The sequence below is a fragment of the Rhinolophus ferrumequinum genome, chromosome 21 (genome assembly GCF_004115265.2).
Source record: "Rhinolophus ferrumequinum isolate MPI-CBG mRhiFer1 chromosome 21, mRhiFer1_v1.p, whole genome shotgun sequence".
NCBI classification, from domain to species: domain Eukaryota; kingdom Metazoa; phylum Chordata; class Mammalia; order Chiroptera; family Rhinolophidae; genus Rhinolophus; species Rhinolophus ferrumequinum.
Window position 1 is genome coordinate 51,343,324 of NC_046304.1, and position 142,204 is coordinate 51,485,527.

At 51.2% G+C, this 142,204-nt stretch overlaps 1 protein-coding gene across 2 annotated transcripts; it reads left to right on the plus strand.

Moving 5' to 3' along the window:
- The first annotated feature begins 33,237 nt into the window (after positions 1 to 33,237).
- MGAT5B (alpha-1,6-mannosylglycoprotein 6-beta-N-acetylglucosaminyltransferase B) lies at positions 33,238 to 100,196 on the plus strand. Of its 2 annotated transcripts, XM_033091780.1 has the most exons (18): positions 33,238 to 33,947; positions 37,597 to 37,709; positions 44,788 to 44,935; positions 59,970 to 60,085; positions 60,641 to 60,714; positions 61,628 to 61,798; positions 62,588 to 62,752; positions 63,996 to 64,165; positions 76,666 to 76,797; positions 78,142 to 78,275; positions 82,765 to 82,895; positions 83,390 to 83,395; positions 90,585 to 90,740; positions 91,791 to 91,937; positions 92,115 to 92,231; positions 96,574 to 96,648; positions 97,916 to 98,172; positions 98,683 to 100,196. In XM_033091780.1, exons 1-18 carry the CDS (start codon positions 33,880 to 33,882, stop codon positions 98,879 to 98,881), a joined length of 2,379 nt encoding a protein of 792 aa, XP_032947671.1. In that variant the 5' UTR covers positions 33,238 to 33,879; the 3' UTR covers positions 98,882 to 100,196. The 2 variants fall into 2 exon arrangements, with proteins under 2 accessions (XP_032947671.1, XP_032947672.1); XM_033091781.1 differs by lacking the exon at positions 83,390 to 83,395 and having other exon boundaries at positions 33,551 to 33,947; positions 82,765 to 82,880; positions 90,579 to 90,740.
- The last annotated feature ends 42,008 nt before the right edge of the window (positions 100,197 to 142,204 follow it).

Genomic DNA, 142,204 nt, shown 5'->3' on the forward strand with positions numbered 1-142,204 from the left:
ATCTTCCTAAGACTGGAAAGTCAAAAAGGGAACAAGGAAAGTGACTGACTTAAGGATTATGAACCTGGAACTGTGACCCGTGAAGGTCACAGAGGTTAAGCAAAACCAAGGATCAACAGAGCTGCAGAGGTAGCTGAGAGTGACACTAATGCCTTCACGTTTGACCACATTTCTCAGTTAAGCTGAGAGTATGAACAAAAGGGGGGAATTGTTAAAGAACCACAGGCCCAAAATGGTGTCACTAATGCTAAAAGCCCATGATCCCAAACTGAGATTTCATACTTGATCTAATTGCAGTTTCAACCTTTCCCAGAAACATAATCTTAATCAACCAGTCAGGAATTTTCTGGTCAGCACCAATGAGGTAATCTGTCATGAGCCCTCTCCATCACCATCCTCATCTGCAAGAGGCAATCTCTGATAAAAACCCCCGCCATTCCCTTTCCCCCACCAAAAAAAAGATGTCCTGGTCTAAAAAATTATCCTGTCTTTTGTCAATAGCTCCCTTGCCCCACCCTTCTTCCTATAAAAACCTTCCATTTTTGTATAACCCTTCAGAGCTCCTTTTTTAGTTGCTAGATGGGTTGCTCCCCGATTCATGAATTGCTTAATAAAGCCAAATAGATCTCCAAATTTACTCTGTTGAATTTTTTTTTAACAGTCCCAGTTCTGTGAACTGAGAAAGATAATTTAAAGAAAAAACTGAGTGCAGTTTTAGAGACATCAAATCCAAAAAGGCTCATTTGAGTGTTTCTTTTTGGCTTCATTTCAATTCATAGGTCCTCTTTTTTTCTTTTTCTTCCTTAAAATGTTGTCAGATAGTCCTGATTCTTCAATCTTCTTTGTTTATATTCTAAGCCTGTTTGACTTTTTTTTTAAATTGGTTTAGTTCTCTCCATTTTACATTTGTAAATGGGATCTTTTGGGATAATTGTTACATGAACTGAAGCAGTCTGATGACTCATCCTGTAGACACTGAGGGAACATACTGAGGAAAAAGCAGATGGCATTTTCTCTACTTCTTTTGTGTGGTTATAACCATTGAAACAAATGAGGAGCAAATGTTTTCAGTTGGCATGTTGGGTAAGTCGGCTGTCGAATGAATGATGTCGTCAGAGGGGGCCAGGCAGGGCGGTAGGGCTGGCTCTCGTCCTGCAGGTAGCTGGACCCATAGCTGCACCTGTGGGCTCCGTCCTGAGGGAAATGATTTGTTTGGCGTCCAGCCCTTGCTTGAGACTGAAGGTCGTCAAGTTGGCAGCAGCAGGCCCTTTGAGGAACCGTTTTGGCCCATCCCATTATTCTGCAGAATAAAGTGCACTGTGTTTGTAATAGTCCATTTTCTCTCCTGAGAGAGAACTGCCTTTGTATTCCTTTCTGGATCTGTGTAGTCATTGAAACTAGTGTGGATGAAAAAGCGGCCCTATAGTAAATCTGCCAAGTTCAGTGACCGAAGGTAACCTTTTGGATCACTGCAGGGTGAGCCCATGTAAATTCCTAACGGGGAAGGTCATGGTGGGGAGTCACACCCCAGGTGTATAACTTTAGTAAAAGGCTTATCTTTGCCTTAAGCAAACCCTGTTCACTGTTTCTGGTTAACGCACATTTGAAATGCCTCTTTTTCAGACCCCTTGGAAGCTTAACTACCCTCAAGGGAGCATATAATCCTCTGAACTACCCTGTAGTCCGATCTCCGCCTTGCTTTCTCCCACCTCCATGTAACCTTCCTTATGTTCCCTCCTTAATTCCAAATGTATAGAAGAAACTGTAAAACTATCATTTTCGGAAGCATTTTTCTCAGTGTGTTGAGGTCTTCCAGGTGTGTCATTTTCTTTGGCTGTAATAAACTCTGATGAAAATTGGCTACAGGCGTGGACGTTCTGACATCGACACTAGTGAAAGGTGAATCGCCCAATGCAGGACACGATTGTGTGTGTCTCTTCATGTCAAATGCTTACTGAGCTTCATGAGCCCCAGCACATTCACAGTGCCGTGCCCCTCAAGGCCCAACTTTCCAAGGCTAAGTTTCTTTGTTTACAGAGTTCACTGATACATATTGAGTGCTTAACTACACCAGGCACTGTTCCAAGCACTTTACAAGTATTATAATCCAGGTACCATTATCGTACCCGTTGTATACATGCAAAAAGCAAGTAGAAATGGCAATGGGAAAAGGGACAGAGTTCAGTTAAAGACCATGATGGCAGAGCTAGTAAGTGATGAAGCTGAAGTAAAATCTAGACATCTGTTTCAGAACCTAGACAATTAACAACTGTGCTCCAGCTGTGTTACCAGTGTCTGGGACAGCAGGATGCCAGGATTGCCAGAGCCAAGACGATATGGAGCCAACTTGTTATCCAATTTCTAGGGGGAGTGTGGTGGGCAGAATAAAGACCCCACCCCCTATATGTCCATGTCCTAACCAGGGGAACCCTAAAATGTATTACATGGGAAAGGGGAATTAAGGTTGCAGATGGAATTAAGGTTGCTAATCAGCAACCTTGAGATGGGGAGAGTATCCTGGATTATTTTGGTGGGCCCAGTGTAATCACAAGGGTCCTTATAAGTGAAAAAAAGAGTCGGCTTCAGGGTCAGGGTCAGAGGGATGCAATGGGACATTCAACCTGCTGTCGCTGGCTGTGAAGATAGAGGAAGGGGCCATAAGACAGGGAATGTGGGAACCTCTAGAAGTTGGAAAAGGAAAGGCAAGGAAACAAATTGTCTCCTAGAGCCCCCAGGAGGAACAGAGCCCTGCCGACATCTTGATTTTAGCCTAGTGAGATCCATGTTGGACTTCTAACCTCGAGAACAGTAAGATAATAGATTTGTGTTGTTTTAAGCCACCAAGTTTGTGGTCATTTGCTACAGCAGCCCTAGAAAACAAATACAGGGAGAGATACATTTTTTAAAATCCTGCTGCTTTCATGATGCCTGACAGCCAATAGAAGATGAGGAATGTTGAAATTGTAATGAAATGTCAGTTCAGAAAATGGTGGTGGATCCTAATTTCCTACCATATGAAGCCCAAACTTTTTAGCTTGGCATCCAGCCACTTTGAAAACCTGGTCCCACCTTGCTCCACTCTGCAAAAACCACCTCTGCTCCACTAAACATACCCCTTTCTTTCTCTAGTTAAGCTTCTTTTGGTTCTGCCTCATGAATACCTCCTACCTCCTCCAGCATCTTTGTCCATAGTGATTTCTTTTTGGAATGACGTATCTTTCCCCTTCTTTCCATCCAAATCCCATTCATCCTTCAGGGCCTGGCTCAAGTGCCACCTCCTTGTGAAGCCCCCTGATGTCCCTGACCACAATAGGTCTTTGCTTTAATGAAGCTCCTGGGCGGTATCATGTCATGTTTTGTGTAGTGTCCTCTTTCCAGGTGCGTTTTTCTTGTTCTCACAACTCGATTAACTCCTGGGGGGAAAGACCATAGTTTTATACACCTCTGTGTTGACCAGTGTGATGCTCGTTTTACCCTCAACACTTCCACACTAAATGTGTGGACTTTACCCCACACCAGCCAAGTCTCTGACACCCGCTGGGTGCCCAACCGTTCGATTCAATCCTGACTCTAAGCCCTGGAGTTAGATGCCACAGGTCTCAGGACTCGGTCCCACATGCCCATACTCACTTCAGATGCCTGTGACAACGCACAGCCACCCATACTTCTGACCGAAGTAGCTCTAAAGTTGGGGATAAGGGTGGTTTCCACACCTGCCTCCTCAGGCTCAATAATTTGCTGGAATAACGCACAGAGCTGAGAAAAAACAGTTTATTTACTATTACTGGTTTATTACGAAGGCTACAACTCCTTGGAAGAGCCAAATGGCAGAGATGCCTGGGGCAAAGTAGGGGATGGTGGTGCTTGGCATTTCCATGCCCTCTCCTGGCACACCACCCTCCTAGCCACCCCCATGTGTTCACCAGCCCAGAAGCTCTCCAAATCTCAATGTTCAAGAGTTTTTGTAGAACTCTGTCTCCAGCTCCCTGGCTTGCAGGAGTCCAGGGGATGTGGCTGAAAGTTCCAACTCTTTAATCTCTTGGTCTTTCTGCTGATCAGCCCTATTCTGAGGCCATCTAGGGGCCCCATCCTAATTACCTTCATTAGCATAAACTTGGGTGTACTCAAAGGGGCTCATGTGAATAACAAATGACACTCCTATTACTCAGAAAATTCCAGGGGTTTTAGAAGCTCTGTGCTTGGAACCAGGGACAAAAACCAAATATTATTATATTACAACTAGTATAGGTCTGAGCTTCAAGATAAGTAGTTAGCGACTGATTAGCTAGTGCTCTATTATGATTTTGAAAATACGGAAACATAATAGGTTCAGACTGACAGCTCTGAAATCATAAGGTGCAGACATGGAAGGAACCTCAGAGAACATTTAAAACTTAGGACGCAGTTATGAACACACAGGTGTTTATAGTTCTGAATGAGAGCCCAGAACCACACCTGTGTCCTAACCCTCGGTGCAACCTTATTTCCACCCCAACCTTGCCCAAAGCTTCCGTTGGGGAGCAAAACCCCAGTTTGTTTTCTGATCTGACCAGATGCATCATGATTTCTTGTTTGCCTTCTTGCTGTTCCAGCCACTCTGGTAGCGTTAAGTTTTGTTGTTTGCTCTTTTACCAAATAATCTGGAAAAGGGTTTTCTCAGAGTCAGAGAACTGAAGCGGTATCTTTAAAGGAGATAAAAAGTCCAAATGCTGGCGTAAGTGTCCGGTGAGAAATCACTTACCCTGGCACAGGGAAGGAAGAATTGCCTTGAATTGTCACTTACGAAGTTCTCGCCAGTGAAACTGCCTCCTCCTTTGTGCTGTGGCCTCTGAATTGGCTGGGCCATTCGTCGGTGGGTAATAACTGACTCTCAACGGATTGTTGCTGCTATTCATCTTTTTTTTTTTTAAAGGAAGAAAATCACACACATAATAACCTGTTTGAAAAAGCCCCTTGGTGGTACATAATTCTTTGTTTTCTGGCTGCAGAACCATGTATGCAGGAGGTAGCTGTCGATGCATTTTTCTTAGTGCTACAGAACTGATCGGGAGCAGTGAAATAACCTGAGATGTGTTTCTGTGTTTCGGTGCAGGTCTACAGGCTTAGAATTTGCTATATTTGTACCTCTATAAACACCATACCCACGGCAAATGTATGAAAGAGTGTTGGATGTGGTCACACTGCATTGATCAGTGAGACTTACAGGTTTGAATTTAGAGGTAAGTTAGAACAAATAATGCAACTTCCAATGTGAAATACATTCCATATTAATGAAATTGGATCTCAAAAGGAGAAGGAGAATTAAACCACTCAAGTGAAATGAACCAATTCCTAGAAAGACGCTGAAACTGACTCAGGAAGAAATAGGAAATCTGAAAAGACCTATCCAAATAAATGTAATTAGTAATTAAAAATCTTCCCACAAAGAAGATTCCAGGCCCAGGTGGCTTCACTCGTGAATTTTATCAAGTATTTAAAGAAGAAATAATCGTTATCCTTCACAATTTCTTTCAGAAAATCACGGAGGAAGGAAACGCTTTCCAACTCACCCCACAAGGCCAGTATGATCCTGATACAAAGCCAATGACGTCATAGAAAAGAAACTGTAGTCAAATAGCCCTCATGAACATAGAGGCCAAAACGTTAGGAAACTTAACCCAGATAAGACAAACATTTACAAAGGACGGTTCACCATGACCTAGTGGGGTTTATCCCAGGAGTGCGAGATTAGTTTAACATCCAAATATCAATTAATAAATTATGTCATTTTCCTGTACCAGTAATCCTCCAACACCAACTGGGTGTCCTCAAGTCAGTTCAATTCCAACTCTTAATTACCCAGAGTTAGCACAGACCGCATAAGTGGAAGCTCAGTCCCACAAGACAGCCCCCACTTCCGATTCCACCCGCAAGTCTTGGCTGTCCCCAAGACTCCCACACTTCTGCCTGGCTGACCACAAATTCAGGGGTTCCCACAACTCAGCTTTGATAATTCTCTAGAACAACTCACAGAATTAGAAAAATGCTCTTGCGGTTTTATTATAAAGGAACAACTCAGAAACAGTTAGATGGAAGAGATGCATAGGGCGAGGTGAGGTAGGGGGCACAGAGCGTCCCTGCCCTCTCTGGGAACGCCCCCCTCCCTGCACAGCAGTGTGTTCACCAACCAGAAAGCTCCCTGAACCCTGTTCAAGAATTTTTATCAAGATTTTGTTACTTAGACACGATTGATTAAATCATTGACATTGATGATTAGCTCAATTTCCAGCTCCTCTCCTCCTGGAGGTGGGGGATGTGAGGCTGAAGTTTCAGTTGTCTAAGCACGTGGTTGGTTCCTTTGGCAACCAGCCCCCATCTTGAAGCCACCAAGAGTCACCTCATCAGCATAAATTCAGGTATGGTCCAAAGGGGCTTGTTATGAATGAACGACACTCCTAGTACTCAGGAAATTCCAAGGGTTTTAAGAGTTCTGTGCCAGGAACTGGGGACAAAGACCAACTATATATTTCTTCTTATACCACAGTAATACACCATCTTAATAGAATAAAGGACAAAAACTACGTGATCACTCAACATTGTAGAAAATTTTTGTTAAAATCCAACACCATTCATGATTAAAAACAAACAAAAGATAAATACCGTTCATTAAAGTAGAAATAGAGAACTTCTACAACCTAATAGTGCATTTGTGAAAAAACCCACAGCTAACATCATGCTTAATGGTGGAAGACTGAATGCTTTTTCCCTAAGATCAGAAACAAGGCCAGATGTACGCTTTTGGCTCTTCTGCAATCAAACAAACAAAAGCATATGGATTGTCAAAGAAATAAAACTGTCAATTGCAGATGACAATTTTGTGTGTGAATAATCCCAAGAAAACACACACACACACACACACACCCGCACACAAATGTACTAGAACTAATGAGTTTAGTAAGGTTGCAGGATACATGATCAATATACATAAATCAGTTTTTTTATTTACTACTACTGAGCAATCTGAAAATGAAATCAATACAATTCTGTTCACAATAGCATCAAAAAGTATAAAATTAGTAATAAATTTTACCAAAAATGCAATTTTTGTATGCTGTAAACGGTAAAGCATTGCTGAGAGAAATGAAAGACCTACGTAAACAGAATTCCGTGTCCATGAAAGGGAGGACTCAGACTGTCAAAATGGCAATTCTACCACATTGACCTATAAAATCAGTGCAATCCCTATCAAAACTCCAGCTGGATATTTTTTGTAGAAATCAACAAGATGACATGAAAATTTATAGGCCAATACAAAGGACCTAGAATTGGCAAAATAATTTTGAAGAAGAACATGTTTGGAGCGTGTCGTGCAGGGTGTCAGGCGGGGTCTGGAGTGGGACCAGAGACCCCGCAGGCCGCCCCGCGTGACAAATGGTCCAGCGAGCAGAGTCCCCTGCATGACACATGGCGTAGTCGGCAGGATATGGTGTCGGCCGAAACTCTCCGGAATATACTGGAGTAGTTTACACGTATAAAAGCTCAGTTTCGTAGGCAGGGTGTGGTGCAGGCCAAAACCTACCAAAGCATGGTGGAGCGGTTTGTGCATGTGAAAGCCAGCTTCGGGAGGCCCGTGAGGAGTGACACTGGGAACGGGAGGCGCGGTCTGCCTGGGAGACTCAAGCCTCCAGCTGGCACACCACCTTCTTGGCCATGGAAGACGTTGCCTTAATTTTGGTGATCTGCTGCGGCCTTAGGCTCCGAGGGTTGTGGACATCTTACAAGGAGGCCTCCACCCACTCAGACACCTGGCACGGCAAGCAAGATTCCGACCAGGTAGGAATGGAGTCTAACTCTGGGCAGGAGGACGTGTGGCCCCCACAGAGTGTGTGGTGTCCGGTGGCCACTGTTCTCAGGAGTTGGACCCCCAAGGAGGGGTGGGTGGACATGGACGGCTCTCCGGCCAGCGTGGAGAGTGCCCTGCAGGCTCTGGCTGAGCAGTTGCAGGAGGAGAGAGGAGGAGAGAGGAGGAGACTGAAGGAGAGTGGAGGAGAGTCGGTCAGTTGGCAGCAAAGCGGACAGCAGGTTGCACGTCGTGTAAACCCAGCCTCCAGTGAGACTATAGTGGTATGACTTCCCTACCTGTGGGTGTTCCTTTTTGGCCTAGCCATATCCTGCGTTCTTGTATGGGGAGTGGGACCAGAGACTCCGCAGGCTGCCCCGCGTGACAACTGGTCCAGCGAGCAGAGTCCCCTGCATGACAGAGCGACTTTCATTTTCTAATTTCAAACTTACTATGAAGAAACGATCATCAAGACAGCATAGTGTTGACATAAAGATAGATCAATGGAAAATATTTGAGAGTCCAGAAATTCTTATTTTAATGGCCAATTGATTTTCGACACAGGTACCAAGACAATTCAATGGGGAAAGAATAGTCTTTTCAAGAAATGTTGCTGGGACAATTAGATACCCACATGCAAAAGAAATAAACTTAGACTCTTCACATCACACATAAAAATTAATGCAAAATGGATCATAGACCTAAAGGTAAGAGTTAAAACCATAAACTTCTAGGTGAAAACATTGGAAAAAATTGTTATGACCTCAGTTGGGTAGATTCTGAGATATGACACCAAAAGCATGATCCAACAAATTGATAAATTGGACTTCATCAAAATTTAAAACTTTTGTGCATTAAGGGAGAACATTCAGAAAATGGAAAGACAGGCCACAAACTGGGAGAAAACATACACAAATTATACATCTGATAAAAACCAACTTCCATCCAGAGCATATAGAGAACTCTTACAATTCATTAGCGATAATAAAATCCAATTTCAAAATAGGCAAAAGATTTGATTTCACCAAAGAAAGTAACATGAATGGCTAAGAGGCACATGAAAAATGCTGAATATCATTAGTCATTAGGTAAATGTAAGTTAAAACCACAATGAGACACCACTACATACCTACTAGAATAGAATTACTACAATGACAAGTGTTGGTGAAGAGTTGAAGAAACTGGAACCTTCATACATCACTGGTGGGACTATAAAATGGTGCATCCACTCTGGAAAAACAGTTTGGGAATGTCTCAAACTGTTAAACATGAACTTACCATACTACCCAGAAATTCTCCTAGGAATTTACCCACACAAAGATACTACTCCACCGTCCATAGCAGAATTATTTATAGTAGCCAAAAGCTGGAAACTGACACGTCATCAGCAGGGGAGTGGATAAACAAAAAGTGGTGTGTCCATATGATGGTTTACTACTCAGCAATCAAAAGGAATACTTGCTACAGCATGGATAAACCTCAAAATGTACAGGAAACCCAACACAAAAGACTATATATTGTATGATCCCATTTATATGAAATGCCCAGAAAAGGCAAATTTGTAGAGACACAAAGCACAGTAGTGATTGCCTGGGGGTAAGACCAGGGATTAACTCAAAAGAGTTCAAGAGAACTTTTGGGGGGTGATAAAAATGTTCTAAAAATGGATTGTGGTGATGGGTAACAACTCTGTAAGTTTGCTAAGAAGTCTCTGAATCGCACAATTGCAGCAAGTGAATGGAATATCAACTTCTTAAAACGGAGGAGCTGTTAGAAACGTGAGATGCTTTCACGACTGCCTCTGATGGATTGTTCCACACTAGTACTTTTCTTTCCTTTTTTTAGAATATTTACAGAAATGGAATTCAGGGCGCCAAGAGATCTATTCCGCACAGTGGGGAGTAAACAAACACTGTATCTATTGATGGAATTCACGCTGGGCCATTAAGTATTTGTCTATGAATGCAGACGTGACTTGTTTTCAGTACCTCAGGCCTCTCCAGCCTCTGTCTATAGCTTCAGATTTGGTTTCCTTTCTTGGGTGGCTTTAAAAAATCCAGGCCCGTAAACACGCGTTAATTCCTGATCCCAACCAAAAATAACCTGGGGGAGTTTGGGCCATCGGCTCTGACTCGTTCTGTCAATATTAGTAATGAGGGAGAGTGGGGCTTTCATTCACAGGACGTCGGATAAGAGGACGTGGGTTCTGACGAGATAAGATGTCAGGGACCTACCTACTCACACTGGCTAAACACATCCGCCTTAGCCCCACTGCAAGGAGCAAATCTTACTCCTGTTATCACGCGAAGACACAAATACTCATCCAAGTTAAGAGCAAGTCGGCAAAATTGCAGTGAGGACTCAGGCCAGCTCCGACAAGTTCAAGTTTCGGCGGCATCCTTTCGCTGGAATTCCGTGTGGGTCAGGCCTGAGGCTCGTTCCGTTACCTGGGCTTCTGAGTGGAAATCCTTCTCCTGCCGCCTTACCTGTTGAAGAAGAGTTCCCAATTGTAGAACCTGACTTTGCAGAGCCCTGTCAAGTACAGTTTTACTGGCTGCCTCTCCACAGAGCCCTTGCCTAGGTGCTCACTAAACTGTTGGATTAACTAGAGTTTTCGAGGTTGAATTCAGAGCATGCGGCGTCTTTTTTCTTTGATCTAGTCGGAGAGAATTTAGTTCCTGAGCTCATCGGAGAAGCTTGTGGAAGCATTGCTGTGTCAGGACGTGGTGAATATATCCCCATGGTGAGGTTTTATTGAAGGTCCAATAGAGTGTGGGATTCATCTTAATTACCAAATGAGATGAGTGGGTTGGGAAGATTCTGGAAGCATTTGGGAAGGAGTCAGTGGTTTCAGTTTCCCCAGTGCTTCTGAGTCTGAAGCAGAGGGCTGAGGGGCAGAGCAGTTCAGGTCAGCCTGCGGGTCCAGGCGTTTGCGGACTCGGTCTCGTCTGTCTCCAAAATCGTGCTCTTCTGTGCAGATGTTTTACCTCTTGTCTCTCTGTGTTACTGGAAACTGCAAGGTGTCCACAGTAAAGACAGTTGAAACCCAGTCGAGCCTGCAAGTATTATCACTTATGCTTGAAACCGGGAAAAATGACAGAGCCTACCGAAGAAAGGCCTCAGTGAGTTTCATCAGTGTCGCCCGAGGTGAGGAGGTGACAAATGACCTCGGGGGCTGCAGAGTGAATTTCATTTCATGCAAAGAAAAAAGAGATTAAACATATTTCAAGGCAATAAAGTAGCTTCGAGTGCCTGCGTGGGCCAATAAACCAGCAGTCCCAGGTATTGGAGGGTCAGCAGTCACAGGTGTTGGGGGCCAGCAGTCACAGGTGCTGGGGGGCCAGCAGTCACAGGTGTTGGGGGGTCAGCAGTCACAGGTGTTGGGGGGCCAGCAGTCACAGGTGTTGGGGGGTCAGCAGTCACAGGTGCTGGGGACCAGCAGTCACAGGTGTTGGGGGGCCAGCAGTCACAGGTGTTGGGGGGTCAGCAGTCCCAGGTATTGGAGGGTCAGCAGTCACAGGTGTTGGGGGCCAGCAGTCACAGGTGTTGGGGGGCCAGCAGTCACAGGTGTTGGGGGCCAGCAGTCACAGGTGCTGGGCGCAAATGATAGGACGGAGTAGGGACTATGCAACACGGGGGACTTAAATGCCAGGGTCACTTGTATCACAGAGAGAGTCAGTGTTTTCTAGGTAAGGGAGTGAGTGCCTCCTGGAGTTGCTGGCAGCCGTGGGGCTGTGCTGTCCCAGTGGCGACTGTTCTCTTCTGCTGAGTGACCTGAAGGCACATCTCTTCCATTCTGCCGAGAGCAGCATGACCACCACTTTCCCTCTTCTGTGGCCCAGAGCCTTGCACTCGAACATGTTTCTTCCTAGAGTTCTGGAGCAGCTTTCTCCGCCCCTGTTCCTCTGACATCTGTGTTGTGGGGGACTGTCCTCTTCACGCAGGATGTTTAGCAGCTTCCCTGTTCTGTATCCCCGAGATGCCAGAGCACCCCCTCCTCCAGGTGTGACAACCAAAAAATATCTCCAGATATTGCTAAATGTCCCCTAAGGGGAAAATTGTGTCACACACTCACACACACACACACACACACACTGGGAGCCACTGTTCTAGGAGGTGGCAAGAGTGAGCTGTCTGGTGACATCCGAGACATTTTGGCATTGAAAGGGGCTGATGTATTCAGAATCGGTCAAATTGATCTATTTTTGAGTAAAATCGTCTCTATATAATTTAGCACTTAACGGTTTGGTGGGCGTGGTAGACAGAATAATGGCCACCCAAAGATGTCTTCGTCCTAATCCCCAGAACCTGTGACTACGTCACCTCACACAACAAAAGGGATTCTGCAGCTGTGCTGAAGTTAAGGATCTTCAGATGCGGAGCTGAGCCTGGTTGATCTGCGTGGGCCCAGGGCAATCACAGGGTCCTTATTAGAGGGAGGAGGTTCGGAGACAGGAAGAAGATGTGATGTGAGAAGCAGAGGTGAAGCGGGGAGAGAGACAGAGACAGAGAGAGACAGAGTGACAGAGAGAGGTGTTGAAAACGCTGTGCTGCCGGCCTTGAAAGTGCGGGAAGGGACCACGAGCCAAGAAATGCCTCTAGCAGGTGGTAAAGGCAAGAAACGGACTCTGTCCTCAGAGCTTCCAGAAGGAGCGCAGCCCAGATGACACCTGGATTTGAGCCCAGCGAGACCCATTTCACACGTGCGACCTCCAGAGCTGTAAGATCATAGATTCATGTTGTTTGAAGCCACTAAGTTTGTGGAAACTTGTTACCGCAGCCGTGGAAACGAACACAGTGGGTAGTCATTTCTCCTCAGCTTGGCTGAGGCTTCTGAGCGTGGGGAGCAGCGTCCTGGCTTTCTGCACCCCAATTGCACAGAGCTGTTTGTTGGTGAGGGTCGTTATGTCCTGCCAGGTGGGGTTTCCCATAACCTCCAAGATGAGGGTAAGCCCTCTTCTTTCCCGGAGGGGCCCGCCTAAAGCTGAGGGCCCGGATTTTGAGGTAACCTCTAACCCTTCAGCTGACATGACCAGGAGTCGAGCTGCAAAGTGACGCCAGCCTTGCCTGGGCCCTGGAGGTCAGTCTTGAATCCTCATTTGCTTCATGGTGCCGCGGTCATGCATACCCACCAGCCAGTGTCTCCCCTGGAGCCGCTCGGAATTTTCTTCTTGAGAGTTGGCTGGGGGAGGGGGCGGGGGGGTCTGTCAAATGCAACTCGGGTGGTGTAAATCTGCGGGTCATTTTCCCATTTACCATGGCACTCGGGTTGTGCAAAAACTTACTGATTTCATGAATTCATAGAGTTTCACTTTAAAAATTAAAAAAAAAAAGATTTTTAATGGACTGAACCTGTTAGAGCAGTTTGAGGTTCATAGCAGACTTGAATGGAAAGTACAGAGATTCCGCACACAGCCCCTGCCCCCACCCACCCAGCCTCCCCCATTATCCTCACCCTGCACCACACGGGACACTTGTCCCCTTCGATGAGCTTGCATCCACACATCAGGTGAGGCCATAGTTTACATGGGGGTTCACTCTTGGTGTTGTACGGATGGGTTTGGACAAACACATATTAATGTGTCTTCACCACTATAGTTTCATACGGAGAAGTTTCACTGACTTTTCACTTGTAATGCAGATGGTAGACTGTGGGAAGTACTTGGCATGTCAGGATCGGCTCATTCGTAGATAATTCAGTATAATTGCCACGTAGTTTTACCTGGCACCTGTTAACTTTGGCCAGTTCCCCATTAAATGTACACTTTTGACATAAGGAGGAGCAGGAGAGCAAGTGCAACCAGGTCAGTGTAAAATCATCCCAACTGTCTGAAAAATGTGTTAAAGTCATGCTCACGTATTGGGGTAAATCCAGCAAATACTAAGCACCTACTGGATAATTGGGAACAAAAACCACGGAGCCCTGCCCTCCCTCCCGGAACCTCCAACTTAGCCCAGCGTCATTTGGGGAGCTTGGCAAACGTTGGATACAGACACGGTCTGCTCACCTAGAATGAGCCAGGATTTGGCCAGATAATACAACAGAACTTCCCCCCGAGAGGACAGAGTTGGCTTGCACATCTCAGCAGGTTCTACTGGTGGCAGGACGCCAGACCACAGAGAGCTGTTCTCCCCCGAAGTTCCTTCTCTCCTCCTGGGATTGTTGCTTGCTTTTATGGGCGGATGAGGGAGAATGACAAAAGACAAACCCGGGTTCTGGTCCCTGCTGGGGGTCTTTCAGCTGGGTCATGGACTTTCTTGAGCTGATCTCCCCATCTGAAAATGAGGGTTTGGATATGATGGCTTCTAGGATTTCTGTTAGCAAGGAAAGACTGCTGGACCAGGCCCACCATTGTTTGCTTCCACGTCCCTGCTCAACCAAACACCCCCACCCTTAGCTAGTAGCTTCAGATGCGTTCCAAATGCCTGGGCAAAAGTTCCAGCCACGTCTCTCTAGTCATCTAATCCTGCATCACTTGCAAGATTAACAAGTTCCGGGTGGAACGGATCTCTTTCCAGCCAGGGGGGTGTGTAGGAATTACTATGCTGGTTTTGGAGTCTTGCAGGAAAGAAGCCTCAGAATGCAGAAATGGGGCTCCAGGCCCGGCCCCCCTGCCCCCACCGCGCATGCCCCCCGGCCCTGCAGAGGGTGTCCTGCTCTTGCAGTTGGTTTGTGTGCATCTGGAGGTGGTTGACTCCTTTTTGTGTGGGAGGCCCAGCCAGGATGCAAGAGGAGTAGACCTGGCATAGTCAATTCAAATGTAGTTTATCCAAGACAAGAAAAAGCTAAAGGAGGTCATCACCACCAAACCAGTATTGCAAGAAATGTTAAAGGGACTTCTTTAAGGAGAAGAAGCAGGGGTGGGGTGGGGAGAACAACAAAAATGCAATTTAAACTTCAACTGAGCCCCTCCACTGAAGCTTCTGACATAACGACGTACACTTGTGCACTTCTCTGCGTTGGCGTGAGGCATCCGTCACTGGCCTGTGTCCTGTGGCCTAAATTCTGATGTTCCTTTAAATCCCCAAGTTCAGAGATTGTCCTCTATCTTTCTTGAAAGGCACTGAGAGCTCAATTTGTGGAAAATTGAAAATCTTTCCAGATATCAGTCTTTTGAAAGTGGCTTTGCCTAAAAACACAACGACGTTCGAGCCCCCGTAGGCGTGATTCGTTTAGCTCTTACTGCCCTTGACCTAAGAAGAAAACACAAATAGGAAGGCTGAGAAGTAACCATTGAAACCACTATTTATTTTTAACCAAGGGTCTATTTTCCCCCCTGCGCTAGAGTTCCTAGAAAGCACAGTAGACTAGGAATATATATATTTGCCTCAGAACCGTTTAATACTAGCACAGTTTGCCAAGAAGAGACTAAATAGTTAAACATTGGGACCGAAGGAGGGGACCGAATCCATTGTCACTGGACCATCTTTCCTGCTGAGCAGTTACAGCTCTAGGAGGAATTCAGTGAGGGTTTCCTGAGCCCTCTGCCCGCTCTGTGACCCCCGGTGCTTTTCCACATGAACACAGTGTGGGAGCCCTCAGGCTGGCTCACGGGGTCATTTGTCCCTCTCTGCCCTGGACACCTGCTGTAGCATCCCTCAGTACTTCCCATCAGAAAGATGCATCTGCCATTCAACTTGAGCTGTCCTTACTGGGACTTAGATGAATGTCCCTGTTCTTTTTTTCAGGACGAGCCAGTTCCCCCTTCTGCAGTGGGTTGAACAGCGTCCCCAGAAAGATCTATCCATGTCTCAACCCCTGGTACCTGTGAAGGCGACCTTACTTGGAAATAGGGTCTTTGTAGATGTGATTAAGGGTGAGGATGTCAAGATGAGATCATCCCGGATTTAGAGTGGGCCCTGAATCTGATGGCTGGTGGCCTTAGAAGAGAAAGAAGTGGGAGACTGGAGACACAGAGATACACAGGGGGAAAAAGAATGTGAAGACAGAAGCAGAGGTTGGAGGGACACAGCTACAAGCCAAGGAACACCAAGGATGGCCCGTGACTCCCAGAAACTAGGAGAGAGAAACTAGATGTGGGACATGGGACAGATTCTCCCTCAGAGGCTCCAAAGGACACAACACTGCCAACACCTTGATTTCAGATTCCTGGGCTCCTGAACTGTGGCAGGTACATTTCTGTTGTTTGAAGTCACACAGTTTGTGGTGTTTTGTTACAGTGGCCCTAGGAAATTAAATCACCTTTCCCCCAAGTCCTTAAACTTTTCACAAGGGTGTGAGATGGCTGTCTCTCGTTTTTGACTCTCAATTCAACAGTTCCATATTTTTTAATAATTTATGTTCTAGGACTTCCGTTTTGAGTGAATCTTCTGGGCACCTTTGCCCAGGGCCACGAGAGACTTCAATTCTCCTCCCAGACTTCACTTCTCCCCACTGGCGTTGCTCCGGTGACCACCATGGGGCGGCCAAGTGGGTGCTTTTTCTCTCCTCGTCCTGCCTTCTGTCGCCTTTGCTGGGCTGGGCTGAGGCCCCGAGACGTAGGTCAGAAGCTGAGAAGATTCCCAGAGGGCTCGCGTTTTCTCCTACCTTGTCCTCAGTTCTCTGTTGATTTCCTGAGAAGTGGCTTTCCCTTTTACTAACTTTTCAGCTTGTCATAAGTGCGTGGCCCCATCCTGTGACAGAGGCTGGGGGCTCGCTCACCTGCTGCTGCTAGAGGGAGACGGAGACAGTGCAGATTGTCCCAGAGGGCGGGGCGCTGGGTCCTGGCTAAGGCCACTGAGTCTGAACCATGACATTCAGCCCCCTCTCCCAGGACAGAGCCTGTTGACAATGCACACCAAGGTTGAAATGCTGTCCATCTTTTCCTGATAGTGGGTTTTGTCACTGGATCCCGAGGTGGTTCGGGAAGGGCTGGAGTCACGATGAGAAAGGTGGTGGGGTCACCCCTGGCTGTGACCCCATAGCTCAGGGTTCAGCAGGTGAACTGTAGGAGGCTCTGTTCCTATTCTGGTGCTGGGGACAGCTGACCTCCCACTCAGCATCTCTTGACAGTGACATTCAACACCGCCCTCCCCCACCCTGGTGATCTTCAGCATGTCACCGTCTATGAGCAAACAATGTTACGTCTGACCTGCACAGTACCTTTGAAATGGTCTAGTTCCAACTCTCCTTTTCTACGGCTGAAAACACCGTGCCTGCAGCTCAGTCACCTGCAAGGGCCACCCACTGGGTCCTGAAGGAGGCAAGCACGGAGGAGGAGAGTGGGAGCCACAGGCTGCACCCCACTTTGGGTTGGAGCCTGGATATTAGGAAGAGGTGAAAGACAGAGGAGGTGATGTTGGGAACTGGCCAGAAGGCTCAGGAAACATGGAACTCCCACCTCCATGTCTTAAGGGCTTCCGAGGACATTTATATTTTAAATGAGGTGGTTTGACAACTCTTCCACCACCATTTTTACCCAGTAGTGTTCAGGGAATGCGACAAGGAGAAGTGAGTTTTCCTGGGAGAAGAAGTGGGAAGGATCTGGGGCAGGGTGCTGCCCAGACTCCAGGGGCCTGTGGGGTTTTGGGGGGCAGGGGCTCCAGGGGCTTCTGGTCTGAGTCAATTTCAGGGTCAAATACTATGCCCTTGGTACTCCTTGAATATATTGTATTTTTATCATGAGCATGTAGTATTTTTACAATAAATAAGCCTCAATGAAAAAATTTTTTTAAAAATCAATCAAATTGCTGCACAATACTGTGAAGGTACTGAATGCCTCTGACTGGTACCCTTCAAAACTGTTAACGCTACGTGAGTTTTATCTCAGCCAAAAAAATTTTTTTACACATGAGGGAATATTATTATAGACAAAAGAAGATTAAAGAGTAATCAAGTGAAATTCATAAACCTAAAATAGATACCAGTTTGAAAATAAGTGGTTATGAAAGACATTCTTGGGAAAATTAAAACGTTTGGCTCTGGACTAGGGATTAGATTATTAGAGAGATCATTAGATGATATTATGGAATTATTGTTAATTTTATAATGTATGATTATGGTTTTTTGACGATGCATAAAATTTACCTCGTATTTTCAAGATTTATGCTGATCTATTTAGGGGTGAACTGTCATGAAGTTTACAATAGACTACAAAGTTGTACAGGGAAAATATATGAGAAAAATTAGTATACCCCCAAAATAACCTTAAAAAGGTCAAATTGCTGGCTCGGTGCAATTTGAGCCTAAGGCCCTTGCTATTTTGTGCTCTCCCTCCCCTGAACACACACACACACACACACACACACACACACACACACGCACATGCCCGCTGGTTCCCGCTGGTTCCTTAGTTGGCCAGCATCGCTGTGGCCTGTCCTAAACCTGAGCCCATTTGCTCAGATTCCATTTTGTTTTTCCCCGACCTCTGCCGGCTGCCACTGCTGGTGTCTTCACCTGATTTCCCGTCCTGTTTCCCTCAGCATCACCTCTACACTCCTTGCATCCACCTCAGTTGGTCCGTGGACACCTGCCCCTGCTCAGGGTGGACCTCGCCTCTCGTCTTGTTTCTGAGCTTGGCCCTGTCTTGCATTTCCTTCATCAGCTCCTCTCTCTCCATTACTGGCTGGGCCGAGGAGGGTCCTTTCTTCCTCTTTACCTGATGGTCCATCAGTTCACCGATTCTCGGCCTCTCATAGGGCTGAGCATAGGAGGTACATTGGTTTCCTAGGGCTACAAGAACAAGGTACCACAAACTGCGTGGCCTAAAACAACACAAGCTTATTCTCTCACAATTCTGGAAGGCAGACATCCAAAATCAAGGTGCTAGCAGAGCCACACTCCCTCTGAAGACTCTAGGGAAGAACCTTTTCTTGTCCCTTCCAGCTTCTGGTGGCCCCTAGGAGTTCCTTGGCTTGTGGCAGCATCACGCTAACTCTGCCTCCATCTTCACGTGGCTGCCTTCTCCTCCCTCCCAAATCTCCCTCTGTCTTCCTTTTATAAGGACACTTGTCATTGGATTTAAGCCCAGCCGAATAATCCAGGATGAGCTTATCTTGAGACCCTTAATGACAATTGCAAAGAATCTTTCTCCAAATCTTTATTTGGACTGTACGTTGGGTGCAGTCACAGCTGTTTCTGAGCTGTCTTTCCATCTCAGAGACTTACTAAAAGGCAGCCTGTCCTGTGCCTAAGACTCTCTCTCTCTCTACACCCCCACAGGCTCCCCACCAGCACCCCTGGGATCTTTTGCTTACCCAAGTTCACTACTCCTTGAATTCCATTCACCCCATTTTCCTTAGCTCCCTGGCAGCCCAGAAAAGCAGCCCACGTTCCCGGGCTCATCCTCTGGGCTTCCCGCTGGATTCTGTGCCATCTGAGACTGAGCCACCTCCCGAGGGACTCCCATAAGCATGGCTGCTGGACCATCCTTTCTGGGTTGGGGCCTTCACCCCCGTCTGCCTTGTAACAGCTCCCCACTGGGAGCACGTGTACCAGGGGTGAACAGACCTGGTGGGTATCAGCGGCCCCTCACTAGCGTCTTACGACGTTGAGTAAGGTGTCCTCTCTGGGCCTTGGTGGCTTCGCTGCACTGTGATCAGAGACTGGGGTGCTGAACGGGATGGAGTATCCGCAGGTACGTGTGACGCTTCCGTGGGTGGCGTGTCCTCCCGGTGAGGTGACCAGGACTTTCCTTCTCCCTCCACTCTGCTTTGAGGGTGAGACGATGGGCTGGGCCCCAGCACCCCTTGCTCAGAGCAGCCTCACCCTTTCAGTGTGGTTGTGGGTTTCTTCCCGTGAAGTCTCAGTGCTGGGTAACAGGCTCTGTCCACACCCACTGTTGTTTCCTGGCAGGGGTGAACGTGCGTGTCTGCCAGGGATGAAATTCGATGCGGGTTAATTAAAATGGGGAGAAGTATTAATTAATACTGAATTATTTACCAGTTTTCAGGAGAGCAAACAATCATTTCGGCATCTTGTTATGAATGTGCCAGAGCCTCGCCCCTTTTTTTTTGGGCGGGGGTCCTGCTCCAAACCTGGGCGTTTGGGGTGGCTTCCATCAGGAAGCCTCGGGGACTCATCTGTGTCACCATAGGTGTGGACTTAATGCTTAAAGCCAGAAGAGAAATGCCACTGGGGGGCGCGGTGGGGGGCTGTCAGCAGGATACTCTTCAGCAAGTCCCTCCCACGGAGAATGGAGCCTGGGAGCCTCATGTTTCCTTCTTTTTCCCAAAGAAGAGGCCCCATCTTGTCCAGGGCAGCTTCCCTCAGAGACAGCCAGAAAGCAGCCAGCAAGACAGAAGCCACAGATATCCTATCACCTCATCTTGGAAGTGACATCCCATCACTTCTGTGCTTTCTATTTGCTAGAAGCAGGTCTCTAGGTCCAACCTGCAGTCCAGTGAAGGAGATCCCACAAGGACACGAGGTGAGGTGAAGACCCTGGGGGCATCTTGGATGGGATGTCCACAGGAATGTTTATGTGTTGGGGATGTGCTATGGGTCTTGCAGGAGCTATTACCACTGCAGATTTAGAGATCTAAATCTGCATTTAGACCTCTAAATACAGAGCCTCCTCCTTCTAGAGAATTCTCCTGGCTGTCTGGGAGGAGCATTCTCCTCTGGCTCTCTGGAATGGATAGCCCTGCTCAGCTGTCCTTCAACTTATTTGACTTGATCAAATTGTACACTTTGCAAACAACTTGCTTCTGCCTATGATAGCCCGCCCAGCTCAAACCCATAAATTACAGATGTGTGTAACAGCTGGTGGCAGCATAAATATGAAAATGCCAGCTATAGAATGGCAGCATGGAAAGGTGTTTTGCCAACAGTTGTAGTTTGCAGATGGGCTGTGCCGGAAAGGTGGGCAGGGCACGATGTCATCCTCCAGGGCCCCTGGGCCAGACTGTGTTAGTGTATCCACACGCTTGAGCTCACCCTGGAGAGAGCAAGGTCCTTAGAGGGTTCCCTCTGTTTCCACTGCTGGTGAAAATGACTTGGCAAGCCTCAGCTCTGGCTAGAGGGGGCAACCCCACGGAGCAGGCCAGGCCAGTTCCTTAGCCACTGGGCAGAGCACTGAGGAAGGGTGAGCAGGAATCAGTCCACTCTCTTCCCTTTCCTGAACTGGTACATATTTTAAAGCAACATAAAATCCCAGGAATTTACAGGGGGCATGTGGGCATTTTGACACATTCCATTTAACTCAAGAATGACCACTTTTGGTCAGAACCATCAACTAGGCACTACTTCTGCTTCTTTATCCCTTCCTACCCCCATAATCTATTGCCCTTTGGGGGACCCCCCTCAAACTGGAGTAAGTCTCTGGTTCTTCTGGAAGTGTGATGTGGTAGAAAGTCCATGGCTTTGGAACAGCACAGACCCTTTAGTAGCCTGGTCTCATGACTTCCCAGCTGTGAAAACTCAGTTTTCCTATCTGTGAAATGGGGATGATAACACAGCCAAACAGAGACTTTCCAAGCTTCCCCTTTGGAAGCTTCTGCTTTGCCCGGTGGCGGCTGCCATCCAGTGTAGTTACAGGATGTAACTCCAATTCTATTGGAGGCTGGGACTCAGAGCCCTTGGATGAGGAGAAGCACCCTTCTTAGGAGGAGGTACTTGTTGTTCAGCAGGGATCAGGGGTGGTGGACGGATGGTAACTGATGGGGTCATAGCCCTGACATTTAGTGACTTCTCATGATTGAGAGAAAGGCACAGGGTTGATTCTGAGCCAGGGCAAGGCTAAGTGTCTCTGGGCCGTGATTGGATTACATTCTTCTGATGGCCAACTGCAGATTCTGTTCTTGCAGAGACCGTGAGGGCCTCTTGGAGGCTCAGTCAGGAAGGCCAGACAACCATCCCTGACCAAAGATGGGTCCCCCTCAGTCTGGGGGGTGGCCCTCATCACTGATCCCTGTGGCTCTGGCAAGTACTCCCAGAGAATGGTCTCTCTGTCCAGTTGGTTGCTTAGCCACCTCCACCCCCGCCCAGCACCCCAGGGCCTCCATGGGCTCAGGGGCCCAGCTGCTCCCACCCCCACAGCCGCATTAGCTCTGCACCTTCCTAAAAGATGTACCCTTAGTTGCTAAACTGATGTTTGTCTTGTCTGCCCTGAATTATGCCTATTTTCCTCCATCGCAAGCCCCTGAGCCAGGGCAGAGAAGGGGAACAGAAAAAGGAAAACGATTTGCTCTCATTGTGTCTACAGAGCGCACATTTTTCTTTGTGTGATTGGAACGTCTGGGAGCCGAGCTTTGAAAGCTTGTCTTAGATGGTCTAATTGCCCGATGTCAATCCTGGCTTGGCGTCTTGCGTTTGGCTTTTCATGGATTTCAGTTGGGAGGGGCACCGAGGGAGCACTTGCCTAATTGATGGATATTTTTAGCAAACCAAAGTTTGCTGTTCTGGGTCGATTCTATCCTCTCTCATCACGACCTCCCATCTCGTCGCTTCCCATTGTTCCTGGGGGCTGGTACGAGGCCACCCCTGTGCTGCCAAATCAGCAACGGGCCAGCACCCTCCTGACGGTGTCTTTGGGGGACCCAAATCAGGGGCACCACCCAGCCCTGCACACAGGGAAGCAATGTCCATTTAGCGACATCCTATTTGTGCCAGAGACAGGGTGCCAGGGGCTGCACATAAGGCAGCAGTTCTCAAAATAGGGTCCCACGAGGATCCATGAGTCTTTCTTTATACATTTCAATCAACACTGACCAAATGCAGAAACAGACACAGAAACTAGCTGGCTTCAGCCAGATATTAAAGAGATGCCCACAAAAGTAAAACAATGCTTTCCTTCTCACTAAAACTGTCTTGTTTCGGAAACTAGAGTTTTCTTTTTCATTAAAAAATGTTACTTATGTGGACATGTAGTGGTTGATTATTGCTACATTTAAAGTGAGTTAATAAGTAAAACTTCAAATTTCTCAGTTTGGATTTCTAACATGGTAAATACTGACTGATTAATACCATGCATGTAAACAAAAGCTCTTTGGGATCGTCAGTAATTTTTGAGAAGGTAAAGGAATTCTGGGACAAAAAGTTTGAGAAGCACTGATGTAAGTAGCATCATTTAATTCTCCAGCCACCTTTATGGGAAGCAGTGTTATCCCCATTTCACCGATGAAGTGCCCCCGACAAGTTATTTGCTCATGGTTTCATAGTAAGTGGCTGAACTGGGATTTGAAAAACAAACAAACTTCATTAAAAACAATAGTGAATACATATTAACTGTGAAAAAAATGGAAAATGAAAAAAATTCAAGCCACCCATAAGTTTATCATTGAATATTTTGGAATATTTCCTTTGTCATCATCCGTAATTTACACCATTTGTATCATTATTACCTGTGCAGTTTTATATTCCGAAGTAGGATTTGAACCCAGAGCTGGGTCGGCGACAGGCTGCTATCTCCTGGGGGCGGTGGGGCAGCTCCCTGTTGGGAAAGGGCTTCTGCATGTGTCTCCTCCTGTTTTGAGAGTGTGTTACACTCTGAATTGTGTCCCCCCAGTTCATATGGGTGAAGAAGCTCTAACGCCCAGGGCCTCAGAACGTGACTGCATTTGGAGAGGGAGCCTTTAGAGCGGTGGTTAAGTTAAAACGAGGCCGTTGGGGTGGGTGGGCCCTAATCCATCCCTACCAGAAGACGGGTTCAACTCCCTCCCCGTACTGACCCCTAACCTGGGCTTTGCCCTCTGGCCCCACCTCTTAAGGACACTGGGAACAGGTGTAGCCAGGCAGCTCCAGCGAGTGACTGGTGTGCGTTGTCAGCAGTGCTGTGGCCTGCAAGCCCCGTTCCTTCCTCCTCAATGATGATGGTGCCTTCTGGTCAGCACCCTTGAGCCAATGCCTGCTTCTTCCCGCTCCTGGTCTACACTTCCCTCGCCTCTCATTCTCCTCGTTCTCCGCGACCCACTCCAATCAACTTCAGTCTTCACTGAACGCCCCGGACAAGTGTTTCCTGGGTGGCCTCACTTCTCACACTGTGGGCACCTTCTGCTTCTTTACTCCACATTTTCCAGGTCCCCCTGACTGACCACACCTCCTCTTCCTGGGGCATCCAGGGGCTTCAGGACTTGGACCCAGGTCTGTCCTGAGCCAAATGTGACGACCTTGGCTGGAGTCTGCCTACTCCGGCTGCCTCCTCCCCTCTCACAGAGCAGCAGTGCAAACCCAAACTTCCCTCCCAGCGTGAGAACAATCCCACCTTAATTATACGGCAGGAGACCACTGCTCCCGCAGTCCTGCCTTTAATTGTTCTAATTATAGCTGAGGCTCCCAGCAGTATTCCGCTCTTAATCTGCTTAAGGCAGACACAACTCCCTGCCCTCACCCCTGGCTTCTAGCTTTAATTTCTTTGCTGCTGGAGGGTCAGTTTTCTGAGTGGCACCTGTCTTGGGCTGAATTGTGGCCCCTCCCCAGGTTCACATGTTGAAGCCCTAAGCCCCAGCACCTCAGGATGTGATTATATTTAGAGCTAGGTCTTTAACGAAGTGATTAGATTAAAATGAGGTATCAGGGTGGGCGCTAATCCAATATGACCCATGTCCTTATAAGAAGAGATGATTAGGACACAGGCAGACACAGAAGGAAGGTCTTACAAGCCAGGGAGAGAGGCCTCAGGAGAAACCAGACCCTGCCCACACCTTGATCTCAGACTCCCAGCTTCCAGAACCGTTAGAAGACAGATTTCTGTTATTTAAGCCACCCAGTCTAGTATGTGGTTATGGCAGCACCCTTGGCTGCCTTTGGCCATTGCTTCCCTCTGAGGAAGCTCGCCTGGGAGGGATCAGTCTCTAGGGCCCGCCTGAGGTCAGTGGTCAGTCGGTCAAGTGGAGCTGGGCCTTCTCCTCTGGCCTGGCCTCAAAGTGTGGAAATATCAGGTGACATCCTGGGGGAGGGGTTCAGCTATGCAGCTCGGCTGGTCTGAGCTTGCCGGTGAGGTGTGCACGAGAGAGCATGTTCGGCGTGTCTGATCCTTTATGTGTCTCTCTTTAGTGTGTGTACAAATGGGCAAGACCAATCAGGCTTAGCGCTGCAGCTGAATCCCCCTCTCTACCCCACCCCACAGAGCATGTAGCATGCCCTTGCTTTCCTTCTTTAACAAAAATCAACTTTATCGAAGTATAGCTTTCAGAATAGAACGCACATGTTTTAAGTGTATCAGCTAATGTATTCACGTTGTGACCAATGCCATAATCTAGACATAGAGTATTTTTTCCAGCCTAGTTGAGATATAATTGACAAATACAGTTGTAATACTCTAAAAGTGTACATCGTGGTGATTTGACATACGTACACGTTGTGAAAGGTTCCCACCATCATAATTAATACACCCATCACCTCACATATTTACCTTTATCTGTGAGAACACTTAACTTGTACTTTCAGCACATTTCAACTATAAAATAGAGTGTTATCAACTACAGTCGCCATGGATAACCTTATTCATCGTATAACTAGACGTTGGTACCCTTTTACCAACGTCTCTCTGTTTTCCCCACCCCCCAGCCCCTGGCAGCCACCTCCCTACTCTCTGTTTCTATGAATTTCACTTTTTTCTTTTTTTAAAGATTCTATACCTAAGTGATACCATGTGGTATTTGTCTCTATCTGGCTTATTTCACTTGGCATAATGTCTTCCAGTTTCATCCATGTTGTTGCACATGGCAGGATTTCCTTCTTTTTTAAAGGTGAATGATATTCCACTGTATAAATATATACACAATATTTTCTTTATGCATTCATCCATTTGCGGGCACTTAGATTGTTGTGACACTTAGCTATTGTGATTAATGTTGCAATGCAGATGGGCGCACAGGTATCTTTTGGAGACAGTGATTTTGTTTCTTTTGGTTATATACCCAGAAAGGCTCTCATCGGGAGCCAAGATTTGGACCCAGGGCAATTAGACCCTGAGTCTGTGTTTCACGCGTGACACGATACTGGGGAGTTTTAGGGTTCGCTCAGTGTGAGCAATGACACCTCCCTCAACATGTACAAGGGGTATTTCTACATATTTCAATCATCTCATACTAAAAAAGCCAATCAAGACCTTTCAGAAGAGAATGGTTCCGAGCCATCAAGGGTCCGACAGCCCCGAAGCTGATAGAAGCTTGGATGCCTCAGGATGAGGAGTTTGGGGTCAGCTCCTATGTGTCTTGAGGTCCCCACCTGTGTCAACTCCACTCTTTCTTAAGTCCAGAGCAGCCTTGAAAGACAAAATCAGAAAATTCCACCTTTGAGTTTGTTGAGCTCCCCCTGGATTCAAGGCTGAGGCCACACTGTGCGGCTGATCACAGCCCAGGAGCAGGGCCAGGATTCTCTGAGACTTCTCAGTGTGTTCCTGGAAAGGGACACATAACACCTCCTCCTCCCATGAAATGGAGAATCAAAAGGGGGTGCAATTCCAGAGCCCCCCAGGAAGTGGGAGGGAAACAGGCAGAGGGGATGGGGCCAGGTGAAGAGGTGGGGGCCAGGCCTCATGAGTGAGGTGTGCAGGGACGGTGGGAGCTCTGGGGTCCCGTAAGAGAGAGTTTGTGCAGAGGTGACTCATCCCCGGAGGTGTCTCTTTTCCCTCAGTATCACCTCACTGAGCTGCCTCATTTGCTGAGATTCCCAGACAAAATCCAATTCGTTATCATTCTAAAAACTGATTTTTTTTAAAAAAGAGCGCTCAGTTCAAAGAACTGCTGAGATCTGGGATGACTGATGGCTTTATTAGCATGCTTCAATTTTATATTTATCAAATTAAACCAGCCACCAAGGAGCACTTAATTAAAATTCTTTCTCATCAGTTGGAGGACAGAAGATGGAGAGAGAAGGGGCTTATGACCATATTTTAGGAGGAAAGTTTTAAGTTCCCAAATGACATGCTGGCGGCTTTCTCAGGGGCTTGGAGGGTCACAGTCCGGGAATAAGTGCTGGCTTCAGGCTGAGAATCCTGCAGCTGGGCCCACATCCTGTGCTCCTTACACGTTTTCTCTCCTTTAAGCAGTTGCCAGACAGGGAAGCAACACTTATCCAGTGCCTGGTCCACAGGACACACTTAGCGCTGTGTCTGCAAATATGTAAGAGAACAGAGCAACCAGGGAGGCTGAGCTGGGAGACAGAATGTGGGTTCAGGTCCCGGCTCTCCTCTTTACTAATTGTGTACTCGTGGGTAAGTCTCTTCCTTTTAAAAAACTGAGATAAAATTCATCCCTTTAGAATGTACAATTCAGTGGCTTTTAGTATATTCATAGGATTGTACAAGCATCACCATTATCCAGTTCGAGACATTTACATCAACCCAGAAAGGATCCCATACCCATTAGCAGCCACGCCCATTCCACTGGCCCCCAGCCCCTGGCAACCACCAACCCACTTCCTGTCTGTATGCAATTGCCTATTCTGGACGTTTCTTATAAATGGGATCATATACTACATAGTCTTTTGTGACGGCTTCTTTCACTTAGCATAAAAATTTTAAGGTTCATCCACGTTGTGGCATGTAGCAGTATTCCATTTCTTTAAAAAAATTGTTTTTAATTGTGGTAAAATACACATAACATCAACTTTCCCATTTTAACCATTTTTCAGCAAACAGTTCAGTTGTGTTAAGTACATTTACATTGTTGTGCAACCATCACCACCATCCAACTTCAGAATGCTTCATCTTGCAAAATGGAAACTCTCTACCCAACAAACAGCTCCCGTTCTCCCTTCTCCCCAGACCCTGGCAACCACTGATCTATAATAATTTCTGTCCCTATGGATTTGAGTCCTCTCGGTACTTCATATAAGTAGAATCATATAGTATTTGTCTTTTGTGTCTGGCTTATGTCACTTAGCAATTCTTCAAGTTTCATCCATGTTGTAGCACGTGTCAGAAGTTTTTTCCTTTTGAAAGCTGAATGATAATCCAGTGTATGGACATACCACCTTTGTTTACCCATTTATCTGTCGATGGGCATTTACTTTGCTGCCACCTTTTGGTTGTTGCGAATAATGCTGCTATGAACGCGTGTGTACACATGTCTCTTGAGACCCTGCCTTTGGAGCCTGGATCTGCCACAAGCCCCTGTGAATGATACTTCACCTCTCTGAACCTCGGTTTCCTCATCTGTGAAGGGGACATATGGGCCCATTCACGAGGAGCATCACGCTACCCAGCGTCTGGCAGTGGTAGCTCTAAAACATGGTACGTCAGTTTTCTGTTGCTGCTGTAACAAATAACCACACACTTAGTGGCTTAAAACAACACAGATTTATCATTTCATAGTTCTGGAAGTCAGAAGTCCAAAATGTGTCTCCTGGAGCTACAATTAGGGTGTCGGCGGGGCTGTGTTCCTTCTGGAGGCTCTGGGGGAGAATCTATTTCCTTGCCTTTCTAGCTTCAAGAAGCTGCCTGCATTCCTTGGCTCATGGCTCCTTTCCCCATCTTCAAAGCCAGTAATGGCTGGCTGAGTCTTTTTCACGCTGCATCAGTCTGCCGCTCACTCTTCTTCCGCCTCCCTCCTCTATAGTTAAGGACCTTGCGATTATATTAGGCCCACACAGATTATCCAGGACGAGCTCCCTTTTTTAAGGTCAGCTGGTTAACAATTTATTTCCATCTGCAGCCTTAATCTCATTTGCCACGTGATATAACATATTCCCAGATTCTGAGGATCAGGATGTGGTCATCTTTGGGAGTCCATGATTCTGCCACCCCCACATGGCTGCTCGCATATTCCCGTAGTGTGACCTGTGATGCAAACAGGGAAACTGTCCAAAAAGAAAAAGGGTCATTTTTTTTTTTAAAGTTGCCCTGCTAAAGCAAATTGAAATAAAATAGTTAAGTAAACATGGTAACATATTTAGAGTCCCTGGATCATTTCCTGGCATGTAGTAGGTGCTCAATAAATGGAATATCACGATCACATTAAAGGAAGAGCTCACCTGTCTCCAGTGCTGGGATGGGGTCTGCTTGGGAGGGCCCCCTGTCTGTTGTGTTCCTGGCTTCCCTAGGTTTCCTCCCCCATAAACACACACATGCACACGCATACGTACATGCACGCCCAAACAGACACAGACAGAGCAGCTAACTTCCCTACAGAACATGGGAAGTACAATAGCTGTGCTCCCAGCTCCCACAAGCTGTGCAACAGAATGGCCTTCTGGCATAAATAAAAATAAACCCCAGACGCTGCTTTTCAATCGGAGGATTAGCCTAAATGTTGTGAAACAGAAAGCATGAAATATGCATTGGAGAAACAGCTCTCCCCACTTCCCGGCCTCCCTGCACAGCTCGCGGCGGCTGGCGTCCGTGTGGGGCTGCTTGTTCCCACCCGGCAGGGCTGTTGGTGATTTGTGCACAGTGTCAGTAAATGCTGTTATGACATTATTAATGCTTCGCACTCCGCAAAGGACAATGGCCTCTCGCCTCTTAATGTGCTGTCTGCGGCTGCAGTCGGAGCCCATTAAACGGGGATTTCAAACACCATAAACTGCTTGTTTCTTTCTTTCCTCCTCCCTGCCCAGGCCCTGTCTGTGAGCTCCAGAAGTAACCTTGAGAAGGTAAGGGCTGCAGCCAAGCCTCCCATGCCCAGGGAGGCTGGGGGCTCCCAGGAGCCCCCGGAATGCACCTAGTATTGACGTTCCCCACAGGGGCAGGGAGGCATCTTTACAGTGGAAGCATGGGGGGCCGGCTGCAGGAAAGCTGGACTTGCTGGGTCTCAAAGGGGACCCAGATGGCAGACCTGCCAATGGATTTTATTGGTCTTGTACAATGTTTTAAAAAATTGAGTCTACATTTTGAAATTACATGACTTCACATGAGAAGCGTAGATTTCTGACTCTCTTGAAATAACTGGGCTCATATTCACACAAAGCAGCGGAGGCATGTCCCCTCTCTAACCGCTCTGGCCTCTTTCCATTAGGTCCCTGTAGTAGGTTGAACAGTGTCCCCTCTCCAAATTCATGTCTACCTGAAACCTCAGGATGTGACCTTGTTTGGAAATGGGGTCTTTGCAGATGTCATTAGTTAAGATGAAGTCATTCTCGATTAGGGTGGGCCTAATCCAGTGACTGGTGTCCTTATAAGAAAAGGAGAGGACACAGAGAGACACAGGGGAGAAGGCCATGTGTCACAAGCCAAGCCAGCAATGCCAAGGATCACCGGCCCCCACCAGAAGCCAGGAGAGAGGCATGGGATGGATTCTCCCTCAGAAACTCGAGAAGGAATCAACTTTGCCGACACCTTGACTTCAGACTTCTGGCCTCCAGACCTGGGGGAGAATCAGTTTTTGTTGTCTGAAGCCCCTCAGCCTGTTGCAATTTCTTACCACAGCTCCAGAACACCCCGTCGCCGCTTCCCTTCTTTGCCTGGCCCACCACTGAGGAATTTTGAGTGTGATACCCTGAAGAGCTGCACATGACTCACTTCCTCCAAAACCCTTCCTCGGAATCCTGCTCCCCTTTTCTGCACTGAGGACTTGGCCTGCCCAGCCAGGGCCTCCTCCTGGCTCCAGGCATCGGCTGACCGCCCCAGCCAGGCCAGCAGCTCCATCCAGAGGGCAGTGGAGAGAGCCAGTAAGTGCATAGTCAGAGCGCTCAGGCTGATGCAGTCTGCACCCCAGCCCCCTACATTGGGCTAGCCTGTGGTTCTGCTATGGCCCCCAAAGAGAAAAAAAATGGAAAGGGGAGGGTTTGGGGATCCAGTATGACCTGACAGCATCACTTCTTGGATGTGCCCTGCAACAGGAGTGCGCCCCGACTCCTGCTCCCCCATTCTCCTCTCACTTGTTTAGGGCGACTCTGCTTTCTTATCAGAAGGCAGTGGGGATTCATCTGGAAGAATGGGTTTCCACCCTGGCCGGTGTTCTTGCCATAGCCTGTGGCAGTAAAACAAATGTGCCCAGGCCTCACCTTAGGTACCAAATCAAGAAATAAAGACGCTGTTTTGTTACGTTCTGCAGGCGATTCGGCCATGAGTCTGGGCTGAGAACCACTAGGCTGTAGGGGAGGGTCTTGGTTTACCTTCATCGGAAGTAGATTCTGAGTCAAGGATGCACGTGCCAGTAGTTTATTTCGGAGGTGACCCCAGGTACATGAACCGGGGAGGGGAATGAGGCAGGGAGGAAAGGAAGCCAACATGGGGTGCCTTACAGAGCCGGTCCCCACCGTGGGCAGCTGGAGCTCAGTCTTGCTGGAGGACTCTGGGAGCCAGTGTGGAACATGCGAGAGCATCCCACCTGAAGGAGAGGGAGATGGGATCTATCCACTCGGGCCGCTTCCAAGTGCATTCATTCCCTGGCACTTCTGTCTTACCCCTGTGTGTTCAAGCATATTCCCACAACCAGAAAAATAAGCCTCAGGGACTGTCACATGTGTTCTCTGTCATCTGCCTTTTGGCACGTGGAGGTGAAGATCCAGGGAACAGGGCAGGCACCAACAGCATCTGCTACAGGTAGACAAAAACAAGACAAATCACCAGCACCGTGCCGAGGGCTCGTAGGTGCAGGCAACAGGCAACTTACCTGCATTAACAGGTTCAGTCCCCACCACAGCCCCTCGAGGCAGGCTATAAATAGCCTGACTTACAGCTGAGGAAACTGAGGCATGGAGACGTTCTACCCAAGGTTGCATGACGCAGGGAGTCACAATTTTTCTCCTGATAGCTATAGCACAATGGAAAGCAAGCAAGGGCGTTTACACTGCACTTACAGCAGACGAGAGGCTGACTCTGAAAAGAAGAGGCAGCTGGGTGACCGAGCTCGGAAAGTAGCTTTCACTGTCCTCCTACGCCTGCCTGCCTGGCCTGAGCTTACTGTCACATAGCAGCAGTCATTCTCCCCCTGCCCACCTCAAAGCCCACATCCAAGATTGCAAGGCCCAGAGGGAGTGGGGAGTATTCTCTCCCCCCTTCTGAATTCTGGCTTCGGGCTGCCGGAAGGCCACCTCCCCAGATGAGCCGCACTGGACATGGCCATGCCTTTGGGGGAGACCCATCTTCCATACCACCCCCCCCCTTTGACCTAAAATGCCAACCAGGTGAAAATGCAACCTCCTGAGCTTACATGAGAGACATACACAATTGGAAGGGTCGTTTCATCCCTTCCTGTAAATGCGGCTTTCGCTTTGACATCCCAGAATTAAATTACCGCTGGAGTGTATGACACATGTAGGCACCCAGGCACGAGGAATGATTGGCAGAGACCCCTGCCCTCCCGATATCTCCTTGGTCAGCCTGCCGTGATGCTCACATTTCCGGCCACCGTTCCTCACTCTTTCCCACGAAGGTACGGTCAGCATGTCCTTGTTCAATGCAAATTTGTTACCTAGCTCCAGTAACATATTAATCCGCCAACACCAATTCATCATCAGTTTTCACATTAGCAAAGAGTAAGGCAATGAGATAATGGAACCTGGGACAGGTGAATTTTGATGAAGAAGGAGCAGGAAAAGCAAGAGCATGAGTCATTGCTGGTGAGAAATGGCTCAGAAGGGGGGTTGGGAGGTGGGCTAGGAGGGCAGCAAAAGGGCTGGGGGCGGAGGGCTGGTTGGATGGGACCAGGGCCAATTGGAGCGGAATAAAGGTTTTTCTGCTCTCCTAAGCCAGGCTGCGGAATCAGCCTGGGATGGAGAGACCTTCAGGCTCATCCATGTCATTTTACACATGGCCCAAGTCCTTGGGATTTTCCCAGCGTGGGGCTCCATGTCTACACCTGGCCAATGGTCAGGTCTGGCAAGTGTCGTTGCCTGGGGCTTCCTCAAATCCAGGCCTGGCCGCCATCTCTCTGGGCTCACCCATCTCTGCAATCGCAAAGCAAACCCGTCTCCGAAGTCAAGAAGTACAGGGAGGGGGTGGGAGGAGGGCATGTAAATGCTTTATAGAGTTGGAAGGAGCCTTAGCGAACTTCTGTCACCCTCATTTCATAGTGGAGAAACCGAGGCCAGGGAGTCCTCGTGACTTGCACCCGTCACCCGCTGGTTATTGGAGGATCTGAGGCTGGAACTCAGGCCCACACAGTGTCCTCCTCTTCTGGGCTCAGCGGAAGAAACTGAGCACCACAGGTTGAGTTTGAATTCAGATCAGCAAGCAGAGGGGAGCCACAGCAGTTTCTGATCAAAGAGGGGAAAAGGATGGGTGAGGATTGCAAAGCGAAATCAGAGCGGGTGTGAGGGGCGGGTGCAGAAGCCCAGCACGTCGACAGAGGCAGCAGCTGGAGGGAGGGCCCTGGCACTGGTCGGGAAGAAGGGGTGTCTCTTCCTAGCGCTGACCTCTGTGCTCGGCAGGACCCCAAGCAGCCCTCGGCCCTCGAGGCTGGTGGCGTCCGGGATATTTCCGAAAGCGGGGACCGGGGAAGTTGCACCGCTGGGGGGAGGCGTAGGGACTCCCGCCCTCCGGTCCCCAGCGCCCCACCCCGGGCCGGGAGGGTGCACTGCTGGGCCTCGGCCACGAGATGGCGCCGGTGCGCCGAGGAAGCGCGACAGCCTCTCCCGGGCCGCCCCAGCCGCGGCTCCGCCGCCTCCTCCGAGGAAACAATGCGGCGCCTCCCCGCGTAGCGCGGCGCGGGCAGGACGCCGGACACCCGAGCGCGGGCAGCCAAGCGAGCGGCGGGGCGGGCGCGGGGCGCCCTCGCCGAGAGCCATGGGCGCTGCGCGGCGCCGGGCCGAGGAGGTGCGCGGCCCAGAGGCTCAGGGGGCTGGGGCGCGGGCCCGGGGCCGCCGCTAGCCGGCACCGAGGGCGCGGGCCCGGGGATGAGGGCGCCCGCGGCGGGGATCCCGTCTGCGTGCCGCGGCGCCGTCCCGCCCAACGAGCGAGCCCGAGCAGACAGACGCGCGGCCGGCGGTCTGGGGGCGCGCCGCCTCCCGGCCCCCAAAATGTGAAGCGGTGAATGCGGAGACGCAGAGACGGCCCGGCCGGGCGCCCTCGCCGCCCTCCGGCAGCCGCGCTGCTCCCCTTCCCCTGCCCCCCGAGGCCGCGTCGACCCCGCGGGCCTCCGCCAGAGTAGCGAAGCCGCCGAGCCTCCGTGCCTCCCGCCTCGCTCCCACCGGGTTTCCACCCGCAGCGGGCTCGTGGCCCGGACGCGGCGGGAGAAGCGCCCGGGACAGTGCGTCCGGCCTCGTCCGTGGCTCCTCGCCCAGACAAGTTTGAACAATGATCACAGTCAACCCCGATGGGAAGATAATGGTCAGAAGATGCCTGGTCACCCTGAGACCCTTTCGGTAAAGTTCTCTCTGGGTTGGCGCGGGGAGGTCTTTTTCCCCGAGGGGGCGCGGGGTGGAGGTGCGCGAGGTCTGTTCTGGCGAGGGTGCATGCCCGGTGGCAGAGAGGGCAGTTTGTGCTTCCACCCGTGGTGAAGCCGGTGGGCTGGGGAAGGAATGGCTGGGGTTCGGGTTCATGTGGGGAAGGGTGTGTAATTCTGGGACGTGTCCAGAGTTGGTCTAGGTTGGAGAGGACTCCCGGTGCAAGGTGGGAATGCGGGCAGGAAGCGCCCAGGGGTGATCCTGGGCTCGGGAAGTCTCCTAGCCAGGACGCCCCTTCCCTGCCCCTCGGGGTCCTTCCCCAACTCGCCGACTGCCCCACCCCGGCGGCAAAGTTAGCGCGCAGTATCGGGCTGCACCCCCACCCCGCCGGCCCGTCGAACCCGGGTCGGCCCGCCCACCCCCTCTGCCTGTGCCACCGCCCCCTGCGCCTTCGTCGTGCGCTGCCCTTCTCGTGGCGGTGTGCGGGCCTTTCTCCAACGAGAGGGTCCCCGAGATTGGGGCAAGGAACCCCACTGCTGGGGATTCGACACCCGTTCGCGGGCGGTGGAGAGGCGGGGCCAGGGGCGGCGCTGCGGGCAGAAGGGCTAAGGGAGCCCGGACCGCGGCGGGAGCGTGGAAGCAGGATGGAGGCCAGGAGCGGTCCCTCTACCCCCCCAACCTCTGGTGGCCAAGGCCAGGAAGGGCCTCGCGCGGGGCAGGACAGGCTCTGCTGATCCCAACCCATGGGGCCGGAGAGCCCGCCGGTCCCCGGGCAGCTCCCTCCTCTCCTAAGAGCCGGTGGAACCCGGCCTACGGTCGGGATTGGGCAGAGGGCGCTAAGCGATGGGTGTCCAGCGGGTTCAGAGTGCTACCTCGCCCGGGGAGTGGGGGCGGAAGGACGCTGGGGGGGCCAGGGTGGGGGCCGCACTCCGGACGTGGGCCTCACTCCGTTGCGGCCACAGGTGAAGGTCTAGGGCGCAGGTAGGAGCCCGCGAGAGCAGAGACTGGGCAGGCGGAGGCGCTCGAAGCCTGGGCAGTGGGGGGGGCCGAATTTGAGCCCCGCCCCTCCATGCCTCGGGCTAGAGCCCCCGGCCCTCCCAGGGCTCCCGCTGTTCTCCCTTCAGTCTCTTGACTAGGAGACCGTGGCTCACGTTGCGACCGACCCCACAACACGTCCAGCCCCCTCCATCCGTCAGGCCAGTTGTGCGGGGCTGAGGAGACAGCCTTCAGGCACGACAGGGGTTATACTGGACCACCGCTGTCTGGAGGACGCGGGAGGACCATCGGGCTGGGGGGTCTCCTAGGGTAGGGCCTCGGGCTGGTGATTGGGAGGGTGTCAAGAGCCCCCGACTCAAGGTTCCCATGGGAAGCGGGCGTCTCTGGAAAGGGCCTCTCTCCTCCAGGAAATCCTCTAATCTCTAGCTGACTGGTACTGGTGAAAGGGTCCTTGCCCCGTCTCACCCACCCTGTGTCCAACCCGTTGACCAGGCCGCGGGAAGGCCAGCCGTGCTCAAGCTTTAGCCGGATGTTTCTTGGTGTAATTAGAAGAAGCTGGAGGACGCAAGCACCATGGACAGCGTCTGCTCCCAAGCGCTGCTTCCCTCTGGGGTTCTGTCCTGGTTCCTTCAGGCAAGAGCAGGATTCAGGGGTAGGATTGCACAGATTCCCCTCCTTCCAAGTTGTGTAACTTTGCCTCAGGGACTCCCTAGGCTTCCCAGAGACCCACAGCTGCCAGGGGAGTCTTTGTGTCCCCTTCAGACGGGGGTGTGGAGGGGACAGACCTCCAACCACATCACCTGTACTTGCAATCCTCAAGGGCAGGCTAGAATGATCCCAGGATTGAGGTCTGACAGAGACAGATGCAGAAGGGATATGCTGGGGGCTTCAGGTTCTGGGCTAGATCTTAGATGCCTTCTCTAAGTTCAACTCCATAGCTGGGGAAGTGGGTGGAGGAAGTGAGGGATGAGAAACTTGAGGGGTCTCTGCCGGTCCTCAGGCTGGGAAGACAAACAGCTGATTTCCTTAGGACCTTCTTGGGAGTGCGACCACCTCCTTTTTACACTGTCCCTCTGGCTGCTGTCCTGAGACAAGACTGTTTTAATCTTGGGGATCCCAGGCCCTGAGACCCACCCCTGGGGTTGCTAGAATTTGGTGAGGTGTCTTTGGGAGGTGAGGGAGCAGTGTCTCTTGTGCCATCTTGTCTGTTCTTTCCTTTTTTTTTTTTTTCCTCCTGTCCTTTCTGTCACCTCCTGAAGGAAGTGCCCAGTGCCCTCTCTGCTTTTGGTTTCTACCCCTCTCTGATTTAATCTCTAACAGCTTCCTTTAAACATCGGCTGGGCATTTGGTTGTGCTTTTCTTTTCTTCTGCAATTATGTGTTTATTTTAGTGGACCAAATTTTAATTAAATATGGCTCTGGCAGTTTCAAATAATGAAGATTAAAATGCATAAAGCAAGTCTCGCCTAGAGATACAAACAAATGTGGGTTTTGAGGGTGGGCTGGAGGCGGGAGGGCTGGAGGTCTCTGGCATGACTTGTGGGCCTCCCGCCCCCATGCTGAGCCTGACCCCATGCAAGATGGGGATTTTCACCTTGACCTTGGCGGGCAGGGCTCCCCTTTCAGCTCTGTTAGCTCATCCAGTTCTCTAATTGATTCCAGGTCCCAGAACAGCTGTCCCCTCTGGCCACTCCAAGGCTGTTCTGGGGAGCTCAGTTCTCCTGTTTGGGGTCCAGGATCTGGCACAGAGGCAGCAGGAACCTGGGGCTGGACTTGAGGGTGGGTTTCCTACTGTCTCCCTGGGTCTGTGTGTTGAAACAATGAAGACCAGTTACGCACAGGTGTCAGCTCACTCTGACCAGTCCATGGTGCAGGCTGACAACCTAAAATGTGCTTGCCTGGTGAAATGTGGGTTAGGAAGAGTCTAGGCACAGAAGGCGGCCACATGGCCCTGCCCTTCTAGCTATTACCATCTGGTAGTGATGGGGGGCACATGCCACCACCCCCCCGAACATGGTGAGGAGCTGTTCAAGCAAGCTCATGATTGATGGCTGTGGCAAGGCCTGTGTACACAAGTGCTGAGTGGGGCCCGGTGATTGATGGGATCCAGGTGGGTTTCGTCTGGACCAGTTGCTTGCCCTCTGGCTGGCATCGGGACCAGCTGTTTCCATCTATACCAACGGTTCTCAAACTTGAGCATGTATCTGGATTGCCTGGAGAGCTTGGGAAAAGACACTGCTTGCCCCACCCCACAGTGTCTGATGCAGTAAAGCCCGGGTTGGGGCTCAAGAATTGACATCTCCGGTATTTCCAAGGCGATCTGCTGCTGCTGGTCTGGGAACACATTGGAGGACCTCAGCTAACGAGCCAGGTTCTCTCTGAGGCTAGAACATGCCTAACCTCTCACCTAAGGGGGCATTGTTGTTGTCCCTCATGGTCTGGTGTGTGACTCGTGGCCGGTTCCTTGTAGTGGAAGTGTCTATCCTGCGGTGATGGGAGACTACCTGGCCCAGGAGCCCGGCCCCTGGATGTTTCCTTCTTCCCTCCACCCATCCCTTCCTCGCTCATTCATATGTACGAGTTCCTACTGGATAGGGGTGCATGCCGCTGACCTGCCCTGTTGCTCTCCACAGGCTTTTTGTCCTGGGCATCGGCTTCTTCTCACTCTGCTTCCTGATGACGTCTCTGGGAGGCCAGTTCTCAGCCCGGCGCCCGGGGGACTCCCCCTTCACCATCCGCACAGAAGGTACCGTGATGGGAAAAGGGGAGGCAGATTTGGGTGCAGGTGTTTGTGGGAGAGGAGAGGGAGGCCTTGGTGCCTAGCATCACAGGGGGCTTTCTGGGGCCCTGTCCCGGGCATTCTGTCCACCTCCTGAGTGGACGTGTGAGTGAGAGGGGCTGGGGCTTGGGTCACGTGACCTTGCATGCTGCTTTGGCTTTAATCCTGACTGTGGTCATCAGGGTTCCTCTTGCCTTGACTCTCAGGCTAGGGAAGGGTCTTTGGGTCCTGGTCTCCCAGGCAGCAGAAGAGGCTGCCTGTGTTGCCTCTTTAGTGGGGTGAGGGGTGGTTCTGAACACAACACCTGTCTCTTTGAGACACACATATTCTGTGCCTTTGGTCCAGGCTGTGGCCACAGCGGGGGCAGAGGGCAGACCTGTCTGTGGGCTCCCGTGCCTTGGCTCTGAGCTCTCGGAACGCAGTTGGGGTCTTCGTTGGTTCTTGCCCACATGAGACTTTTGAGGCAGTGGAACGGAGGTTCCAAGCCCACGTGGGCTTTGGGGACGAGATGGACCTTGTTTGTTCCCTGACTCCTCACCTACCAGCTGTGTGCTGTTGGCCAGGTCATTAAGTCAGCTACAGAAGGGAAGTAATGCCTGTCTTCAGGAGGGTGACCTGGGCACCCTCCTCCTGAAGGTGGGTCCTGCTCCCCTCGTCCTGCTCAGGGAGGGGTGCAGAGTCCCACTTTGTGGGTCACGGAGGCTCTTCTGGTCAACAGTAGGTAAGAGGAACATAGGGAAGTTGGGCAACTGAGGCAAATGGGGTTTCTGGAACTGTCCAGGGGCTGGCTCTGTGGGATCCCCCTGCCTCTCTGGGAAGTCTCTCTTTGAAATCCACACTTTTGAACGCCAACGGCTCAGCTGACTGGCTTCCCTGTTCCAGATGACGAATATACCCTCTAGTAGAATGGTTGTCATCTGGGGGTGGGGCTCTGAGGGACACTTATGGCGTCTGTGTCTCATCATTAGACTCAGTCCTTTGGTTTCACGTACACTTCTTTAAACTCGCAAAGGCTCCCGGCAGGAATTTCACATTTATTAGTCATTCAAGCCTGAGTGGACGTTAATTTATTCCATCTCTGCCTCGTGGAGATTCTGCAGTCTCTCTGAGCCTTCGTGTTTGCCTCTGATAAATGAGGACGATCATATCTCCTTCCCCAGGATTGTCATGAGTTGGTGTTCAGAGAACATACATGAAGGGTCTCGAACAGCATCTGGCAAATAGTACAAGCACCATAAATATTTACTGGGTACATTGAGTGTGTGATGGGGACACTGCAGAAAAGACTGTTTAGAGAAAAGGATCGAGGAGGTGCCAGGGTGTCTCCCTGGGAGACACCTGAGGATTGTGGTTGAAAGAGCGGGTGGGTAGTTGTGAAGGTACACTGGAGGGCAAGCTTGGGGCGCGATCCTGGAGGGCGTGGGGGTATGGGTGGTGGGGGGATGAGAGATGCTCAAGCTCCCTGAGTGCCGCCCCTGGAGAGGGTGCGTGTCTGTGTGGGTGGGCTCCTATAAGGCCTGAGGAAGCTGGCTCTCCAGGAAGGTCAGGGATCCAAGAGATGCCAGTCAAGGGCTGGGGGCAGAGGGGTGCGTGACTGGATGTGTGGGTTCTCCTGCTCGTCTCCTTGAGGGCTTGGGGCCCCATCTTGGCAGGGCTGGGCCCAGTAGCCCAGAGTACAAGGGACTTGAGGGTGCCCTGCTGTGCAGCTTTATCTGGTAGATGGGGCAGGCCCAGCTGCAACCCCTAAGATCTTGTATCTTAGGGGTGAGCAGGACCATAGAGGGGAGAGGATTTAGCCAAGGTCATGCATTAGGCTGAAGGCATTTGTGTGTGTGTGTGTGTGTGTGTGTGTGTGAACTTTGCACGGGAGGATATAATATGAACAAACTGAACACATCTATGCAACCAGCCACCCAGATTGAGAAACAGAACATGGTCACCCCCAGAAGTGCCCTCTTGCCTCCCCCCACTCACCCCTTCCCCAGGGATGTCAGGACCCCGACTCTAATAGCACAGAGACATTTTCCCTGGTTTGGGACTTTATGAGAACAAACTCTCACAGTGGGTGTTCTGTGTGTGGCTCTTTCTCGCTCAGTATCACATCTGGGAGACTCATCCATCTCGGGGTTGGCATTTGTTTTTGCTGCTGGGCCACGTCCCATTGTGTGCGGACACCGCGGTGTATCAGTTCCACTGTTGATGGACGTTCGGTTGTTCCCAGTTTGTGGCTTTTGTGGCTAGCGCGGCTGTGAACATTCTTGTACATGCCTGGTGGGGACATGCAGGCTTTGCTGTTGGGCATCCCTAGGAGTGGTGTTGCCGGGTCTGCTGTTGGAAGACTTAGAAGATGGAAGTCTGGGAGGGGGAGGAGATGGGCAAAGAGGGGGCCTCTGAGAACCCCGGAGAGCTGACCCTGCTTCACTTCGTATCCCACTCCTTGGCCCCTGGTTTCTTTCATGCTTTTGGATTAAGTTGATTTGCTTGGAGAGACCCAAAGCAGGTGCTTGGAGGAGCCCCAAGTTTACCTTGTGGCTTTAACATCCTAATCCTGCAAGAGATGCCCCCTTAAATGACGCTCCACAGTGTGCCTGGGGCAACCCTGCCACCAGCCTATCAGGTGCCAGTGTTTCTGCCTAGGAACCACCTGAGGGAAGGATGGGGGTTAGAAGCGGTCTTGGGAAGGACACTGGAGGTCATGGGTTCGGCTGGGTTGTTGGATAGCGTTTATTCCTGGGGTCTGCGCAGCCTGAGGGCAGAATCAGGAGACAGAAACCCACATTTAGGGGAAAACAATCTTGCATTGGCCAACAAAACCATCTGAGCACAGATGGGAAAACACTCTCTCCCCGCCTGATAAGCCGGAGGGAAGTGGGGTCCCACGTGGCCCTGGCTGGGGAGGGGCAGGGAGGAGGAGCTTTTCTCCAAAAGGGGAGAAGGAGAAGTCACGACAGCCTGTATGGACTGTGGCCTCCGTGGAGAGGCTCCAGGTTCCCCTGGGGCCAGTTTCTATTTTGTGATAAAGTTGTCTAGTTGGGGGATAAAATTGTGACAGACATCTCATCCTATATTCTGCACACTCGTCTGAAGATTCAGGGGAGAAGGAGGCTGAAGGGAGAAGCAAACTCGGAGGAGATCTAACCTAATTCTCTCTTGCTGCGGTTGGTCCTGGCTTGGGCCCAGGGGCAAGATTTTTTTGGCGTGCTCCCTCACCAGGCAGCTCTCCTCCCTCCCCAGCTGTCCCTCCTCCCTGCCTCCTGCCTCCGCTGCCCTTCTCTTGTCCTAAGAAGGAACCAGCTTCCTTCTAATGATGGGGGATGTGAAGTTGGGTCTGAGGCCTCCTTCCTGATGTTACCGCTCTGTCTTGTCTTGACGAAGTAGAAGTCGAGGCTGTCCCCAGAGGGACAGGTCTGTAGACTAGAGGTCGTCGGTTCAGCTGCGTATCTGCCCTGAGTTTCCCCTGTGGCCTGGCCAGACCTCCTGCATCCCCTCCCCCCGCCAGGATTTGAACTTGGGGAATACCGGAGAAATATTTCCTTGCTCCGAGGTTGTCTCTGGCCCTGGACCTCGGGGCTATAGGGCTCTGGGATGCATCCTCTCAGAGGCTGGAGCGCGTGTCCTTGTCCCCTCCGCTGCCCAAAGCTCCCATGGCCTCAGCTGCTTTCTAATGTGGCCGTGTGTGGACAGACAAATGCACTCGTATTTCCAGCTGCACAAACACCAAGTCACAGCCCCCGTATCAAGTGCAGGGAGGTCTCTCTTCTCTACCGAGGTGGGGGCCTCCTTCAATTTCCAGGAACCAGTGGTAAAGGGTGGGGTTGGGGACAAGAGAGGGAGGGCAAGCGAGGACGGGAGACACAGGGAGAAGCGGAGAAGCTGTACAGGGAGAGGAGGGGGCCTCTGGGTAATCAGACACCCCTGACTGTAAATGTGAAGAGCCATTTGTCTCTCGCATCCCAGCTTTCCTTATTTATATGGAAATATGGAGGGAACATGTGTGAGTTCTGAGATGTGTCACTGGGCCTCACATTAAGTACATTTCAATCCAGCCAGTGCCGAGAGCCGTGAGGTGACTCAGGGCAAGCTGTGTCAGGAGCTAGCTCTGCTGACAGTTCTGGGGCTGGTGGTGACATCCAGGGAGCGTGTCACATGGGGAGGGCCCCCGGACTGGCTGTGCAAGGCCTGCTTCCCTCCCAGGGACCCATCCCCTGCCTTGTCCTGGGCAGAAAATATGCTTGGTGCCCAGGAGTTCTCTGGGAAGCGGTGGGGGAGGGGGTTGTCTCCTGAGGTCTCAGGAGCTTCCGGAGCCCTGGGCCATCTGAAGGCGATGAGCGCGGCCCCTGGGCCCCAGCTGCTGGGGACGTACGTGTCTTGTGGTCTTAGTCCAGCCTGATGGAGGTGGCCTCGCAGACCCTCCCGAGGGGGCGTTCTGTCTCCTTAGCTACATCCATTAGCCCTCTGGTCTTCTGGGGTCCCTCTTTCTGTTGAGGTTTTTAAGAATTGGCTTAATCCCTCCTGTGAACCCCCAAATGTGTTCAAGGACTCTCCAGAGCTTATGTTTCCCTGGTCACCTCTTGCTCTGATCTCCTGCTTTGGCTGAATTATCCTACTCGGCATCCCCCCTGCCACCTGTGCCCCCACATTGACCTAGTTTGGAGGGCACCCCGTTCTCCCTAAGGCCCCTGCACAGCACAGAGGTGGGGTGATGGGCTGGGGGTGAGCAGATGACAATTCCCTGCCAATCGCTGCAGCAGGGGCTTCCCCATCCTGCTTAGCCCTCTGGCCACCCCACCACCTGTCTCTGTGCCATGTTCTGTGTCCTGACCTCCCAGGCTGAGCAGGGAACTCCTGTCTTCCCTGACCATGCAGAGCCATTCAGCTCTCTCTCTGTCTCCCTGCTCTGAGCATCTAGACTCTGCTCTGGCCCACCCAGGGGTTTAGCAAAAACAAAACAGCTCTCCCCCTAAGGGGATCCTAACAGGTTTTTCTAGGCACAATTCTTTCCTTTTCCATCCCCCAATTAATCGCTAGAGGCAATTACGGGAAGACGCTAGCCTATAGAACCTTAGGACTCCATAAGTTCTGCAGGAGGGGAAACTGAGGCCCAGAGAAGCAAAGTGACGTGCCTGCCCATCCAGTCGGCAACTCTGTGCGTGTGCGTCCCTCCCTCCCCATTCTCTTCTTCAGAGCCAGGACCCTGGCTCTTCAAGGAACCCGTGGCTCCTCCTTGCTCTGGATTTGGTGCCCAGCTGACACTGCCATGGCCTGTGAATGAGCCAGCCCCCTGGCTCCTGGTGGCCTCCCTTCTGACCACAGGTGGGCTCAGCTGGCAGGGGAACCCAGCCCGGAAGTAACTCAGTGTGAGATGTGGCGTAGCCACTGGATTGGGCCTGGAGCCAGGGGCTGTGGGGGACAAGCAAAGCGAAACGTCACAAGCAGCCCCGAGACATGGAGCCTCTCTTGGCTCCTCCTCCTCAGCTCAGTCCCAAGCTTCGAGCTGAAGAGACTTGTCCCCTCCTGCACCCCCTCTCTTCTCCGCTTCTCTGCCTCTTGCTCCCAGTGGCTGTCTATGCTCTCTCCTGCCCCCACCCGGCACTGTGACCTTGGCGGCAGATGGGCCCGCTGTTGTTCCTTGAGTTGGGGATGCTGAGATGGACGTGTTACAATGACTCTCCCTTGGCCATGCGGGTCAGGGGTGGACAGAGGCAGGGAAGAGCCCAGTGTCCGCCTCCCAGCCCCCCTGAGCCTGCTGGACCCCTCCCCGTTCTTCCCTGAGAGGCAGGCCCTGCGGTGCTGCCCCGCCCGCCCTCAGGATCCCCATGCACGAGGGCTATACCCTGCAGCTCGTTGCTTAGGCGGCTTCCTGGAGCCACTGGAGCCGGCTCTGCCACCCCTCAGAGGCAGAAAGTACCAGAACGTGGCCGTCCTGGGAGCGACCCTCACGCAGTGACTGGTGGGAGATGGTGTGCACACGGCCCAGCTCCCTCAGCCCCGGGGGGAGAACTCTGAGGCGGGTTCTACACTTGCTGGTTTCCCCAGCTTGGTGACACATCCTCTCTGGGCTGCCTTCCCTCCCTATATCACCTCCCCAGTCCTCAGCTGGGCTTTCCTTCCCCACCCAAATGAGCGACTTGATCTCAGACCCTTGTTTCAGGATCTGCTTCTGGGGAACCCAACCTAGGGTGTCCGCTGCCCCTCCCCAGCAGCCTGGGACACCCCCAGAAGCATTGGGGTCTCCACTGACTTGGCTCATTTGTTATGAGTGATCCAGAGCCTGGCTCTTGGGGTCTGCCAGGAGCCGAGTTGGGGACTGCAGTGGCTGGAACTGAGCACCTATGGGAGGGACTGTTTAAAACCTTCCCAAAATGCCATTGAAAAGGAAGGTAAGGACTTACGTTTTCACACTGGCACGTGCAGCACTAATGATGGGAGTGATTAGAAAGGAAATCACTGGTTAATGGGATCTTGGCTAAAACACCTCGTTTGCATTTAATTTTATTCTTCACAAGGTCTCCCCTGCCCCTCAGCCCTGGGGTTGATCTTTATGAACCCAAAGACCAGCTCAAGAGTCAAGGCAAATCCACGATGATTTTCTGCAGTGGAATGTGGGGGAGAGGAGAAGGGATGCTGTCGGGGCCCCAAGGCTGGCAGGAGAGCAACAGGGCCCTGAACTCCTCTAACATGGGCTCACAATCTCTCCTGTGCACCTGGGCCACGTGGGGAGCAAACAAAGTGCAGGGTCCTGGGCCCCATGCCCTAGAGATTTAAATCAGCAGATCTAGACTAGGGCCTGGGAATCTGGATTTCAACAGTCTGGCCAGGAGATTCAGGTGCAGGGTGAATGATTGATCACAGTTTTAGAAACTGGTAGGAAGCAGGGTTGGCCCAGGGCTGTCCGGATTCCTGCCCTACAGGGGTGAGGGGTGGCAGGCTCCCTCTCCTGATCCCTCCTCTTTCTGGGAAGATGGGAATAGGGCTGGGGTCTGAGCCACCCCGGCCTGGAGACCAGGTGGCCTCCAGGCTGACTGTGGCCATGCTCTGCCTGCAGTGATGGGTGGTCCGGAGTCCCGTGGCGTCCTCCGCAAGATGAGTGACCTGTTGGAGCTGATGATGAAGCGTATGGACACACTGGCCAGACTGGAGAACAGCAGCGAACTGCACCGGGCTGCAGGTGAAGGGCATTTTGCCCTGGACAGGTGAGAGGGACACTGGAGGGAGAGGGGCACATGGCATGGGGGAGGGGTTGTACCTCAGGTGTGCTGGGCATAGGCGTGCAGTCTCAAAATGCACTCCCACAGCTCAGTGGGGGGTGGGGTGATGTCCGTCACCCCCTTTTTTTGTTAATCTGGAGAAAACTTTAACAATACAGACAACCATACAGTAATACAACCCAGAGCGCCTTTCTACCACTCAGATTCAACAACCGTTAACATTTCGTCACACTGATGGTCTTTGTTCCTTTTTAATAAAACATCGCAGAGAAGGCTGAAGGGCCCTTTAACTGCTTCCCCCTGCAGACAAGTGCTTTTCCGACTTGGGTGTAGGTCCTTCCAGTACTTACTTCTAAGTACTTTGACACCTGCGTTTTATACATGTACACGCTATAAATTCATAGTGTGCGGTTTTGCAGACCTTACACAGGTGGCATCCCACAGTACCTGTTCAGTGCCTGCTTGTTTTGCTCAATGTGATGATTTTGAGCTCTGTCTGTGTTGAGGGCCGTGGCTGGATGGCCACGTGGACTGTGATGGCCGTAGCGGGCATCTGTTCTCCACTGATAGACCTGGGCCATCTTTGCCAAAAAGAATTTTCTGGTTTATTCATGTGAAATATTCCCCGACTGAGGTCAGAATGCGCAGAGGCCCCCAAGAGTTTGTGCTCTAGTCCCACATGCCTCCTCAGCTCCCCTATGATCCCCAGTGGTGTGCGACCAGATCAGAGCCAGGGGTCTGTAAATGGTCTCCAGACCCTAGAGAGCGAAGTCAGGGCATCCCGATCGAGAGTTCTGGCCTCCAGACTCGGATGTGGGAGGAGGGAGCCTGGACCCCACCCTCCCAGGGAGACGAGCTACACCTGACTTTTTAGATAGTTTCGTTCTTTATGAGATGGGTTTGCTCAACGTGTCCTATCTTAACTGCTGAGAAATTAGTTGGAAACCCACCCTTTGACGTAGTTTGGGAAAAGCTCTACCTCAGCCAGTGTGACTTTCCAAAAGTGTTCTGCTAAAAAATAGGTTTGAAATCCACACTTTGAGACAGTGTGTGGAAAAGCTATATCTCAGCCAATGTGTTGCTATGTGGAAGGCAAAACTCCAATCATTTCCAAAGAACGAGGCAGCCACTGGGATTTGTAGGTGGAGCTTAGGGAAGCAAGGGGACTTACGTACAAGGCTTGTCGTCGGTGCCACGAGACGAGTGGAGCTCACCCGCCTGCCAGAATCTTAGAAGTTTATGTAGAGGCCTTAATTGGGGTCAGTCACGTACACCATCCAGATGGTCTCCACAACACCTTACTCTCTCAAGGCTATGCCCTTGAAACAGCCCCCGCTGGGGGAACGGTGGGCAGAGTGTACATTCCAAGGGCAGAGGATGGGTGAGGGGCCTCCGATGACGGGGTCCAGCTCTCATGTCAAACTGTGGTCACGTTCTCTTGATTACCTCCTCAATCAGGAGGAAACTGAGTCACAGAGAAGTTGAGGTACATGCTCAAAGCGCACAGCTGTGAAGGGGCTGGGCCTGGCTCTGGACCCAGGTCAGCTGGCTCCCGATCCCATCTTTCTAACCACCGTGCTCTCGATGGCCATTCATTAAATGTGCAGCTTGTGTGGGTTAGTTTTAATCCATTAGCAAGACTTTTCATATCAATTAATTCGCAATTCAGGAAACAAAATGTTTTTGTTAGACCTTTGCTCTGACTTTTTTTTTTTTTTTTTGGCTTGGAAAATGTAGCCACTCAAATTGCAGTTGTGGAGGCTGGGATTCAATGTGTTACTGGATGTGAAGCGCCCAGCAGAGTGCTTGGCTCCTGATGGGAGCTCTTTCCCCACAGGAAATAGGGCCTCCTGGGTGGGCTGCGCTGCGGCCCTGCTGGGTTCCTGGTTAGATGCTATCTCACCATCCAGGGGCTGAGTGTCTGACCAAAATATACACTCCTGAAGCACGTGTGGGACCTGCTCAGCGCCAGGCACTGCTGCAGGTGCTGGGCACACAGTGATATTCACTGTCCTCAGCCCGGTGGGGCAGACAGGCAGTAACTGAGTAAAAGAAATAGATGAGATGATGTGTGATGCAGATCCACGCTCTGAAGGATGGGGATGGGTGACCACGAAAGGGGCTGTTCAGACAGGGTGGTCTGGGCAGGCCCTTCTGCGTTGGTGATATTTGAGCTCAATTCTGAAGGATGGGAAGGAGACGGCCACAGGAGGAACGAGGAGTAAAGAATTTGAGGTAGAGAGAGCAGCAAGTGCAAAGACCCTGAGGTAGAAACAAGCTAGGTATTTTGGAGAAAAAGGACCAATGTGAAAGCCAACATGGCAAAGTGTGGTGAAGGGTGGGAGAGGTCAACAGGGCAGGTGGCTCAGGGCTTTGTCAGCGATGGTAAGGAGCCTTGGGCACTATTCTAAGGGCTGTGGGAGGTTGCTGGGGAGCTTTCAACCAGGGGCGGATGGGATCTGACTTCTTTTTTATAAAGATCACTCTGACTGCTTTGTGAAGAATGGATTAGGGGGTGGGGTGGCAAGAAGGGCAAGCAAAGGGGCCAGGGGCAGAGACGGGGAGATGGAGGCAAAGGTGTTGGGCTCCCCTGGAGTTTCCTCTGAGGCCTGAGACGATTTCTTCTCTATGTCAATTTTCTCCAGTGCTGTCCTTGTCACCTCTGGTCCAGCCCCTCCCATACCCCTCTCTCAACCTTCCCACTTTCCTGTCTGCCCCCAGCTGTGCTGCGACCTCCCTGGGCTGCTGATCTAGCCTCTGTCCACAGTCTGTTCATCAGAGCGAGGGCAGTGGACCCAGATGTCTATCTGCTGGAAATCCCGCTGTGGGCAGCAGAGCAGAGGGTCCGGTGAAGCTGGCTCCAGGTCTGCCTTCTGGGGTTGGGGGTACTACTGCCAGCATATTCAGGGTATCTCTGGATTTCTTCCAATCCCAGCCTGTCCCTCCCTCCCCTGCCTTGCCCTTCATCTCCTGGGGTGGCGGTGGGGGAGCACATACCACCTCCCGGCTCCATCCCAGGAAATAGCAACGATCCATCATAACGAACAGAGCCCATCAAGCCCCACAGGCAGAGTCATAAATTTCAGGAACACTGTTGCTCCTGGTTTCAGGGAGAGAAACCATGGGTGTGTCCAGGGCTAGTGGGATGTTGCGTGCTCACACCTGACCTGTGCACTGACACGCCAGCCTCTCCCCACCCTTAACCTGAAGCTAGACAGGCAAGAATCCTGCAGACACACAGGCTGCTGTGCTTTCAGCACTCAGTTACCTGCACTTGGATTCCTCACTCTGAAATCTCTGTGGCTTAAAAAGAATCACACCCACTGCCCTCTTCCTGCCCTTCCAGAAGCTTCATGACTGGTGTGTCCTCGAGGAAAGCAAATGTGCTTTTTCAGTCTAGGAAAGCATAATTAGGAATTATTTGCAGAATTTGCTGCAAATGGCATCATATTATGTATCCTAGAGCCAAATAGTAATGATGTCTGAATTTTCCATAATAAAATTCAGCAACAGCAAAGACGACTGGAATTTGAGGCTGTCTGCCTTCGAGTCAGTCTGTATGGTGTTGAATCCTACCATGTGCAGAGTCTGGGCTGGAGTTTCGGGAATGGATACAGAGGACACAGGAGACAGAAGCTGGAGCCCTGTCCTCAAAGCGTGTACTGCCCTCCTGGGGACAGGAAGCCAGCACCCGTCCCTGTCACAGCTAGAGTCACTGCAAATAAGTTGCGTTAGGAGTCAGCGCACACCCGCCCCATCTGGCCTGGCTCAGTTGCTCACAGCGATTAAGCCCCTGGGGGCCCAACACACCCTGTGTATTTTCATTACTTCCTTCTTCTTTTCAGTGTCCCCACACTGAAATGTCCCCTTTGGCAGGGCAGAGATTTTGCCTGTTTCACTTCTGTATCCCTAGCCTCAAGAACAACAGTATGTACGTTCTTGTGCTTAGTAAGTACTTGTTGAAGGAAGAAAGGAAGGGAGAGAGGGAGGAGGGAAAGAAGGGCCTCGTGGGTGCCCCCGGGTGCTGTGTTAGGTTGAGGAGCTGCCACGGTGCCCGTGTGACTGGGAGATGGAAGCGTGTGCGGTTCTGGCCAACCCCACCCTGGCCGACTGGGCCTCAGTTCTTGTTCTGTGCTCTGAGGACATTGGACCCTCAACAGAGCGCTCAACTCAGGGGCGCCGGCTGCTGTGGGCGCAGAATCGTGAATGTGGTCACACCCGTGATCTGGTCGTTTCATTCTGGGAATCCGCCTTAGGAAAAGAATCTTAATGTTATAAACAGTTCTGTGACCTCAAGGCCACTGTGGCCTTTTTTTTCTCTCTTCAATAGCGTTAGAAAGTTTGAGCAACAATTTCAATGCCTGCCGGTGAAGAAGTGGGTAGATCCATCCCGACACCTCCGCTGGGTGGGTTTATGCAGCTGTTGAAAAGTATGTTGATGGTAAATGCGGGGATTTTAATGGCAAGGGAAAATGTGAAAACAGTTATGTCATTATAAATAGAATTGGATTACACAGAGTGTAAAACTCCATAAATGTCATATACTGCAGGAAAGACGGCAGAAAGGAGATGCTTCAAAATTCTTGTCTGTGGGTAATGAGATGAGGGTGTTTTTTTCCCCCCCAAATTTTTTTTTAAAAGAAGCTTTATTTAAAAAACTCAAAAAATGGTTCTAGACATTTTCAGCCAGGTTGAGTGGCCGGAGAGCGGCTTCCCTGGGGGTCTGTGTGTGTGGGGGGGTGAGGGGCGGGCAGGGGACACTTTACCTGTTAAGATAACTTTGGGTTCAATTTTAAAAGATAGGCCTCGCTTCTCTCAGAGCCTGTGCTGGGCCCAGCTCTGGGGTTTGCCCTTTCCCGGTAGGACAGTGGAGCTGGGAGCTTGTTTGGCCCCAGGGCTGGAGAGAGGCCAGGCCATCGTGGGGGGGTGGCGGCTGGGTGAGAAGGCAAGTCAGTCCTCCAGGCCAGAACCCTAGCAAATATGACAATAACTATGAGCAAGTTGAACATCCCTGACAAAGACGTACATTCTCAACATCCGATTATAAGCTGTTTGTGAGACGGGCCTAAAACCAAATGACTCAGAAACTGAAAATAAAAGGAAAGGGAAATGTCTCTAGAAACCACACACAAGAAGGAAGCTTGGATGACAACATTTATGCCAAAGAAAGTGAAATTTGAGGAAAAAGAACATTTAGCAGGACAAGGAATATGGGAACAACTTCAACCTCACTAATAATAAAAATTCCACTTTTTAAGAAACTGGAACTTATCAAGCTGGCAAATATGTTTTAATTATAACACTTTGATTATTGAGGGTACAATAGGAAAAGGATCAGTACAGTATAGCTGCCCATGAGAGGATGAAATGTGACCATTCAAAATCATATTTAAAAAAAATGTTTAATGAATGGCAATGTACTTACACGGTCTCAGTAAATGAGGCAAGATACAAAGCATATACAGTAGGATCGCACTGTCTTAAATAAAATACACGTAGGAGATATTAAAAAAAAATTCTCCAGAAGAAGCCTGGGCCCTGGGGTGGACTTGGGGGCTCTGTTTCCCCCAGCCTGGCCCTAACACCCCGGCTTTGCCCCATTCACAGACACTGACCCCTTCCCCAGCCCAATTCCAGCTCTGTTCCTATTAAGATTAAGTGGGGAAATAGCTCTGTATTATCTATCTGACATCTACCTACCTATCTATCTGTCATCTATCATCTATCAATCATCTAATACATATGTATGTATATATGTATGTATGAGGTCTGACAATTTGCAAACTTGTTGCAACTATGTTGCTAACCATTTTTGATATCAGAGGAATTATTCGTTATGAATTTGTACCAAGTTGACTATTTGGAAGTGCTGAAAAGGATGCGTGAAAAAGTTGGATGACCTGAACTTTTCACCAACAATTCATGACTCTTGCATCACAACAACGTACCAGTTCACGCAGCACAGTCTGTGAGGGAGTTTTTAGCCAGTAAACAAATAACTGTATTGGAACACTCTCCCTGCTTACCTGATCTGGTCCCCAGTGACTTCTTTCTTTACCCAAAGAGAAAGGAAATATTGAAAGGAAGACATTTTTATGACATTCAGGACATCAAGCGTAAATACAACGACAGCTCTGATGTCCATTCCAGAAAAAGAGTTCCAAAATTGCTTTGAAGGGTGGACTAGGCACTGGCGTTGGTACATAGCTTCCCAAGGAGAGTACTTCGAAGGTGACCGTAGTGATATTCAGCAGTGAGGTATGTAACACTTTTTCCAGGATGAATTCGTGGACTTAATTGTCCAACCTCATATGTATATTTCTTGGTGCAGGAGAGAGGAATCCTTTCTGCTCTTGCTTGGGGAGGGGCTGGCAGATCCATGGTCATCTTTTTGGAATCTCCTGCAGCATCGGGGACTCTGGATGAGGGTGAAGAGGGGCCGAAGCTGCCGAGGGAGCAGTAGAAATGCAGGGAAGGCTGGACACTAGGCTGGCAGTTTCCATGTGGTGTGCGTGAGAGAGAGAGACAGAAAGACTGACAGACAAACACAAAGAGAACACATCTCCTGTCCTGGCTGTACATGCTTGTGTCTCTTGGTAGGTATATCTGTGAGCACCTGTGTGCAGGAGTCTCCGTGGTTTTAAAGGGAAGGCGGTCAGTTTCATGATGAAATAACAACTCCCAGCAAGCACGCTGGCCAGCTGTGCTGAAATCAATACCCTGTTAATTGGATGCAAGCCTCATAAATCATGGGAGGAACCCGTGAAATTAAACCTCCTTCCCCAGGCGTCCTGGAGAGCTCTTCAAGGCGCCAGGGGAATGAGGGCTGGGATTAGTGATTGCCTCGAGGGGCTGGGAGGAGGGGCCGGAGCCTGGGGGGGGGGGGCCTCTTGTAGCCTTTGTTGGGAGGAGAAGTGGCCACAGGCCACTGGCAGGAGCCAGGGTTCCCTGGCCCTGGGTGGTATATGGAGCGGAGCGTTCAGTGGCTGGCAGGATCCTGTGGTGTTAGCTGCCCCTTTGCTGCCTGGAGACTGACTACACCAGACTCAGCCTTGGGGACAGCTGGCTCCAGGAGGCCACAGCGAGGGGCTGGCGGTCTGTCTGTGGGTGTGAGGGGAGGGACTCCTGGGCAGGACTTTGAATACCATGGATTCTTAGAGTACTTCCAGGGTGGCCCCTGGGGGTGGGGAGAGGGATGACCAGAGCCTGGATTGGGGTTCTTTTACTTTCCAAGTAAGAAGTGATCGTGATGGTGGAATTTCTGGTGCTTAGTAGATGTGCAGAAAGCATGCAGGCCCAGGTCTCGCACGCCGAGTGCATTTAACGATTTCACAGACGCAGTGGGAAGGGGCGAGGGCTGGGTGCGAGTCCCTGCCCTCGTCCCAGCCCACAGTGCGACTTCATTTTCTCTTCTCCTGGCCAGTTTTCCCTTCACATAGTACGGTAAGGGGCGGGACCAAAAGGTGTCTGAGGTCCCATGGGACTCGGGCGTCCTGGGATGTGGGTCCCGCACGGGTTCTCAAGATCATAGTGTCTCCAACGAAGGCAGTGTGAAGTGTTTGGGCACACCGAGGGGGTAGCTCCACCAGGCAGGGCATTAGAGCTGCCGGGCCACCTGTTAGCCCTCTTCCCATGGGACAGGGGCAGCGTTGGCTTCCTCAGAAGGTGCCAGCAGATCCCAGGCCATCGTTTTGCCTCTCCCATCCTTGTCCATGGCTGTTTGCAGACTCGTATGTTTCAGGCTGGCTCGGGCCACTGTGGGCACCTTTATCGGCAAGAGAGCTCAGGGAACCCTTCCAGCCAGTGCCATACCTGGGGTGGCCCTCGGCCCTGGGCGGTGCGTTCTGGATTCCCAGGACTTTGTTGCAAAGTGGGCTGAAGTAGCAGTGATAATAATGAATGAGGATAATAAATAAGAATGGCAGCCACCCTCTATTGAGTACTTTTTATGAACTTTGACCTTGACCAATGAGAAGGTCCTGTCCAGGTGTACAATTCCCAGGTGAAGGAACTGGGCTTAGGCAGGCAAAGGACTGGCCCAGGCCATAGAGCCAGTGGGGACTGAGCCCGGCCTTTGTTGTCTGTACAGCCCGGTGGTGCTGAGAGCTGGGGCAATCTCAGGACTGCCACATTTATGGGGGGTAAAAAGGTACCATGATTCCTGTGGGTCTCTGCCCAACTGGGAGGGATGGTGGGACTCTTTGGGCTGGTGTGTCAGCCCTGCTGGCCCTAAGAGCTTCCTGATGACGCAAAAGGCCCCCCAGCCTTTCTGCCCCTGCCCGGCACCCATAGTTTACAGGCTGAGGCCAGAGAACCTCACTGTCCTCTTGCTGGTGGTGTCTGTGGGCAGGCCCCAGCCCGGCTCAGGAATAACCTCCTACTGCAGGGTTAAGTGTGAAGGCCTGGGCCAGACTCGCCTCAGCCAGGGGCCCAGTCCTGGGCCTGGAGGGGGACATTGTGAGGTTGGTCTCCTGGTCAACCTTCCTGCAGGGGCTGGAATCGTCTCGGCCTCAGATCCATTTAAGTCCCTGGGTCAGCGGTTTCAATGTGGGGAGACTCACCTTTTTCAAATGTGGTCCATTCCGTGTAGAGCACATCTAATTGGGAGCTTCATCCTATCCAGGAGGGGAGGGACCTCGCTTGGAGTGCCCACCACAAGTAATAACAATAACAGGTGCCCTACAAGTGACAATTAAAACCAAGGCTAAGTATGTGATACCATTTAGGCCTCAAAGCAGCCGTCTGGGAGTCACCTCCTGTGCTGGGCCTATGTGTGATTCTCCTGTGTATCTCCGCGCCCAGAGCAGAGCCTGGCACCGAGCCGGCGTGTGGGAAATCTGTGTGGAAGGCACATGTCGGTGGGACCTCCTCCTGGGCATCCCTTCTGAGATCCCCAGCCTGCCCCCTCCCCGCCTCTCCACGTCTTCACTACATACAGTCCTGCCACTCTGCCAGAAGCCCACCAGTTCAGGCTCATCTGGCTTACCCACTTTCTGCTTTTAAAATGCATGTACCAAAGATAAAAAAGGAAAGAAATAAAAATATGCCATAAGTGGGAGGAGGGTTAAAGGGCTCTCAGTCATTGGTGCCAGTGGAAGGAAGATTAGGGGTGCGTTAGATGGGGGGAGAAAGGCCGAGGGGATCGTCTCCATGGTCCCCCTGCCTGGGCTTGTCCCCTGGTAACAGGCCCTACAGAGTTAGGATGGGTGTTGCTAGGGAAACTCCTTCGGCCAGAACTCTTTCTGCCTTTGCCACCTGCCAGGAGGGTGTTCACTGTTATCCCCATAGAAATGGTGCTAAGCATCCCATCCCTGTGATTGTCACTCCCTAGACCCGAAAGGGCCTGTGGCTTTTTGGTCGGTCATGGCCTTGGCCTGATGTCCTGCCCCCGTGCCCACCTGGAGGCACAGACCCCTTCCAGGTGAATTGGTGCCTGCCTCACAGCTCACTTACGGGCACTACCGCCCAGGGTGGAGGGGCTGGGTAATGGGTTTCCTCTGTGCAATTCAGCCCCGTCTCAGGGCAGCCTGCCTTTTCTGATTGATTGGGTCCAGTGTTCCATCTGTGACTCCAGGCTGCTTCCCATACTGAGGACACAGGACTGGGACCCTTGTATAATCTCTGCATGAGTATCTAGGCATTTGTCTGGAAGGGCCGAATTCCTGTCTTCCCGCAGCCCTCGTTGCTCAGCACCTCCTCCAGCACCAAGATGCTTCCAGCCCAGAAGCATCTTGTCCCATCTGCCCTTCTGTGGCACAGCAGCCTTTTCAGCAGGAACCAAGCTGCTGGGCTGGAACCCGATTTCCTACTCAATAGCTGTGTGACCCTGAGCAAGTAACTCAACCTTGCTGTGCCTTGGTTAGCTCGTCCATACAGTGGGGCCATTAAAAAGGAATCGTGATATCAGGAGAATGAAATGAGACCATGTACATCAAGAGCTTGGCAAGTGAGTGCTCTGTGAATTCTTTATCATTCCCAGAATGTTTTCTCCTGTTCTTCTCACATGCTAATGTCTGGGGAGACCCCTGCCTTTCTGGGCTGTGTCGGGACTACAGGGGTCCTTCCTCCAGAAAAAATATGAAAAGTTGTATTAGTTTCCTAGGGCTTCCGGGACAAGGTCCCACACTGAGGAGCTTAAACAGCAGGAATGTATTGTCTCACAGTTCTAGAGGCCAGAAGTTCAAGATGAAGGTGTGGCAGAGTGTTAACAGGGCCACGCTCTCTTTGAAGGTGCTTAGGAGGTGTGTTCCAGGCCCCTCTCCTGGCTTCGGGTAGTTTCTTGGTTCATGGCAGCGTAATTCCAGTCTTCCCATGTGTGTGTCTGCGTCCAAATTCCCCTTTTTGTTAGGAGACCAGTCACATTGGAATCAGGCCTACCCGTCTCCAGTATGATCTCATATTCATTCCACTAATTATACCCAAATGTAATTCCGGAAATAATTCTTTCCTTTCAACTAAGTTCACGTTTTGAGATACTGGGAGTTAGGACTGTAACATACAAATTGTAGGGGTCACAGTTTAACCAATAGGAAAATTATATTTTATGGCTGCATTGGTAGAGAGACAAATACATTCATATTCCATAGAAAACATTTTCTTTGACCTACAATGTTTTCCCTGATTTTTAAAAAATTAAAACATGTTTGTGGACCCCTAAAAGTGTTGTGAACCATGGGACTGCGCCTCCTGGGCTTGATGGAGAGTCAGCCCTGCTGCACCCCTGACCCCACAGTGACAACCCCACGACTCTGGGTTCCCTGGGGCCCCATCCATGGGCTGGAGACAGCTGTCCGCCATCTCCCCCACTTCCTGTTCCACTTAAGTGTTTCCCAGGTCATCAGTGTCTGTAGTCTGAGGTCTCGTGCCATCCACTTTGTCATTTAAAAAAAAGCTTCTCAGAGAGAGAAGCCTAATCACATATGATTTGAAAATAGAAAGTGCTGCACACATGCTAAGTCCAGTATAATAATAGTGACGCCAAGTAATTCCGTTTTGAACAAGTTGAACTTGTTAAATCAGACAGATGCCATCTGCACTATTTAAAGCCCAAGCTAGCGATATGTTTTATGCAGAAACGCTTGTCATACGAAAATTGCTGAATCCCTGAAAAAGTAAAGTGCTTTGCTCTATAGTTAGACTCAGGACACTTCTTCTTGGGGCTGGGGTGACCGCTGTAGGTAGGGAGTTGAAAGCATCTCAAGCATTTACTGAGTGCCTACTGTGTGCTGAGCTTTGTACAGTCAGCCTTGTGTCTAATCCTTGTAATCACTCTGTGAGGTAGTTGAGATTATTCAGATTTTATCGGAGCCAACCCCTGAGTTCAGAGAGGTTAAGTAACTTGCCCAAGGTCACACAGCTCTCCAGTGGAGCCCGGACTGGAATCTAGGACCTCTGACTCCGAGGCCCTGACTCTTTCTAATAAATCTCTGAATAATGTGGAGAGTCACTGACCCCGGGCTTGAGAAGTCATGGGGGTCCCCAGTTCTTCATCTCCTGTGACAGTAGCAGCAGAAGTAAGCTTGGGTTTCAGCAAGAGGAGCACAGGTTGGACAGAAGAAGTTCCTGACAGCAGGGGTGGGGGACGGGAGACAGGAGAACCTGGACGCTTTTTTGGTGATGGATCAGAAACCGTTTTTCTTCAGTTCTGCAGATGGTGATTATATGCGTGTCCTGGGGCTGCCATAAAAAAATGACCACAAACCAGATGGCTTCAAACAACAGAAATGTATTCTCTCTCCGTTCTGGAGGCTGGAAGTCTGAAATCAGGGTGTCTTCAGGGCCTCGTTCCTTCCGAAGGCTCCAGGGGAGGGTCCTTCCTGCCTCCTCCAGCTTCTGGTTTGTAGATGCAGCTCTGCCATCTGCCTCCGTCGTCACATGGCTGTCTTCTCCCGGTGCGTCCTCACGTGGCCTCTTACAAAGACACCAGTCATTGAGCTCGTGGCCGCCCGAATCCAGTCTGACCTCAACTAAGTCCATCTGCAGAAACCCCATTTCCAAGTATGGTCACATTCTGAGGTGACAGGTGGATGGGAATTTTGGGGGACACTTTTCAATCCAAAATAGTGATGGACCCCTGATCACATGGCCCGTACGGGGCAGTATCAGGCTCCACGTATGAAAGCGCGTCCTTGTCCTGGACGATTCCGGGCTCCTTTGGGGGTTTCAAGCCCGCCACTCACAACTGCAGCCCGGGGTACAGGGGGCTCAGAGAAGTGGTCTGGCTCCCATAGGGTGGAAGGAGCGGAGCCTCGAGGGAGAGACGCTTTTGGGAAGACTCAAAGTAGGGTGGGGTCCCTTCCACTGTCTCCGGGGACCTGGCAGGACCCCCAGCTGGTCCCTGACAGGGGTCGTTTGTGGTCTGGGGTCTCCAGTTAGAAGTCAAGAAGGGCACCTGGTCCTTCCTCACTCCAGAGCACCCCTTGTCATGCCGTGGCCACCTGTGCTCAGTACCAACTCAGATCCAGCATCTGTCAGGTTCCGGCCGTCTGCACTGTGGCCGCCTCCTTCGGTCACCTAAATATTCTTTCCAGTCAGAAAAGGGTCCACCCTGTTCTCATAGGTTGGTGGGGAAACAGTGTCACAACCCTCATTTGGAACTCATTTCAGAGCCCAGTGAGGTCAAGGTCGTCACGTTCCTTCTCTGGTCTGACCCAGGCATTCTCAATGGGAGGGTACCACCCCCGAATTGGGTGAAAACTGGTTCTTGAGGGACAAGACAATCTTAGGCCATGTTGTGTAAACAGATAAGCAGAACATCTGAGGGGGTGATGACATTCCAAGGGGGGGGGTGAGAAGGGCAAAATGTCTCCAAAGGCTCCATAGGGGCCCGTAATGAAAGAAAGTTGAGAAACCCTGATCGGCCCAAATCTCTTTTGCCGCAGCTCCAACCACACCGCAGCGGCAGCGGTAGTGCTGGTTAACCCAGGGCTTATGTCACGTGGGTGCTGCTGATCTGTGTTCTCCACATCTTTCCTCTGTTGGTCGTCACCATGACTCTACGAGATTGGGGCCATTTTCTTCTCCATTTTAAAAAAGGAGTGTGCCGGGGCACAGAGAGGGTAAGTGACTTGCCCAGGGTCACACAGCTCCTAAGAGGCAGAGCTCCAGCTCATTTCCTTGTGCATTACTATAAATTGAAGACAAGCGGATGTTCTCTTCCCGGCAGCATTCTTGACAATCTGAAGACCAAGGAGAAATATTCTTACTTCTTCCTGCCCGTGGATCTTTTGAGCAAAAGAAGCTTTCGTCTTTTACATCTCTTCTCATTCGTATTTGTAATCTCATAGGAGGCCATTGTGGGTTGAATTGTGTCCTCTGAAAAGATTTGTTGAAGTCCTCGCCCCCAGTACCTATGACGGTGATCTTATGTGAAACTAGAGTCTTTGCAGATGTGATCGAATTAAGATGAGGTGATGCAGGATGTGGGTGAGCCCTGATCCAATGACCAGTGTCCTTATAAGAAGAGGAAATTTGGACACACAGAGAAGCCAAGTGACGACAGAGGTTGGAGAGAGGCAGCCACAAGCCAAGGAACGCTGCCAAGGATTGCCTGCCCCCACCGGAGGCTGGGAGAGAGGCCGGGAACAGACGCTTTCTCACAGGCACCGGGAGGAACCAGCCCCACCTACACCTTATCTCAGACGTCTGGCCTCTAGAACCGTGAGAGAATCAATGTGTGTTGTTTTAAGCCACGGAAGGGGTGGTTGTTTGGTACGGCAGCCCCAGGAAACAAACACAGAGGCGATGCCGTTGTCCACGCAAGTTGTTTGTTTTTGAGTGGATTGAGCTGATTGTGTGTACGTTGTGGACATCACCCCTTCCTGTCACCGGCTTCCCTTTGTCCCCGTCCCCACCTGCATGTCCGCCTTGCCCCTGCCGGTCCCCAATACTAGTCTCCCTTTTCTGTAACCACCCTTCCTCCCTCCTGTCACAGCAAGTGGAGGTAGGAGCGGAGGGTGGCCTGAGAGGGCAGGTGGCCACTGGGGGTCACTACTGTGCCTTCTATGGTGGGCAGGTCACCGGCCGAGAAGAGGAGGGGAGGTGGGTTTTAAAGACCTGAGAAGAGCCCGGGTTGGAAAAAATCCACCTTCATATAATTCCAATTACGTGCGGCAATCAAGACCCAGTCTTTGTAAAGGGATAAACCGAGCTTAAACTGGGCCTGCGAAGTCAGAGGACCAGGTAAGAATTAAAGGAAACAGAATTAATGCACAGAAACCAGCAAGCAGCTTCCTGGAGGAAGCCCCCAGGGTCTCGCTTGCACTGAGACCCATATGCCTGCAGAGTGAGATGTATCTCAGTAGGAGTGTTTGCAATGAGATGAATACTGCGTGTGACGTCTAATAAACTTCTCTGGGAGTTGAGGAGTAATCAGTACAGGGAAATAAATTCTCCCCAAATAAAGGCAACATGAGTATTGATGGTGGGACGGGGAGGGCCGTGATATTTGTGGCAGTCAACACATTTAAGATCTTGGGAAGAATTCATTCTAGAACCCAACAATAATTTACTCGAGATTTAATAGTTGGCAAGTCCCCAGGCTGCTTTGGGTGGAATTTATTTTGGCATGATATAGCCCTTCTGGGAAGAAAGGAGAGAAACAGACTCAGGCAGCTGGCTGTGCCCAGGAAAATGGTCTCTGCCACCTGAGATCCCTCGCTGATCCTGTGCAGGCTCCTGAATGGAATTCTGGGCCTGCCTCAGCCCCAGGCACTGCCCTTCGCAACTCCTGCAGACACGCCTGGCACACGCAGATGTGGGCTTTCCCACATGGTGTAAGGTGTGTGCACTGGGTGTTTAGAGATCCCCTCCAGCCCGGGCTGGGGGGCGCGGGCTGATGGCCCCATTGCCTGGCCAGACTTTCGCCATCCGTCACTGCCGCTGCATTTCCATTCATTGTAGGGTGGCAGCCTGTGGGTGCTCGGAGCCCAGCATCCTCCCGCGTTGCTTGCTGGCTGAGGCCCCGCGGGAAGGCCACCAAGGCAGGCTCTGCTGCTAAGCCCTGGCTTCTCTCTCTTAGGCTGCCCCCGGGGGCCGGCCTCATGGAAAGGATCCAGGCCATCGCTCAGAACGTCTCGGACATTGCTGTCAAGGTGGACCAGCTGCTGCGCCATAGCCTGCTCCTGCACAGCAAGGGTGGGGGCTCGGAACACCCCTTGACCCCCAGGAGGCCAGTGTACTAGGGGATGTCCGGGGCGGGGCCCTGACTTCTCCCATAGCAGTTGCCCAGGCTTCTCGGACCCCGTTTCAGACTCTCAGCAGGGTGACTTGGGGTTTATCCACCCCGACTTGGTGTAAGGGTGCTGAGGACAGCAGAGGTCTCTGGACCTCCACTTGATGTGGGGAGCTGCAGTCTGGGGCTACAGGCCCAACCTCTGCCCCCTGAAAAAGGTGGGGGTGCATTTGGGGGGGTGTATGAGGCCTGCCCATCCAGGCAGCTGGTCCATAGCCATTTAAGCCAGCTCCTTACTGGGTCTGAACCTCCTAAGGAGAGTGGGGGTGGTGGCAGAGGAGGCAGGCCAGGCTTGGGGACGCCCTGGCGGGTGGCCTTTCAGGTGAGTAAACTCAGGCTGAAGGCTGTGCCTGCTCCGCCCTACCCCTCCCACCCAGCCCAGCCCCTCCTCACACCTGTCTCTACCGGGCTCCATCTTGGACCCTGGTCCTCAGCAAGATGACCTTCTTTCTTGATAGTGTCTGAAGGCCGGCGGGACCAGTGTGAGGCGCCTAGTGACCCCAAGTTCCCCGACTGCTCAGGGAAGGTGGAGGTGAGGCCTGGGGCTGAGGGTGGGCGTGACCAGCAAGGGGGCTCCTCTGTAGGGGCTGTGCCCCAGACTAGTTCTGGGGGTCCGCTGCTGGCGGGGCTTTCCGCTAGGGCCTCTGCCCAGCCCCTGGCCCTCGACCCTGGCACTAGCTGGCAGAGGCCAATCTCAGGGAAACGGCTTCTCTGCTTGGGCCCACGAACCCATATTCCACAGGAGGAGCCATGTTTCAGTACCTTTTCATAGCAAACAAACCACTAAACACATGTGCACTACTACCAGCAGCCCAATTCCCAACACATTCAGACAAGCGGACTCAGTCTCCCGTTCCCCGTTCCTCGTGGTCCAGCCAGAGGGACTGAGGGAGCCTCTCGGGCCCCACCTCCTGGGACCTATGGCTGCATGAAGGCTGTCCAGCCAGGGGCCAGTGTGTAGCTGTAAAAGCCAGTTCCTCACTGGTTCTGAACTCCCAAAGAAGGCGGGGTGGGGGGCACTGCAGCTCCCTTCCTCGCTGACCTTGTGGGGATCACTGTGGGTGGGTCCTGCCCTAGCCCCTGCCCTGGCCTCCTCCAAGACTGCTCCTGACCTTGGCCTCAGCTGTATCCTGCCAGGTCCCAAGGTGCTGCCCCTGCCACTGTGTCCTGACCTGGCTTCATTTCCCCAGGGGCATCCTCTTTCTGGGCCTGGGAGATGGTGGTCCAGCCTGGCCCTCCCTGAGGTTCTCAGTGGCCAGGACAGGGTCTTGGGGCCCTAGTTCAGTCTCTCTCCCCTGCTTCTGTCCCTCGCTGCATCTTTGGGGTGGGCCCCAGAGGCCCCATCCTGGGGGAACCTCAGGATCCCCAGGGACATGCATGCAGGGGACGCCAAGGTTGCGGGTGGGCTGGTACCGGCCCCCTGGCCCAGGCTGGCCTCTCTGCAGTGGATGCGCGCCCGCTGGACCTCTGACCCCTGCTATGCCTTCTTCGGGGTGGACGGCACCGAGTGCTCCTTCCTCATCTACCTCAGTGAGGTCGAGTGGTTCTGTCCCCCGCTGCCCTGGAGGAACCAGACGGCCACCCACATGGCCCCCAAACCCCTCCCCAAAGTCCAGGTAGGCCTGGGAGGTGGGTGGGCCAGTGAGGGGTTGGTGGACATGCCAGCTGGCCTCCCCAGGCTGGACAGCCCTGGGGGACAGTGGGAGGAACCCTTCCCCCCGGTAAAACGAGGCTGGCCAGCTCTGCCTGGTGGGTGGGCAGGTCCCAGCCGGCCCTCCTGGACAGGAAACCAGCCTGACAGTGCCCGTCCTACCTTCTGGGGATGCTGCAAAGCTGGGTTTAGTTGAGGGGCAGGCTGGGGCCCTGGAGGTGCCCGCTTCATGGACTCTAATAGTAATAATAGCTGGCCCTTCTCGAGGGCTTCCTGAATGCCAGACGCTACTTGTACTTAAACCCTCCAGCAGTCCTCGTGCGAGCGTATTTATCAGATGATGAACCTAGATGAGGTCTATCTAGATGAGGTCCAGAGAGCTGAGCTAACTTGTTCAAGGCATACAGTTAACTCTGGCTCCACTGGCACGTGGCCCAGCCTCCCTGCCATTTGAGCCCCTGCTCTGACCACTGCCCTCACTGCCTCCTTGTAGCAGCTGGGATCCCTGGGAACTATCACAGCTGACCAGGTCCCGGAGGGCTCGGGAGGCTGGTCGGAGCTGGGCTGGGACAGACCAACTTGGCCGGGGCGCCCCAATTGTTGGGGCCGGTGGGCCTCTTAGGGAGAAAAGAGCTAGAGCAGGCTCCAGACTCCCTGGGAGTGTGCCAGCCCCTGTCCTCAGGGCTGCAGGTGATGGCGGTGGCATAGCCACAGGTCTGAGGGTTAGAGAATCGGGGACTGGACTTCCCTCCAGGCAGTTTTCCGGAGCAACCTGTCCCACCTGCTGGAGCTGATGGGCAGCGGGAAAGAGTCTCTAGTCTTCATGAAGAAACGGACCAAGCGGCTCACTGCCCAGTGGGCCCTGGCTGCCCAGCGCCTGGCGCAGAAGCTGGGGGGCACCCAGAGGAACCAGAAGCAGGTAACTTACGCTCTATGTGAGTTCAGGGAGCTGAGCTCAGAGCTTAGAAAATGAGCTCAGGGCCTTAGGATTCCAAGTGGCACACTGGGTCTGCCCTCGAAACAATTTTATAGAATTTATTTGAATTTGAGCCAGAAGGGAGACGGGAGGCAGAGTCAGGATAGATGAATGTGGTAGCTCTTTTCAGGTCTGAGGCACAATGAAAAGCCCACCTGCCCCCTTAGGGGTCCTGCATTCTGCAGACAATCTTGTTCTTGTCTGGCAGAAAAGTCATGGTGTTTGTCTGCAATGTTGGGAATAAGGTAGCCTTTTGGGGGGAGGTCTGTTGGTCTGTCCATCCATCCATCCACCCACCCACCCACCCATCCTTCCATCCATCCATCCATCCATCCACGCATCCTTCCGTCCATCCTTCCTTCTTTCCTTCCTTCCTTCCCTCCATCCCACCTTCCGTCCTACCTTCCTTCCTCCTTTCCTTCCTTCCTTCCCTCCCTCCTTCCATCCATCCATCTACCCTCCCTTCCCTTCCTTCCTTCCTTTCTTCTTTCCTTCCTTCCTTCCCTCCCTCCCTCCCTCCTTCCATCCATCCATCCATCCACCCATCCATCCACCCATCCATCCATCCATCCATACATCCATCGTTCTTCCCTTCCTTCCTTCCTTTTTTCCTTTCTTCCTTCCCTCCATCCCTCCATCCCTCCTTCCATCCTACCTTCCTTCCTCCTTTCCTTCTTTCCTTCCATCCATCCGTCCATCCATCCATCCATCCATGCATTCTTCCTTCCTTCTTTCTTTCCCTCCTTCCTTCCTTCCTTCCTTCCTTCCTTCCTTCCTTCCTTCCTTCCCTCCATCCCTCCTTCTGTCCTACCTTCCTTCCTCCTTTCCTTCTTTCCATCCATCCATCCATCCATCCATCCATCTAATAAGTACATACCTGACTCGCACATCACCCTGTCTATTTCTTTCAGAGTCCCTATCATTTCATGAAATTCTCTCTTGTCTGTGTTCACTGTTGTCTCCTCTTCCATCTGGAACGTAAGCACCTTGAGGGCAGGATGTGACCGTTTTTGTTCACCTGTATCGCCAGTGCCCAGCTCCGTTACTCTGCCTCTTGGTTCCCCCGCTGCAACAGAAAGCGCCTGCGCAAGCATAGCCTGGGGACAGTTTGCTGCCAGCCGGTCTCCCTGGGGTGGCAGGGCCGAGTGCTGTTGCTCCTTTGTGCTGACCGTCTGTGTCCCCTCAGATCCTCGTCCACATCGGCTTCCTGACCGAGGAGTCTGGGGACGTGTTCAGCCCGAGGGTGCTGAAGGGCGGGCCTCTGGGGGAGATGGTGCAGTGGGCGGACATCCTGGCTGCTCTCTACGTCCTGGGCCACGGCCTGCGGATCACAGTGTCCCTGAAAGAGCTGCAGAGGTGAGTGCCGGGGGAGGGGAGCAGAGGAAGGGAACCCCGTCCCCAGGAGCTCCCGCTTTGCCTGCTCAGTCTGCCACCCACCCCCTCCTCCTCCAGGGTGACACCGGGTCACATTTGGGATGCACCAAGGAAGCGTATTTGCATTGTGCTGTTCACACGGTTGAGTTCTCTGTCTCCCGGTCTGCGGGTACCCCGGTGTTTGTGCTCAGGGCTGACAAATAAGGGCTGTGGAATTGAGCCATGTTATGCAGATGGAGGGTCCCCTCTACATGCCATCCCGGTGGTCTTGGAGCAGCCTTGGTGTTTCTCTTCCGGAACTGGGCTCCTTCCTGGACCTGTTCTGGGGGTTGAGGGCCAGTAAGACCTGGAGGGGGGTGAGGTGGGCGGGTGATGCCCACCCCTTCCCCAGTGCTTGTCTTTCCAAGGTCCCTCTGATGCTTTTGGGGGTAGGAGGCTGGTGATGAGAGGGACGTACGATTGTGTGTGCGCGAGCGAGTCTGGTTAGGTTTATTTTCAACTGCTAGATCTGCGGGATGAAGAAATGCATATGACTTTTCTTATTTTTTTATTGATGTTTATTATTTGATACATACAAAAATGTCTGTGACACATGTTATGAGGCACAAGAATAGAGGGAGGTCCTGTGATTCCGCCATCTGAATTCAGAATGAGAGTATTACCAGGACTCGTCTTTGCCTGGGGATGCCCTCTCTCACCCGTCCCTCTGCTGCCCCCTGAGGAAGCCTGTAACTTGGATTTTGTTTAGCATTCCTTTGCTTTTTGGAAAAAAAAAATAGTTTCTTTTTTACATATTCATGTATCCATAAACAGTATATGGTTTAGTTGTATTTTGGTTTGGTTTTGAGCTTTGTAAAAATGGCATATACAATATGTCGTCCCTGAGACTTGCTTTCTTCACTTGCTTTATTCTGTTTCTAGGATTCATCCGTGTTGTTGCATGTAGTTCCCTTTCATTCATTTTCTCTTCTGTATAATATTTCATTGTGTGAAAGCACTATAACTATTTATCCGCTATTCCTGTCTGTGGATGTATTTTCCTGCTTTTACAAGTTATTTTAGATAATGCAGTGGTGGACATTCTTGTATATGTCACCTGGTGTACCTGTGTCAGTTTTTGTTGGGTATAAACTGAGGCGCGCAGTGGCTGGGGCTTTGGGGTGTGTGAAAACTCAACTGTACAAGAGAATGCCAACTGTTTTCCTACGTGAGTGCACTAATTCAGCCCCACCATATGTGTGTTCCCCGGGGCCACATTCTCACCCACACTCAGTGTTAGGCTTCCCAACTGAGGGCGTGAAGTGGCATCGTATTGTCTTAGGGTTTCCTTGACAACTAAGGAGGCTGAGCATCCTGTCATATGTTTGTCTGTCCTTTCCTCTCCGTGAAATGCCCATTTGTGTCATTTGCTCACTTTGCTGCTGGGTTGTTTATCACATCCTTATGGAGTCGTAGGAGTTCTTTATAGCTATTATGGGTATAAATCATGTCTGAGTTACATGTGTTTAAAAATCTCCTTATTGGATTGTCTTTGGAATTTATGTTTCCTTTTTTTTTGAACAGAAGGCCTTAATTTTAATGTAATCAAAGTGTTGCATCTTTTTCTTTAGGGTTAGGGATTTTTGTGCTCAATGGATGTCTGTTTCTCCTTTTCACTGTCATTTGGATGACATTGTTCTTACTGTGCCCTAGAGCATACCTACGGGAAGCCTCAGAGTTATTGGCCTACAGATTGACTTCCTTCATCAGCCCAGTAACTTACTCAGGTGGTTTTCAAGCTAAAGTGTGATTCCTGTTTGGAACCCGCCCACCGTCTTGATAGTCGGTTGGGTCTAGATGTCTTTCTGGTCAGCATTTTCTCCTGGCCTTGAATGCTAGTGTCCTGTAGCACCGGCGAGTTGGAGAGAGGAGGGCGCTGATGGGGGCAGAGCCGTCAACAATCTTAGGTCACCTGTCCGCCAGTCGCTTGGGGAGAACTTCTCGTGACCTCGATCAGAGGGAGGGGCCGGGACCAGCCACACTGAGTAGGGGGAGAGGAGGCTGAGGCTGGGGTGTGCTGTGAGGCCACTAAATGACCTAGTGACTTGGTTTGCATCTTCGTGCCTTGGAATTCACACCGCGGGTGTCATTCTTGTAGGCTGATGCGTTTGTCTCCAGTAGGCCTAGTAAAGATGCAAAGTGTCACGTAAGAGAGGATGTGCAGGGGGAGAAGGGGACAGGGACTAATGAGGGGCTGCACGGCTGTGGCAGCATTGGGAAGCACAGTGCCAGGTGGGGCAGCAGGTTCTGGGAGAGGAGGTGCCACCTTGAACTAGCACCCCCGTCCCATCTGGGTGAATGTCACCTGAGCCGCAAATAACCAGGCTGGGAGCTGTCCCAGAGTGCTGGTGCTGAAACTGCAGACTAGCTACCCAGTGTTGGGAGAGGGAACCAGCACATCCCTCACTCTGGCTCTCACCCTGTGGCATTTTGTTGTCAGACAAAGCTGTTCACATTGTGCAGAGCCGGGTGTGCCCACTTGCCGCCCGCCTGCACTGTGCCCACCCCCAGTTCCCTCTGAACGAGCTCATAACACTCTCTGTGGAGCAGTGCTGCAGGGGCAGGTAATGTTTGCAAATCATGAACAGGCATCTTTCTCTGGCCTCGAAGCTTCCTATAGGAAAGTAAGATGGGATGGGGGGGAGGAGGAGGGGAGAGGAAAGGGACGTGGTGTGTGGGAAGCCAAAGATGTCTTGGACAACTTGTGGATGGCACAGCCAGTGACTGTGGGTAGCCATAGACCAGACCTGCCTCAGGCAGAGCAACAAGGAAGGGTCTGGGGGCCCTTGTCCCCTGGGTCTCCAGAGACCCCAAGATGCAGAGGGGAGAATCCTGGGGGTGGAGGCTGTCCAGAGCCCTCATCCCACACACACAAAGTCTGCTGTGAGTGTGGAGCCTCTCCTGTCAGCATCACCAACACCTCATTCCTCCTCAAGGTTACATGAGGTCACGTTTACCAAACAGCATTTAGCTGGATTCCTCCCTTCTGACCGAGCATCTTCTGGGGCCAGAGAGCTGAGAACGTCCTTCCTTTACTGCTCCCTCAGGGTACAGGAAGGCTTGTCCCAGGCATTTTGACACCATGTTTAGAGGATCATCCTTCCGTGAGAGAGCAGGTATTTGACAAACCTCCCTAACAGGTAGGAATTCAACTCAGTTGTTCTGCCTCTCGGTGCACGCTGGGGTGTCTGCTCTTTCAACCTTCACCTGGAGTCCTTACCTGCCCAGAGTACTTCCTTTCCCTCTGGCCACTTCTTGGCCCTGGCACCGGGCCTATGGTCAGCCAGGCTACCATTGCCCATCACAGCGCCAGAGCAGTGAAGATGGGGGTCACTGTACTGGGGAGCCCTGAAAGCAAGGCCCTGGTGCAAAGTACGAAGATCTGAAATACCCTCTGTTGCCATTTGTCCCACTAGACACATGCACCCACGTGCACGCACATGTATGCGTGTGCAAGCATGCCACTGTACAACTACACATGCACACCTATGTATGTGTGCACATGCATTTGTACAAACACCGTGTGCACACCCCACGCATGCACACATAAGCCCATGTCTGCACACAGGTGCACAACTCCACGCACATGTACAAACACACCTTTGCACACACCCCATGCATGACATGCAGCACACTGCATATGCATGCACACGTACACACCCCCGTGCATACACCACAGAGAATCCGTATCTTCCCACCAACAGGTCACTTCCTGCCAGTCTTGTGTGGGTCTGAAATCCCCATAAGCAGGGTCTCCAGGAAGACCTCATCCCATCTCCGATTTGCAGTTTGTTAAATGGGCAGACCAGGGCTATGCCCACACAGCTCTGCCCTTGGTCCCCTGTGGGGTGTAGGTACAAGCAAACGCTCTTGCTCAGACAGGACAGGACTGTGTAAACAGCTCAGCTACCTCAGGGAACAGCCTCAGGAAGGTGCTTTCTAAATCTGTTACCAGATATAATTTTAAAATAATAAAAAGGAAGAAAAGAAACCCACCTTACCCAGAGGACACAATACAGTATGTCTACAAAATTGACAGCACCAGCTGTGGTTGGTTGGAACAGGTTTCAGGTGGGGATTATAACCCCTGGCTGCAGCAGAGCCTCCTGAGAGAAATACCGATGTTTGGGTCCCACTCTCCGTGTCTCTGATTTAATTGGTCAAGGGTGGGATGCAAGTGTCACGTTTTCAAAGCTCCCAGGTGATCTGAATGAGCAGTGAGGGTTGAAAAGTGGAAAAGCTGAGGCTGTGGCTTCTCTAAGCACCCCTCCCCCACACGCGTACACAGTCGGAGGGAGGGGATAGCTGTGGGCTTGGAACATTGTAGAATGTGTGAACTAGCCTGCATGGCTTATTCAAGAGACTGTCTTCTGTGTCCCTTGTTCAGGTCCTGAGGGGCAGGATTAGGGCCTGGGGTGGGGGCTCAGGGCCCTCGAAGATTTGTGGAAAGAGTGTGCAGATTACTCCCGAGCCGGCATTTGCACACCCAGAAGCCTCAACGGTACCCTTGGTAGCAGGGGTGGGGGCCCAGTAGAGGGGGTGGGCCAGGGAGGCAGCCTTTGGAGGTGGCCCAGGCAGTGGGGACTCTCGCGTGTCTCCCTGGGTATCAGGTGGGAACCTGCTGACCTGGAATGGGCTTTGTGCCACGCCCTTCCTTGGATTTCCTTTCTCCCCAGTGACAAATGTAAAGCTGTGAGCTCCTCAAACTCGTTTTCTGCTGGGCTCACCCTGATGCTACAGAAACGCAGCCCTTTCCTTCCGGTGGAGATGTAAATACAGATGTGTATTGGTTTGCCAGCGTTGCTGTCTCCAAGTAGCACACACTGGGTGGCTTAAACAACAGAAACGTATTGTCTCACAGCCTGGAGACCACAAGTCTGAGATCGGGGTGTTGGTAGGGTCGGCTCCTTCTGACGCTCACAGGAGAGTCTGTCTCAGGTCTCCCCCAGCTCCTGGTGGTTGGCTGGCCATCTTTGGCGTTCATGGGCTTGGGGAAGCATCACCCAGATCCCCGCCTTCGTCCTCACCTGGGCTTGTCCTTGTGTGTGTGTGTGTGTGTCCATATTCCCCCTTCTTACAAGGATGCCAGTCATATTGGACTGGGGGCCCCCCTCATGACCTCATGTCAACTCGCCCTCTGTAAAGACCGTTTCTCCAAATAAGGTCACATTCTGAGGTACAGGGTGTTAGGGTTCCAACATAGGAATTTTGGGGGGACACAGTGCAGCCCATAGCAAGATGGTCTCAGCGTGGAAAGGGGCCGTGGGCAGGGACACCGCTGAATCCACGCATGGTGTTGCCGTGGGTTCTGTGGGAGGCGGGGCCGTGGGCAGCCTTACTTCCCAGCCGCGAGGAGCCGTTCCACGCTAGTGGCGCCAGGTGAATTTGAAAATAGGTCAACGGGATATAAAGGTAATCTGAATTCTGAGAGTCGCAGCTTGTCTTCTGCCACAGAAACGTCTCCCTGGGCTGGCGAAATGACCTGTGTGGGGAAGGCAGGACAAAGATGCTGCTTGTACACGGGTTGTAGTTTATTCGCAGATGTTCCCAGCAGATGTCTTGGCCACCGACTGACGAAGCAACGAGGCTGCGCGGAGGAGCCGCTTTTCTCTGCTCTCCGCGTTTCGGTGTTTTAATTAACCGGCTCACTGGCGTGATGTTTGGGGCCAATGCACGGAACGCACATCTGGCTTTGCGGCTGCGACACGTTTCCAGGGCGAGGGAGGTGGCTTGCGGGAGCGGTGCGCCCAGGGATAGCCTGCAGGTGACGTCAGGCGTCCCGTCCATGCCCCACCCCTCAGTGTGTGGCCGGAAGGAGAGGCGAAGCCAGAGCCCCCTGTCGGCCGCACCCCGACTCGTCCTCAGGAATGCACAGTGGGCATTTTAAAGTTAAGCCTTTCCCTTCCCGCCTGCCCAGAATTGGCTGTACTCATCAATTTTATTTACATAATTTCAAGCATCATTAATAGTACATGGCATGAGGAAAAATTACTGAGCTCTTCCTCCAGCCATGAGTGAAATTGGGTTTAGTAGAAAATTAGTTGACTTAACTGGCAAATGATGAAAGCTGGAGAGGAGAATGTTTAAATAAGGGGGGCAAGGAACGCCAACTCTTGGCTGTCAAGCACGCGTGGCTCCAGTGGAAATCGGTGTCCCGGCCCTTTTGTTTGTACAGTGTTTGTTCAAGGGAAATACCGGGGAAGGTCCCCCGGGAATGACAAAGGCAGGGACCACATCCTTTGTCAAGCTCAACCCTCTGAGGAGCCAGTGGAGGCAGGCCTTGGAGTTTGAAGCCATTCAGATCTGGCCATGACTGACTCAAACAGGCCTGCACCAGGCTGAACTCGTGAGCTCACGCCGCTGGGAGGACGGTGCGGCCGTTCTCTGAGGGGGGTTGAGGAGAAAAGCATCGTGTGTGGGGGCACCCGAAGAAGACCTTGAATTTGGGTTCAGGCACGTTGAATTAGAGGTGCCCACATGGGGCAGCTGAGTGACAGGCCCGGGGCTCAGAATGGAGACAGCATGTTGGCAGCCAACGGTAACTGAACACAAGTGTGAATGAAAATGCCAGGTGATAGGAAACAAGGCCTGAGAAGGAGTGGCTAGGAGGATATGAAGTGATGGGTGCCAAAGGAGAAGATGCTTCTAGAAGGAGGGTGTGACCAGTGATATCAAATGCTCATAAAAAGTAAGAAAGAGGTAAAACTCCGCTGCTCAGGCCTCAGAGCAAGGGCAGGACTGGCCTGGAACTCTTTTTATTCCCGGTGAAGCCCGCAGAAGCACACAGAAGCCTAGTGTGCCTCCCAACTTGCCCTCAAATCATAAAGGGCCTGGGGTGAAAGGGTGGCCTTTTCATGGGAGGCACACTGGTCTTTTCTAAGCTGTTCTGGAGTAGGCCCAGAGCCCCTCACGCTCACATGCAGCCTCCAGGCTGTCTCTCCTTTGAACCACAGGGTTTGTACCGATCGGGCCGAGGGCACAATCCCACCCATCACCATGCCCGCCAAGGCCCTGCACAGCTTGGTTCTCAACAATGGTTGGCGGGACTGGATAGAAGAGCGAGAGCCCTGGCACCTGAGAATCACCTGAGGAACTGAAAACCAGCATCCCGATCGATGCCCAGGCCCCACCCCGGAGCCATAAGGCGGCACCTCTGGGGTCGGCCTGGGCATCAGGAGCCGTGACGGTATCTCGGTGATTCTAACCTGCACCCAGGCCTGAGAGCCACTGTCCTCACACATTTAAAGCAGAGCTTGGAGGAGAGAAGCCTCGATTCGTGCTCAGCATTTAGAGGCATTTGTTATATAAATTGGACCCGTCTGCAAGGAAGGAGGCAGGGAACAGCCAAAGGGATGCGCTCCGGTTCCTCTTCTCGCAGCAGGAGTGCGGGCAGCCCCCGGAGCTGTAGGGATGAGTGTGTGGTTTCATCCAGCTCTCCTGGGAGCTGCAGCCCTATTCTTAGCCCTGCGTTTGCTTACTAAGAAGGAACACTGGGGAAGAAAGTGTCAGCTTGGAACAACCAGGCCACCCAGGTGGGGTGGCTGCTCCCTGGGGGTTCCCTTCGGAAGCTTCAGCCCCTGGTCCCCTTGGCTCTGGCTGAGGCACGGCTGGAATGTGCTCCTATCTGTTTTCCCTTTGAATTCCCTTTTCCTCCAAGCCCTAACTCTGCTGGGGACCTGGCAGTTCTCCTTAGCAGTGGTCCCTGATCTTCCAAGAGCCTTTTTGTGAGAGACAGGAGCTGAGGGTGGGTCCATCACGATGGCATCATCAGGCTGCTGCTTTTGGGCACAGGAAGGTCAGCCCATCCTGGGCAAGAGAAGAAAACGCTGCAGGAGATCATTCCTTCCTCGTTAGCGATCCTCCCCTCCCTTCCTAAAGTAGCTCATTAGATGCCCAGTTAACTCTCCAGGTTGCCTTCTTTATGTCCCCTTGTGCTATTGGGAAGAAGCCGGGGCCTGCTCTAGTAATGGGCCATAGGAGAGAGACGGGGGGCAGTGCCATCATGCTCAGGAGATGGGGCAGTGGGCAGGGTCAGAGGGACAGCAGGCCCCTGGGGACACAGAAACGTTCTGGCTCCCCCAGCGTGCTCCGGTAATGAGATGGATCTGGGAGAAACTGACATTCCCTGTGTGCACTTTAGCACCTGGAGCCAAAGATCTTGGAGCACTTTGTAAGAACTCTTTTTAATTAGGTCCTTCCCACACAGAGAAGAGAGAGAGGGAGAGAATCGTTTGTTCTAGAATTTGAGCACCACCTAGAGAAGTTATTTGCAGCCACAGACCAAAGGCACAGGGGAGAAATAAAACCGGATGATTTTTAGCCTAGAAGGGACCATGCAGATCCATCCAAGTGTCACATTATGAGAGTGGAAGCAGACACCAGAATGATTGTGTGTCCGTGCAAGGGCGCCAGAAAGTGCATGCTGGAGCTCACACCCACAGTGCTTTTCATTGTGTCAGAACTCAGCTCTTTGATTCCCAGCCGAGGGTTGTTTTTCTTTCTATTGGGTGTGCATTTTTTTTCTCCTCCCTGGTCCCATCTACCCATCCTACTTTTTGATCTTCTAGCGAAGAGTGGCGTTGTTCCTTCTCTGGATTATTTGCTGAGTCCCCACACTGTGGCCAGCTGGGAGTCCAGGGGGCGGGGCTGTCCTGGAGAAGATGGGGACACGGGCGCCTCTGGGAGGCAGAGAGCTGAGCATGTCCTCGTGGGGCCACCATGGGTCCCATGGGCATGGACAGTTGCGCTTTTTAGAAAAATTGTAGTAAAATATACATAACATAAAGTGACCATTTTAACCATTTCTAAGTGGACAGTTCGGCAGCATTAAGTACATTCACACGACTGTGCAGTCGTCACCACCGTCCATTTCCAGAACTTTCTTATCTTCCCAAACGGAAACTCTGGCCCCCTTAAACACTGACTCCTCTTCCCCCCCCCTCCAACAGGGGGACTTTCATGGGGATTAGTTTGGGTTGGGCCTGGGGGCCAGACGATAACCAGGTGACCCACAGAACAGCTCTGTTTCTCTAGATTACCCCTCCCCCCTTTCATCTTGTATTTAGGTTCCCACTCAGGTGGCCTGGGGACATTTAGAAATATATTCCAACCACCCAATTTGGGAATTCCATCTTTCCCAAGCACTGGATATGATAGTGAGTGGGCAGGCGAGGGCGCTATGTCCCATCACCCTGAGAGGCTGCCTCTCCCCAACTCCCCTGCGCACTGGGGTGGGGAGGCGCTGAGAGACACAGCCGCCCCCCTCCCCCAGCTTTGGGCTAAGAGTCCAAAGAGAAATGAGGAACTCGGCATTGGACATACAAAAATGTCTGGACAGGGGCCTTTCGAGGAGTCAGTGCAGAAGGTGGAATTGCACAGCCAGGCCTCCCTGGGCACCTTTGGCTGAAGGTTGTCAGGAGATATTTTTCAATTCGTGTCACTACTGCAACCAACTACTTAGCGTAAAATTGCCCATAAAAGTGGACTTAAATCATGAGCGATAAAACCACAGCCCCCTCTCCCGTAGCTGACCCTCCGCTGTCCTCTCGTTGAGCTCAGAGGCTTTGTGACAAGAGTAATGAGGCAGCTGCGCTCACTTATCTCCCGTGAAGTCACCTTAAATTGAAAATCCTTGTCTCCTGGGCTGGGGAGACCATGTGGCTTCTCATTAACTCCTCCCGGGAAGGGGACCTGCTGTCCCCAGCCAGTTATCTCTCTTCCTCTCCTTTCTACGTATGTCCTTTCAGGACGAGAGGAGCCCCTTGTGCCCAGACCAGACCAGGAGGCTAGTCGCCCTCTGGAAGAGCCGGGAGCCACCTGTCATCCTGGGGTTCCTCTCACTCACGCACCTTCTCTCTCTTGATAGACTTTTCTTGATCAAACTTTCAACCCTTAAACCGTTCTTACTAAGGGGGTTCACCTGGTTCATTGGTTTGTTTATTCATTCATGAACACAACAGGTACTTATTGGGCTAGATCAGGTCCTGGCTCTGGGCTTTCAAAGATGACCTGGCCCTGCCCCCAGGGGTCCCAGTCCTGAGGTGACTCTGAACAGTGTAGAGGGAGGGCTTGGGGAAGGGTGCAGGGAGCCTGGGACAGGGGTGTCTTACTCTGCCCAGGGGTCCAAGGAAGACTTCCTGGAGGAGGAGGCAGAGGTTTGAGTTAAGGATCAGGAGGTAAGAAATCTCCAGATTCTAGGTGAGAAATGACCAGGGCCTTAAAGTGAGCTGTGTGTGAGTTGGGGGTGGAAGCACGGTTAGAAAGGTGTTGCCAGACTCGGAAATTCAGAAGATAGAACCGATGACTAAAAATAATAGTAATTAGTGGAACTTTCACTCATCTTGCCTCACTTGATCCTACCAGGAACTCTGTAAGGCAGGCTTTTTTATTGGTCTTTTGCTGATGAGAAAAATGAAATTCCTTGAGGCCTATGACTCCTCTAAGGTTAGCAACAAAACTGGGACTGGAGCTGAATCTGCTGGCAGCTTGGGGACCTGAGTTTTGGGATGTCACTGTGATCTGACCATCCACCATTGTACTGCCTGATGCCCAGTGGGCCTGGGGAGGCAGGAAAATGTAGCAATGTGTGTGAGGGAGGTGCACACATTGGGGAGGGAGTGTGGGTTCTGGAGCCTGACTATGTGGGTTCCAACTGCTTCCTGGCTGTGAAATCCTGGGTAAATTACTAAACCTCTCTGTTTCCTAATCTGTGAAGGGGGAAGCGGGATAAGAATGGGTCTGATCTCGTAGGGAAGTTGCCCAATTGGAAGGAGCTGATGAATTAATACATTGAAAGCACTTGGAATGATTCCCGTGTTCAGAAAGGTAGCCGCAAAGATGATGAAGGTGATGGCATACTTTCTAGAACACCAGCGTGGAGTCTATGCTCATTTTCCTTTGCTTTCTGGGTATTTCAACAAAAAAGCCTAAGAAGCCTGCCCTGCCTTAGGAGCCCAGGTTCTGAGCCGCCTGTGTGGCCGTCCAGCTGGAAAGGGGGATGATTGCAGGATTAGTTGGATGGGGGAGGAGCCTTGGCCATTTTTAAGGTTATGGATAAGAAATGAGAAGGAAATAGTTATTCGATTTTTGCATTCCCCTTTCTGCATTTAGCAGCCAAGATTCTAATATGGGAGGGGAGCCAGGGTGGGGAAGCTGAGTGAGTCTGTGGGGCATTGGCTGGTGGGGGAGAGCACAGGGAAAGCCCCTCCCCTCCTCTGCCCTTCTCTGCCCAGCACAGGCCCACCCCATGCCTCAGTCCTGGTGGCACACAGCTCCGCTGACATCTTTCCATCACGGCTTCGTCATCAGGTTACCATAAATCTCATTGAAAAGGTGCCCGTCTGGGCAGTGTGCTCAGGGGACAGTGTACCCAGCGCCCCCCGCCCCTCCCCAGCTTCTGATGGTGACATGCTGAGCATGATCTGAGACAGCACAGAGACATCCAGCCCGGTACTTAGATGTGACCCCGGAAACTGAGCAACTGTTCCCTTTGCCACTGATGAGACAGTGACCTTGTCAGAGCTCCTCACGTCCCGCCTGAGTTTGCTGGTCGCCTGGATCCCTGACCGGGCATCTGGACCATGAAACCAAGGGCGATGGGAGGCAGGGGAGGTGGGCGGCTGCTGTGCGACCCCCAGAGAAAGGGGGGCTTCTCTGGGAGGCCAACACCACTCCCCGCCTGGCTCAGGTGCTCAGAGTGGGGATCCAAATGCCTCCGCACCCCCTGCACTGAGTGGGAGGTGTCGGCAGGGGCTCCTGCGTGTGGACAAAGGAGTTTACACGGGCAGCTGTGGCCAAGTCCTTCAGGCTCCAGTCAGATGACCCAAAGGCTCCAGCGCGGGGTCCGCAGAGGCAGCTCTGTCCCAGATGGAAACACTTGTGTGAATGATCCGGCAGGTGGAGTGTACCTGTGGGCCAGGAGCTGGTCAGCAGAGCAACGTGATATGTTCTGAGGCAGGGGGCTTGGGACCCTTCAGCTCTAAACACGGCAGCTGTGCTGAGGGCCACAGCGGGCATTTTGGCATCTTGTGAATGTTAAAAGCACCCCTCCCGGCAGACACAATCCTGCAGGGAGTGCATTTGTGGGAATGAACAAAAGGCTCCTCTTCCTCCCGGCAGGTGGCCAGCCAGGTGCGTGGTAGCACGGCAAGCTAGCCCGCTAGCCCAGGCTGGATCTCAGGCCCACTTGCCCCTCGTTAGAGTCTCTTGTGCAGTGAAGAACCTACACAGCTGAACGTGGCTGCCCTGCTCACTTCCTTTCCAGGAGTTGGCCAGTACTTGTGTACAACCTTGCCCTCCTTTATAGCACCCCCCCCATGTTTATTCTGGGCTGTAGGAACCAGGGTAGGCACCAGGACCCCCAGACGCAGGGCCGGTTGGGAAGGTGGGCTTCTGCAGCCTGTGGGTCCCTCGGGGGCTCAGACTCTGAAGGGCTCTTCTCTCAGTAACTTAGGGGTGCCGCCAGGCCGGGGGAACTGCCCGCTCACTGTGCCGCTGCCTTTCGACCTCATCTACACCGACTACCACGGCCTACAGCAGATGAAGCAGCACATGGGACTGTCCTTCAAGAAGTACCGGTGAGAGGGCCACGGGCAGTGGTGGAAGCATGCAGCAGCCCCAGCCCCTGGAGCCTGCCCCTGGCGTCTGGCTGCCAGCTGGCCCCCAGGGTGGGAGAATTGCATGGGCCCGGGTTCTGCAGTGGAAGGAAGGCTCTGTCTGCCTTCTGCCCTGCCCCTCCCCTCCACCATCCTCCTCCAGGGAGCTCTGCTCCCCAGCAAACTCGGGGGACAATTAATAAACCACAGGGAGTCCTCCAGTGGTCCTCTGCTTCCTGGCAGGCTGAGGGGTGGGGGCAGAGGACTTGCAGGGAGGAGTGGGAGTGAATGGGCCAGTGGACAGGGGCTGTGACCTCTGCTGTGTGGGGGCCCAGCCCCCACCCCCTCCCTGTCTAGAGGAAGGCCAGTGCCATGTCTGGTCTCTGCACTCAGCAGGACACGGGTTTAATTGAGCACAGGGAGCCCTGCTATTTATTACCTTTGCTCCAGTCCCGTTGACTGTCCCACATGATTTTATTAGGAAAAAAAAGTGACAGGCGGCGTTATTGCTTTTATTATTAATGCCTGTTCTCTGAGCACTCGGGGCCGCCTCCTCCCACCCTGCTCCTTCTCTGGGGGAATAGTGCCTATGTCAGCAGTCTGTGGGCGATTCTGGGTCACCAGGAAGGAGCAGGGTGAGGGAGCTCCACGTGGGGCGTCTGAGTCTCAGGAGCCCACTCCTGGGGGTGGATGGATGGAGGGGATGGCCCTGGGGCTGTGGCCATTGAGAGCAGCCTCAGGATGGGACAGAGCTGGGAGGTCCACCTGAAGTGGTCAGACTCACAGAGGAGAGGGGACTTCGAGGCACTGCCTTCCCAAAGATGGGTTTGTGGCAGTGGCTTGTCCCCCCAGGGCCCTACCCTTCTGCATCTCAGCCAGGATAGGCCAGGCCCATCCTGGGGGTGGCAGGCTCCTGGGCAGAGGGGCTGTAGGCTCAAGTGACTGTTGCTTCCTGCCCAGGAAAGTACAAATTGGACAGGTGACCCCTGCTGCATTGGGGAGGGACCTCCCCTCCTAGGCTCCCTGGGGGCAGCTGTGATCACTAATAGTTTCTGAGTTAGTGGTTCATGGTTCAGATGTACCCGTGTGGCCCTGAGATAGCCGGGCTGTTGTTGTCCCCACCTGACAGGTGGGGAAGCTGACCCAGAGAGCTTAAGGCACCTGCCTGTGGTCACACAGCTAGCTAGTGTCTGAGCCCAAGCTCTGACCACACATTGTACGACCTGACCAGCCATTGGCTGGTTGCAGTGCCCACGGCTGGGGCAACCCCAGCCCTGGGACACACGGGAAGTTGCTGACCCTGGTTCCCGGTCCTGGGGGGGACAGGTGCCGAATCCGGGTCATCGACACCTTTGGGACAGAACCTGCATACAACCACGAGGAGTATGCCACGCTGCACGGCTACCGGACCAACTGGGGCTACTGGAACCTCAACCCCAAGCAGTTCATGACCATGTTCCGTGAGTGTCCCGGCCAAATGGCGTGAGCGGGTGTCAGAGCAGCTGGGGCCTCTCGTGGTTCTCAGAGGTGGCACCGTAGGAGGCAGGGTCTCATCCCTTGCTGTCTTCTACCCCCTGGGCAGGAGGTGGGACGCGCCAGGCGTGGGTCTCCCCCAGGAAAACCTCCTTCCCCTTTCAGCCAACGTGTGAGCTGGGAAGGATGCCTCTGCCGGTGCTTGGGGAGCAGGAAGCATGGAGGGAGCAGCCTGGGGGCTTCCAGCTGGCTTAGAGGAATGAGGGGACCTTTCCAACAGCAGCAGGACATGGCCTTTATCCTCTAGGCGCGCACGTGGCTCTCGGAGAGTGGCTGAGCACACAGTTCCAGGACAAAGAGATTCTGCGGCCTTCCAGAAAGAGAGGCCGAAAGTGGACTGGGTGGTGAAGCAGCAGGACACGCAGGCTTTACTAAGAGGAGGGAATAAATGTAGTGAAGGTGGATGTGGAAAGAACCGGAAGGGTCTGTAATGCAAGCTCTTCAGTGGGCTCCAACGTTGGGTTTAATGGGAAGTGAGGCTGCAGGCAGAGGCTGGGTCCCCTGTGGACCCCCTCAGATGGTGGGCGTCAGGCAAGGCATGCAATTAGAGCTGATCTTCAGCTATTTTTAATGCAACTTTGAAATATATACACACACCGACTTACCCTCTTAAATGCGGCATACTGGAAATAACCTTTTCTTGACAACTCAGGGTCAATTCTCTATCTCCCTGGCACAGGGGCCAGCCCTGGGGGGATGGCAGAGGTGTGCAGAGCTGTGTCCCCTTGCTAAGTGGCCTCTTCTGTCACTGTTTGATGTCGCGCTTTTTCTCCTTGTAGGGAGGCTATCAGCTGTCACTTTTAATTGTTGTCAGTGAATCTGCCTCTAGCAGCATCTTGCACGAATTTGTGGCTCTTTGAAGGCTCTGGGTCAGAAAGGCAGATAAACACCCTTGGCAGGATCGTCTCTAAATTAAAGTTCCGAGGAGGGTCCTGAGGGACTCGCTGTAAGGAAAGTAGCTGATCTCTACTTAGCCTGCCAAGTAAATGCATCCCTTTCACTTTTTTTTTTTTTTTTTCCCCAAGTCAAGTTGTTGTCCTTTCAGTCTTAGTTGTGGAGGGCGCAGCTCAGCTCCAGGTCCAGTTGCCGTTGCTAGTTGCAGGGGGCGCAGCCCACCATCCCTTGCGGGAGTCGAACCGGCAACCTTGTGGTTGAGAGGACGCGCTCCAACCAACTGAGCCATCTGGGAGCTCAGTGTAAATGCATCCCTTTCAGATGCTTAGGATCTTCTTTTGACTTCCTGTCCAGGTTCTAGGCTATGGTAGAGGCAGGGGCAGTTTCGGGGTACGTAAGTGATGGTTTGATGGGATCCCAGAATGTTGGGAAGGCGGGAAGTTTCCTTGGAATCCTGATGAGGAAACTGAGGCCCGCAGAGGCTGTGTCCTGTGTGAGGTGACAAGGCCCTGTGGGGACCGGACTCCCTTCCAGAGCCCATTGCAAGGTTGCATGAGGCTTCTCCAAGAGAAAAGTGACTGTCCTAACAGGTCTGTCTGTTGGCATCTGATGGCAGTGTGCTCCCGGGGAGTGAACGGAGTGGGGAGGGTCACAAAGAGCAGATTGTGGAGGGAAGGGAAGTGGAAAGAAGTGGTGGTGGTGCTCCAGGGGGCGGAAACAGCATCTGTGATGCAGAGAGGAAACACTATAGAGTAAAGAGCCTTGGAAAATTAGCTCACTCAGAAGGGAAGCAGTGAGCTGTGAGGCTGGAAGGAAGGACATGGAGGGCCTGGGAGCAGAGGGTGGGGGTCTTTTAGCAAAGGTTCCTGACTTTACACTGGACACTGGAATCCGAGGTTCACTGTAGGTTCTTGAGCTGGGGAATGTCGTGGAGAAAAGGTTTTTTGAGACATGTGATTCTGGCAGACTGCAGGTGGTCCAAGGAGCAGTGGTGGTAGAGGAGGGGAAGCAGGAGATGGATTAGAGGCTTCCGCAATAATCTCTTAACCCAGTGAGAAAATGAGGACATGGCCCGAGGTATAGCTCCCTGGAAGTGCTAGTCAAAACCTGACGAACTCTTAGTCGTCCTCCCAAACTCCAATCAAATGTCTCTTCTTTGTCATCAGTTTCACTGATCCCCTCGTCTCCTGAATAGGCAGCAAGCATAACTCTTAAACCTAATTCTGTTAAAGCATATATTGAAGCATGTGAGTATTATTTGCTTATCCATTTATACCTGCTAATAGATTATGAATCACTCAAAAAGGAGCCATTGACTGATGATTTATCATCAGAGCCTATGGAGGTCCTCAGAAAATGTTAATTGATTGAATAAATTAAAGAAAGGGAAAACAAAAGACAGAGAAGCTTGCCGGTTTTAACGAGGTACCAAGTGCAGGAAAGAACTCATGAGCAGACCTCTTTCCCATCTAGCCGGAGGATTTCCCCAGTGAGCTGACTGGGGGGCGGCTGCCTCTCCTGGCCTTACCCTTGCCTGGCCCCAGAAGCTGCATGCTTAATGGTCTCTCTCATTTCAATTGGTTGCAATACTCCTGTCCCACACCCACTGGTTTTGCTAATTGTGTCCTAAACAGTGTTCCTTCCAGTGCAGTTGGTGGAATGAAGGATTCTTTGGCTATGAGAATAGGGAGGAAATGGCACTCAGGGAACGAAGCCTGGGTGGCAGCCCGAGCTGGAGCCAGAGGGGCAGGAGAGAGGATGGGGGCCGAGCAGAGAAAGGTGGTCAGGGAGGGTCTGGTCCGCCTTCCTGGGGCCCCTCCCCGCCTGGGACCGGACTGCTGCTGGTGCCCTGACCACGGCAGCACTAACTCCAGGCCCCTGGGGCCCCTCCTTCTGCCTCTGAAGCTCTAAGAAGAGCTCTTTTGTCTACAACCAACAAAGACCCATCCACACGGTGGTCAAATTTTGAGTCCCAAGAATGTGTGAGCTTTCTGGACACTTGGAGGGGAACCCATCACCTCTGCTAAGATGCACCAGATATTGATTGTGCCTTTTTGTGGGTGTTCAGGGGGGGTTAGAAATACTACTTGAAATCCACACATGTAATTAAAGTATACATCCCAGTTTCGGAAACGCTGCTTAAGTGTGAAAAACATTCATCGAGAATGAAGAGCAGGGTAATTAGGATCAGGGCTGTTCTGGGAAGTCCAGAATGTGTGGCTGCTGCCAACCCACTGGCCACAGCCTCTCCCACCCGGGAAAGTCGAGTAGATTTGAGGGGGCTCAATAAACATTCTCTCCAAGATTGTTCCTGGTGCCTTGCAAATGATGGCACTTGTGCCGACACCTCCATTGCTGCCATGCAGACACTGACCGGTGGTGACACTCGGGCATGTCTGAGGAATTGGAGCAGGAGCCCAAATGCACCCCCTGGCCTGGAGCACTGGGTTCTGGGGATGAGAGGAAGTCCGCGAGCTTTAACAGAAGCCTGACCACAGTGGATGGGGCTGCAAAGGGAGGGTGTGTGGACCTCGGAAAAGGCTTCTGGAAGGAGAGGGCACGGCATGTGGGGGGAGGGCTGACGGCTGAATAGGATTTCCTCATCCAATAAAAGGGAGGAGGACACTCCAGGCAGAGGAAAGGGAGGGGCGGAGCTCAGAGGTGTGAAAGTGGAGATGTGGCCACACATTCATGAACCAGCAGCAGCTGTCCCAGGTGCCGGGGACACAGAAGTGAACAAGACAGCTCCTGCCTTCATGGGGCTTAGATTCTGACAATAGTACACAAACAAACCAATCTACAACGTCCAGTCAGTGAGCACCATGACGAAGAATAAGGGCCTCGTGAATAGAGACCTGTATGAGAGGGAGTGTGCCTGGCAGTGTCTGGGGCGGGGGTGGTGTGAGATGCTGTTGAAGGGGGAGGGGCAGGGGACAGATCCTGACATCCTTGTGGGGACTTTGGCTTCTGGGGCCACTGCAGAAGGCCCCAGTTGTAGAGAAGGGACCTGATCAGACCTGCATTTGAAAGGATTGCTCAGGAGAAAAGACAATGCCAAGAGGACAGCAGAAAGGGGGGGCAGCGGTCACAGTGGTCCAGGACCAGGGCACAGATGGCGGTGATGGGAGAAACCCACCTGGGATAGCGGACTCTGCTGATGGATGCACGCAGAGTGAGAGCAGAGGGAGGAGCCAAAGCAAACGGGAAGCGGGACTGTGATGACAGCAGGGTCCTGGCTGGGTCACATGGGCCCTTGGCTTCATCCGTCCCGTGCCTCAGTTTCCTCATCTGAAAACAAGCAAGGGGGACTAGGTGACCTCTCAAATTTCCTTCTGCTCCAAGACTGTGACCGTCTCTGGAGAGGGACAAGCTCAGGGCCAGGGCACAGATGGATAACCTCCCCACCAGCCCCGTTCCGCATCCCTGCCAAGCGGGACCCCTCCCATGGGACCTGTCCTGATAGACCCAGGTGTGTCCTTGGCTGTCTGATGACCCCCCTCCTGACCTATGGTCTGGCTGCAGCTCACACCCCGGACAACTCCTTCATGGGCTTCGTGTCTGAGGAGCTCAACGAGACGGAGAAGCAGCTCATCAAAGACGGCAAGGCCAGCAACATGGCCGTTGTGTACGGCAAGGAGGCGAGTATCTGGAAGGTGAGCGTGGCTGCTGCGAGCCGGGCCCCAGGCACCAGTCAGCCCCTCCCGGGCCCCCAGGCACTCCCGCCTCCAGGACTCAGCTTCCATCCATCTCCCCCAGCACCGGACATGGAAAACGTCCCCCACGCCTGGATCAGAAAAGCGGTCCCTAACTGCCGTAGGAAATACTGGCCTGGAGGCTCGTAATTTGTCCCCCTCATCACCTCCATTCTCTGCCACAAACTCAAATGTCCTTTGTGGAGGAGTGCGACCTAACCCTCCCCCCTCCCTAGGATGGATCCCCAAACACTGTACGCCCAGCAAAGGGGGTTTGCGCTAGACTTGGGGACTGTGGGATGGGAGGCACTGGAGAAGGCAGGAGAGGAGTAGAGATTGGAACCCCATCTTCAGGGCGGGGTCCCCAGAAAAGTGCTGCCCGTGTGGGAGGTACCCACTCACCCGTCACTGACCTGTTCTCTCTCCTCTTTTCTCTGCCCCCTGGAACGAGGCAGCTCCAGGTATGGTGATTTTGCTGTGTGCTCCTTCCTCCTCCCGCTACCCTCCCTTCTCATGCGGTCTCCCCGGGGGTGCTCTGGAGTCGGCTCGTTGGGGCTCGTGGCTCCTGGGCACAGACCGAGGTAGGGACAAGGGTGGTGGGGTCAGCAGGGTTTCAGGTCTCTTTCCTGCGCCCTCTGTGAAGCGAGAGGCAGGCACCTGGAGGTCAGGGTCCAGCGTGGTGAACACAGGGCGGCTCCTGGGACGGCTTATTGACCTGAGGCAGGTAGTGAGGTCAAGGTTGGTAACCAAGATGCCAACCGTGGCAAACTTACTGAGCCCCCGAATCCTGCGTCCCGCCCATTATCACATGGTCAGCTCAGCTAATAATTCTCAGACTGTATTGCTTAGGATTAGGTTGAGAGCTAAGAGTGACTCAAACAAGATGGAAATATGTTTTCTTCCCTGTTCAGACCCTCGTGTCAGCCCAGGGCCAGTGTGGACCCCCTCGGTCTTCTCGCCTGTGGACCTGCACTGTTTAGTTTCCACCCCGAGTCTTGCATCGTGGTTTAAGATGGCCACAAACATCTCAGTCATTCCATGTGCACTCCAGCCAGCAAGGAGGAGGAAGGGGCCGAGAAGGGCCACGTTTAGGGATGCTGCCTGGACATTACACTGTTTCTTTCCCACACTGCCCCCTGGCTAGATCCCAGCCACACGGTCCTGCCCCCTTTCAGGGGACGTGGGAAGGGGCTCTGCTCTAGGCAGCCATATGCTCAGCTCAGTGCTGGCATTCTGTGACTGAGGAAGGAGGAGAAAAGAGAGATTACGGGGATGTCTGTGTCACAACCCTGTGAAGTCATGGCAGCAGCTAATATTCCTTCACTCAGAGCTTACTGTGTCCTACGTGCTCACTTATTTGCCACACTCTGAGGCGGGTACCACATGTTATCATGCCCTCTCACACATGAGGAACCCAGGCACAGGTCAGAGTGACAAGCTAGTAACAGGCAGAGCTGGGATTCGAACCCACATCTAACTCCAGAGCCAGCACACTTACCTCCAACTCTGCATAGCCTCCCCTCTTAGGGAGCAGTGGATCATGGCAGAGAGAAACTCTGGAGGCAGCATTAAAGGCCCTAGACCTGGGGTGAGATGTCAGTACCCAGCGTGGGCTGTGGGGACAGGGACGAGAGGCCCTTCTCATAGGAAGCCCAACGAGCTGGCTGCCACGGAAGCCTGCGGCTTCTGGGAAGGGGAATAGCACAAACTGTGTCTGCTTTTACCAGAAAACACTGTTAAGAAACTTCCCCAGGAGCATGAGCGGTTATGATATCTGGGAGAACAAAGGTTTTATCTCTAGCCCTGGAACCTCTGTGGTAGCCAGGAGCAAAGCTGTTTATCAGGAGGCCTCAAAGAAGCTGCTTCCAAAAAAAGACAGCTTTGCTCTGGTCTTTGTGACAGAAGTCAGAGGTGGCTGGATGGTAGAAGGATGAAAGCAGCATCCTGGGACCAATGCTGTCCAGAGTTCAGGGGACTTGGTGGCAGAGAAGTGGAGGAGGGAGGTGACACCAGGTCATCACATCCTATGGAAGTGGCAGCCAGGATCAGGGTGAGGGTTTTGGGGGCTGCAGAGGCCTGTCTTATTCTGGGTCCCCAGGAAGCAGAGCTTGAGGCTCAGGCGTAGATAATGCTATTTTATTAGAGCATGAAGTCTCAGGGAGCAGGAGTGAGGCTGGGAGAGAGACAGCCGGTTCAGGTGCAGGGCAAGCCCTCCCTGTGGCTGGAGGACACATTCCAAACCTCAGAAGAGCCGTCTGCGGGAGCCAGGAGGGTTTTCAAACTGCAGGTTGCAACCCGTGGATGAGTCACGAAATTTACGCAGAGCTCTGGGGTTTTGTTCCTCTGCTTTATTGAAGTAAAATTGACAAAGAAAAATTACATGTACTTAAGGTGTACAACACAACGGCTTGATATGTGTCATATTGTGAAATGAGGACCACCATCAAGTTCATGAACACATCCATCATCTCACATCGTTACCTTTTCTTTGGTGTGGAGAACACCACAAATTTCTTAGCAAATTTCAAGTATGATTAACTACAGTTGCCATGCTGTACATCAGATCCCTGAACTTATTCATCTTATAACTGGAGGTTGGTACCTTTGACCAACGTCTTCGCATGTCCCCGGGACCCCAGCCCCTGGCACCACCTTTCTACGCTTTATTTCTGTGAGTTCAACTTTTTCAGATTCCACATGGAAGTGAGGCCATACAGTATGTGTCCTTTTCAGTCAATTCAGTGTTAGCTAGCCTTTTAAAATGAAATAGAATAACAAATAATAGAATTGTAGAATATCAGAGGACCTTATATGTATTGAGTAAATATGGTTTTGTGAAACTTGAAGTTTACATACAAGTAGGTGTGTGTGTGTGTGTGTGTGATGGGAAAATGTTGCTGAATAGTATATGTAACATGAACCCATTTGTGCACAAGTATGTGTTTCAAAGAAAATGTATATATGCTAATTATGCATCAAAAATCTGAGGAAGGTACACAAAAAACTTAATCATAGCTGCTTCTGATAATGGGATTAGGAAGTTGAGTGGGGAATTCAGCATTTTCTTCATACTTTACTTTGCTGATGAGTTTTTTTTTCTGTGAGCATGTTCAGTTTTAAAGTAAATAGTCCTTTTACATTTAGTGTAGTTACTGATATATTTGGCTTTGAATCTACCATCTTACTAGTTGATTTCTATTTCTTTTTCTTACCTGTTCTATGCTCTTTTTCCTCTTATTTCTTATCTTTTTTTACATTGATATATCTATTTTTAAATCCACTCCCCATTAGCTGAGTAATTATATTCCCTTAGTGGCTCCCCTAAAAATTATAGCATGCATCCTTGACTTATCAAAGTGTAATATAAATCAACACTTTTACCTTTTATGGGGTAAGAAAAGAACCTTAACATGCTTTAATTGTATCTCTCCAGCTTATATGCTTATTGTATTTTTCTAAATTTTTCTAAAATTTTTCTAAAATGTCTTTATTTCACCTTTATTCTTGGAGGATATGTTTGCAGTGTACGGAATTCTAGCTTTGTGGTTATTTTCTTTCAGCATTATGAAAATATTCTATTGTCTTCTGCCTTTTATCATTTTGGTTGAGGAGTCAGTGTATGTTCCTTTAAAGGTAACTTGTCTTTTTTCCTCTGTCTGCTTTTACGACCCTGTTTGGTTTTCAGCAGTTTTACTATGATTTGTCTCTGTGTGTTTTTTTTAATTTATCTTACCTGGAGTTTGTGGATCTTTTTGAACCTGTGGTTTGATCTTTCAGTAGTTTTAGAGAATTCTCAGCTATTATCTCTTTAAGTATTGCTCTGGCCCAATCTCTCTCCTTCATTTCTCAGACTCCATTTACACATCTGTTAGATCTTACATTTCTTTCTGTAATTTCCACCCTTTAGTTTCTCTGTACTTCACTCTGGATATTTTCTTTTGTTCATTCACTAAATGAATTCTCTCTTCAACTGTGTTTAATCTTCTATTAAATCCGTCATTTAGTTATTCATTTCAGTCGTTGTACCTTTAATTTCTAGCATTTCCACTTGGTTTCAAATCTTATCTTCTATTTCTTTGACTATAGTCAGCATGTTTATCTTAAAGTCTGTGTGTGGTAACTAACTCCAGCTTCTAGCTCTCCTATGGGTCTGCTTTTATTGTCTGTTTCTCTTGGATTTTGATCATATAGTCTTGTCTCCTCATGTACTTGATTTTTTTTCTAAATCAAGGTATTTAAATCTTTTCATTTAAAAATAGATCTTTAACAGCTTTATTATACCAATTGAGTATACCAATTATACCAATTGAGGTATAATTGACATGCAATACAATAAACATGTTTAAATGTATAACTTTATAAGTTTTGACATATGTACTGGTGAGACTATCACCACAGTCAAGATAGTGATAGAGCCACCTCCCCTGAAATTTTCCTTCATCCCTGTGGCATCTCTTCCTCCTGTCTCTCCTCATCTCCACACTACCAGTGATCTGCTTCCTGTCACTAGATTAGTTTTCATTTTCTATAATTTTATATAAATGGAATCGTATGGCATATACTCATTTTGTGTGGATTTTCTCCCTGAGCATAATTATTTTGCGAGTCATCCATATTGTTGCATGTATCAATAGTTTTCCTTTTTCATAGCCAAGTAATATTCCATTGTATGGATTTACCACACTTCGTTTATCCGTTCATCTATTAATGGGCGTTTGGGTTGTTTCCAGCATTTGGCTGTTACAAATAAAACTGCTGTGAACATTCATGTACAAATCTTTGAATGGACATATGCCCTTATTTCTCTTGGTGAAATATCTACAAGTGGAATGGCTGGGTTATATTGTAAAATTATTTAACTTTTTAACGAAAGTGGTTGCACCATTTTACAGTCCTACCAGCAATATATGAGAGTTCCAGCTCCTTTAGAAATTCATCAATACTGATTATGGTCAGTCTTTTTAGTTTTAGCCATTAAAACAGGTATGCAATGGTATCTTCTGTGGTTTTAATTTGTAATTCCCTAATGACTGATTTTGAAGATATTTTTGTGTGCTTATTCGTTTTCCATATATCGTTTTTTGCTGAAATGTCTTTTTAAAAATTCTGCCCATTTTAAAAAGGGGGCCTTCATTTTGTTGTTGAGCTGTTAGAGTTCTTTATATATTCTGGAATATAAGTCCTTTATCAAATATTTGCTTTGCAAATATTTTCTCCCAGTGTGTGGTTTGTCTTTCTCTTAACAGCAAAAGTTCTTTTGCTAAAGAGCAAAAGTTCTTCATTTGAATGAAGTTCAGTGTTTTATGGACTGTGCTTTTGGTGTTGTACCTAAGATATCTTTGTCTAAACCAAGGTCACAAAGATTTTTTTCCTATATTTTCTTCTATACATTTTATAGTTTTAGGTTTTACATTTAAGTCTATGATCCGTTTTGAATTAACTTTTATATATGATATGAAGTATGGATTCAAGTTCTATTTCTTTTTTTGCATATGGATATTCAATGTCCACGACCATTTGTTGAAAAGACTCTCCTTTTTCCACTGCTACGTCTTTCCACCTTTGCCAAAAATCAATGGATCATACACATGTGGGTCTATTTCTGGACTCTCTATTCTGTTCCATTGATTTCTGTCTATCTTGATGCCAGTGTCACACCATCTTAATTGCTGCAGCATTATAATAAGTCTTGAAATCAGGTAATATAAGTCTGCTCACTTTCTTCTTATTTTTCAAATTGTTTTATAGATATATTCTAGGTCCCTTCCATTTTTAAATGAGTTTTAGAATCAGTGTGTCAATTTCTACAAAACAAGCCTGCTGGGGTTTTGATTAGGATTTCATTGGTCCCTTTTTATTTTTGTGTTTTGAGTCCTGGAAAATGAGTATGAAAAATTATAGAAATCATTTGAGGTCAAGGATGATGCTCTTTTCTTCCAGAGAGGATTTACTTTTACTTTTACTCTGGGCTTTCGGCCATGGGCTCTAGCAATCCTGGATCACCTTAGTCAATGATAGTGATTGAGATGATTTAAAACAGATTCAGTACCTTAAACGACCACCCTAGTCCTGGTTCCTGGTCCACCCTTTCTTCCGAGGTATAATTCCTTAGAGTTCCAACCCAGTGTATGGGGTTTCCATCAGGGTTCACTCTGCTTGTCAGGGAACTCTGCCTTCTGTCCCCCTGCTCTGCAAGGTCACCAGAAACTCTGCTCCATCACCTAAATGCTGTCCCCGGAATGAGCAGGTGCCCCAGGGGGAAAGCTGACCCCCACACTGGCTGCAACAGTCTCCTTTCCGTTTTCTCCTGGATCTTGGCCTTGAAATTCCTCGTTCTTTGATAGATTTTCAGGGCCTTCACAGGTGTTTTCACACGTTCCCAGCTTTCCTGGTTGTTCTCAGAGGCAGAGCTAATCTTCATTACCTAGTGTGCCACTACCCAAAACGGAAGGCCTCCTTATGAAACATTTATAATTTGTATTTCAAAACATGAATTATTAATTATTTTGATGTGTATCAATAACATTCTTCAAGAGCTGTAGTTTATAGACCAAACCCGGGCTGAAGCTCCTTGCAGACTGACCGTGGGTTCTTTTTCTCTGACCTGTTGGCCTGCTGGGAACTAGCCCTCCCTGAAAAGAGCCCCCTCCTGTAAGCCACCCTTCTCCAAGATCCTGAAGCTACTTTCCTGTCAGCTTATCCCTGCCTCTCTTCTGTGAGCCTCAAAACCCCCCAGAAGTAGAAGCCAGCAGTAGATTCTGTGCTTATCATATCCCTTTCCGAGGCCTTATACTGACTGCAGCTCCCAGCTCAGGGCCTGGCCGTAGGGTCAGATGGGGCCCAGAGGCTGAGGTGTTATTATCTGTTCATCTATGCTCTGCCTCCCTTTATCCCCTTCCCCTGAAGGCTGGGTCTATTTCCAGCACCCTTGGGTTGAGGAGAAGCAGAGCCTGGATTTGGGACTCTTGGATCTGGAAGGGCTGAGCCTTTGCTAGTTTGTGGGGTTTTCACTCACAGGTGTCATCCATGAGAACAAGTACTCTGTCTTGACCCTGCTGTGATCCCAGCACTGAGCTTAGTGCCAATGCACAGTAGGTGCTCAATAAATACGTGTTGGATGGATGAATATGTGTATAGGTAGGTGGATGATGGATGGATGGACGGAGAAAGAATGGATGACAGGATGGATGGTGGGTGGATGGATGGATGGATGAGGAATGGATGGATGGATAGATGCATGTGTAGAGGGAAGGATGAAGGGATGGATAGATGAGGGATGAATAGATGGGCTCCAGAGAGTTCCCCATCTCCTCAGAGGTCCTTGGAGGTTATCAGGAGTTCAGGGGAGACCAAGCAGCTCTACCTGGATGCATTTAAATGTCAGTCCCCGTAGAGCTCCTTTGGAAAGAAAACAATTCCATGGCAAAAATAGTCCTGAAGCCTTTGGTCTTGTCCAACCTCCGCAACTCACGGATGAAGACACTGAGGCTCAGAGAGGAGAGGGGCTTTACGCAGGGTCACACAGCTGGTTAATGTCCAAACGAAGACTGGTCCCACGTCTTCCGACTTCAAGACCAGGGGTATCTCTCCTGCCTGCTCTTCCTTCTGTGGCTGGGGCGAGACTCCCATCTCCTCCTCCTCGTCTTCCAGGGGAAGGAGAAGTTCTTGGGCATCCTGAACAAGTACATGGAGATCCATGGCACCGTGTACTACGAGAGCCAGCGGCCCCCCGAGGTCCCGGCCTTCGTGAAGAACCACGGCCTCTTGCCACAGCCTGAGTTCCAGCAGCTGCTGCGCAAAGCCAAGGTGAGCCACCCCCTTCACCCTCCTCACACCAGCCCGGCCACAGACCCCGAGGGCGTCACCCCTACATCCTGCCAGCCTCACTCACGATCCCTTCCCTGTGTAGGCCCAAGCTTGCTCCGCTATCCTCAGCCTCATGTCCGGGGCTGGCCAGAGCTGGGGGCAGAAATGGGGGTGCATGCCAAGCAGGGGAGGCCCCTCAGTGAAAGGCTCAGGGATGGGGAAGAGGAGTTGGGCTACCCACCTGTCCCTTGTCAGTACCGGTCTAGCCCAATGGACTTCTGGGTCAGGCTCCGCTTGTGGAGCCACGGAGGAGGGATGGTTGGGCAGGGGGGCTCCTAGCTAGAGTTCTATTGGGCCATTAGTTCTGACTGACTGCTTCTGGAAGTGCCTGAGCTGTATTCCTGGGGCAGCGGCTGGAGCAGTGGGCAGGGCCCTGCTGTTGGCCCTGAGTGTCAGCTGGGGGCTGAGGCTGGAGAGTCTCCAGCCAGTTTCCAGGTCCTTTTCTGATCTCACCATGGCTTCTTTCTTTGGGCTTCTTGGATGTATACGTGTGTGTATAGATGTTGGGGTGGGGAGAGGGTACCTTTGTGCAGTGAACACCCTGAACAACCTTCCACGGCAGCCGTTGGTTCCGAATCATTTACTGAGTGCCTTCTGGAGGCCAGCTCTGTGGGCAGTCCCAGCACAAGTTAGGTGCTGAAGGGATGTTTTTGGGGTAAAAGCGTAAAGGTCCTTTGAGGTCCGCTGTAGGTGTGGGTCTGAAGCCGTCTAAACCTGAGTCCCTCACTCTTGTTTTCTCCCTTAGCCTGTTAGAGCAGGAAGAGGCGATTGGTAACACCTAATTGGATCCCCTCATTTTACAAATGGGGAAAGCGGGGCCTAGAGAGGGGAAGTGCTTGTCATGGCTCCCAGCTCGTCTGGGCTGTCTTCACTGCCCCCGCTCGCTCTCTCCTGTGAATGTCCCAACCCCAACCTTGCCCCTGGCTTCCCGAGGCTCCTGGGCTGTGGTGCCCCGCTTTCCCTGACCACGTTGCCACCTGGCTTCTTCAGCTCTTCATAGGGTTCGGCTTCCCCTATGAGGGTCCCGCCCCGCTGGAGGCCATCGCCAACGGCTGTGTCTTCCTGCAGTCCCGCTTCAGCCCGCCCCACAGCTCCCTCAACCACGAGTTCTTCCGAGGCAAGCCCACCTCCAGAGAGGTGAGTGGGAAGGACCCTGGCCCCAGATGGGGAGGATCTGACATGGGGACGCCTGCAGTTCCTGGAAGGGGGAGACTGCGGCATGGGGTGAAGGGACAAATGGGGGGGATGCCTCCCCTGAGCCCTGCCCAGCCTGGCAGGCCAGGGGGGAGCTGCCTGTGGCCCCACCCCGGCCAGGTGTTCTCCCAGCATCCCTATGCAGAGAACTTCATCGGCAAGCCCCACGTGTGGACCGTTGACTATAACAACTCGGAGGAGTTTGAAGCAGCCATCAAGGCCATCATGAGAAGCCAGGTGAGAGTCAGCCAGTTCCGTCTGCCCCAGCCCATACTGTGCGTCTTTGCTGTAATCAGAAAAGGATGCCCCTCTTGTGAATGCAGACTTACAGGCCTGGGTGGCACAGATCCCCACTCACCAACGTGGGGGACAGGGGAGGGGGAAATGCGTTTGTGCAGTGAGCAGCCTGTACTACCTTACATGGCAGCCCTGGGTCCAGAAGTATCGATTGAGAGCGCTCCTGGCACAAGTCAGGTGGTGAGTGAATGTTTCCAGGATGAGTGCGTGGAGGTTCTTTGAATTCAGGTGTTGCGTGCGGGTGTGAGGCCCTTTAGCAGCTCACCTCAAACTATAATGTGCCATGGACCAACTGGGGATCTTGTTAAAATGCCGGTTCGGATTCAGCAAGTCCAGGATGGGGCTGAAATCCTGCATTTCTAACAAGGCCTCGGGTGGTGCCAGCCCAGGGGCCACCCTTTGAGTAGCAAGGGGGTAGAGCATTGCAGGTTTCCTTTAGCGTGTGTGTGTGTTGCTGTGTGGAAGTGCACGCGTGTCGGTGGGGCTGAACGTGAGGAGAGGCTCATGAAGCCACACATGCCTTGTGCTTTCCTGGTTCCTTCGTTTGGGGACGGGGTCAGACCCTTGAATGGTGCTCTGCTCACCACCATCCCTCTGGACCCACTTCTGCTGTGGCTCAGACGCATGGCTGAGCAAACATAACCCCTGCTGCCCAGCGTCCCCTCCCCTGCGCAACAGCATGTTCCCTGAGTGTGTCTTCCCGGGGAGGCTGTACTGCTTGGGGTGGGCCTGGGGCAGAATTGGAGACCATTAAACTTGGTTGGTCAGGGGCCGCCACAACCGAGTGACATGATAGGTTCCTTCTGCAGGGGAGAGTCCTGCCCAGGGAGGACACAGAGCCGGCCAAAGTGTCTGCTTTCCCAGGGGAAGCTGAGGCACTGCTGGGCTCAAGGGGATGGATCCCCCAGGGGTCGTGAGGGCTTAGCTTTGGGCCCAGAGCCCTGCCTGGTGTCCCGACTCTGAGGCAGGGTTGCATTTTTTAGCACACCCCGTCCCCTCCCCCTGCACTTGGTGCATCAGTCACTTCCACTCGAGACCCTAGCCTTACTTAGTCCAGCCCCTCAGCAAATGGCCCCCGAAATTCCATACCTACCCCAACCCATCCTACCTCCTTCCCTCCAGTCTATTTGTGAGTGTTTTTCTAGTGAAAGTGACAAGAAGGTCACCAGGAAACTGGGTACTTATCCCCCAACCCCATCCATCACCTGCCCCTTCTGAGCTGAGCAAGCCAGAGCCAGCCCTCGGGGGGCGGGGCTCTCCAGGGAGCCTCAGTGCTGAAGCAGGAAGGCTCTGTTTTGTTTCGTTTTTTAATTTGAACCCAGTTAGCCACCAGGAGTCCTTCTTAGAAGGTGCCTTCTTTCTCAGGGTCCACATTTTGCAAAAGCAATCCTCCGAGGCGTCTATGCCAGAGAGCAGGGAGAGGGCAGGGGCAGGGGTGGGAGGGGCCAGAAAGGCTTTGCCCACCCCCAGGGCTCAGGTCTGGCCCAACCTCCTAGATTGTTTGGGATACCCAGCAATGTGGAGAGCCCATTTCCATCCACAGAACAAAATGGAGGTGTTTTTTTTGGGGTGGGGGGGAACAAGTGAATGTGCTCACCCACCCATGCATTATTGCTAGTTGGACGCCCAAGAAATAGATAACGTGGTTGTCCTGGGGACGGGGCTGGGTGTCTGGGCTGGGAGGGAAACTTCCTTTCATTGTTTTCCCTTTTGATTTTTTTTTTTACATGAACGTCTGTTTAATTTTGTTAATTAGTTAATTAAAAAATTATAATAAAAGGGTGAAAGTATTTTGAATCCACCAAGCTGAGATATGCAGCTGGGCCCCAAACCGGCCCACGGCCCCTCTGCTTTCAACCCCACCCTTCATGGGCTCCAAGCTGCCTCTCAGACAGTTCACCCCCAACCTGAGAATCACCTGGAGAGACGTTTACAATTCCTGGGCAGATCCCTGGGCTCACCCTGGGGTGGCCTCGGAATGTGCCTTTTAAATGTGCACCCTTAATTCTGTTAATCCTTTCAGAAAAGTGACTTAGGGACAGCTGGCAGCAGCTGAGAGAGCCAATGAGGGCCACCTTCAGGGGCCTATGGGGAGGGGGGAAGCAAGGAGGGGAGAGAGGCCTAAGGCCCCAGCCACCTGTCCCCCAACTCCAGTGTAGGGGCCCTTCCTGTTGCATCTCGGCCTCAGTGGGTTTGCCCGTTGGCATCTGTCAGGGGAAGGCCGTTCAAGGTGAGAGGAGAGGAGGCCTTGTGGGCACCTGCCTCCCGCTTCCTCCCCACTCTCATCATTACGGGTCTCAGTTCCCGTAGGACCAGCACCTGCCATCCTGTTGAGACTGATTACCGTGCACACCTGTAATTAGACCTAATGGGGATAATTTCCAGGCAGGCTGGCTCCTCCGGCGGGAGATTCATGGCAGGTGGGACGTGGCTGGCTGAGAATGCTTCCCTCACCCAGGGACCTTTGAATTATTGTCTGACGGGGGCTTTAAACCACATGGGGGGAATAACGGCGGGGGGGGCTGCTGCCATGGAGCAGGCAGAGTGACATTTGGAGAGGAAATCTCTTCTCTAGGGGGTTTTATTTAGAACCAGCGCGTGAAGCCTTGTACCCAGGAGATGTCCCCCAGAGGTGCCCGGGACCTGGGGGGCAGCAGCTGGTCGCTGGGGCCTTCCTGGGCCATGGGCTCCAGAAGACAGCAGGTTGCGACCAGGCTGTACTGAGCTTAGGGCTGGAGGCAGCCCCAGTAGATGGGCTGTGACGTGGTAGCTGGATGTGGGACCGGGGATCCTCTGGGAATTTGGAACTGCCACCACCCACAGTGCAGGTAAAGTCAGAAATGGGGACAAGGTCACATGGGTGGGGCCTTGTCCCGAGAATCAGTTTTGGGGGCCAGGACCTGCTTCAAGGGCAGCATTGGCTACCGTTCCCCTGGGACCCTCCTCAGAACGAGTGTCGGGGACGTCCCCTTGGCCAGAGGGCCCACGATGGGCCTCCAGCCTTTCAAGGTGGAGTCTACAGGAAGCAGGGCCCACCCAACACAGCCCGAGTGGCTGGCTGACACCACCCACCTCTGATGAGGCAGGAGGGGCGTACGGACTTGGGCAGAATTGTTAGATTTAACTACCTTGGCCCAAACTTCCGGATTTCTGGAGCTGCTGGCAGGAACATGGCACAGATAGAGATGGGCTGGGCCGGCTGTGGTGCTAACACACACATGTTGGGGGTGGGGAGGGGGAGGGCTAACATAGCTTCCTCTGAGGTGGGGATGGTCCATCCCATGTCCTCATCTGGCCAACCCTCCAAGGTGGCTGCGGGCTGGGCCTGCGAGGGGTGATGTGAACAGGGAGGGGACGGTCAGGTAAGATGAGTGGAAAGGTGGTGGGGTACCAGCTCGCGGGAGGTGGACACCCCCTTCATCACCTCTTCCCTCTATTCCCCTTGCTCCTCTGGCCCCAGCTACTTACTCTACCCACTGCCATCTGCCCCAGCGTAGGCTGCTTTAAAACTTAGATATTTAGACTGACGGTCTGTGGCTTACGCTTGGGGTGTGTATCTTATGTAGCTCCCGGGAGCCTGGCCTGGGCAGGAAGCTTTACAAAAGTCATCACGTTCCATCTGGCTGGGAGATGCCCCGTTGTATAAATATTCCGCGTCTTCAGCAGGATACAGTCAGAGCTGGGGGTGCTGTTTCCCGAGTGCCTACGTATACCAGGCACTGTGCCAGGCAACAGGGGATCAGTGGTGAACAAGGCCTGGCCTCGGCTCTCAAGGGACTCACAACCTGAGAGACACGGAGAAATGATGACACAGACGCTAATTCTATGCTGGAGGAAGTCTGGGGTGCCACAAAGAAAAGTAGTCCTGTAACGGGTGGGGGTGGGGCTCAGGGACTGCTTTCTGGAAGAGGTGTCGCCGAAGAGGGGAGGATGACTCCGTCTGGGTTGGCTGCTGTGGGAAGAGCAGGCGTCATAGCCCAGGACCGGATGGAGTGCCGAGTTTACCCAAAGGGGAGATGCTCAGTGCAGCTGGGACCAGTGCAGGAGGGGAATGGAGAGGGGTGGCCTGGCCTAGGCATCGTGGGTTCTGAGCCCCTAAGAGCCCCTGGAGGGTACACTGGGGATCAGGAAATCTCAGCACAGTCCCTGTTGGATGGGGTGGTTGACTTCCTGGGCACAGGTTGTGGAACCCACCGGGTCTCTGCCCCCAGTGCCAACCATGGCCGGGCCCCTGACAGCTCGGTCTCCTCTTACCCCATGTGTCTGCCTGTCTTTCCCACAGGTAGACCCCTACCTGCCCTATGAATACACCTGTGAGGGGATGCTGGAGCGAATCGAAGCCTACATCCAGCACCAGGTAGGTGGGCCCTCCCCTGGGACCCTCCTCACATCAGAGGAGGGGCCAAGCCAGCACCACGCCCAGGAGGCTGCCCCGCCCTGGGCGCTGCCTCTGTTACACTCGCTGCTCTTTCTCCAGCCAGTCTTTCCATTTCCTTCCTTTCCGGCAGCCGTGGGGTGGAAGTGGGCAGGGAAAACAGTTTGGACTGCTCTGCTCAGAGGCCCGGCCTGAGGGGCCCCTGCCCTGGGTACCCAGCTTTAGAGCCTCAACCCCGTATCACAACACAGAAACATAAGGAGTTTTCCTAATTATACATTGTTTAAAAGTTTTGCAACTGATTGAGTGCATGCTAAGTATGGAAGAGTTGGTGAGACTGGCCAGGGGGATTAAGACCTCTGTCCCAGAACCCCAGGAAGGGCTTGCTGCGGCGAAAGCAGAAGCCCTGCCCTCCCCCGAGGAGATCCGGACCTCCACAAGGGTCCACAGGCTGCCCAGGCAGAGCACTGCTCTTTCAGGCTCCAGGTCTCTGGGGTGATACCTGAAAGCAAGCTGCAGGGCCTGGCTGGGCTATGGAACCAGGTGTACGAGTAGCTTACTTGTAACTATTAGATCCTCAGACAGATAGTATGTGCCCTCTGTCAGTGCCTTGTCCCTGGCCTCACAAACATTAGGGGCTGGAGAGTGGTTCTAGCCATTGCTTTACAGATGGGATTACTGAGGCCCCCAGAAGGGAGGGCTTGTTGAGGTCCGGGCCAGGGCCAGAACCTGAGACTCTGGGCTCCCAGCCACCCAAGGGATGTTGTCATCATGCCCACGGAAAAACATGTGCTGGGCCCTGCTGGCCTCTGGAGCTGACCCGTGCAGGGAGAGCTCTTTGGGGCAGCCCTGTTCTCTGTCCCCACTGTAGGTGGGGCACATGAGCCCTGGGGTAGAAACCCTGAGCCAACCCAAGGGTGACCAACAGCCAGGTAACACAGGGTAGACAGCATGGAGACAGACCCAAGTCTCAATCCTGCTTCCGCCAGCCAGCCGTGAGGCCCTCGGCAGGTTCCCTGACCTCTCTGAGCCTCTGTTGCTCCCCCATAAAACACTGGAGATGTATCAGTACCTGTTTGGTAGGGCTGCTATGAGGAATAAATGAAATGCCTGGAAGGCTGCCTGACAGTCAATAAGCTCCCATTGGTGCTGCGATTGCATTGCTGTAATTCTAAGGCCACTCCCCCATGTGTCAGCCAGTGGCTTCCGGGTCCCATTTCCCCTTCTCATCCTTCTTTCCTCCTGACAGGACTTCTGTGCAGCCTCAGGCCTGGCCCCACCAGGGGCCCGAGCCCCACAGAGCCCCCTCGTCCTGGCGCCCAATGCCACCCATCTGGAGTGGGCCCGAGACTCCGGCTTGGCCCCCAAGGCCTGGCCCCCAGTGTACTCCCTCCGGGCCTGGCTGGCTGCCGCTGGGAGGGCCTGCACGGACACCTGCCTGGACCACGGGCTGATCTGCGAGCCCTCCTTCTTCCCCTTCCTCAACAGCCAGGACGCCTTCCAGAAGTGAGTGAGCCCCCGCCCGGCCCCCCTTCCTGAGTTGGCCCAGCTCACCAGGACATCCACCTAGCCCCCAGCCCTGCCTGCAGTGGAGGGGGGTGGTTATCTGTCCTAGTGAGTCAGGGAGGATCCGAAGGGACTTCTAGTCAGCTATCCATGTCCCGGCTGCCAGACTCTTGGCAAAGCCTCAACCCCAAAGCACCCGGGAAACTCACTGCCCTCCTCCATCCTTCCCTCAGCCTCCTGCCCAGTCTGTCTGGGCATCTTCTGGGTCTAGACCATGAAAGCTGCCCTCAGTTCCTCTTGTGGGTCAGCCTGCGTCCCATCCTCCGGGCCACCCTCTCTCCTCCTCTCTCACAGCAGGTGGGAGAAGTGGTGCAGCCCCAGGTTTGTCCTGGCGCCTCCTAGAAACATCTCCCTGAGCCTGGGGTGGGATGGACCAGGGAGGGGCAGTACCTGGCTGGGGCAGCTGGCACCTTGCCCGCTGAATGACTGCCGCCTGTGGTGCCCGCCCAGGCTGCAGGTGCCCTGTGACAGCACCGAGTCAGAGATGAACCACCTGTATCCCGCCTTCGCCCAGCCTGGCCAGGAGTGCTTCCTGCAGAAAGAGCCTTTGCTTTTCAGCTGTGCCGGCTCCAGCACCAAGTACCACCGGCTCTGTCCTTGCCGAGACTTTCGCAAGGGCCAGGTGGCCTTGTGCCAGGATTGTCTGTGAGGGCGCCCACCCGGCTGGCCCTCCTGCCGCAGGAGAAAGCACCAGCAGATTCCAAGCTCCAGCTACCCACCCGCTCCTTGACGCCCCAGGCCGGAGCTGCCTGCCTAGGCTAGGAAGTGGGCAGAGCAGGCACAGGTTAAGGGGGATGGCAGCTCACCCCCGTGCCCAGTGCCCACCCTAGGCAGGCTCCTCGTTCTCATCCGGGGGCTCATCATTGTGGCCAAGAAGTTGTGGGCTTGGTCAGAGGGTTCCATGGGCCCAGGAGCAGATGTCGGAGGCCCCTTGCTTTGTGCCAGGCCAGATCTGGACCAGATAGAGAGAAGTCCTTCTTGGGCCCAGGATGGCGCCTCTCGATGATGTTCAAGAGAGGGACAGGGCGAGGCCTGCCCGATGGCCCATGGAAGCGTCCAGGGAGTGGGGTGTGATGCATGAGGGGTCAGCCTGGTCCCTCTGGAATTGTTGGGGGTGTGGACAGATGGGGCAGGGGACTGGGGGAAGGCCAGGTTAGTTGGCCTGTTCACGTGAACTCTTAGCACCACCCCTCCCGCTCTCCCAAACTCCCCTCCCTGCTGCACTTGGAGACCACATTTGGTGCAGGGACCCCTTAGACCCTGGGTTGAATTGTTTCCCTCTCCTGCTTGTTCCAACTCTCTTCACTTTGGACTTTTCCTGAAACCCATCCTGGCATGACTGCGATTCCAGACCATGGATTTGTTCCCAAAGCTTCAGTCCTCTCCCCACCTCTGAGAACAGGCTCTGGAACTCTGTCCCCAGCATCTAATGGGGCTTCTGCCCCTGGGCACCCCCAGCCCAGTTCCTGGCTGCCTGGGCCCGCTAACCCCCATGTGGCCCCCCACCCCATCAATTCTGCATCCGCGTCCCTACTTGCAGCTTCCAACCACCTCTGGACCCACCTGTCCACCTGTGTGTGGCATGCCTGCCCCGGCCCCAGGATGCCCCCCCACCCCACCCCGAGCCCAGAGCCCTGCCTGATTAAATAGGTCAGGCCCTCAGAAACACTGCCACCCCACCCTGTTTTATAATCCCACTCCCTCCCAGGGCAACCCCACCCTGCCCACCTGGGCCTGCCCCTCCACCCTTCCAGGGAGGCAGCCTCTGGGCCCTGCGAGTCAGGAGGGGGATGCGCCCCACCAGAGAGGCCGCTCACCACCTGGGCGGCCAGCATGGCTGCAGAAACTCAATAGTCATCAAGGGCCTGACCTTCGGGGGAAAGCAATAGAGACTCTCTTTTCTCTCTCTTTTTTTAAAGATTTATTTCTTGAAATAATAAATATTTTATTGGGATGTGAGGTGCAGAGGAGGAGCTGTGCTATTTCTCATCTTTTCCTGGGAAGCCCAGGGGTGGAGGAGCGAAGGGGTGTGAACACCCAGCTAGGAAGCGGTGGGGTAGATAGCTGCGGGCCCTGCCCAACATTTTTGCTTGGAGCACACAGTCTGCAAAGCTGATGCTCTGTGCATCAGGCTGCCCAAAGGAAGTCCCTGCAGGTGCTGGAGACCCGTGGACCCCCACAGTGTGACACCAGGGTCCTGCTTGGCCAGCAGGGCTGTGCCCAGGTCTGTTCACAGGTCTTGTGCCCATTTTTAAAGAGGGTTGTTCATTTTCTTATTGTTGAGATTACTTTTTTTTAAAGTGTGTATTTCCAGAATCCATCAGCTCCAAGTCAAGTAGTTGTTTCAATCTAGTTGTGGAGGGTGCAGCTCACAGTGCCTCACTTGGGGATCGAACTGGCAACTTTGTTGTAAAGAGCACCGCACTCTAACCAAATGCGCTAACCGGCTGCCCCCTTATTGTTGATTTTTAAGAATTCTTTGTAGAGGGACCTACTTTTGAATCCCCTCTTAAACTTTTAAGGAGGTGAGTGGAGTCGGGGGTACAGGGGTAGGCTGGTAGCAGGACAGAGGGAAGTCTGAGCCTGGTAAAGAACTGCAGTCGGGGTTTGAGGCCAGATCCCGGCGAGAGGGGGGCATGCTGCAGGTTCTCCAGCCCTTCCTCCCTGAACCAAAGCTGTCCGCCCCCCGCTCCAGCCACCGCTCCCCGACTGAATAGCAGAGGAAATGACAGGCACTGGTCTGTTCAATCCAGTTTGTGATCATTTGTTACGGGAGCCACAAGAACTAACATACAAGGGGTCAGATGTCCACACTGCCTTTCAAGATGATAACCCAGAGGGCCGAGCAGAGTGTCCTCAGAGTCAAGGGTCGTAATGGCCCCCTGGCCAGGACACTGGCCCCGGCACAAGGCCCAGTCTGTCTTTTCTCAGAAAAGCATGGTGCTTGCTCAGTAAGAGTCCCAAAGGAGAAAGAACGCTGGCCCCCAGGGCTTCAGACACATTGTGAATCACACCAGTAACCCCCAAAACAAACACCCAAACATGGGCCCTCACGGCATCCAGGCGCTCAGCAGAAGGAGGACGGTCCCTTGAGCCTGACTTCCCAGGTTGACTCTGGGGCTGTACCGCTCCTGCTGGATTCAGCCTAAGATCACCTCCCTCTGACTGCTACAAATAACCCTGACTTCTGCACATGTTTGAATATTGGGCTCAAGAATATATTCTGCCTGTTCCGTTCCGCCATCCTCAGAAGGTGGGAAGGAGGAGTGGGTAGAGATTGCCAATTCCCAGCCTTGAATCCTAAGTCTGGATTGAAGCATCCTCATTTCCCATCTTGTTCCGTCCTCACCATCATTCATTCATTCAACAAACATTCGCTCAGCACAGGTGCTTGATGCGGTGCTTGGCCCAGAGGCACACAGCCTCCCACCTAGTGCTCGTGTCTTGGATACCAGTGTCCAGGGTCTGGGCCTGCTGAGACTCGCTGGGCTTCCTGAATCTGATGACACTTGCTTTTCACCAATTCTGGAAACTGCTCAGCCAGTATCTCCTCATATTTCGCCTCTTCCACAAAGGCAGACTAGTTTCCTCAGCTCTTTGCTGGAACATGTGTTTTCATCTTTACCCTTTTATTAAGGCCGTGCGTGCTCCGTGAGAGGCCTGGCTCTATGCAGCAGGGATCTGGGTTCCCCACCTCAATCCCAAGGCCACGCCTCCGTCTCCATGGAGGGAGCAACATGCCAGCCCCTTGGTCCCAGGGCCGAGCAACTCCCTTCAGCTTGCGCACCACACTCACACTTAGCCATCGGTTTTCAGTCTCTGGCAGCAGGATGCCCTCTGTCCTGCAAGCTCAGCTCTGTCTTCACTTGACGTTGCTGTTCGTGGTGGTTTCTTTTATGTTCTGGTGTTTGGTAAAGAAAAGTTTTCCAATTACCCAGGCTGAAATTGGACTCCGTTGGTAACCTTCCCAGGGGTGTTTATATTTAAAGAGTGGCTTCTATTGTGGGACAGAAGAAAGAATGTGGGCGTTAGAATCCTCCACCCCTAGGCCCCAACCTCATCAGACACTTTCAGTTTTCTATTGCTGCTATAACAAATGACCACAACTTAGTGGCATAAAACAGCACGAATTTATGATTTTATTTATTGTTTTCTTTTTAAAAAAGATTTTCATTAAAATATAGCTAACATACAACATTATAGTAGTTTCAGGTATACACCATAGTTATTCAACATTTATATGCCTAAAGAAGTGATCGCCGTGATAAGTCTAGCAACCATCTGACACCGTACCACGCTATCACAGTATTATTGACTATATTCCTCATGCTGCACGTTACATCCCCATGACTTACGTGTTTTATACTTGGAGATTTGAACCTCTTATTCCCCTTTACCTTTTACCTCCTTTTTAAATTTTTTCAATTACAGATGTCATTCAATATTATTTTAATTTCAGGTGTACAGCATAGTGGTTAGATATTTGCATAAGATGTGATCGCCCTGACTAGTCTAGTATCCACCTGGCACTACATACATATTATTACCATACCATTGACTACATTCCTTATGCTTTAGTTTATATCCCCATGACTACTGTGTAACAATCAATTTGTACTTCTTAATCCCTTTACCTTTTTTCATCCTGTCCCCAACCCCCTCCTATCTATCACCCCAACAAATCTAGTACCAATATGACACCATACGTAGTTATCACAATATTATTGACTATATCCCTACATCCCGATGATTTCTATGTAACAACCAATTTGTACTTCTTAATCCCTTCCCGTTTTTTCATTCATCCCCAAACCCCCTCCCATCTGGCAACTGTCAAAATGTTCTCTGTATCTATGAGTCTGTATCTATGAGTTTATTTTGTTCTTTAGATTCCACATATAAGCGAAATCTCATTGCATCTGTCTTTCTCTGTCTGGCACTCCACTCAGCACAATTTCCTCCAGGTCCATCCATGCTGCCACAGATGGCAAGAACCCATTCCCTTGCATGGCCAAGCAATATTCCATTGTATATATATGTACCCACCTCTTCTTTATCCATTCATCCATCGACAGACACCCAGGCTGCCTCCATGTTTGGCCATTGTAAACAATGCTACAATGAACATATGGATACACACATCCCCTCGAAGTAGACTTTTGGGTTTCTTAAGATAAATACCCTGGATTACTGGGTCCTTCTTTGTGTCTTGTTATAGCCTTTATTTTAAAGTCTACTTTGTCTGGTATAAGTATTGCTACCCCAGATTTTTTTGTTTTTTTTCATTTCCATTTTCATGAAATACCTTTTTTCATCCATTTACTTTCCATCTGTGCGTGTCTTTCAATGTGAAATGAGTCTCTTGTAGGCAGCATATGTAAAGGCTTGTTTTCTTATCCATTCAGCCCGCCTATGTCTTTTGAATGGAGCATTTAATCTATTTACATTGAAAATAATTGTTGATAGATATATAGCTAGTGCCATTTTATTATTCATAATTTTTTGGTCTTTTTTTTCCCCCCATCTTAAAGAAGTCAGTAGTGAGCCTGAAGCTACTCAGCAAGTCTCAGAGCACACTGAGGCCAGTCGCTGCCCACCTGGGGTCTGTTGGATTCTGATAGTTTTCCAAGAAAAAAATGCAATGCAGCTGGGGCTGGCTGCTCTTGGAGAAACTGCCTCTGGCAATGGGGAGCTGGGGGGTGGAGTCCCAGTGAGCTGGGGGCGGAGCTTCCGAGCTCACCAGACCAATCAGATTCAGATTTGGCCATAAGTGTAGGGGGCCGGGCTCAACACAGGAAAGATGGCGCCCCCTTGTGGGCCACACAGGAGTAGAACCTCACAGGGAAAATGCCAACCATGCTCCAGCCTCCATCCGAAGCCACGCACCTCAGTCCCCCCTCCGTGTGACTCCGACACCCTCCAAGTTACTGCCCCTCTGCTGGAGCCCAAGGTGAGTGCCTGGAAGTGAGTCTGGCGGGCCGTTTAAGAGGACACCTGGGTTTCCCGCCGCCTTCTGTTCCACTCAGATGGTCAGAATCCCCACTCTGTTTTACAGCCAGATTTTGTGTGGGCTCCTTTTACTGGCACTAGTCCTCTGAGGCCGGTGTGGGGCTGGGATCCCTCACTCCTCTAGGGGGCACCTCCACAGCGGAGAAATCCCTCCTAGTTCTCAACCGCCACACCGAAGTCTGGGGTTAGCCTGTCCCACGTCTCCACCCCTCCTACCAGTCTCCACGTGGCTTCTTTATATCTTTAGTTATAAGACTTCTGTCCAGCCAGACTTAAGATGGTTTTCCAGGTCGATTGTTCTATAATTTAGTTGTAATTTCAATTTGTTCATGGAAGGAAGCAGGCACAGCGATACCTACTTCGCCATCTTGGATCTCCCCTATTTATTATTTTTCAAAGTGCAAAATGGGTCTCACAGCTAAAATCAAGGTGTCGGCGGGGCTGGTTCCCTCAGGAGGCTCTGGGGAGAATCCGTGTCCTTGCGTCTTCCACCTCCCAGAGGCCACCACACCCTTGGGCTCGTGGCACCATTCCATCTGGAGGCCAGCAATGGCCGTTGAGTCTCACATCTCGTTGTCTGACACAGAGTCTCCTGCCTCCTTCTTCCACATTTAAGGACCCTGTGATCACATTGTGCCCATGTGGATTATTCAGGATAACCTTTCTATTTTAAGGTCAGCGGATTAATAATCTTGACTTCATCTGCAACCTTAATTCTTCCTTGCCATGTGGATTAGTCAGGGTTCTTCAGAGAAACAGATGTGTGTGTGTGTATATATATAGAGAGAGCGAGAGAGAGAGAGACAGACATATACATACGTCTACATATACAGGATGTGTATATAGAGAAAGAGATTTATTTTTAAGAAATTGGCTCACGTGATGATAAACACTGGCTACTACAGTCTGAAGACTGGGCTGTCAGACTGGAGACCAAGGAAGTGTTCATGTTGCCATTCTAGTCCAAAGGCTATCTGCTGGCAGAATATACTCTTTCTCAAGGGAGATCAGGCTTTTATGCTGGTCAGGCCTTCGACTGATTGGATGAGGCCCACCCACGTTTTGGAGGCCAGTCTGCTTTACTGAAAGTCCATTGATTAAATGTTAATCTCATCCAAAAACAGCCTCAGAGAAACATCCTGAATAATATTTGGCTCTCTCTCTATATATATATACATAATTCACTAAAAGGACTTAGCTCATGTGACTATGGAGGCTGGCAAGTTTTAAGATCCACGGTTGGCAAGCTGGAGACCCAGGAGGACGGATGGCATAGTTGCAGTCTGAGTCTAAAGACCTGAGAGTGAGGTGAACTTGTTGTGTAAGATTCAGTCCAAAAGCCAGCATGCGTCAGACCCAAGAAAAGCCAGTGTTTCAGTTCATGTCTGAAGGCAGGAAATGATCGATGGCCCAGTTCAAGGCAGGCAGGTGGAGGAGTTCCCCCTTACTTGTGGAAGGGTCAGCCTTTTTGTTCTAGTCAGGTCCTCAACTGATTGGACAAGGCCCACCCAGATCGGGGAGGGCCATCTGCTTTACTTAGTTTATCAATTCAGTTGTTCGTCTCATCTGAAAAGACGCTAACAGACACACCAGAATAATGTCTGACCAAACACCCTGAGGCATAGTCAAGCTGACACATGAAATTAACGATCACAGCTCCCTGCAGGGAAGTTTTGAATCTCATCCCACACACTGGGGTGCTGGGGCCAGCTCCCACTAGCTTGCAGAAATGGTTGTTGGATTTCCAGGAATTTTATAAGTCAGGTGTTCAGTTGTTGATATCTTGAAACTGGCCGTGGTGGGAGTGTTTATGCCTCAGCAGTTGGCATGTGCTACAAATTGGGGCTTTTTGTCTTATTTGCGTTTTGTTTTCTGAAGAATGGATTTATCCCACATGTAAGGTGCCTCAGCCACTGCTTCATAAGCAGTAATTCTCCTTCCCCCCCTTGGTGAAGACAAAAGTCCTCACCACCTGATAGAGGGCTCTCCACAGGTGACGTCTCACCCAGGTGGAAGGTATTACTGTTTTGCCAGTCCAGACTTCGCCCTGCCCCTCTGCCTTCTTGCTTCTCGCAGTTTGGAGGCTCCGGCTCAGCTCCAGCTGCTCCCTCTCCCACCCAGGCCCAGGTGACCCAGAAGGAGCCAACACGGGCAGCTGCTCAGAGCCCCACTCACCCAGGGTTTGACAGCTGACAGATTACTGAGGGCTGAGTGAGGCCCTGCCTGCCCTAGCCACTGCTCAAGGAAATAATTAATAATAATTAATGAATAAACTGTTTATTGATAGCCATTTACCACAAAATGCCTCAGGGTACATTGCACTCAAACATAATGAAAAGTGGCATCTTTTAAACTTTGAAGTGGAAAGCTGGCTCTGTTGAAGGATGGGGTCTGGGAAAGCGGGAGCCAGGGCCTCGTCTTGGGGTTAGGGTGCAGCCGGAAAGTGTGGGTAGGGCCCTGGGGAGTGAGTACCCAAAGGCCAGGGTGGGTCTTCAGGTCTGGGACGGCTGGCGCCAGTAGCAGGGAGGGAACCAGAAGGCCTAGAAGCAGGTGCCCACCCTTCACGAAGGGGCAGGACAAAGCCACTGGTGCCAAGCTCAGACCACCTGGCCCTGTGTGCCAACTGAGTCCAAAAGGAGGTTTTTCCCTTCTTAGACCCAATGCCCTGTGTTCCTTCCCTAGGCAGCGACAGTGATTCATTCATTCATTCCTTCAGCAAGTGTTTATTGAGAACCTACTATGTGCCAAGCACTATTCTGGAGATACAACTGTGCACAAAAGAAGGTGCCCGGTCTCGTGGAGCTTATATTGCAGCTGGTGGAAGACACACAACAAAAATTTAATACCTGCTATGGAGAAAATTATAGCAAGAGGGAAAGGGAGTGTGGAAAGGGGGAATGTAGTTGTTGGTATAAGAAGACTCTTGCTGAGATGACATTTGGGCAGGAAGCTGGAGGAAGAGAGCCAAAAGGAAGAGCAACCCAGACAGACGGAACAGCCTGTGCAAAGGCCCTGAGGCAGGTGCAACATGGAGGAAAGACGTTAGTATGGGTGGAGTAAAGACAGGGAGGGGGTGCGTGGTGATCAGACTCCATTCTCTCTACAGAGAGTCCTAAACTCCAGCTGAGCGCCTGGCCCTGGGCTAGACCCTCGAGGTATAGTGGTTGACCCCAAAATGGAGAGACATTCAGATGGCAAGGAGAAATGCACCAATAGAACTTTGACTTGCCAGGGCTTCTGATAATCAGCCAGGTGTGGGAGCCTGCCCTAAGGAGGCTGGGCTTGAACAAGACAGGTGGAGCCTGGAGAATCCTTCCCTCAGCATCTCCCACCTCTCCAGTCCCCCCCCTGCCCCCCCCCCCCCCCCCCCCCCCGTGAGTCTGAAAGGTAGATTCCCTAGGGACTGCCTGCCACTCGCTTTTCCATCTCTCTCCCTCTGGGTCCTTTCTTTGCCTCCCTGCTGCATCAGCCTTATTCTTTTCCTGTTGAGACCCCCTTGGGAAAACTCCCGACGTGAGGCTGCCAGTCACTGCAGACTCTGGATAATGACTGTGTCTTCCCCCTTCCCCTGGGGGAAAGGATGGAATTAACAGGACACATCAGGGTGCCAGGGCCTCTCCCAGATAGCAGCCACAAGAACGTGGCCCGTCTGCAGTTGCCCTGCTTGCTAGCTCTTCATGTTTCTCTAAAATCAGGAGACATTTCTCCCTCTGTGTCCCAAATAAGGCCAACGAAAATTGCACTGGGGTGACACTGACGACCCCCAGTTCCTGCCAGGGGCAGGAGAAGTAGTACAGAGGCTTAGAAGGGTATGCATAGCTGTTAGAGTGGTCCCCAAAGGGGGTCGCGCTGACGGCTGCAGACCAAACCTCTCTGCTTCCCCCATCAGTAAGCAGGCTGCAGAGCTCAGCATGGTGCCAGTGTTTTAAGAATCCTACCTTTGGGAAAAGGCTGGAAGCAGGGCAGGCACCATCTAGATGTGAGGTGGCCTGGCATTGTATAGGAAATAAAGGAAGAGCAAAACCTTTTTGGCCAGGTTCTTGGCCTCTTGGTGTTCTGTAATTTCCATTTCATTTTTTATTTAAGATTTTATTGTGGGGGGACAGGACTTTATTGGGGAACAGCGTGTACTTCCAAGACTTTTTTCCAAGTCAGGTTGTTGTCCTTTCAATCTTAGTTGTGGAGGGTGCCGTTCAGCTTCAAGTTGTTGTCCTTTCAGTCTTAGTTGTGGAGGGCGCAGTTCAGCTCCAGGTCCAGTTGCCGTTGCTAGTTGCAGGGGGCGCAGCCCACCATCCCTTGCGGGAGTCAAACCAGCAACCTTGTGGTTGAGAGGATGGACTTCAACCAACTGAGCTATCCAGAAGCTCAGCAGCAGCTCAGTTCAAGGTGCCGTGTTCAATCTTAGTTGCAGGGGGCGCAGCCCACCATCCCTTGTGGGAGTCGAGGAATTGAACTGGCAACCTTGTGGTTGAGAGCCCACTGGCCCATGTGGGAATTGAACCGGCAGCCTTCGGGGTTAGGAGCACGGAACTCTAACCGCCTGAGCCACGGGGCTGGACCTCCATTTCATTTTAATAAAAGAAAGTTGGTTCTAGCCCAGAAAGCAGGAGGAGCCATTCCTAATTTTGGAAGCTTCCAAAAAGGTTGGTTTGATCTTTGGGGTCCTTGTTTCCATCCATCCATCCATCCCTCCATCCATCACCCACTCATACAAGCCTTCCCCATCCATCCATCCATCCACCCATCCCTTAATTAAAAAGTAATGCCAGAGGGTGCAACCTGAGCCAAGCACTGTGTTTTAAGCCCTCAAGACATAGCTTTGCCCCCTCTGTCTCTGGAGAAGGCTCACTCGAATGTTTAACGCTCCAGTGGAATTACAATTATGAAAAGCACACACATTGCAATTTGGGTTTAGGTTGAAAGTATTAATTTTCTGCTTTCAATTATTCAATAGAAATTAATGAAAATGTGGAAGGAACCTCACAGGAGCCTCTCTAACCAGCGAAGGTGGGGGTGGGCAGAGAAAAGTTGCATAAAATAGAGTCTAAGAAAGGGGTCCACAGAAAGGCCAAGGGCCCCAACCCCTGGGGCCAGACTGAGCTTCCCAAGGGCAGGGACCGTCCTGCACCAACCCAGCCTTGGTGTTTCCTTACTCTTTGGGGGCTGGAGGGTGAGGAGTGTGCTGTGCTCCATTGGTGCCAGGGGCTGTGCCAGATGTTGGGCAGACGAATCAGAGCCAGCCCTGACTTCAGGGAGCTCGTGGCGGAGACAGGCCAGTAACCTCCCATTCCACCACTGGAAGGCCAAGAGCTGCAGCCGTAGAGACAACACAGAGCAGGGTGGCTCTGCCAGGTGGGGTAAGGAGAGGCTTCCAGGAGGAAGCAGAGACAACTGGGGGCTCAGAGGAGGGAGGGCGCCCCATGGGCTGTGCTGGGCAGGGCAGGTGGCATTTTAGCTGTACCTAAGTGTTAGGGGACCCAGGTTCACCCTGCACCAAGGCAAAGGGACACGGGGTGCGGGGAAGAACCTGGGCTACAAAGAGAGCAGACCCTGAATTTGAACCCTAGCTCTTCCACAAACGACCTATCTTTTGTGTGTCTCAGTGTCCCCAGCTAGAAATGTGGACATTTCCATGGACCCTGTGTCCTGGGGTTGTTGAGTGGACATGTGTTCTTCTGGTGACCCCGTATCTAAGCTTTGTTTCTGTGGTTACAGCGCCCCAATTTTCCTTGGGAACTCACCTCTCTATCTTGCTGGGTCTTCTTGGGGGCATGTGACCCAAGGCAGGTCAACAGGACACCTCCCCTCCCCAGGGCCCTATCTCCAAGAGTGACATGGGACAGAAACAGGTTTAGCTCTGTTTAGCCACTCTGGCCCCTGCCCTTCTCCCCACCGCCCCACAGGTGCTGAGAATCAGTCAGTTCCTGATTCTACTTCAACCCATCAGGACTGGCTATTGGGGGTGATCAATGAGTGTCACCTGGTATAACTACCACTGATTGAAGGTTCCAATGCGTCAGGCACTGTGGTCATTGAAAGACTGAATATACAAACAAACAGTGGCCGGACTGTGTGCAAAATACAACACCGACCGACACGTGCAGCAACCAGCCCAGGAAGCCAGCCTGTGGAAGTCAGACTCAGAGAAAGTCAGACCACCGTCTCTAGCAGACAGTCCAGGAGCCAGACCACCAATCAGCCCCAAACGGCTAGGACCTGATTCATAACTGCCAGGTTCCCTAAGTTTTGTCCCCATTTCCAACTTAGGACCAACCAGGGAAATCCAATTACGTGCCTCTCAGCAATCAAGTAGCGTGATGCCCAGCTTCCCTGCCAGCCTGCGGGGCGGGGGAGGGCTCCCGGGGCCTGCTGTAAGCTTTCCAGCTCCCCTGCCTGCCTTTGAGGAGCCTCTGTCAAAAGGCAAGTGAGGGCTACAGCAGGCTGTTCTCACATGGTGGGTCTTCAGTCAGTTCCACAGTCTTTTTACAAAAATTTACATAGCACTTACTGTATGTCAGGCACCGTGTCGACTAACTCATTTATGCTGAGGAAGACCTTGACATGGGCAAAAAGCCCACGAAAACCTATTACTGTGCGTTGAGCACACCTCTGGGGTTATCTCTGCTTTTTGTTGTCTTGGAGCTTTTTTACAACCTTGTAAGATGTAGAAAAGTGACCGTGATGCAAATAATTCTTGCCCATAGAAATGCATCTGAACTGGAGGAATGCAGTTGACTGCTGGCCTGCGGCCAGTCCTGCGTCTGTTTGACAGTCATTTCAGCATTCCCGAACATCCCAGCACCTCTGTCCTTTGGCTTCTCCTTTGAGCCGGTGGGATCATCTTACTGGTTCCCTCATGAATTAGTTCAAGAAAATCTTAGGGCACCTGTTCCCTTTTATATTTGATGGAGCCATGATTTTACTTTTATATATATATATATATATATATATATATATATATATATATATATATAAAGTATCCTTTAGCAATGTCTCCCACTGAAGTGAGCACAATATTAATCCCTCTTATTAGAGGAAGAACATGAGGCACAGAGAGGTCCAGTCGTTTGTCAAAGTCACACAGCAGGGTGGGGTCAGGATGTGGACACGGGAATCTGGCTCTAGAGTGTGTGCACCTCTAAGAGTACTTGAACTCTATTATCTATTACCGAGCCTCACAAGATAGGGACAGTATTTACAGATGAGAACAGAGAGGGGAAGGAACGTATCCCAGCTCCCTCCGTCAGGAAGTGGCTGATTCTACAACAGGACAGCTGTCCACAGTATTGGAGATCTGATGTGGGCACTGGGGGCGCACTGGTAGAATTTTAATACAGATCGCGGCTCACATTTATCGAGTGCTTTCTAAGTGTCAGAGAATGTGCCAGGAGCTATATCCAGATCCTCTCATTTACTCTTCACGCCGGCCCTACAGACAGGGACACTGGAGGCGCCGAGAGTGAGCACACGGTGTTGACCTGTTGGCTTGTTTGGGGCCGAGCGCTGCAATCTGAGGTGCCTCCACCAGGGCCCCACTGGGGTCCTCCTTAAGATCTGGTGTGTGTGCCCCTGGACTCCCCAACACCCCCACCCCCAGACTCCCCCCCACCACCAGGAAGGCACAGACCCTCGACTTCTGAGAGGCGGCTGCCCAGAGCAGCCTGACCTGCTCAGCTGATCTCTCCCGCTGGGCTGGGCTTTGGGGCCTTGAAAATCTACTAATTACCTTGGCGGCAGGAGCCCCAGTCCCCAGGGCCAAGGCGAGGTGGGATAGCAGTGCCCGCCGCAGGCCTCCTGTGTTTACCAGGGACTCGTCAAGAGAATTGAAATGTGCCCAATAGCTGGGGGGCGGGGGGTGGGGGCTCCTTGGTCAACCGCTGAGTTGATGAGGTGTTAAAAGAGAAAAAACACTGGAGCAGCAGCTTCATTTGCAAGGGAAATGACTTGACGGGCCTTTCATTTGCAGTCTTTCAGCTGGAGGTTTTGATTAGCTGTGGAGGGAGGGTCCCTCCTGTTTTATGCAGGAGGAGCTATGCCAGGGGAGGCCGTCAGCCAGCAGGCCCTCTCCCACCCTTTCCCTTTCTTCCTCCCAGGTGGGGAAGGAGAGGGGTCAGGGCGAGGGTTCCCAGAGGGCAGGGTTGTTGCCGAGACCCACGGCCACCCCTCCGTCGTGAGAGTGGAAATTTCCAGAAGCGAGGCTCCCCTCGTCACCTGTGAAGTGGAGATCGCAAGACCTCATCCTGGGGTTGGGGGGGAGTTTAATGAACTGAGCGTGTAGGTCCCTGGCACTGAGTAGGACCTCCTTTCTGGTTCCATCCACCCCACCCAGGACACTGTGAAAGCCCCTTCCTGCCCCCCACCCCCACCCCTTTCTTCCTTCCTGTCCCCCTCCCTCCTGCAGCCCCACTTTGTTCCTACCCTGAACGAAGAGCCCCCAACACACACACATCTTTGAGCTCCGTGTCCCCCACTTCTGCTGGGAAAGGGGGCTGGGAGCGTTGAGCTAGGTGCGTTAAAAGCCAGACATTACTTCCTATCACATCGCCTTCCCCCTTTCCTTGGGATTTTTCGACCTCCTGCTCTGATTAAATGCTGAATTAAACCCTGCTCACTGCAAGGGCTGGAGGCCTCACTCCTGGCCGGGCTGGGGCAGCAGCTCGGGTCAGGGCTGCAGGGCCAGGAAGGGGAGGGAGGACCGTTCCAGAATCGTGACCAACAACAACGCAGCTGTTTGTCCCTGACAGTGGGTAAAGGGTTTGGGGCGTGCCCAGGGTTCACCCTCCAAAATTCCTGAGGGTCACAACCCAGTGGCCTTGGGAGCCTGGGCTGGGGGCCTTGAGCTCAGGCTTTGGGGCTTCTCTGCCCCTCAGGGCCAGGCCAGACAGTGGCGGGGGTGGGAATAAGGCACTATGAATAGGGCACCGCTCAGACCCGGGTTACAGTCCAGCTCTGCCACTGACCAGCTGGCAGTCTCACACAAGTTCCTTACCCGAGTCTCGGCTTCCCCATCAGAAGAATGGGAATGATTGTCCTTACCTCAAAGGGTTACTGGAAAACGCTAGATGATATAGTTACGGCAGGCCACCTTGGTATGTCTTTAGTACGCAGTAGCTATTACTCTGAAATTCATCAGGTGGTATTACCTGCAGACCAGGTGGGGAATGACGGGAACAGCTCTGTCTTAGGCTCCGTATTCCACCCTGCCAGGCACCCATCCCCAGGGGAGAGCTCCTCTCCTTCCTCCTACAGCTGCCATCAGAGCAGGAGGTAGTCCCAGGCGAGGCTGGATTGAGGTCTATTAATAGAGAAGAGAAAAAGAAGCTGCCCGGGGTGGGTCAGATGGCTCCCAGGGGGCTTCTCTCAGGGTGGCAAGGCCCCTGGAGGAAGCCTGATGTTTGCACTTTTCCTGGAATACAAACGTGGGTGGGGATTGAGGATGCAGGGACCTGGTGTGGGGAACAACTCCCCTGCTGCTTGGCGTGCACCTCGCTGGTTTCTGAAGGCTGGGGCTGTCTTGTCTGATGAATGAGGGTCCCGCCGTGACCCAGGGAGGCTGCAGAGCCATGGCTTCTGGGTCTTTGAGTCAAACAGGGTTGGAATTCTGGCGCCCCCTTTTCCTAGCTATATAAATTGAAGCAAGTTACTTAATTTTTCTATATCTTAGTTTTAAATGGTAAAGGGAAGGCGATAATTACAAGAAATAATTACAAAATGCGTGTGAAGCACTTTGCCTGGCCCGTTCCAAGCATCCATAAATGTCGAATTCCAGTCATGTTCTGAGATTCTCTACTTCCTGCCAAGCTCCTATTCAATCTTGAGGTGAGGCTTCCGTTTTGAGATTCTGAGAATGAGGGTCCATAGAATTTACAGTACGATGGAGATAGGATTAAAGTCAAACTGTTGAAAAAGTAAACTAGACTTGGTTGTAGTTCAGAGACAGATTATAGATGTTACGGTAAGAAGTTGACAATGTAAAGATGAAAATGTGGTTGTCACCAGGAGTGGAAAAAATTGTTGGGAAGAGTGTGAGTGCATATACCCTTGTTACAAAGTAGGAGTCAAGAGATCCTGTCAAACATTGATGTAACATGAAATAGAGGTGCGTATGTGAGAGAGAAAAGGTACTCACTGGAACCAAAATAACAGTGACAATCACCTTTAAACTTTGAGAGATAGAAGGGGGAAGAGAAGGGCATAAACTAATCCGTGTGCTTATTAAAAAGTCATGATACAGACTTGGAGAAAATTTCTGTGAAGTACACATCTGATAAAGAACTTGTATCCAGGATGTATGTAAAGAACTCTTATAACTCAAGAAGAAAATAAACAATTGGCCAATAAAAAAAAAATGGGCAAAAAAATTTGAACACTTCACCAAAGAAGAAAGACCTCTCAAGAAGCACATGAGAAGATACTCGACATCGTAAGTCGACACAGAAATTGCAATTGGAACTACCATTACACACCCATCGGAACGGCTAACGTGAAAAAACCCACCTGACAATACTGAGCTTTGGCGAGGACACAGAGCGGCAGTAACTTCCACACACTGCTGGTGGGGAAGCAGCATGGACCGCTGCTCTGGAAAACAGTCTGGCAGTTTCTTACAAAGTAAAGCATGCGTTTAACATAAACCCAGCATCTCACTCCTAGGTATTTATCCCAGAAAAACGAAAGCCGATGTTCACACAGGGACTTGTATGAGAATGTTTACAGAAGCTTTTGTTCATAATCACCCCAAACTGGAAACAACTCCAGTGGATGAACAAACTGGTGCCTCCATAGAATGGAGCGCTATTCAGCAGTAAAAAAGGATGGACGACTGTGAACACGGATGAACCTCGAAAGCATTATGCTCTGTATCTTGGCTGTGGTAGTGGCCACACGACTACACACACTTGCCAAGACTTAGAAAACAATACACATAAAAAGTGTGAATTTAACTGTGTTTAATTACACTTCAGGAAACCTTAGGGGAAAAGGCCTACTCCACTTTTAGAGAAATGCAGATCTCAGGGGCTGTGGTCTCAAGCTCTTCACACGGTTCTATTACATCTAGAATATTGTGCTCTGTTCTGGGTACCCTTTTCTCTAATTGTCTATTTAAATTTTATTAATTTGTTTGTTAGAGTAAGTAATACATGCACATGATACAAAATCCAAAGGCACAAAGGTTATGGGGTAAAAAGGGTATCTTCCTGCTACCCTTTTCCCAGTCATCCATTCTGCTCTCCAGAAGTAAATAACTGTTACCAGGGTCTTAATGTAGGCTTTCACCAAGACACCTCAAAGAGAGAGAGAGAGAGAGAGAGAGAGAGAGAGAGAGAGAGAGAGAGAGAGAGAGAGAGAGAGAGTGTGTGTAGAGAGAGAGAGAGAGGAAGAGAGACAGAGAGAGAAGGGGAGGGTGTCCATTTCTTTTACCCAAATGGACCCTATAATTCTCGTCCTGCTCATCCTGCATCTTGCTATTTATTTAATTTCACATTAAGTCGCAGCAATTGCTCCATATAAACACACCCACAGTTGCCTCATCCTTTGTAACAGTGCACAATACGTCCTGGTATCTTTGCACCATAATTAATTTAACCAGTTCCTTACCGATCGACATTGGTTTCCAATAGTTTTCTTTACAAGTCACAAAGCCACAAAATGCCTTTGTATGTATGTGTGTTCAGTGCCCAAGCTGAATTTTCAAAATGTGAAAAGCATGATTCTTATACCAACATAAAGTGATTATGTATCCAAGACTCAGTGACCTCACTGAGGAAAGAACCAGCGGGATGGTGAAGTCGATTCAAAGAGAATTCGAGAGACGGGATACACAGAGGCACTGAAACAAGCAATGAGACAACTGTGTCAGATACGAAGCAGGTTAATGTCTAAACTCCAGGGCAATAAATAAAAGTGTAACCTTTGGGATTAGCTTTTCTGCAGAACGGAATCATTTGCATCTCTCCCAGACAAAATTCATTTACATTGTTATTCGACAAGAATCATTTGCATAGCTAACAGTTTTCTACAATTTGGCATCTGCCCTTCTGAGTTGCAAACGACCCTGATCCCTGGTAAAAAGTAGGTCAAACCAAAGTGCTGTGTCTATGTAATCAGAAAATCCTTGTGTGATGGGGTGGACAGTGTCCCAGCAGGATGCTAAAAGGACAAGCAGCCGACATCTTACCTATTTCCCAGTTTGGGGTTATTCTTCTTAGCCAAGGACAGCTGTGGGGTACATTCCCAGGAGACTTGCTGGGTCCTAGGGTTTGTGCATTTGTAATTTCCATAGATGCGGCCACGGAGCCCCCACGGAACTTGTACCAGAAAGGCTGCTGCCTCTGGGGTGTGGCTGCTTATGGTGACAACCGCACCTGTGGGGGCGCTGACGTTAAGTGCTGCCACACGGAGGGGAGGAGGTAGAGAGCAGAGTGACAGGGTCCTTTGCCTCCCCTTGGTGTCAGCTCTGCCAGTTGGGAAAGGCACTTGCTGCCACCCGCCCTGGCTTACAGTGGAGTCACCATCCTAGTGATGCTACTGCCCTGTCACCCTGTCATCAGCACCTTCCTTACACTTTGGAGAATGGTGTGTCCCCGGGCCTTTCCATGGTTCATGTTCGCCAGTGCGTTTCTCTCTGTACGTGGTAGATCTGCTTGGACATGCCCGCTTCCCTGACCTCTCCATCCCTCCGTGGCTGGCATTTCTACCTCACTTGGTGTGCGCTCCGGGAGCTGTCCCCACAGGGTGTTCGCGCCATTTCCCGGCGTCCCTGCCAGGGAGTAGGTTTCTGTGTCCTGGAGGAGCGGTCCCCTCCCCAGGGTTGCGTTCCCCACTCCACCAAGCAGCTTCAGCCCCCAGCTCCAGGCGGCTCCTGCCAAGACAGGCTGGCGGGCTGCCCAGGTCCTTTGGGATATCGTTCTTTTCCTCTTTTATCAGGCCCAGCGTGTCCTCAGCTGGGCAATGTCTCAACTTTACCCACTTGTTGGTGGCCAGGAGGAGGGGTGGGGGCAGTTTCTGAAAGGGCAATGTGTTGCTTTGCAGGGGAGAGGCCTCTGCCTTGTCTGTAGGGCCCTGAGCGTGGTGTGGCAGACCTTTCTGGATCAGGAGTTGAACCTTCTACAGAGTTTGGCTGCTCCTGGGGTCAAGTCTGGGCCTTGGCTTGTTTTTCTGAGGTCTCATCCCAAGAAATGAGAGCTTCCTTTTGCTTTACCCAGAAGGCCCTCCATCTTTCACACCTACCATGTTTCCCTGAACATAAGACCTCGCGGGAAAATAAGCCCTAGCATGATTTTTCAGGATGACATCCCCTGAACATAAGCCCTAATGCATCTTTTGCAGCAAAAATTAATACATGACCGGTCTTATTTTCGGGGAAACACGGTAGCTTTTAATTGCCAATTACCCACTCTCAGCTTTCCATTCTCTTTTCCCATCCTCATCTGAGCAGTGTTTCCTTCACGTTTACGAAACGCCAGACACATCAAACCAGCAGGTACGTTCTGCTCCTCCGCTGTGCCAGGTCACCATGGGTAGAATTCTAACCATTTTTGCCACGTGTTGCCAGGATCTCTCTGTGCCCCACCCACCCCCACTGCTGGGGTCTCGTGGCCAACCAGGTGGTGGATGACCCAGCTTCCAAACCCAGCCCCGTCTGAGCATTTTTGGACCACTTCTGGCGCCCAGTGTCATACGTTGTGCTCCCCAGGAGGCAGACGCTGAGTCAGAGATTAACCTCACAGGTGGATTGGGGTTCTCCTGGGGTCTCGCCAAGGTGATGGCCTCTGGAGGTGATTAGGTCATGGGGTGGAGCCCTCCTGCAGGAAGGGGTTAGCGCTCTTATAGGAAAAGGCCAAAGGACTCACTCCCTTTCTGCCACGTGAGGACACAGCAAGAAATGAGCTGTTTGCGACCTGACCTGGAAGGGCCCTCACCAGAACCCAACCCCGCTGGCACCCGGACCTTGGGCTTCCAGCCTCCAGAACTGGGGGAAATGACGTCTGTTGCTTATAAGCCGCTCAGCCTGTGGTAATTTGTTAAAGCAGCCGGAAGGGAGTAAGAGCTGGGTCAGCACGGAGGAAAGAGTGTGGGGCCATGTCCAGAGGGAGACGGAAGGGAGAAGCCTCAGGAGAAGGGCTCCGTCTTCATCCTTTGCAGAGTCCCAGCTGATGGCACACACAGGGGCTGCCTGAGCACACACAGCAGGTGGGATTCCTCTAAACAGTGTGTCCTGGTTCTCAGGACACTTGTCACATTGCATAGGTACACTGATGTGTGCGTGTTCCACAGCAGGGCCGCATGTGAGCAGGGAAAGTGTGTGAGGTGTTCACCGGGCTGGGTGGGTGGGGTGCCCAGTGGGAGACAAACCCCCACCCACATCTACTGGAGACCCCGGCCTCAGCCAGGAGTGAAGTTCTCACTCTGCTCTCAGCACTTGATGCTCAGAGCGTTGAGACCCGACCTCCTTCAGAACGTGCTCAACTGTGATGTGTGCTCACAACCGAGTGGTCAGAAAAGGTTGTTTCCTTGAACAGTTCATGTTAAAGAAGCACGAGGCAGGCTTCTGCAAGCAGCCAAGACCTGGGGGAGGTAGAGAAAGAGGTCTTTCTTTCTCTGCTGGGTGGGGACAATGGCCCCTGTAGTGACCTGGTAACTAAGGGATTAGAGCCAGAACAGTCAGGAGCAATAGTAACTCAGATCCCAGACAGGCAGGACTGATTTGATCCCTGCTGGGACAACTATGAGCAGAGCAGGGTGCCAGTGGGGTTGGGGTCTGCTGGGGGCCCTGTTTTCCAGGGAAGGTGGAAAACAGGCAGGGAAAAATAAGCACGCTACTAAACTTCCCTATTTTCTGAACCAAAAGTTATGGCCCTGGCTTCCCCACTTCAAAATGAGAATGCATTTAAATAAAAAAGATGGCAAGAGCCAGGTCTGTGGGCCGACCAGTCCAGCTCTCCCCAGCTTGGGGTCACAGCTATTCCTGCTTGCTCTGCATGTCATTCCTTCTAACGCTCCCCCACACCCTTCCCCCGTGACGCAAGGTAACCACAGTGCAGCTCTGGAGCGTCGCCAAAACAGCCATAAACGTTAAGTCCCATCCTGTTATGCATTTGACAACTCTCCTTTATTGAAAAGAATAAAATCTCATGAGCAGAAATAGAAAATTCTGCAAAAATATATATTCGTTAATATAGCAGTTGAAATTACAAGGGTTTTAAAAAACCTGGGAAAAATGGTGTCTCAGGAACCCTGCCCTGGGACTTCTGCCTCATGGGTAAGACACAAACGTCTTCCACTTTTACCACCCCCAACTCTTCTATCATCTTTGGGGTCCAGGTCGACTTCACCAGTGCAGTAGGGAGTCCCGGAAACCTGGGAATGAGGCCTGGTTTTGTGAGTTGAATTCTATTCCAAACGTCCCAGGGGTGTTTGCTATTTAAAAGCGAAACTTTAGGCGTGGTAAAAAGAAATGATTATACTGCAACTCAGCCCCTGCCATTCTGGCCTTTAACGGTAAATCTGTTTTCCACTTCTCTCTGTACTGGGGCTGGGAAGAGTGTTGTAATCCAGGCCGAGGGAAAGCGCTGAAGTGCTCCAGGGAGTTTGTCGGTAGCTGAATTCTCTGGGTAGCAGGCAGCTCACAGGTGACGCAGGTGATGGCCCCATTTACGCTTCTTTGCAGAAGCTGCAAGGGCTTTGACATCCTCAGGTTACAGGAACCACCTTGCTACTCTGTGGAAGTGACCTTTGCTCCATGAGCCCGGGTTACCCTGTATGGTGGTGTGGTAGGCCTTGGAAATCCTCTAGGCATCCCTCATCTCTTCTCACTGTTCTTGTTCAGACTCTTACCTGTCGCCTTGGCCAGGTGTTCCCTACCAATCCCATCCATACACTGTCCCAGAGTGAGTTACCCCAAATAAGCCATCCTTTAAGACTCAGACGAGAAGGACCCCCTCCTCTGGGCCCCACACTTGAGAAGGCCTCACTCTGGCCCTCCTCTGGGGACACCCTCCACCAGGGCAGGGTCCCCTGGAGTTGAGCCAAACTTCACAGATTAAGGGCCCATCCGTTTTGCTTTGCCTCATCCTCAGCCAAATGTAAAACCACCATGAGTTTTGCATGTCTGTGAAGGCAGCTACCATACCAGGAAATCCCTCTGAGGCTTCGTCATCCCACCCTCTTCCCGGCCCTGCTCTAGGGAGCTGTTTCCTCCCAATTTGTTCTTTGGGGTTGGTGAATGTTTATTTGTTTAAATGCACAGTCTAGACACGTGTGCACCTCCCAAGAGAGTTGGGAACAGAATGCATCGTGCAAACACATTTGGAAAGAACTAGAAGCCAGAAACATCACCAAAGGAGGGCCCCGGAGGTCTTGGGCAATGTTCTTACCCTGTGCTTGCACCCGATCACCCAGGTTCGTTTCTGCCTCGCCTGAGATGATGGGAGGAGAATGTGACACGCAATGGTGATTTCAACCTCAGCCTTTCTGCCCAGGGTCAGCAACGTTCATCATTATTATTCCTCTACAGATTAATAGAGTGGTCCATTCACTGTCGCCATAGCAACTGCCTGCCCCCGCCCCCCTCCTCCCCAGCACTTCTTGTGATCAAGACACAGAATTTATCCCAGGTGCCATTCCGTGAACTCTTCTCCAGACAAACAGATGGAGGAAAGAAATTACCGAAGCTCAGCATCCATGAAAGGGTCTTTGTTTCCAGAACAGTTCAACTGACAAGACACCCAGAAACCACTGCAGGAAAGGACGGCTGTTAATTATGGCCTGTTCCGGAAGTTGCGCTTCGTAGACGCCACGCACAGTTCCTGGCTCTGCAGTTAACCCGAACCCTCCAGCCATTTCAAAGGCAATGAGGTTTTATTTTTCTCTCCCACTAGCCTGGGCTTGACTTCCCACCTCAAATTGCCCTTACCGGTTCCTTTCTCTCTGAAGGCTGTGGGGGGCAGGGGACATTCCCCTTTCCCCTCTTGATTCTTATAACTGGTGGAATAAAGTGACACAGGCAGATGAACAGGAGAAAACCAAGTTTTAATACCTAAGCAAGGAGAATTCATGTAAGCATGAAAAGTCTAAAGGCAGGAAGGCCAAATGAGGTATATAGGTCATTCTGGACTAAGGAGCAGGACTAGGGGTCTGGAACTTCAAAGAGAATTACTTCCCTTTCAGAGGGAGATGAAAAGAGTTCGTGTTTGGTGAACAGACATTTGCTGGGCCATTAGAGACAGTGGGTGACAGAGAGAACTTAGATCAAACAGGCCTTGCTGGCTTCCTCCCCGTGGCCAGCAGAGTGTAACCAGCTTACACTAGGTTACCTGTGGTAATAGTTCTGCTAATAGGCCTCTATCTCAATTCTTTTCTGAAGTTTGAAGGACGCTCAGGGGTTATTCCTGAGTCCTTTGTTGCCTAAAGGCAAACAAAATAATCCTCATGCCAGAGAGACACGTTTCGAGGTGGCAAATTTTGCTTCCCGACAGATGCTATGCACAGAACAAAGGCAGCTCAAAATCAGAAAATCCAGGGACCCCAAACTGTTGTCCACCTTGAAAGGGTCAAGTAGGTAGGATGGTAAACAAGCTTTACCGGATCATAACAACATCCAGGCCTGGCTGCAAAGAAATGTTCCCTATTCTGCGTGTATCCCGTCTTGTTTAAAAAAAAAAAAAAAAATTTTTTTCCAATTACATAAGTATTTCAGATCCCCAGTAGAAAAATTATAAAAATAGAGACAAACACAAGTGATAAAGCAAAGCCCCACCTCCACCCAAATAACCACCGTTAGCATTAAGGGGCGGCTCTCCTCAGTTTTGCATAACAGCCTTGTGACTCTAAGGAAGTGATCCTTATTTTGTCTTCCTCATCTTGCTTGTTACCAACTTCTTTTAGCTCCATGGCCCCTTTAGGTCGCAAACACAGTCTTCACTGAGTCCTTAGAGTATTAAGCCCGTGGTATTCTTGTAGATCAAAATACCCCAACTGGACTTGGGGTGAAATGAAATCTCCCTCCCCCAGTTCAGCTGCTCCAGTCCAGAGGACTGCAGGGGGAAGGAAGACCACGAAGGGGGGGGCAAGAAGGAGGTGTGATCAGCAAAATGGTTCTCACTCACCTGGATGGCGGCTTCTCCTGGCTTCCATGGGCTCCTTACAGGTTCCTGCCCAACTCAGGGGTTCCCATGACCCCTGAGGTGTTCCTCAAATTCTGGGTGGTCCCATGTGACACCTTCTTCAGGCTGGACAGCCATCAGGAGTCCCTCCGGCATCCTGCTGGGCTCTGCCCCCTATCAGCTGGCCCCATTAGACAGGTCCCTGGGTGGCCCCTTGCACGTTCTGTCTTTGGTCCACAAGGAACATCCATCTTCTTGCTTGGACCCATAACCTGGACCTGTGGGCCGTCCTCCCATCCCCCAAGCCCTCTCCTGGCTCTGCCATCCTAACAACCGAAGCCCAGTTTCCCTCTGTGATGTCTCTGGTGGGAGACAGACCCCCACCCCCATGTACTCAAGCTTTCTTTAGGCTTGGCCAGGAGTCCATCCTATGTATCTCTCAGCGGTAGGAGACACCTTTCAAGGCTCTCTTAGGGGTCCCGTGGATTCCCGTGATTCTTAGAGTTGGAAGGCTCCACTCCTACCCTTCCAGCAACAGAGGGGCTGGTGGGACAGCAGAGCAGCGCCTCAGGAATTAGATCGTGTGTAGAGAATTAACGTCACCCAAAGAGGTCTGGCCTCTGCCCTTGGCAACGGGAAGGTGCCCTCTAAGCCCCTGCAATGTCCTGCCTGATGGGCTTTTATCCAAAAATGGCCACAGCAATATTTCCAGTCCCGCGTTCTCTTCCAGAACCTTAACGCTCCCCACTTGGAGTGAGGTCCATTTCCCCTCCCCTTGAACTTGGGTGGGCTTGTGAGCAGAATGAGTCCAAAATGATGCTGTGTGACTTCGGAGACTCGGCCGTAAAAGGCTATATGTCTTCCACTGGGTCTCTCTCTTTCTCTTTTCTCCCCCATCCCCACTCTGTCTCTCTCCTTCTCTCTCCCTCTTGGCCTATGGAGCCCTGAGCCTCCAAGCAGCTTAAGTCATGCTGTAGAAACCACCTGGAGAGACAGAGATGAGGAAGCCAGGAGCCCGGCATCCACACCCAGCTTTTGGATGCTGGCAGCCCAGGCTCCAGACATGCAAGAGGAGGGAGCCCTCAGATGCTTCCAGCCCCAGATGCAACCGTAAGAAAGACCCCAGTAAGAGCTGCCTAGCTGGGCCCAGTCAACTGGCCCCAGGACTATGAGAGACAATGCTACAGATAGTTGTTGTTTTAAGCCGCTAAGTTTTGGGGTGACTTGCTATGCAGCGATAGATAACTAGAAGAGGAGGTAAGGAGCACCAAGGAATGTATGCTAGACTGCCCTCTACCCACCAATATCCACTGCCCCTTCTTGTAGAGCAAGGGTCAGCAAAATACCCCATGGGCCAAATTGGCCCACTGCCTGGTTTGTCTATGGCTGCTTTCTCATGAAGATGGAGGGTTGAATAACTGTGACCAAGACCATGCAGCACAGAGTCTAGACTATTTACTCTATGTCCCTTTACAGAGGAGTTGCCAACCTCTGCAGTAGAGGATGAGATTTCCCTGCTCTTTGAACTTGGGGGCGACCAGGTGACTTGCTCCACCCTATGAAATATGAGCAGCTATTGGATCCCCTTCAAGTGGAAGCTTTGAGAACCAGCTCTTACTTTGTGCCTTGCTTCCTTTTCCTTTGAGGAAAACCCCAGTGCTGTGAGTAGAGACAGCCTGGGTCCCGGAGTGAAGATAATATTTGTATTAGCTTCTTATGGCTGCCGTAATAAAGTACCACGAACTTCCAACAACAGAAATTGATTCTCTCCCAGTTCTGGAGGCCAGAAGTCAGAAATCAAGGTGTCCCTGCAGTTTCTGGGGGCCTCAAGTGTTCCTTCACTTGTGGCTGCATTACTGCAACCTTTGCCTTTCTCACATGGGGCAGGGCTGTTATGAGAAAATACACAGTGTTACCAGCAAGCCACTGAGATGTGAGGCCATGTGTGGCAGAGCCTCGCTGAGTGATGCTAAATGTTAAGTGAAGCAAGGAGAGGGCTGTGGGCTGGTCCACTTGGACAGTGACAGGAGAACAAAGCATGCCCCTGAGGTGTGCTGTGGCTGTAATGCATTGCTTTGTAATATTCCGAAGTGATCTGATTTTCTTCTACTGGTGTGCTTTTATTTTGTTTTCAAGTGTGTCAATTACAATATTAAGAATCGAAAAGTGAGCTGTAGGTTGGGCTTGCTAGGACAAAGCAGAGAGCATTTGATGTCGCTTTGGGAAGCAACCTGCACCACCCCCTTTTCCCCCACTCCCACCGTCACCCCCACACATTTCCTGCTCTGAATCACAATCTGACTGATCTTAGCTTGGGACCCGGCTGGAGACCAAAGAAGATGCACCAGCAAGACCGCACATCCGTTTGAATTTCCATGTAGGTTTCCCAGGGCAGGCAGCTTCCCAGCTTCCTCCTGAGGAGGGTTTGTTCTTGATTTCCTGATGACCCAGAGATTGGGTTGATAGTGCACATTTTTGCAGAGCAGCCTTCTGAGTTTTGGGGGTGGCGCAGGGTGGGAATTTAGCAATGGAAGTTCATGATCTTGGGGGTAGGGAGCTGATCAGAGTCCCTGGATGGGGACTCCATTTGGAAATCTGTGCCTCACAGTCAGAAAATTCTTTTTCAGGAGCAGGGAAGAAAACAAACTTCCAGTTCCTTCCCGTCCATGTTCCAGAATCACCGCCTAGAAGACAAGCTCCCTGTACTCTAACTTCCTCCAGTTTCTTTCTAACCTCTTCCCTCCTCTGGCTAATTTTGCCTCCCTCCCCTGAGGCTGGGCTGGTCAGTTAATGAACCTCACTGATTTACCACCAGATGGATGGGGCACCATTAGCTGCCTGTTTAACAATCATATTTCTTCCTCCCGATGAGGGCTCGCTATCTCTCCCATGAAATATTGCATGAAGCACCCCCATCCCAGACGAGAAGTAGTGAGCAATTACTCAGCAGTGATTCTGAGGCTGTGGCAGCTTGGTGACAGCCACCTCCTCTGTCTCCTCTGCTTGATTGGAGATTGGAAGCGGCAGGCTTCCATTTTACAAGAGATTGATGCTTTCTTGGCTCTCTGTGATGTTCTCCTTCCCGTGCCCTCTTTCCATCCTGAATTCTAGCGCTGTGGGTGTCGGTGTGCTCCCCAAGGGCGGTGATGGTCTGCAGGCTGGACCTCTGCCCGAGAGAGGTGGCTCACTTGGCCGGACCGTGGTGCTGACCTATGGCACTGCGGTGTTGATTCCTGTGAGGTCATGCTACAGTTAAAAAGGGACAACACGGTCAGACTCAGGGCAGGTACTCTTTGGAGGGGTCTCTCAAATCACCCCACCTGAGTTGCTTCTTTCATTAGGCCCTTCTCTGACTCCAAACCAGGGCTCCCCAAATTCATCCCTACAGAGACTGCCCCTGTGGTCACCCAGGCCTTGCGTCCCTCCATCATTATTTTCCCTCACTCTTCCTTGCTGGTCTTTGTCCCACCCTCCTACCTCCTCTAAGGGCCTTTTGAACATTGTATCTGTTAATACAATAAAACCAGGTGAAGAGCAGGTGAATGGAAGGAGAGAAGGGCTTCCAGCGAACATGGCAGACCAGGAGAGTGGACAAGGAAAAGCAGAACAGAATACAATACCACAGTCAAAAGAAAGGAGCATCCTCAGGATGGGAAACAGATAGCTAAAGGCTGGGGCAGGAAAACAGAGGCTGCCCCCGACACCCTCAAGGTTTTGGGATGGGTCTGAGCTTCTAATGTGGGGACAAGGGGTGACGTTTGGAGCTTACTTGAGGGGATATAGTTGGAAAGGAACCTCATCTTAAAGCCTGGAGTCTTCAAGGGCTGCCCACTGGTGCCCTGAAGATGGTGCAAAGGGGGCTAGAAAAACCACCTGTTGGGTTAGCGACTTAGGGTAAAAAAAATCCACCTGTCAGAAATCAAAACCCCAGGCCTATGCCAAAAATGAGGGCAGGGTGAGAATTTACACGACCCCAAAGGTGGAGGAAGCCTAAGTCAGGAGAGCAACGTAAAAACTGGCCCAGAACCATTTAAACAGCAGAACCCTCTGGCAGAAGCAAATAGGAAATCACTCTACAGGGACAATTTGACAACCTAGAGGGTATCGGACTCCCACAGGACAGGGGCACACACCCTCAATATGAACCCACCATAGAAAAATTACAAAAAATGTACATAAACCACTACAAAAAAGAGACATTAGAAGTAGCAAAAGGAGAATTAGCTCTCCAATAACTGAAATTAATAGAACAGCTGAATGTGACTTTAAAGTATTTAAAATGATATGGGAAGCATAAGAAGAAATTGGAGCCATAAAGAAAGAATGAGACATTTTGAAAAAAGAATAAGCAGACATAAAAACAATCAACTAGACCTAGAAGTAAAAAATATCTCCACTGAAGCTATAAATTAAATTTATGAGATGAATAGCAGAATTGACAATACCAAAGAGAGAGTTAAATAAATAGAACGAAATCATCCAAAATGCAGCACAGATATGTAAAGAGATGAAAAATATGAAAGTATGAAAACACAATTAAGACATATGGAAGATAGAATAAAGCAGTAGGTTGAACAATATTTCTCATAGATGATCCAGAAAAAGAAATAAAGACAATGGGAGAGAAGCAAATTCAAAATGAAAAAAGTGACAGGCTTTTTCCATAATTGAGGGGATTAGTCATCAGAGTGAAGTATCACATGATCCAAATAGGACAAATAAAAACAAATACACATCTAGATACATTGTAGAGAAACTAGAGAGCATCAAAGACACAGATCTTAAAAGCAATGAAAGAGATAAGACTACCTACCTAGAACAAATGACAGTTAGACGGACAGAATTCACCAACGGATGCCAGAAGACTTTGCTATAATGAGGGGATGTATCTGTTAACCTAGAATTATATGCCCAGCTAAACTATCATCCAAAAGTGAGGGTTATAATGGAGACATTTTCAGACAGAGACAAAGAGAGCTTACCACTCGTGGATCCTCACTGAAAGAGCTATTAAGGTTTGCTTCAGTTCAAGTAGAAGTTAAATCCCAGAAGGATTTAAATGATAGTCAACCTAATAAGCATTGACTATCTAATTAATAGTAATATTAATAAGATAATGTTGATGAATCAAGGGGGTTAAAAACAAAATGAAACTAAAATGTTAGTTAACAATAACATGCAGCATGGGAGGTAAAAATTAGAGAAAAGACATTAGTAGGATGATAGATTAAGTCTAAATATGTCAGTAATTACAATAATAATAAATATACTTGCCACTTACACAAAAAATTTTAAGATGCAACTGAGCCCAAACAACACAGAAAGACTGAAAATAAAGGTTGAAAAAATATGTATACAAAAGAAAGCTGGTGTAGCAATATTACTACTAGACAAAGGAATCATTAAGACAAAAAGCAAGTCTTTACTAACAATGAAAGAAATTATGCTTCAAGAAAATATACCAATCCTGAGCCATTATGCATCTAACTATTGGTCTCCAATATAGAAAGCGAAACTGTAGGAAAAACTAACTCACAGTCACAGTGGAAAATTTTAATAAAGAGGGTGCCAAAAAAATGTATACACATTTTAAGAAAGGAAAAAACTATTAAAATTCATTTTTTCAATATATACCAATAACAAAAGATGAATAGAAATCATATGTGTACATTTTTTTGGTACCCCAGTATATCTGTCAGAAAATCATAGCTTAATTAGTAAGATTATAGAAGATTTCGGCCACATATTTAACAAGCTTGATCTAGACATACATAGGAACTGTTCTTTCAAACCCGCATCTGACACTTAACAAAATTCAATCAGATATTAGGCTACAAAGGAAATTTCAACAAATACCAGAGAATTGATATCATGCAGATCACCTCCGGACACTAAGTAATAAAATGATCTGAATGGCAGTGCAAAGACTGCATTTCCAAACTCGGGAGATAGCTAAAGCAGTGGTAAATAATTAAAAACACTTGTTAATAAGTAATAGTGAAAATAAAGTAAGCAGTTAACACACACAAAAAAAGAATAGAATAAAATACCAGAGAAATTAAAAAGAATGAGAGGAAGGAAATAGCAAGTACAAAAATTAGTGAAACAGAAAACATAAAAAAGAAAGAATTAACAAGTTTGAAGGAGATAGATGAGAGCTTTGCCCCTCCAGGTGTAAATACTGACTATAACGGAATTGGTAGCAATAAAAAGTGTGGTTTAGATCTAAGACAGATAAACCAATGGGATAGAATAGGGAAACCAGAAGCAGGCGATCAGTTTGTGGAAACTTTGCAAATGACAGAGGTATTAATACAGGTCAATTGGGGGAAAAGAGAGCCAGACAACAAATGGTGTAGGATGTGTGGCTATTCATAAAGGAAAACATAAAATTAGTATTTACCTATGTGATAATGTCTGGAAAATAAGCTCCAGATGAATTAAACGCCTAAGTGTGAAAAAGCAAAACTTTATATCTTTAAGAGATATAAGAGAACATCTTTATGATGTTAAGAGAAGCACAAATTATAAAGAATAAGTATATCTGGCAACAGTAAAATTTAAAGCTCCCAAAATAAAAAGACAATGTAATGAAGTAAAAAGACAAGCTTCACTCCGGGAGATGTTTCAGAACCACCATGTTGCTCAATAAATATTGGATGGATGATAAAAGGCTGAGTGGGTGGAAACAGAGGCATTTATTTACTTCTTCTGCCTATCCTGGCAGTGGGCAGAAAGCCTGGTGTTTGTTACTGTTTTAAAATATAATGTATTAGTAAAAAATTTGAGGCATGGTAAGGACAACAGATCGGGAAATGACTGCAATTGAAAAGATAGTTAATTACAGTTTTCCAGACAGGCAGTACACACCTTCCTGTGGGGTGGGGGTGAGGGGGGCACATGGAGAAGCACCAGGGTGGGTCAGGAGGCAGAAGGCGAAGAGGGAACGGTGGGCAAGTGACTTTATAATGGTTTCCACTGCAAGTGGTAAGCAGCCTTGCGATTGGCTACTTCAAGTGACTGCAGTGGGCTCTGGGGCATAGGGGCTGTCCCTAGTCAGCTGATACCTGGGCCTGGGATGATTAGGGCAGGTAATATAGTGGGTGGACTGGAGTGTGAGAGCCTGATTAGGGAGTGGACTCTGGATTGGTTGGTTTGTATTTGAAAAGCCAGCCCCTGGGAGGAGGACTCCCCTCTCAGTGGGGGTGGGGCAGGGAAAGGGGGTGGAAGCCGGAGAGGAGCAGGAGGCCAAGGCAAGGTGACAAGGCGTGGCCAGCGTGTGCACGCATGTAGAGCAGATGTTAATTCAATCAAGTTTGCAGAAACCAGAAACGTGGTTAACACGTTACACACCAGTAACCGCTCCCACCCCCCAATGTTTTTTATTACCCTGCTCTGAATTTCCTTTCCTGGTAAACAACTGCTCGGTCTGGAGCTTCAGGAGAAAAATATGAGATTAGTGCCAAAACCAAGAATTTATTCTTCTGTGCCTTATTTTTGGCACCAGCAACACAAGGCTAAGCCGAGCAGGTTTTTACCTTCGCTGGTTTATCTGATGGAAGGAAAAGGCCGCTCCGAATCTGCTGAAGGAGGGGACACACAGCTACCCCGTCTGGGACAGCGGCTCTGTTAGATCAGCTTGAACTCGCCTCACACACCCAGCCCAGTTTGCTCCCCAAATGTTTTTCTGCCAAGTTCTCTCCATGAGCAAAGTAACATCTATTTGCATCCATGAAAATCTACCCCAGACCAAGCTCATAGTAGCAGTTTTAGGACATTTAAATGTCAGCCTAGTTTTCAGGCTCTCTCACAGGAGTGGGGCTCAGAGCCAGTTACTCTCTCGCCTCCCGTGGCCAGCTAACAGCTTGTGGCTCTGGGTCAATTCACTTGCCACCCCCCCCCCATTTCCCCCAGGCCCCCAGGATCCTCCAGTGCCGAGGGGACTCCATCTTCTCTAGAGGCTTCCCAGCTGCTGCGTCCATCTCTGCATCCCTTGGGCCAGGCAGGGTGAGGAGGTAGGTGCCCCTTTGTGGCCCACCACATGCCCCAAAGGCCAGCCCTGTTTGGCCCCAGTGAGACCCGCAGGGATGTGGACAACATGAAACCACGGAGTGTGAGCCCCTCTCCGTGTGGCCAGCTGTGGACAGATTGAGGCCCCAGAGGCAGGTGTGGCTGCTTCCCCACCCCCCACCCCGCACGGGCCCAGCCCCTCCTCCAGGCAGCCCCACACCCAGCCTGTGTGGCCCGGAGAAAGGTCTTCAGTGAGACAGTCTACTTTCAGAGCATGAGTGATGGTCCCTTGCCTGCCCAGCTTTTTGTTTTTAAAGTCTGACATGGGAACATTGCTGGGCGACCATATTTTTCCAAACTCAAATTGAGACAGATGGTGTGCCCACCAATGTCTTCCTGACTTGGCCATTTACTTCCATAAAAAGGCTCGTCCAAAGTGTGCGTGCCAATTTGCACTTGATTGTTCATTTCATGAATTGTCTTTCTGAGCAGGATTAAGCCTGGACCATTGGGGGACGCGCTCTGGCCTGGATGGGGGAGTGGGGGGCCAGGAAGGGGGCGGAATTCTGAGAGGGGCAGTTCCGAGGCGCCAGCTCCCTGCAGGCGTGCCCCCCAGCCCTGGGGTCAGGACTGCACTGTGCGAAGTGGCGTGCAGGGCTGGATGTGAAGAATCAATCACTCCGGGCTGTGAAGGTGATAAATAATCACCAAGGACTCGGGGGAAATCTCCACAGCTCAGCAGCTGGGCTTTCACTCCAAGCCATTACCCCGCCGCAGAGCTGGGCAAAGACTGATGGGGAGCGGGCTGCAGAGTTCAGGGGGGCGTCCCCTGCAGAGGCCGTCAGGTGACCCGGTGCAGGGCTCCTGCTTCCTGTGCCAGTGCAGAGGGGGTCAGTCAGCACCCCACGGGGGGCCTCAGTGCCACGTGTCCCAGCGTCATCTGTGTCCTGACTCCAGGATCCTGTCTTGAACACTCAGACGTTAGCTTCTTTTGTCCTCATGGCACCCTGTGAGAAAGACGTCATTATTGGTCCCTAATTTTACAAAGAGGCACAGAGAAGGCAGAGACCTGTCCAAGGCCACACAGCTAGTAAGCAGTGGAGGTGGGACTGGAACCGGGTCTGCGAGCCTCAGTGCCTGTGCTGAGGGTGTCACCTCACCCTCCAGTACCTCATGTCAGTGGTGTGGAGTCTGTGCTAGACCAGGCAGCCCCCCTCCAACCTGGCAGCTGACAGCAGGCACGTGGGAGGGCCCAGCCCGGGGGAGCAGAGCCGTCCTGCCAACCTGTAGACTCCTTGTGAGCAAATGTAGTTGTTGTGTGTTAACTTCCACTGAGGACTGAGTTGTTACGCAGCGTCAATGTGGCAGTAGATAACTGATACACTTGGATTTGAACCAGAATTTATATTTGGCGAGCCAGCGGGTGTAACTGCATGTGGATGGCTCTGGCACAAGCGCCACTTTCTGGTGGGTGTGGAGCTGAGGAAGGGCCCTGGGCCCCGAGGGCCAGCACCAGCCTCTCACGCCCCCTGATGCTGAGGTCCATGGGGAGATAGAGGCTGGGTTGCGTTAGGTATTGGGGAGAAATCCCAGTTACTCGTCGGGCAGCTTCTCCTGGTGGGGGGAGTGGGAGGGTGGGCACAGCTTTCTGTGCATCAAGCCACCCACCGTGGGTGTCGCTGGGAGGGCCTGGTGTCTGTGCTGCTGCTTTTCGAGATTTGGCGGGGGGAAGGGTGGACCTGGCGGGGGTCGGATGGCTAGGAGTGTGTTCCCCTTCCTCAGGCGGGTTCCGCAAAAACAAAAGCCGAGGCAAGGACGTGAGTGTGGACTGTTTATTTGGGGTGACCCCAGGAAGAAGGAGTAAAGGACAGCCAGTGAAGGACGTGTTGGGAGGCTGGTGAAGGGGCGCTAAGAGCCCCGTGGACTGTGCGCCAAACTCACCCACTGCAGGGCAGGAGGCTGGGACTCCAGCCCCGGACTTGAAGGGGTGTCTCTGGGGGTGTTGGTGCCTCTGCATTTCAGGGCTGCTCTGAGTGTGAGCTGATGGAGGAGACAGGTCAGGGTGGCCCCTGGCCATGGGTGAGGACTGGCCCCATAGCCTGCTCTCCCCTACAAAACCTAACCCCACTCATCTCCTCTGTGAGGCTGCCCCCACCTGCCAGGTCGCCGGTCCCTCCTTTTTCTGCGCCCTGTGGCCCACTGCGCAGGCCACTGTTAGGACAACAGGCCCACTTAGCAGGAGCTCACGTTGTGCCAAGCACAGTGCTACAGAGTCTGCTGACGTGGCCCATTGCACGCTAGGACACTCTGAAGAGGGCACAGGAGCGTTACCACTTTCTAGATCAGGGGCTGAGGTTCAACATCTTATGGCTAGGAGGTTGAGGAGGCAGGATTCGAACCAACTCCTGGACGGACTCCACACACAGGCAGCACCCAAACTGTGGGTGGGGTGTCTGCCTCTTGTCTGGAACAACACACTTCGGGGTCGGGGAGGGGCACAGTGCAGTTCTTTGCTCTGCGCGGCACCCAGTGCGTGCGGGGTACACTCCGATGGGAAGGTGAGCACACATGCCCACAGATGGAACCCACAGCTCTGATGCCTTCCTAACTCACACTCCCACGGGCGGGCGGCCGCCAGCAAAAATAGCCATCTCATTTGAATGGAGTTCCAAGAAGAAGAAACAAGGACCCAGCTTCAGACCAATGGACATTTTCTAAAGAGGAAGGTAGCAGCCAAGCCCGCAGCGGAACACAGCTCCAGCCGAGCAATTAACTGCAGCCACAGCCCCAGTCAATATAATAGCAGGTGCATTATCAGTTTTGCCACAAACCATTCTTCATTATCCCTGGGTTTCGCAGCCTCGCCCGCGGCTGGCTGGAGTCCGTTGCTTCTCCCGCAGTCAGCTATATTTTAATCAGCTACATTACGGAAAATGTCCCTGGAGAGAATCGTGGCATCATTTGGCATGTCAGCTGCTCACAGATCAGAACAGGAATGTTCCAAGGTGCGTTAATGTGGTGTGACACGGTGCAAGTTAATTTATAGAAAAATTAAACATCTTTTGGAACTGGGCAGGGAGACGAGCCGGGGATGGCTTGGTTTCAGACAATATTTAAATGGCCTGGATTCTGGAGGAACTCTTTGCAAAGACTCACGGTGGTCTGTGAATGTGTATCCAGAAGTCCCAATCTTGGCACAGGTGCAGACTAAGAAGCCTTAAAAGCAAGATAAAGCCCTCAATTGAAAGTGTTTATTTGGTACCATGAAGGATGGGAACTTGGACGAGGGGCGTTGGGAGAGCTGGCGGGGAGGGCGGGGGAGGGGCAGGAAGGGTGAAGGAAACATCTAGTCCTCACGCATTTCCTGAGCCGATTCCATGGGCCAAGCCAGGTGCTGGGGCCACGAAGACGGGCCCACGCTGTCCATGACCTTGAGGGAAAGAGGAGCAGCGGCAGGAATGCACCCAACCAACCTGAGACCCGACAAGAGCAGGAGGGAGGGTGTTCCTTCCTTTTCACCCCACGGGTGGTGAGGGAGCCGCACTGAATACCATGAAGTGGCCGCGCACGTGACCCCCGCCCGACACAGGACGAATGAGCTCGGCAGCAGTTTATTTGGGGGAGGAGGACACCACAGGCCGGCTTTGCACTCAGGAGCAGAGTGAGAAACAGGATCTGTGGGAGGTGGCTTTGTAGTACCAAGAGGGTGAGGTGACCCTTGGTTCCCATTGGGGGGTGTAATTGAATGATTCTGCAGGCAGCAGGGAGGAGAAACCCATGAGGTCGGGACTGGGTGGGGCTAGGCTGCAGCTGGTCTGGCCGACAGGGAAACTAGCCAGGTGGGGAACTTTTCCTGCTGGGTGAGGGGACATCTGGTGAGAGAAGCTGAGCTCAGGTAGGCCTTTGGGGTCTTGGGAGGCTCCAAGGTCAAAGCAGCATTGAATAATGCAAGTTCATTTCAGGCCTCACACCACAGAAGGTGCAAGTGAGGTGGGAACCAGGAGGACAGAGTGCTTCCTCTGCGTGGGGAGGTGCGACAGGCGCCACGGGGCTGAGGGCATTCAAGGTCGGCCGTGAAGGATGAGCAGCATTTCGGCACATGAGAAACGAGAGAAAGGGCATGCAAGGCTGTGGGAACTGCGTGAGAGCAGGCGTGGAGGAGGCAAGACAATGCAAGGCGTGAAAGGGATGGAGGTCCCACAGTGAGAAGAGCACACAAAGTATGCAGAGGGGGTGGGAAGGTGGGAGGGAGCAGATTGTAGAGGGCCAGGAGGGCCTCTCTGGAGGAAGGGCGATTCTTCAACATGGAGAAGAAATGGCTTAGAACCAACAGCAATGGTGTGCCACACCAGGAAGGAATGTCACAGAAACGTTGGTCCCTGGATGCTAAGTGCTCACCTGGATCTGGATGACCCCCAAATTGTGATGCCAGGCCAGGGTTCTCCCTGAATTCCACACTCGGGTGCCCAGGCAGCTCTCCACCCATCATTCATTTCCTGAGTACCTGTGGGGTACCAAGCACAGTACAAGGCACTCAGAGTCCAACGGTGGAAAATCAGAGAAGGTCTTGCCCCAATGGGGCTCCTTTTCCAATTGTTTCGCTCCCGGGGCCGATGTTTGTGATGCTCGGGTTTGTTCACACGAACGTGAACATTCTTGTTCTTTCTCCTAAAATCAGCATCTCCTCCTGACGTATCAGGAGGCATTTGGGGCCCGTGGTCCCCAAGCTGGAAACCCAGGAGGTCTGTCCTGGCTGCTTACGTCACCTGATTCACCACGCCCCACCATTTGCTGTTTCCTGCTTTGACTGCCAAAGTAGTTCTCAAAACTGTGTCTTCTGCCTTCCTGTCCTTTCTTATGACCATAGGCTGGCTCAAACCTGTTCCTATAGAGGGAGAGATGCACACACACACTCACACACACACACAAACTCACAATCACAACGAATGTAACCACCTCAAATCCCTCCTGCACAGTCATTAGGGCAACTTTTCAAAACACCGTCCTGGTCATGTCACACTGCAGCTCAAAATCCTTCACAGGCTCTTCTGTGAACAGAATTGTGTCCCCCCTCCCCGCTCCAAATCTGTGTGTTGCCGTCCTAAGTCCCAATGGGATGGGATTTGGAGATGTGACTGGGTTTCGGTGAGGTCATGGAAGTGGGGCTCTCATGATGAGATGAAGGCCCTTAAAAACGTGACATCAGAGGGCTCTCTCTCTCTCTCTACCACCTGAGGACACAGTGAGAAGTTGGCTGTGTGCAAGCCAGAAACAGGTCTCTTACCACGAACCAAATCAGCCAGCTCCTTTATCTCAGACTCCCCAGCCTTCAGACTGTGAAAAATAGATGTCTGTTTTTGAAGCCACCCAGTCGGTGGGATTTTGTTATAGCAGCCCAAGCTGACTAATACGGGTCCCCTATTGCCTATACGAAAAGCCCAAGCTCCTTACACAGCACCCAGAAGCTCCAGTTGTCACACTGCCTGTCTGTTCTCCTAACCACCCCATCTTGCATGTAATCATCCAGAAAATTGTGCAGTTGCTTGCGGATGTCCCTCAGGTACTGTGGAAGATGGAGGGATTGGCCCCAATTCATCATCCCTCCCTGTATGTCTTTTGTGATGTGCATTTGAAGTTCTTTCCGCCAAAATGTATGGTGTACCTCCCTACCCCTCGACTTTAGCCTTGGCCATGTGACTTGCTTTGGCCAATGGGATGTGAGCAGGCGTGACACAAGCAGAGGTGCAAAATGCAATGTGCATTTGCACTTACCTCTTGCACTTCTGCCATTGCTGGAAGAAGGGCTTCCTGTGGGTAGCTGCCAGGGTCACCCAATGCATACACATGGCATACAGTCACTGCAGCCCACTCCCTGACCTGAGCAAGAATAAATGGTGGTGTTGTGAGCCACTAAGTTTTAGGATGTTTGTTACACAGCGTTATTATGGCAGTAGTTGACTGATACAGACACTATATTGTTGTTTCTGTTTTTTGACTTCTTGCCTCCTCTTGCTTTTTCCTTAGCCTAGAAGGCCATTATACATGCCTCTTGGCCTAAATACAGAAGGTGCCAAATAAATGTGTACACGTTTTAAGAAAGGAAAACTGTATTAAAATTGTAATACTCAATATATACCGATAACAAAAGATGAATACAAGTCAAAACGTTTGACTTTTGCAGTTACAAGAGGTGTGCAAAGTGGTTACTATCAGCGTTCAGACACTTCTGATTACAGCGAACTACTGCTTGAGCAACGTTGACCAAAGTGTCCACATGTATACATTTTTTTAGCACCCTCGGTATATTTCAAGTCTTAGTTTATGGTTGCATTCTGCAGGGAGTCTGCTCCACCATTTCCAGAATTGATGCCATCTTGTCTCTGATCCTGCATTTGGAGAAAAAGCATCATGGCAGGTCAAAGACAGAGAAGGGTCCATGACTCCTCCGTGTGCCAGGGCTGAGGTCATTTATCCTGACTTTCTTCCAGGAAAGAGGAAGGAGAACATCTCCCACTCTCTGAAGTTCAACCATGGGAACCAGCCAGGGGCTCTCTGGGCCCGCTTGCTATTTGCACCAGCGTAGGAATCTGTGAGATGCCAAATGCGTTTGCCTTTCCAGTTACTCTGTGTCAGTTGCCAGTCAAAGCTTTGTGTAGTTACTACTTAAGTAAGAAAGAATCACGTTATTTCATGCTCTGGAATTTAAACAGCTGCTAACACCTCCCAGAAAACATTGTATTTAGTAACTAGCTGGCCTGCGTTTTAATTTCAGTCTCTCTGCTCTTCCCAGCCTTTATTATGCGCCAGAGATTTCAGCGCAAACATAACTACATCTTTGATACATCCTTGGCAGGCTTGGCAATCCCTTTGCCTGGTGGTGGTGGTGGAGGCCTTACTTATCCCTGTCCCACTCAGGAGTCTATAAGTAGAGGGAGAGATGCACTTACACACACACTAAGGAAAACTTTTAATGCTGCAAAACTGCTCTCCTCAAAAAAACTGTAGGCACATTTTGCCAGCCTCCAGGGTTTCCTTGGCCGTCATGATGGCAGCCAGCAGCCGCTGGGTTCCTGTATCAGTTACCTGCTTCCTACCCCCTTCAGGAACCCATGGAGGGCAGGAGGACCAGAGCCAGACCCTGCCTATGCAGTCGCTAACTGGAATATGTGTGGTTGAGTTTTTCCCTCCCATCAATGTCTCTCTCAGGACGTTTCCAGCTAGAATACATACAGATCACCTTTCAGGTGTGGGGCAAGATAAATTACTATGGGAAGAGCATACTTCCTTGCCCCACTGATACTGAGCTGGGCCTTGGGACTTGCTTTGACCAATGAAATGTTAGCCAACATGATACGAGCCATGGGTTGAAATATACTGTGTGAGTGGGCTTGCTGCCCTCTTGCCCACCTGCCTTTCCCTATGACTAGACTGTCCCTGAGCGACCCCAGGTCCCGTGAGGATGAGAACACACCGAGCAAGTCTGGACCCCACTTGCATCTTGGAGCCAAATTCCATCTGAACAAAAACAAGATCAGCCAAATCCCCACTGACCAACAAATGAGTGTGAAAGAAATGCTTATTGTTGTACGCCATCAAGTTTTGCAATTGGTTGTTAAGCAAGAATAGTTGACTAATGCAAAAGGGACAGGCCTGCTTTCCTCCCACATTCTCTCTAGCTGTTCTTTTGCATATAAAATTGGCAGCACTTGGCATTGCTGATCAACCCCCCAAAGAAGAGCGTAAACTTGGAGTCACTTTGCCAAGAGTGAGGGTCTCATTACATGGAGTCAGACCCCATGATCTTGCACAGGACCCTCAGCAAACAGCCCCAGGACCCACCCCGTTACTTATCAATGTGGTTATAAATAGAACAAAGCTAGCGCAGCTGCTCGAGCCAATTGGCCAATGCCAGGCTCCAAGCTGGGGGCTTGGCCTTCTTAATGTCACCAGCTGAACTAGCCGGTGGAACGGCCCATGCCAGCCCCTTCAGGGAATGTGGAGACTGGTGGAGACCTGGCCTCCCAAGGGGCTGTCCAGCTGCAGAGGTGCTGAATCGAAAGCCAGCCCTTCTGGAAGGTCTTGCACAGCGGAGCTCGAGGGTTCAGTACTTCGCTGCTCTTCACCTCCTGCCCTCGTCACTCTTCTCTTTCCTTGGCAGTGTCTTCTCCTGACCCCAGCCCTTCTCTTCACGGTCTCTTGCTCACCCTCTATCATGGCCCTGATCAATTGTCCAGGGGAAAAAAATTGTTCATCCAGAGTCAAATCTCCAAATCACCCAGATAATCAATCTTTGACGACTGTGCTATGGAGCGGGGGATCGATTTGCTGCCAGCCTATTGCTAGGCAACCAGAAGCTTTCACACCATCCTTATGCAACGAAGGGGCTGTGAAGGGGGCAGCACGTAGTAAAGCTAGGGAATCAAGTCACAGAGGAAAGAGGGACTTGCCGCTTTCAAGACTAGTGACAGTTCAGCCGACACCCTAGCTGGAAGCAAACCACTCACTTGAAATATTTTTTACTGTAGAACATTTCAAATATCGACACAAAGAGATACTATGGTGAATATCCATGGACCCATTGCTCAGTGTCAATAATTACCAACGCTCGGGGAATTCATTTGCATTTTCTCCTCCACTCGCTGCCCCACCCCCACCATCAGATTATATTGAAACAAATTCTCACCATCCTGCGTAGGTATTTCAGTAGGCACCTCTGCAAGGGAAGGACTCTTAAAACGCAGAAACAAAAACCCACCACATTATGATGACACTTCAAAGAAATTAACCTTAATTTCTTCAAAACATTGAGTATCTAGTCAATGTTTGTATCCCCAACTGTCTTCACTCTTTTTACGGTTTTATTTTAATCAGGCTCTAACTAAGTTTCAAACACTGTCCGTGGTTGGTGTGGTTCTTAAGCTACTTTTAATCTACCAATTTTCCTTGCTGGAAGACGGTATGTGCTGTAGAGATTCCCAGGAGCTGAGTCTACACCTGTGGTACAGTTTCCCGTGTTCCTCCATCCTCCATATTTCCTGTGGATTAGTAGCCAAATCACGCAGCTTAGTCAGATTGCGGTTCGGTGTGTTGGTAAGTGGTTTTTATGAGTCGTCGGTAATGTTTGGTCTCTCTCTCTTTTGGAAGGTTGGCAGCTGCTGATTGCTTATTAGAGACTGGCAACCCACCAAACAGAAGAAGATATGTGCGATACATATGTGTGGCAAAGGAGTCGTATCTGGACTATATCAACAGCCCCTACGAATTATTAAGGAAAAAATAGGCACCCCACTAGGGTGACACACCACTCCTTCTGAATAAAAGGTTTTCTGAGTCCTTTCTCCTAGAACCAAATCTAAACATGAAAATTAATGAACAGAAAAGGCTTCGACTGCACCTGGCGAGAGAAAGGACATAGGAAGGACATAGAAAGGACATAATGACAAGTCACCTAATTCTCTTCAACGTTGGAAATGAACGTGTCACACGTTACTGGAGGGGGAGAAGGGCCATTTTGAAGAAACCAGTTGACCAATTGTCCAAGACGGACTCGCCGAGATTCTTGAGTTACTGAGGGATTCATCTGATGACAAAGAAAATCAATGTCAAGAATTAGCCTCCCCGACGCTCCTTGTTGCCGGCAGTGATAAGGGCAAGCCATGCAGCCCTGCAATGTAGCCTATCTGCAGAGACCGCTCTGGGACAAACTGCGTAAACACCAGTAAATTACTTCAAAGCTCTTCTCTTTTCTAATTGACTGGAGTAATTTTGTAATAATCCCCACAGCTTGTGTCTTACAATGGAAATCCGTTAAGGCTTGAATTCCTCTTCTGATAGTATTTCCCTAGTTCTGGGGTTCAGACCGTGAGAACTCAACCCCACAGGGTGGTGTGGACTCGAAGTCCTTGATAAACACACAGCACTTCCAGACTTCACTCCAGCCTCAGCAGATGGTAACGAGTGTCAGACGTGTTTAATTAGGACCTGCATCAGCTCATGATTTAATAAGCCCCATCTAGCTGTGTACCTGGGATGCGTCGATCAGCGGAGACAGAAGCTTCTGAAGGACTATAAAAAGCATTTTGAGAATGATGGGTTTGAGTGTTTCAAGTTCCCAGACTGCCATAAAAGGAAAAGGCCAGCCCCACCTCTCCTCGTCATCAGGCACACACAGCAAATTGAGCCTCCACATGCAATGAATTCCACAGTCTCCAATCCGTGTGGGACCTTGGGCGGTGCACACGGCTTCACAGCACCACCCAGCCAAAGGGACCTCGCCCTGTAATCCTTTGTGTCTGCATGCCTTGGAAATGCTTTTCAAAGCTAATCCACTTGCATTATCATGTTTGGGCCTCACAGAATCCTGTGAAGTAAAACAGTGATTACCCCATTTGACAGGTGTGAAAACCGTCATCCGAAATCTGTGGTCAACAGTGAGTGAGTGAAGACACCAACGCAGAACCCGCGTGCCCCCACGCTCTGGCTGGTCCCAGCTCCAGCCAGCCTGGCCCTGTTGGGGGCCTGTGGTCTTCATCCAGGAATTCAGGCAGCTCCACAGTGCCTGGCACTTTTGTGGTTAATTCAGGGAGAGCAAATCCACCCCAGGATAGTGTCCTGTGATGGTCAGGAAGTGAAGCCCAGATCCTGCTGTTTGCAGCCAGCCTAGGTCCTCTGTGGACCAGACAGACTGGATTTATACCCCTCCGTGAGGACGCTCGTAGAGCTGGAGGCATTAGAAGGCACATCTCAGTGAGCTAGTTCTTTCCCAGAGGACAAAGCCCGATTCCTTAGTCTCTCTCTAGGGGAAAAAGGGCCTTACACTCTCAGTAACTATCACCCCTTTATGGCATACTCATAGGGATGAGATGTTGTGTGTGTGATCTCTGAGTGTCCCCATATTCCAGGCTGATCTCTTGACTACAGAGGGCAAAAGAACCACCCCAAGTTTCTTTTGCAGGCACACATTTGGGACGTGCACCCTGCAGCCCCAGCCCCTGCCACTTCGCCAATGGAGAGTTTTCCCGCTGAGCTGGCAGGCTGGACGCCATCACCCTGGGGTTTGCAATGTCTGCTGCACTGGCAGGGACAGCGACGGAGGAAATGCTTTGGAAAGAAATGCCAGCAGCAGCTGTGGAAGCAGAACCAGCATCGAGAGGCAACACCATCTCCTCTTGGCTCCTCCAGGCAAGGCAGGTTTTACACCCTAAAGCTTTGTGATCACAAGATACCCACTCTCAACCTCTGCCCTCTAATTCCTGGGGGCCGCGGAGAAGGGCGATGATGGCCTCAGAACGAAGTTTCTCTACCTGCCTTCGAATCGCCTGGGCTGCTTTTGACCCCAAACATGTCAACTCTCTGGGGTGAGGTTCTAGCATCAGTGTTTTTAACATCCCCCCACAAGGGGGATTTGAATGCCCAGCCTGAGTTAAGAATCGCCCTCTTAAGGGAACTTTTGATGCAGGGGTGTCTCAACTCTGGCTGCCATGGGAATTCCCTGGGAGCTTTAAATACTGAGGCCAGGACCCCGCTCCAGAGATCCCAATCGAACGGGCCTGGGTGCAGCCTGGGCAGCAGGATTTTATAAGCTCCCCTGGTGTGGCTAATGTTCAGCCAAGGTTTAGCCATTGCTCTAGACACTTTTATCCTGTGGCTTTAAAAGAAGCCTCTGGAAACTCTTGGTCCCTCTGGCTTGAAGAAAGTCAGTTCTGTGTGGCATCTGCACACAGGTAAAACTGACCCTGACAATCTCAGCAACTCGGTAAATTAACCGATAGACTGGACGCCCAGGAATGACTTTATTTCCTTCAAGAGTAGTAATAATCCCAAACTCTGTAGTGTATTTAAACATCATA

Coding starts and splice junctions, on each gene's coding strand:
- MGAT5B (XM_033091780.1), top strand. CDS start 33,880: ATGATCACAGTCAACCCCGATGGGAAGATAATGGTCAGAAGATGCCTG. Junction 60,715..61,627: donor ACTGCTCAGGGAAGGTGGAG/GTGAGGCCTGGG, acceptor GCCTCTCTGCAG/TGGATGCGCGCCCGCTGGAC. Junction 76,798..78,141: donor CTGTCCTTCAAGAAGTACCG/GTGAGAGGGCCA, acceptor TGGGGGGGACAG/GTGCCGAATCCGGGTCATCG.